Source organism: Crotalus tigris, unplaced genomic scaffold (assembly GCF_016545835.1).
Source record: "Crotalus tigris isolate CLP2741 ecotype Arizona unplaced genomic scaffold, ASM1654583v1 scf7180000018563.1161478300:1536566, whole genome shotgun sequence".
In the NCBI taxonomy this organism is placed as follows: domain Eukaryota; kingdom Metazoa; phylum Chordata; class Lepidosauria; order Squamata; family Viperidae; genus Crotalus; species Crotalus tigris.
This window is the reverse complement of record NW_024097077.1, coordinates 94,891-232,500: the sequence shown is the minus strand read 5'-3', so window position 1 is coordinate 232,500 and position 137,610 is coordinate 94,891. Positions and strand designations below refer to the sequence as shown.

The 137,610-nt window shown below is 40.9% G+C and overlaps 1 protein-coding gene across 2 annotated transcripts; it reads left to right on the top strand.

Moving 5' to 3' along the window:
• Positions 1–31,303: 31,303 nt before the first annotated feature.
• On the top strand, positions 31,304–117,689 carry CCDC91 (coiled-coil domain containing 91). Of its 2 annotated transcripts, none has more exons than XM_039354563.1 (13): positions 31,304–31,342; positions 41,120–41,162; positions 43,464–43,545; positions 45,149–45,273; positions 46,037–46,204; positions 47,515–47,619; positions 61,510–61,587; positions 75,066–75,173; positions 86,664–86,756; positions 89,133–89,201; positions 91,815–91,991; positions 96,829–96,942; positions 114,347–117,689. In XM_039354563.1, the coding sequence occupies exons 2-13, from the start codon at positions 41,133–41,135 to the stop codon at positions 114,473–114,475; spliced, it is 1,278 nt and encodes a 425-aa protein (XP_039210497.1). In that variant the 5' UTR covers positions 31,304–31,342; positions 41,120–41,132; the 3' UTR covers positions 114,476–117,689. The 2 variants fall into 2 exon arrangements, with proteins under 2 accessions (XP_039210497.1, XP_039210496.1); XM_039354562.1 differs by having other exon boundaries at positions 46,034–46,204.
• The last annotated feature ends 19,921 nt before the right edge of the window (positions 117,690–137,610 follow it).

The window sequence follows — 137,610 nt, the reverse complement described above, 5'->3', positions numbered from 1 at the left end:
ATTAACAGAGGGATAGAATCAAGATCAAGAGACATGATACACTGCTTTATAATGCCTTGGCAAGGCCATACTTGGAATACGGCATCCAGTTTTAGTCGCCACAATGTAAAAAAGATGCGGAGACTCTAGAAAGAGGGCAGAGAAGAGCAACAAAGATGATCAGGAGACTGGAGGCTAAAATATATAAGGACCGGTTGCTGGAATTGGGTTGTTGTTGTTAATTGCGAAGTCGTGTCCGACCCATCGCGACCCCATGGACAACATTCCTCCAGGTCTTCCTGTCCTCTACCATGGGTATGTCTAGTTTAATGAAGAGAAGAACTTGGGGTGACATGATAGCAGTCTTCCAGTATCTCAGGGGTTGCCCCAAAGAAGAGGAGGGTCTACCTGCTTTCCAAAGCCCCCGAAGGCAGGACAAGAAGCAACGGATGGAAACTAACCAAGGAGAGAAGCAACCTGGAACTAAAGAGAAACTTCCTGACAGTGAGAACAATTAACCAGTGGAACAACCTGCCTCCAGAAGCCGTGAATGCTCCAACACTGGAGATTTTTAAGAAGAGACTGGACAACCATTTGTGGGAAATGGTATAGGATCTCCTACCTGAGCAGGGGATTGGACTAGATGACCTCCAAGGTCCCTTCCAACTCTGTTATTCTGTTATTATTATCTCTTATATCTTATATAGTCATTCCTTATGCAAAACTGTGTGAACATATAAACATACCTCTGTACATCTGGAAACTTTAGAGTTTTGTTGACATCTAATGGTCATTTGGACTTTTGCATAGTAGACTTTGAGTACCCAGTATTAGGACAAGTTTCTTGGGGGGTGGGGGTTATCCAAAGAATTGTCCCCTTCTGATTCAAAGGTGGGAAAGAATGTTCTACAGGTTGAGAAGATCTTACAGTACTGTTAAAAGGCATATTGTTGAATCAATAAGTTGACCATTGTTTATTTAAAACCCTTTAAGTTTAAGATTATGAACTTAACAGGCAAGAAATGGGAGGAGCCATAGGAATAAGCAGCCCGCAGAGTCCTTTTCTCTGCAAACTCATAAAAGTAATCTTAGGGATATATATTCATTTCTTCCATATTTGAACAACTTTTCTCCCTGTTATTGTTAAGAGTCTTATATTTGGCTTCCATCCTCCTCCATTAGGACAATGATCTCTGTTAGGACTTCTACTCTCCTAATTATGAACTGCATTTTATGTTGCAAATAAGTGTCTGATTGACCTAATGGTGATTAACTTAGTCACTAGAGCTCCTGAAGGAGAATTTCCATGTCTAGGTAAAAATAAAATGTGACTACCACTAGATGGCACCAAAGACGCATATTGTTTATTTCTCTTTACTGCCCTCTTGAGGTCATATGGATGATTGCAGACCAGATATGATAACACTATCTTAAGCACTACCTAATCTTTTTAGCCCACTAGACAGATGAAGGATTGGGATACAGTCCTCAATCTCTATTTTAAATAAAGGTTTCAAAACAAGATGAGTATTGTCTCCCAATGAGATGATTTTCTAAAAAAAACCCAAAAACCAGCTAGGGAAGTAGTTAAAGGGACAAAGATTTGACAAGCATCCTGGTTGAACAGCATTTTTTTTTAAAGGCTTCTGGTTTTCCCCCCAGAACTTTAGAATCAAGAAAGCTGCCAGAAAGACTGTTGAACATATCCCAAAGAAGAAGACATAAAACTGTTGATAAACTCAACAGAATTTCTGGAAGCATCTGAGATATTTTGTGTTTGTTTTCTTCTTCATGCTGATTTTTTTTGCCAAATATTCAACAGTTAACCTCATTATTCTAAAATGTTATGGGAAAAAGTCTGATTTTCCCTAAACATTTTGCTTTTGGCTACCTTTAAAACCGAATGTCAGGACTAGGACTTAATATAGGCAAACATAATCCTTGTAACACATTAAGGCTGCTATTTAAATAACGGGGTACCGTTTTTCCTGTCTAAATAACAAAGTGAATTCCAGGGCATATGGAACATATTTTTCTGATTCAGACCAAAACCGGTTATTTGAATAAGAGGATCACACTTAAGCTGCAGGTTAACCATTAGCTTGTCCTGAAAACAGTTGGTGGTAATATGTCACCCAGGATTACAAGTCTGCTCCCCTCCCAAATGATCACCCATTAAATTAAAGTGCTTTCTAAAATGAAATAGATTTTTTTTTATCTATCTCGCTTGGGATTTCACGAGCTTTGTGTTTTTGTAAAACCCTGGAGTGGAGTCACCAAAACCTTGTGTGATTTACAAAGTTTGGAGTCGCTCTCATGGTTTAAATTGCCACTGAAGTGCTAACCATCATTCTCCTTTTAATTCTTTTGATTTAGCTTTCCTATTCCTATTCTATAGTCTTTATGTTTTACAGTTGTTCTTTACAGTGTATTGTAACAATGCAGTGCAATTAAAGGGCTGCATTTCTAAACCAACACACAGGCAGACAAGCAAGGGGAAACGCTTGAATGTCCTTCTATTGCTTTGGAGTCTTTTCTAATAGTAATCTTATCAAATGACATACTTTTTTTGGGAAAGTCTTGCAAAAACAACGGCATCAGAGGAAGGAGTGGAAAATGACAAACTCCAGCATATTAAAAAAACAAACAAGCTTGCATCTACCATCTAAGTGTTCTGTTCCCAGATCAACAGTCCAACTGCTTGCAAATCTAAATAAGAACTCTTCAGATAAAAGCAAACACCCAGCATCTGAAAAGAATTTGAAAGAGAAGAAACAGACCAACTGTATAGCATCCTTCAACACAATGGGTACTCACACAACTTCATGGAAAAAAAATCATTTCCACAGCCGACCAGAACACAGCCACCACAACTCTTGAAAGTAATAATTCTCTGAAACATCAAAATACCTCAGAGGCCAGCAGGAGATTACTTTAACCGCTAGGCACTTTGGTAGCCCACAAACCAGTGAAATCGCTCCAAAGCATTTTAAGTAAACTCAAATTTATTCAAGACCCATAGAAGAGACAAACAGAATTATGTATGACAATGTAAGGACTATAATTGTTTTAGAACAATTGTCTGGAATGGTGTGGTGTCTCCTGCTTGAACGGCGGGGGGGGGGGTTGGACTGGAAGACCTGCAAGGCCCCTTCTCACTCGGTTATTCTGTTATTATTCTGTTGTATTGTCTTCATGTTTCATATCATCCTAGTCTTCTTGGTCCTTTCTAATCCTTTTCATCTTCGGATGAGTTTCTTTTACTCTTTCTTGATGAAAGTGAGCAATTGTTTAATGGCTGTTGCATTTATTGTCTTTCATAGGCACTAGAAATGGATGGACTTACCATTCTCATTCTCATTCTCATTCTCTTCTCTTCTCCTCTCCTCTCCTCTCCTCTCCTCTCCTCTCCTCTCCTCTCCTCTCCTCTCCTCTTTTCTCTTCTCTTCTCTTATTTTATTCCACTGCATTGCATTCTACATTCTGTTCTATTCCGTTCTACATTCTATTCTATTCTATTCTATTCTATTCTATTCTATTCTATTCTATTCTATTCTATTCTATTCTATTCTATTCTATTCTATTCTATTCTATTCTTCATTCCATTATTCTATTCTATTCTATTCTATTCTATTCTATTCTATTCTATTCTATTCTTCATTCCATTATTCTATTCTATTCTATTCTATTCTATTCTATTCTATTCTATTCTATTCTATTCTATTCTATTCTATTCTTAATTCCATTATTCTATTCTATTCTATTCTATTCTATTCTATTCTATTCTATTCTATTCTATTCTATTCTATTCTTCATTCCATTATTCTATTCTATTCTATTCTATTCTATTCTTCATTCCATTATTCTATTCTATTCTATTCTATTCTATTCTATTCTATTCTATTCTATTCTATTCTATTCTATTCTTCATTCCATTATTCTATTCTATTCTATTCTGTTCTGTTCTGTTCTGTTCTATTCTTCATTCTATTCTATTCTATTCTTCATTCCATTATTCTGTTCTATTCTATTCTATTCTATTCTATTCTATTCTATTCTATTCTATTCATAGAAAACAATGCATTCACTTTATGACTTTTTTTTTACATAAAAAAAGCTCACCAAATCAGATCAGTCAAATGGATGTCCCATTTTACAATTATCGTGACTTACATCCCTAATGAGCAGATTCCATTATGGTCCTAAGTCAGCAACTTCTGGCATTCCCCAAATTGGTGAAAACAAAAATGAAAACGGTGCCTATATTTATTCTCCGTACACTCCATTCTGTGATTTTTGTGGTTGTTATTCTTGTTGTAATGTACATGAACACCCACAAGTTCATATAATTGAGTGAATGGAAGAGGAACGGCAATTGTCAATACAGTTTTGAGCTCATTTAGAAAACATCCTTGCAATCTGTCTTATATTAACATTTTATATATATATATATATATATATATATATATATATATATATATATATATATATATGTGTGTGTGTGTGTGTGTGTGTGTGTGTGTGTGTGTGTGTGTACCGAAATTGAACCATTTGGTTCATGGATGCTAAACCATTCCTGAACTTTTACTGACCTGAGCCGAAAGCAAACTGGAAACTTCAGCCAGATCTAGAACCAGACCACAAAACGCTGTCTTTTGAATCACTGGCAAAGATGGTTTCAAAGCGGTCACTGCATTTCCCACCCAAATGCTTGGAAAGCTTGCATTCATTAATTTTCACAATTCCTTTTAGTGCATGAGAACGGCTCATAACTCAGAAGGGTGACTAATTGCGGCTGATTCATGAGCAGAGGCATTTTACTCGCTGGTTGCAGCATTGCAAGAATGATTTCAATCAGAGAATCCATCATTGGGGCTGAGTCAGCCAAGACATCCCTTTCCGCTTACCAGGTGTCTGTTCAGACACAACAATACATTTTCCACAAGTTGGAAAGCATCGCGGATTCAGCAATCCAACGAGAATATATATAAAAAAACTGGATACTTTTATGGAGTCATAAATCTCCTATCAGCCTGCAAAAACTATTATTCATTTTTTCTTATTCCCATATAGAGGTAAAGGTTTCCCTTGTCCAGTCATGTCTAATTCTACGGAATGGTGCTCATTTCTGCTTCTCAACCAAGGGAGCAAGCATTGTCCGAAGACATTTTTGGGGTCATGCAGCTAGCATGGCTATATACCAAGGCATACACAATGCTGTTACCTTCCTGTTGTGTCCCGAGCCTGCAAAAGCAGGCTCGGGACATTGCTATGGTCCCGGGGTTTCTGCAAGCTGCCCAGGACCAGACTGAGAGGTGCCAGCCTTGCGTGCATGCGCGAGGCGCGAAAGCGCACCAGTAACTGTTGCTGTTTTGCCCGGGGATCCGGACATTAAATAAGGAGGCCTGAGAGCCTCATTGTTGTTGTTGGAGTGAGCAGAAGGAGAAATAAAGAGCTATTGATTCTACCATGTGTGATCTTCATTTGCCACCGAACGAAGGACTCGACACTTCCCATTGAAGTGGTACCTATTTATCCAGTTGCGTTTGCATGCTTTTGAACTTCCGGGTGGGCAGGAGCTGGAGCAAGGAACAGGGAACTCACCCCATCTCGCGGTGCTCGGATCTCGAACCCAGATTGTCAGTTTTCTAGCTGACAAGCTCAGCGTCTTTAACCACTGCGCCATCATGCTCTCTTTCCCGTAGGAGAATTCTGCAATTGATCCCCAATGAAGCTTAGTTATTTTACCTGAGTTGGTGAAAATGGAAGACCACATGCCAGAGATGGCAAAATGGTATCTTGGAATATGGAAACATATTCAAACAAAGCTCGTGGCCATCTATTATCCTTGTTATCACCCAACAACTCATGAGTTCTCATACATCACGGTAAAGTCTTGTAAGATCCCCAGAAAGAACCGAGTGCCAAGGTATTCGCCACCACCCACTGCCATCTTTTCTTCTTTGGAGATTCCTGGGGTAGGACCCAGAGCCTGTCAAGCACAAAAGATCATGACCATATGTTAAGCTGCAGCACAAAAGGTTTATTTAAGCCGATACGCAAAAGATCTAGTCAACTAACAGTCAGCACTAAACTGGAACCAGATAAGAGGCAAAGGAATTCAAGGAGAGCTGAACTTGGAACATTTGTGGCAGTGTAAGGATTGTATGATGATGACATGTTTAACTCTGCCCCTAGGTCTGCCTCCTCTTCTCCTACAGACCCTGCTAAAATGTTGTAAGCTTTTGCGAGCTTTTATGCCAGTTCGCCAAAACCTTGTATGAAATCTTGAAGGAAGTTCCCAACAGAACTCATAAATCTGAAGATTTCACAATCACAATGAAAAGGGGGCACATTTATTTTTCAGTTGAAATATATATGTGTATGTGTATATATGTATATGTATATATATATATATATATATATATATATATATATATATATATATATGGCTCAGGACTCCAGATGGAAACCCAGAGATTGTCCTTATTGCACCTGGCTGTTCTATGTCACACTTTTTAGTAGGACATAAAAAAAGAATGCACCCAGGAATTAACATTTCAGCTAACTCCTGCCTTATCAAGCATCCTTTACCCTTTTCTAAGTTTATAAACTTTATTTTCTGATATCTGTGGAAAAACGACCAACCAGCCAAAAGTCTGCACTTAATTAGATGCGAACCAAAAAACAAGGCAGACAGGAAACCTATTTCCTCAAAATTACTGTGGTTTATATTTTCCTTAAAAAAAAAAACAAAAAAAAAACAACAACTGAAAAGTCTACTGCTCTTTTTTGATAGGCAGGCTTGTTACAGGTCCTCTGTAGGATATGAAAGTTTACGCCCCAGCTGTTAAGCGGCGTTTATATAACGATACACACTTTATTCTTCTTGTTTCAGATGTGATGTCCATGTATCCGGAAATGGCTTGTTTTCTCAGCTTTATTATAAATGTCTGCTAGCTAAAGGTGAACGCCAGGATGAGCATCACAAAAGAGCTGCCAACTTTGCAAATATAATCCTATATTTTTTTTATACTCCTGTATTTTTTTATAGCCCTTGGATGACCTTGGCTAATTATGGAATTTTGCTCTGAGTTGCAATTTATTCCCAATTTTACTGTGTAGGGAGTTGTGGGCCGCGATGGGCACCTCCAAGAATCCTTTAAGTGCTGTGTAAAATACAACTGAACACTGACAAGTATAGAGTTTATTTAGCACACACCAATCAAGAACTTGTATGCCTCCCTTGGTAATGGTACTTGGAATGAGAGGAGATTGTGAAATGATTTTATTGATTTTATTTGATTTAGGCACCACCCAATTCCAGCTGACTTGTCCTGTTCAAATATAATACGATAAAACCAATGTAAACCAAAATGGGATTCATTCGCAGAATACAGATAACAGCAGAAAACAACAAAGGTGCACCTAACAAGAGGCGCCATCCATCTCACCCCAAGGCCTGGACGAACAGATTGCAAGTTGTGTAGTTCTTGCATGTGTTCGTGACCGGCATCTCCTCATGTTCTGACTGTGGGAAATTCAGTTGGGTCTTCCGTCTGCTTCCCAGGATTGATTTGCTGTTTACTGCCTTACCAGTCATTTACAAGGCAGTAATAGCACCTTTATCTGCATCACCACATAATGTTTCTAGGTATCACGTACCCACAGATATCTCCTTTGATGCTTCCTAAGTTCTCTGCCGCTCCTGATTCCCATAAATGAGGGCTCCTTGGTGCTCTCTGAACTTGCTTGTTTTCTTGCAGGTGTTTCATTACTCAAACTAGGTAACATCATCAGTGCTAGAAAGGAGTAGGGTTTGTGGAATGATGGAGGAGGAGGAGGAGGAGGAGGAAGACGACGATGACTGTGGGGTCCTTGGTGCTCTCTGAGTTTGCTTGTTTTCTTGCAGATGTTTCATTAAACTAGGTAACATCATCAGTGCTAGAAGGGACTAGGGTTTGTGGAATGATGGAGAAGAGGAGGACAACTGTGGGGTCCTTGGTGCTCTCTGAACTTGCTTGTTTTCTTTCATTCTTCATTATCCAAACTAGGTAACATCATCACTGCTAGAAAGGAGTAGAGTTTGTGGAATGATGGAAGAGGAGGAGGAGGAGGAGAAGGAGGAGGAGAACTGTGGGATCCTTGGTGCTCTCTGAACTTGCTTGTTTTCTTTCATTCTTCACTATTCAAACTAGGTAACATCATCACTGCTAGAAAGGAGTAGAGTTTGTGGAATGATGGAAGAGGAGGAGGAGGAGGAGAAGGAGGAGGAGAACTGTGGGATCCTTGGTGCTCTCTGAACTTGCTTGTTTTCTTTCATTCTTCACTATTCAAACTAGGTAACATCATCAGTGCTACTCTTGATGTTGATCCATTGATTTACCTAGTTTGGGTAATGAAACATATGCAAGAAAGCAATTGATAAAAATGAGATAGAGTAGCATCATCCTTGAGAGTGGCAGTCCTCACCAGCCAATAAGGTTTCAGAAATGCCTGTGGATCCTACTGCATTCCTTTAGGCATTTGTCCGTTCATCGGGGGAAAGGAAAGGAAGGGGGGTCTGGGGAAGGGGAGGAGAAGCTAGTGTTGTGGGGTGGAAGGACTTCTGACATCCAGAAAGGGATTCTCAGACAAAGATTCTCTTTGTAGCGACATCCCAGCATTTTCTCCTGTCTTCAAGCTGACACGAGCTGTGTGGTGGCCCAGATGTTCACTTCCACTTGGAAGCTTGTGAGTTCAATCCTAGCTAGCAGCAGATGTTTCTCTCTCAGGGCGCAGAGAAAAAAAAATATCTGCTGCAAACTCTGTGTAGGAGTCAGGAAGGGCATCCAGCCGGTAAACTCTCAGCTCCATCCAGTAGACCTGATCTTTGGGAGATCAAGGATTCGGAAATGAAAGACTTGGAATTTTCCCCTAGTCCTAGGTCAACCAAAATCTGTTTTCAAATGGGAGCAGGATGTCCACATGTTATTCAAAAGCATGTTTTTCTCCTGCTCAGAGACTCTGAGTAGGGACCACAGGGCCATAGCAAGGGAGTTTTCAAGCTGACGTAGCAACTAAGGGTTCCTCTTTTGAGATTTTGGAATTATTCCAGGTAGCACAATTGATTCATGTCAAAAATGGGTATCTCTCCACCAGGCTTCCTCCGGTTAGTTAGATGGAATAATCCAATGTGAGCTGATTTCTGAAATGCATCAAAATGTTTTCCTGCTAGGACATTTGATACCCAGAGCCTTACTTCCTATCAATGACCGAGAGAGACGGCTGCTTCGTTTTGACCAAGTTCTACTCAAACAAGGTAACGTTCCATTTTCTTTTATTAAATGATACGGGTGTCAATTTGGCCTGGAAAATTCTGACTGTTTTACGTTCAAGAAAGTCTTCCTGGCTTATTTTATATTCGGGGAGACACCAGTCTGACCCACTAGCTGTTTTTTGTTTTTGTATTGTTTTGTTTTACTTAATTTGATTGTGTGAAAAGCAGAATGGTGGTGAGCTTGGAATGCGGCCTTTTCTTGATTTTTGGATGTGAGTCAGCTCTCTCTGCAGGGAGACGGGCAGTCTAGGGTTCCTCATATAAATGTATGCTACATTTTAAACATGTACATTTTGGCTTTGTGTTCCAGCAACCGAGGATGATAATAATAATAATAAAAATAGCGGAGTTTAAAATCCTGGCGTTTTAGATGGGCGATTAACCCCCTTTTCCTATTCTGTGAGGTAGCAATAGAAGAAGAGACCAAAGCGTCATTTCAACTGGAAAGATAAAAAAAATAGAGATACTGACTTTCCTGTATATCTTCCAGGTAACTACTCAGAGTTTACTGCTTTAACCTACTTACAGGTAGTCCCCAACTTTATGACTGATTACTTAATGATCATTTGACGTTTTCTACACGGGGATGTCTAGCATATTTGAAACCAGGAGTGGGACTTTGAAACAGCCTCCTCGATTACTGACAGTCCCTTTGGTCCAGTGGTTAAGGTACAGGCTAGAAACTGGAAGACCGTGAGTTCTAGTCCTGCCTTGGTCATAAAGTCGACTGGTTGAACTTGGGCCAGTCGTTCTCTCTCAGACGTGTCGCTTTGGCTAAGAAAATAGCAGGGCCCGTTGCAAGGAGTCAAAACTGATTTAGAATAGGATAGGGTAGAATAGATCTAGGATAGGATAGATCTAGGATAGGATAGGGAATAGAGGAATAGAATAGAATAGAATAGAAAATAGAATAGAATGGAATGGAATGGAATGGGGTGGGATAGGATGGGATGGGATGGGATGGGATGGGATGGGATAGGATAGGATAGGATAGGATAGAATAGAATAGAATAGAATAGAATAGAATAGAATAGAATAGAATAGAATGGAATGGAATGGGGTGGGATGGGACGGGACGGGACGGGACGGGACGGGACGGGACGGGATGGGATAGAATAGAATAGAATAGAAAATAGAATGGAATGGAATGGAATGGGATAGGATGGGATAGAATAGAAAATAGAATAGAATAGAATAGAATAGAATAGAATAGAATAGAATAGAATAGAATGGAATGGAATGGGATGGGATGGGATAGAATAGAATAGAAAATAGAATAGAATAGAATAGAATGGAATGGGATGGGATGGGATGGGATGGGATAGGATGGGATAGAATAGAATAGAAAATAGAATAGAATAGAATAGAATAGAATAGAATAGAATAGAATAGAATAGAATGGAATGGAATGGAATGGAATGGAATGGGATGGGATGGGATGGGATAGGATGGGATAGAATAGAATAGAAAATAGAATAGAATAGAAAATAGAACAGAACAGAAAAGAATAGAATAGAATAACAGAGTTGTAAGGGACCTTGGAGGTCTTCTAATCCAACCCCCTGCTCAGGTTTTGCTGGAATATATAAAGATACTGGGCTGACACCATCCATAGGAACCTAATACAGAACTTTCCAGCTTTGATTTTAGGAGTTCGAAGTAAGTAAGTAGATAATAATAATAACAATAACAACAACAATAATAAAACTAATAATGTTGGAAGGGACCTTGGAGGTCATCGAGTCCAACCCCCTGCTCAGGCAGAAAACCCTATACCATTTCAGACAAATGGCTGTTCAGTCTCTTCTTAAAAACTTCCAGTGTTGGAGCACCCACAACTTCTGGAGGCAGGTTGTTCCACTGGTTAATTGTTCTCACCTTCAGGAAGTTTCTCCTTAATTCCAGGTTGCTTCTCTCCTTGATGAGTTTCCATCCATTGTTTCTTGTCCTGCCTTCAGGCTCTTTGGAGAAGAGCTTGACTGCCTCTTCTTTGGGGCATCCCCTTAAATATTGGAAGACCGCTATCCTGTCCCTCCTCGTCCTTCTCTTCATTCAACACTATAGGGACCTCTTTTTCCTTCATCTCTGCTGATACAAACAGCTGATTGGCAGCAGGGACCTGATTCCATATGCAACACACACAGAGACATAAAACACACACCTACTGCCAGCATCCAGGGCAGACTGCCCCGCACACCCCCTTCTTGGTCCACCCCTACTTTGCTAAACAAACTGCTCTCCAGATAGAGGCCACGGCAGGGAATGTCTAGGGGGCCATATCCTGAAAGCAGTCTCGTGTCATCGCTCTGCAAGCTCCACCCCTTTTGTGTATGTGGATTATGATGTACGTGCCCAAGAGAGGAGCAGAGCTTGTGATATGATGATGCTTCCACGATTTTGACAACTGCCCTGGATCCTGTAGGCACCCCATCTTAGTGTCATGTTGGCCTGTAGTCTTCCTGTCCTGAGGCAAGATGGGCGTTATCCAGGCTGGCTTAGATGATGCCAGGTCTGGGCAGTGGGCCAAGTCAGGAAACAGGCATCACAAGGATCATGAGAAAACTACTTTTATTGTCCCAGGGTGCAATAATAGAATCTTGAAAGCCAGCCAGAACTTCCTTCTGCCCTCTCTTATACCGAAGAGAATCAAGGCAGGGTTACGTTGAATCTCCTCTTCATGCTTTCCATTTTCCCAGGACTGGGTTGTGGTTTTACTGATCAATAGGAGGGATAGACCGACATGCCTGTCCTGGAAAGTTACCAGGCTGAAGAAAGCTGAAATAAAGCAAGGCATAATATGTTCCAATAAAGGAGGATATTTGTAGCTCAGGGTTGACGTGACATGGTGCTCTCTGAGCTTGGTGGTTTTCTTGCAGATGTTTCATGATCCAAACTAGGTGACATCTTCAGTGCTAGGACTCCTCCTCCTCCTCCTCCTCCTCCTCCTCCTCCTCCTCCTCCTCCTCCTCCTCCTCCTCCTCCTCCTCCTCCATTCCACAAACTCTACTCCCTTCTAGCTCTGATGATGTTACCTAGTCTGGGTCATGAAATGTCTGCAAGAAAACAACCAGGCTCAGAGAGCACCAAGGACCCCACAGTTGTCGTCGTTGTCCTCCTCCTCCTCCTCCTCCTCCTCCTCCTCCTCCTCCTCCTCCTCCTCCTCCTTTCTCCTCCTCCTCCTCCTCCTCCTCCTTTCTCCTCCTCCTCCTCCATTCCACAAACCCCCCTCCCTTCTAGCACTGACGATGTTACCTAGTTTGGGTAATGGCTCATACCCTCCCAGATTATGCTTTTTATGCTTTTAATAATTTTTTTATTGTTTTTAAGGCATTTGGATAGTTTTTGTTGTATGATTTTGGTCATGTTTCTCTACTGTGTTTTCTTTTAACTTGATGAGCTACCCCAAAAAAATCACATCCGTGAGATGGGCAGCTCTATGCATTGAACAAATAAATCAACCCAGCACATCCAGCAGCCAAAACTCCGTAATGATGGAGCGGCCTTATTAGAGATTCATTTTGATCTTTCAAGAACGTCTCTGCTCAACATTTGACTTTTTCAGCCTTGCCGTCCACAATCTGCCCAGCAACCTTTCTGTTATGCAAGTCTCAAATGGGACGATCCGACTTGCAGGCTTGGAAACTCGGAAAGAAATACCAGCGACCTCCGCTTGTTCCATCTGTTATCAGATGGCAGTATTACACCAGGCCTTTCCAAGTCAAATAAATGAATAAATCCCACCCTAGTAGTTCCAAAAATGAAAAAAGTCCTGAGAAACAGAACCGGTGCAGCTGTGGAAACAAAGCCATTGTTGAGAGCCGGCGAAACGGGGAGAGCGAGCTTAAGAAAACGCAGAAGGAAATAGGTGGAGGAGGAACCATGGCGGAAAAGCGAGTTCCTTTTCCCACACCTCTGGGGAAAAAACAGACGGTTGGGAGAAAGGCAAGGTCAGGCCCTGGGTGGTGCAGCCTGCAAGCAGAGGACATCAGGAAGTTATCTTGAGCTACTGGCTGTGTTTCCCCTCTAAGGAAGAAGAGAAACAAACTAGGGCTTGTGATGGCCAGAAGGATGTCCATTCAGGTGCTGGATCTCCTAGGTTATGAGGAACAAAAAAAAGAGAGAGAGAAACATCAGGAAATGGATGGCTTTTTCTTAATAAATAAATAAATAAATGTTTGGAGTAGATTTCTATGCAACAGAGTCAGGTTGGCCTAGACTGGCTAAGGCACCAGGTTAGCAAACCGAAGACCGTGAATTCAAGTCCCACCTTAGCCATGAAAGCCAGCTGGGTGTCTTTGGATCTATCCCCAGGAGATGGTGAGTTCTAAAGGCCTCTCAGATAAAAAGCCCCTCAGACTGACTTTGGGCCAGTCAGTCTCCGCCAAATCCATCTCACGGGGGTTATTGCAGTGAAGAAAAAAAATAGGAGGAGGACAATGTGTGGGATATAATAAGGATAATAATAGTAGTAATAATAACAATAGTAATAATAATAATAGTAGTAGTAGTAGTAATAATAATAGTAATATAGTAGTAGTAGTAGTAGTAGAAGTAGTAGTAGAGTTGGAAGGGACCTTGGAGGTCTTCTAGTCCAACCAATGGGTAGCATTGGTTGAAGAAAAAAATAGGAGGAGGACAATGTGTGGGATATAATAATGATAATAATAGTAGTAATAATAACAATAGTAATAATAGTAGTAGTAGTAGTAGCAATAATAATAGTAATATAGTAGTAGTAGTAGTAGTAGTAGTAGTAGAAGTAGTAGTAGAGTTGGAAGGGACCTTGGAGGTCTTCTAGTCCAACCAATGGGTAGCATTGGTTGAAGAAAAAAATAGGAGGAGGACAATGTGTGGGATATAATAATGATAATAATAGTAGTAATAATAACAATAGTAATAGTAGTAGTAGTAGTAATAATAATAGTAATATAGTAGTAGTAGTAGTAGTAGTAGAAGTAGTAGTAGAAGTAGTAGTAGAGTTGGAAGGGACCTTGGAGGTCTTCTAGTCCAACCAATGGGTAGCATTGGTTGAAGAAAAAAATAGGAGGAGGACAATGTGTGGGATATAATAATGATAATAATAGTAGTAATAATAACAATAGTAATAATAGTAGTAGTAGTAGTAATAATAATAGTAATATAGTAGTAGTAGTAGTAGTAGTAGTAGTAGTAGTAGTAGTAGTAGAGTTGTAAGGGACCTTGGAGGTCTTCTAGTCCAACCAATGGGTAGCATTGGTTGAAGAAAAAAATAGGAGGAGGACAATGTGTGGGATATAATAATGATAATAATAGTAGTAATAATAATAGTAATAGTAGTAATAATAATAATAATAATAGTAGTAGTAGTAGTAGTAGTAGTAGTAGTAGTAGTAGTAGAGTTGTAAGGGACCTTGGAGCTCTTCTAGTCCAACCAATGGGTAGCAAAAGATCTGGAGCAGCATATGGGGACAACTGGAACGAAACAGAACAGGACAGAACAGAACAGAACAGTATAGAACAGAACAGAACAGAATAGAATAGAATAGAATAGAATAGAATAGAATAGAATAGAATAGAATAGAATAACAGGGTTGGAAGGGACCTTGGTGGTCATCTAGTCCAACCCCCTACTCAGGCAGGAAACCCTATACCATTTCAGTAGGAATCCTTTGGTTGAGGCATATTTTTCTCTTCAATGCATTGTTCTTTTGTTCAAAGAAAAGAGCAACAAAGAACAGCTGCAGGAATTGGGTTTGTCTAGTCTAGTCTAGAAGGACTAGGGGTGACATGATAGCAGTGTTGCAATATTTGAGGGGCTGCCCCAAAGAGGAAGTGGTCAAGCTCTTCTCCAAAGCGCCTGAGGGCAGGACAAGAAGCAATGGACGGAAACTCATCAAGGAAAGAAGCAACCAGGAACTAAGGAGAAATTTCTTGACAGTGAGAACAATCAATTGTGGAACAGCTTGCCTCCGGAAGTTGTGGATGCTCTATCACTGGAGGTTTTTAAGAAAGAGACTGGACAGGCACTTGTCTGGAATGGTGTAGTAGGGTCTCCTGCTTATGGACGAGAAGACTTCCAAAGTCCCTTCCAGCTCTGCTCTTCTATTCTCTTCTCTTCTGTTCTACTAGCAACACGTACTTTGCTATCTAGCAAATGGTAGCTTAGAGAATGCAAAAAATGCTAGCCGTTACGGTGGCAACATAGAAGCTTATGTTTACATGAAAAAAAAAAAAAGAGAGAAAGTCCTGCTTTACACCTGGCCTTGTGTCCTGTAGTTGTCAGTCTTTTGCCTTTGGGTTCATTCAATTTGACTATGTCAACAAACAAACTTTCCAGACAGATCCGACTATACCGGGTTTTCATTTGCATCAGAGATATTCCAGGCCAGTAATCACCCTTGAGTTCTAAAGAATCTGGTCTTAAAACACAATTCATCTCATTGACTGGCTAAAAGCCAGACCCAGAATCAGATCCGCTATCACCAAGCACTAAAAAACAAATAAATCACACACAGTTTATTAGTCTTCCTGGTATTGCTCTGATTTGGATTAAATGTAATGTTGGAATGTCAGCAATAAGGAAGCCAGCTGACATAATTTATTAGGACTTGCGTAAGGAGTTTGACAAAAGCTCTTAAGAGTTGTTAAAAGAGTTGAAAAATGGGCAGCAAGGATATGACATTTCTGTCCAGCATCCCGAGCCGTAGGGATAAAATGATTCTTTTTAAACACATCTGAAAATGTTTAATAGTGTTATTACTAAGTTCAGCTTTGTTTCTTTCTAAAGTTATCACCCTTCCCTTTGAGGCGTTAAAATGCCATGTTGGACAGGAAGCGTTGACATAACGTGGTCCTGTGACTGGGGGGAAAGTTGAGTCTAAATGATCTCTGAGACACCCTTCCTGCTTCCTTCCTAAAACATATGAAGGACAGTTGCAGGAATTGGGTATGTCTAGTTCCCTGGACTGCAAGGCGATCCAACCGGTCAGTCCTGGAGGAGATCAACCCCGACTGCTCTTTAGAAGGCCAGATCCTAAAGTTGAAACTCAAGGACTTTGGCCACCTAATGAGAAGGAAGGACTCCCTGGAGAAGAGCCTGATGCTGGGGAAGATGGAGGGCAAGAGAAGAAGGGGACGACAGAGAATGAGCTGGATGGAGGGAGTCCCTGAAGCAGGAGGTGTGAGCTTCAATGGACTCCAGAAGATGGTAGAGGACAGGAAGGCCTGGAGGAACATTGTCCATGGGGTCATGATGGGTCGGACAAGACTTCACAACTAACAACAACAAGCCTAGTGAAAAGAAGGATTAGGGCTGACATGATAGCAGTGTTCCAATATTTGAGGGGCTGCCACAAAGAAGAGGGAGTCAACCTATCTTCAAAGCACCAGGAGGCAAGACAAGAAACAATGGAGGGAAACTCATCAAGGAGAGAAGCAACATGGAATTAAGAAGAAATTCCCTGACACTGAGGACAATTAATCAGTGGAACAACCTGCCTCCAGAAGTTGTGGATGCTCCAACACTGGAAGTTTTTAAGAAGAGACTGGACAACCATTTGTCTGAAATGGTATGCTCCACACGGTCATCTCAGGAGAAGCCGAAAATGGTTCTCAAAATCTTTTTGATTCTACTTCAGAGGCCAGCTGAAGTATGAAGTGGAGAGGAACAGCCTACGTGACAAAAGCAAAATTTTAATTGAGCAGGATCTGGAAAGAATGAGTTAATGAAGCAAGAAGATGCAAGTCTAAAATTGCCAATTAGTCATCCAGCAAGAAATGGTACGTATGCTTTGGAGATAGTTTCAGTAGCTGCGTAGCAACCCCGTTTTTGCCTTCTAGTGTTTCATTTCAATCAGCCTTTCAGAATGCGGAAAAGACCCATGTAATAAATATTTTGCAGCAATAAATACTACTGTAAAGACCAGCTCCGGGTAAGGATAACAGGCACAGACACTTTTCTGATTAAAAGCTGCCTGTGAGATCATCTCAGCCACAAAAACGATGAGCAAAAAAGGACTTTTTTTTTTTAACTGTGCTTCTCAACATAGAATACCTTTCTGACTCAGTAAGGGAAAGTGTACAATGGCACATATCCTTGGCAACTTACTTGTTTAGTTTTATTTAACTAAATATATGTTTTCTGAGGTTTTCGCAGGTGTTTGTATGTAGGTCTTTGGTTGTTTGGGTTTTCTCCCGCGTAAAATTGGAAGTGTCTTGCCGACGTTTCGACGAAGTCCCATTCGTCATCTTCAGGCTGGTGTTTACAGCTTCGTGCTTCAAGGAGCCTCGAAGCACGAAGCTGAAAACACCAACCTGAAGATGACGAATGGGACTTTGTCGAAACGTCACCAAGACACTTCTAATTTTACGTGGGAGAAAACCTGAACAACCAAAGACCTACATATATATATATATATATATATATATATATATATATATATATATATATATATATATATATGTATATCAATCAGAGTCTTTTGGCCTCAGATCCCAAATATTTCCCTGTCTATTTGAGCCCTGTTATATTTGTATGCAAATGCCAGGCTGCAGATCATTAACAGTGGTCTTTGCGTAATGGGAAGGAATGCAGTCCTGCTCCATATTGTTTTGGGGGATAAATTTTCATATCGCATCGTCTTCAGAAGTCTGAAATTTAATAACAATGACCTCTTTCATGATCTGAGTAGTTTAAGAGAGAGGACCACACATTTTGCTTTGGAGCTATTCAAAAAAGGGAAAAGGAAAATAAGCAGTTTTCTATTTTTATATTCAAGTTTCATTTCAAGGTTTTCCAAACAATTTCTAGCGTGGCGTTTGCCCCCTTTCCATACATCATATACTGTACAGCACCATGCACTGGATTCACATCACCACACACTGGATTCGTGCACTGGAAAGAGGGCAGAAAAGAGGAACCAAGATAATTAGGGGGCTGGAGACGAAAACATATGAAGAACAGTTGCAGGAATTAGGCTTGTCAAGTCTAGTGAAAAAAAAAAAAGGACTAGGGGTGACCTGATAGAAGTATTCCAATATTTGAGGGACCAGCACAAAGAAGAGGGGTGGGGGTCAACCTATTTTCCAAAGCACCAGAAGGCAAGACAAAAAAAAAAAAAATGGATGGAAACTAACCAAGGAGAGAAGGAACCTGGAATTAAGCAGAAATTTCCTAACCGTGAGAACAATTAACCAGTGGAACTGCTTGCCTCCAGAAGTTGAGTACCGACTAAATAATTGTGTAAAAAGGCAAAGGCTTCTTTGAGTTGAACTCAGCTCTTGATGACTACATGGACATATCTACGTCGTTCATTCTGCAAGAACTTGAAATTGCTTCGCCATTCTTCTGGTGTGTGTGTGTACGTGTGTGTGTGTGTGTGTATCTGGTGTGTTCTTTCCAACTTCCCGGGCTACAGCCTTAGGATCTCCTGTGGTTGCCCATCCAAGTACTAATGAGGCATGATCCAGCTTAGCCTTTTCAAGATCAGCCAAGCGTCGGTAGGTGCTGCCAATAGCTATTATAATTATATACAGACTGTAATGTTTCTTCTCTTCTCTTCCCTGCCAGTGTGATCAAGAGGCCTAGAGGTTTGTGTGTGTGTGTGTGTGTGTGTTTGTATGTGGGTGTCCGGCTTGGGAATAGCTTGCCCTTGTTTTGCTAAGAGCTTTCTTTATAGATATAATTCAGAGGCCAGCAAACCATTTTTGTGTCACCGCAACCTTATTTAGTGGAAGAATGCGTATCTTGGTCTTTTAAAACCATGTCTGCCCAGGTATCGTGAAGTACAAATAAGGATAACATTCAGCTATGGAGTTATTTATTTATTTTCCTATGGACCGATATAGCTAGGAAGCCTTTTCACAAGTTAAAGGTTTGGGCAGCTCACAGACTCGTGATATCTTCAACTTCTTTGCTGACTGAAGACATGGACAGTCTGGCTTAGTAGGGCTCTGAAAACTGAACATAATTCCGTCCACATGGTAATTTTTTAGGATGGACTCCATATGCTTCCTGCAATGGCAAAAGGTTCAAGGATCTAGGTGGAAGAACAGAGCAGAACAGAACAGAACAGAACAGAATAGAATAGAACAGAACATAGAATAAAATAGAATAGAATAGAAAAAGGAATAATAGAATAGAATAGAATGGAATGGAATGGAATGGAATAGAATAGAATAGAATAGAATAGAATAGAATAGAATAGAATAGAGCTGGAAGGGACCTTGGAGGTCTTCTAGTCCAGCCCCCTGCTCAGACATATTAGGGTTGGTACCTAATATAGGTAATTTTTCAGAATACCAGAAAGAAAGAGATCCAGCCTGCTTCATAGGCAGGGAAGAAAGAGAACTTATACTGTGTGTTGTGAAGGTGAAATGTTTGAATTTAAATATTAATCATTTATTTCATCCGAGTCTTTGTAAGAAAGGTCTCTTATTCACTATCCTGTTTTCCAAACCCCTTTGAAGAGAGATTACTGTCTGGAGAATTCCTGAATATTACACCATCTCGGGGCGACAGAACTTGGGGGCGGAGCTAAAAGAGGAATCAGCCTAGAATCCCTACGTGGTCACAAACAAGTCCCACCTCCCTTGCATTCCATTGACCTTTATCCAACTCCTAGCAGATGCTAACTGATGAGAAGATTCTTTGCATGATTAGCAACAAATCAGCTTAATTGGATGTTCCCAGGACGTTCCCTGCTTGACACACCGCTATTTGATATCCACGTTATAGATTTCAAAATCCCATGAAGGATGAAGTAAGAATGAGGTCTGTCTTACATAGCCCAGGACTTCTCTTGATTGCAGGGCATTCTTTTAAAAGCCCATTTCTTGGGAGGTGATCACTGTTGTAGTGCATTTCCTGTAAGAAAATGAAGCATCCATGATAATTTCTGCTGATTCATATTCCCATAATCACTGGAGAAGAAACTCTGAAAGCCTTAAGATTTGCCCGGAGTTGACGGGAATGCAATTCCTTTATAAATTAACACTCCCTTGACGCTATCTGTCTGAATGTCGCCTGCCTTACAAGTTCACAAATATTTCACTCGTGCAAGTTTGGGTTTCTCTACCTCTTCTAGAGGATGCTTTTTCCCAGAGCAAAATAGATGCCAGATTCTTTTACAAATTTGATTGCATTAGAAGGGCTCGCCTTATGCCATTTAAAATTCTGTCAAAACGATTTTTCTTAGATAACTACAGTATTCTCAGTGAAAAATACTCTCTCCAAAGCAGCTGAAGGCAGAACAAGAAGCAACGGATGGAAACTCATCAAGGAGAGAGGCAACCTGGAACTAAGGAGAAATTTCCTGACAGTTAGAACAATTAATCAGTGGAACAACCTGCCTCCAGAAGTTGCAAATGCTCAAACACTGGAAGTTTTTAAGAAGAGACTGGGCAACCAGCTGTATTCACAATTTTTCTACTAAGTTCCTGGCAAATGAAAAACCATCCAGAAGCACCTCCCCTAGATGTCAACAAGGCAGAAGGTAGTCCATTGGGTAACTAGATTGTCAATTAAGGTTTATATCAACACTAAGGAAAAGAAACAATGGATGGAAACTAATCAAGGAGAGAAGCAACCTAGAATTAAGGAGAAATTTCTGGACAGTTAGACAATTAATCAGTGGAACAACCTGCCTCTAGAAGTTGTGAATGTTCCAACACTGGACGTTTTCAAGAAGAGATTGGACAGCCATTTGTCTGAAATGGTATAGGGTTTCCTGCCTGAGCAGGGGGTTGGACTAGAAGACCTCCATGGTCCCTTCCAATTCTGTCATTCTCTTAAAATGCATGCACTAGGGTTCACCATCTTTCAGGGATTGGCCCAAAGTCACCAAGCTAGATGTCATGGCTTAGGTGGTGTTAAAACTCAGTGTCTCACGGTTTATAGCCCAGTGCCTTCACCACTAGACCCAAGTGAAGTCTGCTGTAATAAAAAAACAGGAAAAGTAACCATGACTGGGGCAGGTGGTCCAGGCACATTCACCTATATATTGGCATTAACACTGATTGCCAGGAGTTTGAACAGTTTCATGGGGCTTAAAAAACCCTAACGTGTCATCATGAATATTTATACATTACTCCTATGTAAGGGTGTAGGTCTATACACATGTGGTATATAGTATGTTTAAATATGTGTTGTGCATGTGTACACTTTAGAGAGCAGGCAATTCAATTTCATTTTTAATGTATGCCATTGTGCCCACAGTAAAAGAAATGACAATAAAAGTTAACTATCTAGCTATCTTATTATCTATTATTTTTTTGCCAGCATGTCAGTGGCCTGTTTTCACAGCAGGAAATACAGTAAGAGCTTTCCTGAATGTTTCCAAGACCCTCCAGGGCAGGGGTCTTCAAACTTGGCCCTTTGATGACTTGTGGACTTCAACTCCCAGAATTCCTCAGCCAGGCACGCGTGCCTGGCTGAGGAATTCTGGGAGTTGAAGTCCACAAGTCATCAAAGGGCCAAGTTTGAAGACCCGTGCTCCAGGGGGACGTGAAATCCTGCTTCGGCAGCCACCGGCATTCCAGAAAGATCTCAGAAAAGCTGGCTGGGTGACATTAATACTGATTTCCCCCGGGGATTAATGAGTTGCAGACATTTATCAGGGCGTGATCGAAAACAGGGAAGATCTTGACCCTTCCCTAGAAAACCCTCTTCAGAAAGACAAGCATTGAATGGAACGCCTCAACTGAGACGAAAATGTAAGAAAGGCAGAATCCAAAGACAATTAAAGTCTTTCTTGATTCCCCATTGGAATGGGGTGGAGTGTTTATTCTGTATTCCTCCATTCTGCTTTCCTTCCATGGAGCTGAGAGGAAGCGAAACTTCGGCTGACCGTTCCCTTAAAATGGAGGAACTGCTATAAAAAAACCTTGTGGCACATCAAAACCGAATCGCTTTCCATCCAGAAGTGTCGGCCGGCTCCACACGTAAAAATATCTAGCCTGGCTCTTCAAACAGCCCCCATGGACAGCTATCATTGATTGTGCTAAGCCAAGTAACTGTGGTTTAATGCTGAATAAACCACAGTGGGCTGGACTCCCATGATAACTAGGCCATAAACCATAGTTAACACGTTGCAGGGACTGGGCTCGTAAAATATGATAAGCCAAACCCAACACCCAGCCTCATTTTGGCACAGTACCATATGTTCATCCAGTTCTGGCATCCAATTGACTATTTTCACATCAAACCTATGATAAAATAATTGGCCTCGGATCACCCAGGGAGACTGACGGAGGAACTGCAATTCAACCAGGCTTCTTGGATACACAAATCCGTTGGATAACACGATACGGTGCTGTTAACCGCCATAGCCTGGAATTTTCATAAAAGGGATGGGAGTGTAATGGACTTCCCCCCCCCCAAAAAAGGGGGGGGAGACTGTGCAGGGGAATTGCGTGGGGTATCTGTTGCAATCTTGTGGCTCACAGAACTGAGAAAATTGGTGCATTTTTGCAGAGCTGTTGGTGGAGATGCAAGCTTCAACAGGGGATTTGGGTGTGCTTCGGAGCTGGAGAGATCCTGAGAAAGATGGAAGCCCGTCTGCAACATTTAGATTTTCAGACTGGGACTTGGGTCATGTCTGGGGTGCGTTGGCCAGTGCTGGTGGAGAGGAGGTGATTTTGGAGAATTCACAGCTTCTGGAGGCAGGTTGTTCCACTGATTAACTGTTCTAACGGTCAGGAAATTTCTCCTTAGTTCCAGGTTGCTTCTCTTCTTGTTCAGTTTCCATCCGTCGCTTCTTGTCCTGCCTTCAGGTGCTTTGGAGAATAGTTTGATTCCCTCTTCTTTGGGGCGACCGCTGGGATACTGGAAGACTGCTATCATGTCCCCCCTCGTCCTTCTCTTTGTTAAACTAGACATACCCAATTCCAGCAACCATTCTGTGTAGGTTTTAGCCTCCGGTCCCCTGATCATCTTTGCTGCTCTTCTCTGCACTCTTTCTAGAGTCTCAACATCTTTTTTACATCGTGGTGACCAAAACTGATGCAGGATTCCAGGTGTGGCCTTACCAAGGCATTGTAAAGTGGTATTAACACGTCACGTGACCTTGATTCTACCCCTCTGTTAAGACTTCTCAGGAGCTTAATTTGGGCCAGAACATGATGGTGTTAGGGACATGTTATACACATGAAACACCATGGCTATGTGAGTGATACTGGCTACCAGAACACGTCTGAATGAAAAAGGTTCTGATGACTACCTATGAATTCCTACATGGCGTATTTGGATGTTAGAGCTGGTGGTCATCCTAACCCTAACCTTAAGCCTAACTCTAACCCTAGACCCCGTTGTTTTTGCTTATCCTTTAAGATCAGATAGAGTCAGCCATACTCCATGTCCCATCCTTTAAACACCTACTCTATTGAACAGCACCCGCCTGCCAAGATTTGAATGGCCCCAGCTCTGTTTTGAATTTTTTTCCCCAAGCTCCTGGCTAAAAACGATGTGGGTTCCTCCTGTGAGAAGTCTTATCAGATTTTTGTGGATATGTTGAAGGAAAAGTTTTCTCGTGGTTCAATCCAAGCCGGGAATAAACAACATGGCGATTGCTTTAGAAAGAAGGTTGCAGTTTATTGGAGAGGAGAGCCAGACAGGAAGATGGCTCTGGAAGAAAAGAGAGGGAGCACATGTAGGGAGTGGGTTTTTATACCCTCTGGAGCTTTCGTTTGGAGTTGTTTCCTGTTCCTGTTTGAGGCTTTGTATTTCCTGTGTCATGTATTCTGACCTGAGTCTGGATGTGCCCTTTGGCATCTGTGGGTTAATCCTATTATGTCCTGTCTTAGGTATGTAGATTTTTAGGAGTTTTTGTCTTCCTAAGCTTCTAGCTTCAACCTTCCTGGATTATTTACATCTGCATTTCTACAGAGCTGGTTTCTGCTTGGGGGGGGGGGAGACTTAGGGCTATTAAGAAAACTGGGCATGCTTTTCTGCCTCTTTAAAATCCTTTGAGGAAATACATTTTGCTGCCCTTTTAATATTTCCTTCTCTGTGGGGCTGACTTCCCACAGATATTTGCTACACTGGGGTAACCATCTTTTTTTTCTATTTAGCATTTGGTTTTCTATCATTGTTTTTAATTCTTTTATGCTGCCCAAAGTCCCTGAGGAATTGGACTGCGCTAGGAATGTGAATTTTACATACATTCATACATACCAGCGTTTGGCTGCAGCTTAAGACGTGCCCGCAGATGTCACAACTGAATTTGTGATGATTGGCTTCACCTAACGTGGTTGGCTTTCTCTTGAGTTTCCAAAATTGCATGAAACCAGTTGCTTCCCTCAGGTTTCAGCCAACGAGCTTTTATTTTACGTGCTGCTTCTTTAAAACAGACATTCCCGTTTTTTAAAAATGCAGTCAAGCAAGATTCATAAAATGACAAATTTCAGCAGGCAGAAAACGCTCAGAAATATTCTGTGTAACCCGATCGTGTGGACAGACCGAGAAAGCTTCTTGGTGTAAAATAGTGGGGGCAAAACCTATTTATCTGGAAAGTATAAAAACAAATAACACCATCAAGCTAAAAACCCAGCTTTTGTGTGAACTTTATATTATTCTGCTTAATCGTTTTTATGTGCCACATCAACCAGAGGTGTGATTTATAGCACCTATAAATTAAACAAGCAAAACCAATCAAAATCAAGCAATCAATCAATCCTTTTCACATCTTTGATTTTAACTTGTCTCCATACTGAATAATAATAATAAAAACCTAATCAAAAGCAGTTAGTTTTTCCAGCTAGACAATTTGAGCAAAAGCGAGAAGCCACAGCCCATGAAAGGACATGTCTTTTAATTACATTTGTTAAGTCAGAGATGATGTATTGCTGTACTCCTTCTGATCTGCTGTCAAGTGGCTTATTTCTCCTCCTATCCTGTGTCTGATGCAATTCACTTGTTGGTGAATTTCATCTGCATTATTCTTCACTTCATTTTGGGATCCTGTTGTTCCCTATTCTCCAGTTGCTGATTTGTTTCCGTCGTGGGTTCGTTCTGTGGGAACAATCCAGAGAAAGAAATATTTTGGGGAATATTAAAAAGGCAGAATATTATATTTCCCCAAAGGATTTTAAAGGCAGAAACCAACCCCCCACCCCAAGTCTCTCTGCCCCAAACAGAAACCAGGTCTGCAGAAATGCAGATGTGATAATCTTGTCAGAAAGATTGGAGCCAGGAAACTGGGATTAGAAAGACAAAGAACTCTAGAATCAACAATCCCTCATACCAAAAAATCCAACAGTCATCATACACAGCCCCAGAGAAGCAGGATATGACCTTTAGGACATAATAGGAATAACCCACCACCATCAGAATACCAGAAAGGCACACTCAAACTCAGGTGAAAGTTCATGCCACAGGAACAACTCCAAACAAAAAGCCCAAGAAGGTATAAAAACCCACTCCCTACTACATGTGATCTTTTTTTCCTCAGCGTCATCTTTCTGTCTGGCTCTTCTCTTCAATAAACTACAACCTTCTTTCTAAAGCAGTCTCCATGTTTTTTATTCCCGGCTTGGACTGGACCCTGATGAAGATTTTTCCTTCAACAGTTCTTTAGGAACGCAGTATGTTTCTCGAATATTTCCTTCAGCGTCTTTCCGTGCACTCTTCTTATTTTCAGAGAAGATGGTGTACATTTTTGGCTTTAACTAGCTACTACTCCGTGACTTTCGTTTTGTGTAATGCAATGCCTGAATTCTTTTTCTTCGCTGTGTAACCAACGTCCTCATTTTTCTGCATTTTAGCTTTAGCTTGATGTTGAGAATTAATCCAACTCTTTGAGTGATGTTTTATAAATTAACAGGCTACAGAATTTTTCTCAAACTTGGCAACTTTAAGGGGTGTGGATTTCAGATCCCAGAATTCCTTGGCCAATATTTTTGGGACTCCACACATCTTAAAAGTTGGTAGGTTTGAGAAACAGTGGTCATCTAGTCCTCAGTTTAGGCCAGGGGTCCCCAACCCCCGGGCCACGGACCGGTACTAGGCTGCGGCATGCCAGCAACCGGTCCGCACAAGCAAGCAAAGCCCCATCTACGGGATGCAGGCAGCACACAAATCCACACACTCTCTGATCCGTGGAAAAACTTTTCTCCACAGAACTGATCCCTCGTGCCCCAAAGGTTGGGGACCTCTGATTTAGGCGGTTGGGACCACAATATTTATCATTAAGCAAGAGTGAGACGTCATGTGACCACATCCAATTTTTCAACCTTTTTTGCAAAGATCTTTAGCAAATCACTGAGGTCATTAGGCTTATTCTCCAAAGCGCCTGAAGGCAGGACAAGAAGCAACGGATGGAAACTCATCAAGGAGAGGAGCAACCTGGAACTAAGGAGGAATTTCCTGACAGTTAGAACAATTAATCCGTGGAACAACCTGTCTCCAGAAACGGTAAATGCTCCAACACTGGAAGTTTTTAAGAAGAGACTGGACAGCCATTTGTCAGAAATGGAATAGGGTTTCCTGCCTGAGTAGGGGGTTGGATTAGATGACCTCCAAAGTCCCTTCCAACTTTTATTATTATTATTATTATTATTATTATTATTATTATTATTATTATTGATCATCGCACAGTCAGCCAGATGTTCAGACTGGATTTGGCATTTTTGTCTACCTATCGAGTCCTTCCCAAGGGCCTGGGATAGGCAGATGTGGATGTTTGATGGTATTACAGATCTCGTCGCAGGATTGAAGCAGTTCCTAGTAAGGCTGCCTTTTGCAATTGACTAATGGCAAATTTGTTTATTATTATTATTATTATTATTATTATTATTATTATTATGATGATGATGATGATGATGTCATCAATGTGGTTGCAACTGGCAACTTCCTTCTCCATTGACTTTCTTTTATTATTTTATTTTATTCGTTTCATTTCATTTTTATTGCTTTTAAAAAACAAAAAAAAACGGGCACCACATGATTGGGATTTGCCAGCTTCCCAGCCTCTGGGCCTATTGACTTTTTTTCTGGAAAGGTTTTTTTTTTTCTCCTTTTTCTACAGAGATAAAAATAAATCCACTGTCAATGAAACAAAACAAACCCACTTTGTGCACATCGCTCAGAGGTCTGGCTGGGAAGGTGGCAAATCACAATCAGCTGACCACAGAATGCTACAACCCTCGTAACTGATGGTCAATGTCTTAGTTGTGATCCTGGGATCCCCAGGGATGGTACAATTGTTGTAATTTTGAAGACAAGTCATAAATGATTTTTTTTTTTTTTGCACTGTTGCAACTTCAAACCGTCGAGGACTACTGTGGCCTCAATCTTGATGGCTTTTCTGAACATTTGACTAGGTCCCTTCCAACTTTATGATGATGATGATGATGATGATCATCATCATAATCATCATCATCATCGCACAGTCAGCCAGATGTTCAGACTGGATTTAGCATTTTGTTGTTGTTGTTATTGATCATCGCACAGTCAGCCAGATGTTCAGACTGGATTTGGCATTTTGTCTACCTATCGAGTCCTTACCCAGGACCTGGGATAGGCAGGTGTGGATGTTTGATGGTATTACAGATATCGTCGCAGGATGGAAGCAGTTCCTAATAAGGCCGCTTTTTGCAATTGACTAATAGCGAATTTGTCAATGCCAATTGTGTTCAAGTGGTGCTCCAGTTGTTTTGGGATTGCACCCAAGGAGCCTATGACTATTGGTACTACCCTTGCTTGCTTTTTGGTACTACCCTTGCTTGCTTTGTTGTTGTTGTTGTTATTATTATTATTATTATTATTTTGCATGCATAGAACACATTTTTTGGCTATCCTTGCCAGAAGCAGGAAGTAGGCATGCTTGACGCTGCAAAAATAAGAGTGTCTGCATAATTCAGCAGTCACGTTCTGTTGAACTCCATTAAACTCTGGGTTCAAAAATAAAAACACACACACGGTGCTTCTTGCAGTGCTGTTGTATGATTTCTGGAAGGCTGTTTACAGGGCTCCTGCAGGAGCAGATTGTCCTTGGTTAAAGGCTAAATTTTTCATTTCCAGAATCAGGATAAGAGTGTCAGAGGGGACCTTGTAGGTCATCTAGTCCAACCCCTCCTCCCTACCCTATTTCTGACAGATGGCCATCCAGCCTCTTCTTCCAGTGATGAAACTCAAAGAGTCAAAGAGTTTTGATCCACACTTTAACTTTTTCCCAAGCCTGTTTCAAAGTGGGTGAAACCCAGCACTCCAAGTTCAAAAGCATCGTTAATCGCTTGGACACTCAGTGCTACCCTTGTGTCATAACATTTCTAGCTGGGGAGCCCCCCCCCAATTTTCTCTGTGTCTCGTTTCAGCCCTTCTTAGTAATACGATGACTAAAAACCACTCCGCCTGATTTAGCAATTTGTCTGTGTAAAGCAGGGGTAGTCAACCTTGGCTCTTTTATGACTCGTGGACTTCAACTCCCAGAATTCCTGAGCCAGCTAAGCTGGCTCAGGAATTCTGGGAATTGAAGTCCACGAGTCATAAAAGAGCCAAGGTTGACTACCCCTGGTGTAAATCAAAGGGCCACGATGCCTTTAGGATAAATTTATACACTTAAATTTTCTCACCTAGAACTTCAGGTACCTCACAGTGGAAAATTTTCAGAAGCAATGGCAAAAAAATGACCTCTTTGCAATCCACGTTTTCTAAATGGATATTGTGAATATACTAGCTTTTTTTTTTTGCCAGTATCCAGTGGGCCTCTGAGGCACTAAAAATAAAACATCTCGAGACAGTTGACATGCGATGTTTTGCCACCTGGAAAAAAAATGTATTTGAATTTATATAGCTGTCTCTCATACACGTGATTTTAGGTGATTAACAATGCAAAAATAAAAAATACGCAGCAGCTGAGTATTTAATGTTGTCGGTTGAGATCCTGGGATCTAAGCAAATTGGGAATTGCTCTATTTCATTTCCGTTCTGAATATTAGGCCAATAATTCTCAGCTTTCTATAAGCTTTAGCCATTTTTCTATTCTGCTCAGTGTGCTATTTGAGCTTTTTCCGTATGTGTGCCTTCTTGGTGTGGCTTCGTTCTTTCCTAAGACTGATTAGACACAAACACGGCATGCATCTTAATCCAATAAAGATATACATACATGCATGCATGCATACATACATATATAGGATTGCAGCATCTGTTTGCATAAATTCTTTTCTTCAGTTGCAGCCAATCCGTCTCAATAAATTTTACAGCTTGTCCAGGAATAAATTTTAATGTTTCTTGCACGAGAAATATCCTCCCATCGGTCCTTGCCGTCACACCCTGGTGTTTATCGACCCATATTTTTAATAAATGCGTTTGAAATCCCATTAAAATTTGGATCCCTTCTGTCTCCAGTCCGAAAGCTGCTTTTCCAAAAAGCAACTGGACTTTCTTAATTTTTTTTTCTTTTTTCTTGAAAACCTCTTCAGTTTCTTGGATAAGAAGTGAAATGTTTTCAAGGAAAAAGTAAAAGAAAAACCAAGAAAATCTACTTGCCCTTTTGAAAAAGCACCTTTGGGACATTGAGAATCTCCATAGACATCTTCTGTCCGTGGAGAATTCAGCTGAATTTTTCCAGCTTAATTTCCTTGGCGCATTTCCTTTTTCACAACAATTGTGTTGATGCAGTTTTTACTTTTGCACCTCCCCCCCCATTATTGAGTTTTCCTCCAATTGTTGTATTTCCACGGGCTTTAGCCGTTTGCCTTCTGAAGCGAGTAAGGCTAAAAAGAGTTAAGATTTACACGGGAGTGCCTGTCTCCTCTTGGTACACTTTCCTATGGGAATATTTTTCTATTTTGCAAGCAGGATATTCTATTTTAATATGCTGCATTATAACTTTGCATTACAGTTTTGCCCCATTCTATTATTCTGTGCTTTCTTTTTTGCTTTATGTTTTTTTCCACGGCTAAATATCTGCCACATGTTGTACCTTATTCAGTTTCAGCAGAGCTGCCTTTATAATTTCTGCAGCCGCATCTGGAGTCAAATTATCGCCCTCCTAGTTCAGACTGTTGAAAAAGATCTTTGTCTTTGCATTCTACCATCCACATCACAGAAGGTTTAAACGTAGCTGAATGTATTGATTTATTTCTCCTTTCTTGATTCATTCTCCCCTTGATGGCCCTCATTAGGGAACTTTCTGGTTACAGAGTACGTACAAGTAGTTCTCGACTTATGACAGTTCATTTAGTGACCAAAGTTACAACAAAGTCACAACAAAGTGACTTATGACCGTTTCTCGCAGTTACGACCTTTGCAGCATTCTCCCGTGGTCATGTGGATCAAAATTCAGATGCTTGGCCACTGGTTCATATTTATGACCATTGGAGGGTCCCAGGCTCATATGGTCACTCTTTGCAAACTTCTGCCAATGGGGTGGGGGATTCTGGCATTTGCAGTCCATGCACACCTGGAGAATTCTGGGAATTGCAGCTCATGCACACCTGGAGAATTCTGGGAATTGCAGCTCATGCACACCTGGAGAATTCTGGAGATTGCAGCTCACGCGCACACCTGGAGAATTCTGGGAATTGCAGCTCATGCACACCTGGAGAATTCTGGGAATTGCAGCTCATACACACCTGGTGAATTCTGGGAATTGCAGCTCATACACACCTGGTGAATTCTGGGGATTGCAGCTCACGCACACCTGGTGAATTTTGGGAGTTGCAGCCCATGCATGCTGGGTGGAGGGGTTCTGGCGGTTGCAGTCTCTGCATGCCAGGGGAGAGGATTCTGGGATTTGCAGTCCATGCTCGGTTGAGCAAGACCGGTCCAGATGACCTCGGGAGATCCCTTTGCCCCCGCGCGAGACTTCCTTTCCACCTTTCTGCCTTCCACCAAGAGAGACGCCCGGGAAGACCCCGGAGCTTATCCCTCCCGCCTTCCCTCCATCCCTCGGCGGTCGCGACTAGATGACCTCGGGAGTCCCCTCCTTCCCTCCCTCTCTCTCTCCGCCCCTCCCTGAGCTTGGCGAGGACGGGCAGGCGGAGCTTCTCCCCCGGTGCCCCCCCTCCCCGTGTGCTGATAGGTCCCTCCCTCGCGCAGGCGCCCTAGAGGCGGAGGTGTGGCTGCAGGTGAGGGGGCCGCGGTGAGGTGGGGGGGGGGGTGGACGCAGCGGGCGGGGTCTCCGGGGTCGCCCTGGGCACCATTCTAGTCATTGCAAAGGCGGCCGGTGGACCATGCCCACTTTGCAAGCTGCAGGGTCCCCGGGGCTGATTGCACGAAGCCGGCTTGCTTTCCGCAGCGGCGCCCACCGACTCCCCGGTGGCTCGGATGGGCATCCCGGCTACCCCCGGCCGGGCTGGCTTCTCCCCCCCCCCCGCCCAGCGGGCAGCGACCCCCTGTGGGCTTCCCTGGCAGGCTGGGTTGCCGTCTGCCAGAGAGGGTGTCGTAGGGTCTCCTGCTTGGGGTGTGGTGGGTGGGGTGGACTAGATGACCTCTAAGACCCCTTCCAACTCTGTTCCTCTCTTAAGCCCGGGCTAGATGGTCCCTGCACGGCCAATGGGCCCTGAGCTTTGGCTCAGGTGGACTCTGGACATGACTCCCGGGCACTTTTGCCTCTAGGGATGCCCGGCTCCGGGTCTGGACAGGGTGGCATTTCTGGGCTGGAAGGGGGGGGGAGGATGTAGTAGCAATGGATAAGGAAAAGGCTTGGCTGACTCTTTGGTGGGGCATCCAAGGAAGAGGGGTTGGCCAGGTGAAGTTTCTAATCAGAAGTTGCCTCTTGAATAGAATAGAATAGAATATAGAATAGAATAGAATAGAATAGAATAGAATAGAATATAGAATAGAATATGGAATAAAATATAGAATAGAATAGAATATAGAATAGAATATGCAATAAAATATATAATATAATAGAATATAGAATAGAATATAGAATAGAATACAATAGAATATAGAATAGAATAGAATGTAGAATAGAATATGGAATAAAATATAGAATAGAATAGAATAGAATAGAATAGAATGTAGAATAGAATATGGAATAAAATATAGAATAGAATAGAATATAGAATAGAATATGCAATAAAATATATAATAGAATAGAATATATAATAGAATAGAATATAGAATAGAATAGAATATAGAATAGAATATGGAATAAAATATAGAATAGAGTAGAATAGAATGTAGAATAGAATATGCAATAAAATATAGAATAGAATATAGAATAGAATATAGAATATGCAATAAAATATATAATAGAATAGAATATAGAATAGAATATAGAATAGAATATGGAATAAAATATAGAATAGAATCTTGGAGGAGAAGCAAAACATCTTCAAAGAAAAACAAGAAAGTCCAGTTGCCTCCTGAAAAAGCATCTTTCAGACAACCAGGACCTGGAGGACGGAGATGCTCCATAAACATTGTACTGCAATGTTTCTCCACCTTGGCAGCTTGGAGACCTGTGGAGTTCAAGGCCCAGAATTCCCCAACTAACCTTGCTTGCTGGCTGGGGAATTCTGGGAGTTGAAGTCCACCCATCTTTAAGCTGTCAAGGTTGAGGAACGCTGTGCTAGAGCATCCTCCCTTTTCTGTTTCAACTTAGTGTTTTGTTTTGTGCTTGTTGTTTTTAAGTTGTTACAGTTTTATAGTGATGTTGTTTGTTCTGTTACAATAGTTGTATGCCATTGATCCAGGAGGCTCACCGCTTAGAACAGGAGGACTTAGACCAGGGGTGGGGAACCTTGGCTCTTTTATGACTGGTGGACTTCAACTCCCAGAATTCCTGAGCCAGCCACGCTGAGGGGAAAGGGAGAGGTTTCCAAGCTGAGCCAGGCTGGCTCAGGAATTCTGGGAGTTGAAGTCCACGAGTCAGAAAGTGGCCTAGGACTAGGCTGGAGGTAGGCAACCTTGGCTCTTTTATGACTCGTGGACTTCAACTCCCAGAATTCCTGAGCCAGCATGGCTCAGCTTGGAAACCTCTCCCTTTCCCCTCAGTGTGGCTGGCTCGGGAATTCTGGGAGTTGAAGTCCACGAGTCATAAAAGAGCCGAGGTTGCCTACCCCTGGTAGTGGGTACCACGTTAATATATATTGCTAATCCATGTACGGTATGCCACACAATAAATAAGTGGTATCATGCAGTATACAAACACACAGAATAAGCGATGATTTGTTAAGTGCAGAAAACATAGGACGTTGTGGGTGGGAAAAAATAACGGCAGAGAAGAAGAGAAAATGAACATGAATTATCTAATTTCCCTCAACACTCTTCCGTCTTTCCACCTAATTGAGCCTCTAGTTCAGGAACTTAATTATTGCTGTGTTCTCAAGGAGTCCCCAAACAACTGAAAACCAGTGATTGACAGTGAAGAACCATCAATCACAGGTGTCCTGGGGCGAGTGGGAGAGAGATGGTGATGGGTAGTAAACTGTGTAGGGCAGTGCAAACTCTTCCCCTTACGTTATATCGTTTTGGCATCATCACACTTATAGACAGATGTCTCTTTTCTAAGATTTCAACCATTCTACCCATTTCTGGAGTTTTCCTCCAGCTCCTCTTAAAAATAGTTTGTTGTCAAAACTTCGTGTGCTGCTCTAAAATGCCTCTCCATCCAATCTTATAATTTGTTCCCATAGGAGTTGGCAAAGCATTGTTTTTTCCTGACCACCGAGGTTGTGCTCCTGTTCCGTGTTGTGTGTGGGGCCTTATTGTTTAAGCTCCATGCTGTTCTTTCTGTTTTGTTAGAGTCTTTTAAACATTTTTTTTCACTCCCTCTCTCTCTCTTTCCCAATCTCTCTCTCTCTCTCTCTCTCTCTCTCTCTCTCTCTCTCTGTGTGTGTGTGTGTGTGTGTGTGTGTGTTACATAGAACTTTCATTTTTATTTCCTGTTATACTTCTTTAGTTCCTGGTACCGCCGGTAGTTTGTCCTTTGTTTAAGCTTCAGTGACATAGTACAGTACATTTTTGATCTGGCTCCATAGGTTTCATAGTGCTTAGACTGAACCAGTGTATTCCAGTCTGTATTTACACTTAGTTTTCCAACAGGGTCACCTTTTCAATCCTTAACTAACTCCTTTGTGCTTTTTCTTTATTAAGTTCTGGATTCATTTTTTTGAACTAGTTTTTATTTTTGTGGTGAGGTCCACCTACTGAAACATAATAAAAAGGTAGAAGAATCAGGTGCTACTAAAATCAAACAAGGAATTCATAGGTCATGGTGATTAAGATGTACTAAATGTAAACCAAAGAGAGACCTATATACTATTGCAGTAAATATCATTTTGCCAATCCTTTAAGTATTATTAAATCTGGAGCACGCAGAAATTTACTACTCTTGTCTTCTTCTTTTTATAATAAAAGGGTTTTTCAAAATGGCCAACTGCTGCTCTGCAACATTAATACCGGAGTGGATATAGATTCTCCTGCTTAACTAGAAGACCTTTAAGGTCCCTTTTAATAATAGTTTAGAGTTGTTAAGTTTTACGTGAATTCTTATGCTGGTCAAAGACCGAAATAAAAATTCATTGAAAAAACAGTTGTGCATCTTTTTGAACAGCGGGCTCACACATCATGTGTGGTTGGTTTTTGCTTAGTGTGATATGCAAATGTGGTCTTTGTGGTTTACAAACCATGATTAACAAGTCTGAAAAAACTGCCAAGCAACAGTCACTTGAAGTTATGCAAACTTTCCCTTAGCAAAACTTGTTTTTCTGTATGCTTGGGTCTGGTGTTTTTTTTTTTTTTTAATTAATTTATTTATTTTCCCTTTAATACTTGGTGTTTTTATTTTTGCATTATGTAAACTGCTGAGAGCCTTTTTTTTTGGAATTGAAAGGCATGTACATCACAGAAGTAAATAACATGGGGTTTTAATGCATTCATCATTTTTTAAGTCAAATTTATATGGCTGCCCACTGCATGGAAAGTTACTCTGTGCTTTTTTTTTTTTTACAATTCTATTTATTGCATTACGGTCATTTTTTTCCAAAATAGCCACTGCGGGTAACAGAGAAATTTTGAGGGTCTCTTTTTATGTTAGGGCAAGTTACATATTTTATATATTTATTTGTATCTCACCTTTATTATTTTTTACAAATAACTCAAAGCGGTGAACGTATCCAACACACTTTCCTTCTCCTACTTTCCCTACAACAGCAACCTTGTGAGATTGTCAGGCTGAGAGAAATCCCAAGGTCATCCAGCTGGTTTTCATGGCTAAGACAGGATTTGAACTCATGGATTCCTACTTTCTAGCTTTGTGCCTCAACCACCCGCTCTCTTATCATATTAGGGGATACCTGTGCTAACAGATGCAGCTGAGTTTTTTTAAACAAATACTATCTGGATTAATATGCATTTTAAGCTGTAAGGTACAGCCCATTTTCTAATGAGGTGACAAATAAGATTTTATTTTGAGAAGGGTTTTTAATCAGGTGCTTACACTGCGTATATTATCTTAGGCTTGGCCACTTTTATTTTGCCTCCCAACCAAATCCTTGTTTAATTGGATGCTTCCATTATGATGCTAGCAGCATTATTTTGAGATGCAGATTTGAGTCACAGCAAACCACCTTCCTACATCCAGATTTCCCCTAAAAAAATATCAAGGCATTTGGGCTGCTATTCTTGATTTGCTTTCTTTAAAGGTCATCAGGGTTTTTTCTGGAATCAAAGAGAATAGAATAGAATAGAATAGAATAGAATAGAATAGAATAGAATTGATTGTAGAATAGAATAGATAGATTGTAGAATAGAATAGAATAGAATAGAAAATAGAATAGAATATAGAATAAAATAGAATAGATTGTAGAATAGAATAGACAGATTGTAGAATAGAATAGAATAGAAAATAGAATAGAATAGAATATAGAATAAAATAGAATAGATTGTAGAATAGAATAGAATAGAATAGATTGTAGAATAGAATAGACAGATTGTAGAATAGAATAGAATAGAATGGAATGGAATGGAATAGAATAGAATAGAATAGAATAGAATAGAATAGAATAGAATAGAATAGAATAGAATAGAATTGGAAAGGACCTTGGAGGTCTTCTAGTCCAGCCCCCTGCTCAAGCAGGAGAACCTATACCATCTCAGACAAGTGACTGTCCAGTCTCTTCTTAAAAACCTCCAGTGAAGGAGCATCCACGATTTCTGAAGGCAACTTCTGTTCCACTGATTGATTGTCCTCATTGTCAGGATGTTTCTCCTTATTTCCAGGTTGCTTCTCTCTTTGATCAGTTTCCAACCATTGTTTCTCCTCCTTCCCTCTGGTGTTTTGGAGAATAACGTGACCCCCTCTGCCTTGTGGCAACCCCTCAGATACTGGATCACTGCTGTCATGTCTCCCCTATTTCTTCTTTTCTTTAGACTAGCCAAACCCAAGTCCTGCAGCCGTTCTCTATGCATTTCATTTAACCAATAAGATCAAGCAATGGAAAAGATGTGTTAAGTCTCTCCTACCCTTGAGAATTTATTAGACTTACAGACTTCTCTTCCTACTCTTAATTGTACACAAATTTCCTGACTCAGTATCCATCTGCAGCTGACTTTTCTGAAAATGCCATCTTCTTCCCCAGCACTTTCGTAATCATGGCATGCAAATCGCTTTCTTATTTCGGGAAGCACGTAAGCCCTCCTCCTACTTAGATTACCTCTTAATTAAACTGTCAGTTTTGTTCAAGGGTTGTAAGACCAGCTTCTCTTCCTTCGTTAGAACATCTCAGATAATTAGTCCGTTGCAAGAAGATCAGTTCATCCTGTTCCTGATCAAAGCATCCGAAGGCTTTCTTAGTAAGGATGATGATGTGGAACTGGAAATTCTTCTTACATCAGCAGACAAGATTGTGTGTTGGAAACTCATCCGGCAGACAGCAAATTATAACAGAGGCTCATCTACTTCACAGTTTTGTGGAGCGAGTGTTTTTTTCATGTGTAGTGTCCATGACTTGACAAGATTAAATTTCTATGCTGGCAGGCCCTGGCTCATGAACAGCAACTTTATAGATAAAAGTTGCATGTCATTCCTCTTAAGAAATAATAATAATACCCCCAGGGGTATCACTACCATATGTTTTGTTTTTTGTTTTTCCTTAAAGATGTTTCGCTTCTCAGCCAAGAAGCTTCTTCAGATAGAATGGAATGGAACAGTAAATAGAATAAAAAATAGAATAAAATAGAATAGAATAGGAAATAGGATAGAGTAGAAAATAGAATAGAATAGAAAATAGGATACAATAGAAAATAGAATAGAATAGAATAGAATAGAACAGAAAATAGAATAGAATTAGAATAGAATACATAATAGAATAGAAAATAGAATAGAACAGAAAATAGAATAGAATAGAATTAGAATAGAATACATAATAGAATAGAAAATAGAATAGAATAGAAAATAGAATAGAATAGAAAATAGAATAGAATAGAAAACAGAACAGAATAGAATTAGAATAGAATACATAATAGAATAGAAAATAGAATAGAATAGAAAATAGGATAGAATAGAAAATAGAATAAAAAATAGAATAGAATAGAATAGAAAATAGAATAGAATAGAATTAGAATAGAATACATAATAGAATAGAAAATAGAATAGAATAGAAAATAGAATAGAAAATAGAACAGAAAACAGAACAGAAAAGAATAGAATAAATAAAATAGAGCTGGAAGGGACCTTGGAGGTCTTCTAGTCCAGCCCCCTGCTGAAGAACTGAAGAAGCTTCAGTGTGTATACATATATACATGCTCTGATTGAGCGACGATTGGTTTTAAAAAGTTCTTGTTGTTGATCTCTTGTGGTTCTCCCGCCTAAAATATTTCAGAAATGGGGGAAAAATGTCTCAAAAGCATCGACTGGTAACGAGAACTTGCTTTTGTTGCCGTGCTGCAATAATTCTTTATTAAGGCCCTTTATAATAAGCAAATGTTTGCTGTCACTGAGAGCTATTTCACTTGTAGTTTATATCCCTCAGAATTAATTGTAGCATGTAAAAGTCTTGGGGGGGATTATTTTTTTTTTAGGCATGTCAAATCGCACAAAATAACATTTAGATCTATATTTAGCCAGCCTACGCTGTAAATAATTACGGAACATCTGGAATTGGTAAAGGGATGAAGGATAGCTTGCTAGGAGTAACTTTCCTCTATGCTAGGCAGTTCTGATTTGTCCCATGTTCGTCTCTCGTTTGGCGTTGCTGAAAATAAAAAAATAATGCGCTCATTATGCTCTCGTGCCGTTTGGAGACACGGGGACGGTGAGCCACATTACAGATTAGCCTGCTTTGAAAAAAAAAAGGCAGCTGTGCATTTCCATCTCTCTCTGCAAACTTCTTGTTTAAAGCCAGCAACATCTTAAGAGTGAAATCCATCAACTCGGGGACGAGAACAAGAAAACGGTATTTTTCAAATACAGAAACAGTATTTGTCGGTGTATTTACTACTGTCAGTGTGGCTGTCCTAAAAATATTTGGAGATATTTGGTCTCATAGAATCATAGGCCTGGAAGGGTCTTCTATCCCAACCTATTACTCAAGACAGGAGACTATCCCAGTCAAATGATTGTCCAGTCTATTTTTAAAAACCCTCCAGTGATGGAGCTGTCCCCAACTCCGGGGCAAGCTATTCCATTCCTTAATTGCACTGATTTTCTCCTTACTTAATTGTTGTATCTCAGCTTCCACCTATTACATCTTCTCTTGCCATCTGGCTCAGGAATTCTGGGAGTTGAAGTCCACAAGTCATAAAAGAGCCAAGGTGGTGGGGAATTCCTGGACACGCTATAGAAGGGATAAGGAAAGGCGTGAAAATGGATAGGATTTCTTATAAGCAATTGATTAAGTGGGAAGGGAATAAGTGGCAATTAAAATCGATGGAGGATTTATTGCCAGAAAACATTATTTATTCTTGGTTTCGGTATAGGCAGTTATTAGAAAGATGGAGTATAGATCAAAAGAGCCAAGGTTGCCTATCCCTGCCCTAGAGAATAAGTCAATCCCTTCTTCTCTGTGACAGCTGCTTAAGTACTGGAAGACGACATATCTAGGTCCCTCAACTATTTGTCATACAGTTTAGCCTCCAGCCACTGACATCTTTGTTCTTCTCTGCACCCTTTCCAGAGTCTCAACATCTTTTTTGTATTATAGTGACCAGAACTGGACACAGTATTCCCAGCATGGTCTCACCAGCATGGTGTAAAGTGGTACTATTACTTGTCGTTGTGTGGACGCAATCCTTCGGTTGATGCAGCTTAAGATGTTGATGCATTGGCTTTTTTTGGCAGCTGCAGCACGCTGCTGAGATGCTGCTGTACAGCTGTATTGCCTTTTAATTACCTGTTTATGCCTCTTTTTCTGAACGGTCTGGCGAAATAACCTGTTCAGGGCTGTGAAACACTAAGAGGCACGGATAGAGGAGAATATTTGTTGTTCAGGGCTGACATGAGGGGTCCTTGGTGCTTTCTGAGCTTAGTGGTTTTCTTGCAGACGTTTCATTACCCAACTAGGGAACATTATCAGTGCTAGAAGAGAGTGGGGTTTGTGGAGAGGAGGAGGAGGAGGAGGAGGAGGAGGAGGAGGAGGAGGAGGAGGAGGAGGAGGAAGACAACGACGACTGTGGGGTCCTTGATGCTCTCTGAGCTTGGTGGTTTTCTTGCAGACGTTTCATTACCAAACTAGGTAACATCATCAGGGCACAGTAAGAGGCATTGAAAAACCCCTCTGGAGGTTCCATTGCTTGTTAATTTGGGCGGGGGCTGAGACATGAGGTCCCCCCCTGAACTCACCAACCTTCAGTGAGTCAACAATTAACTTTTTGAAATTACTGATAGTTTGAAATCTATGTTAGTAACCTATATGTTTGTCTGAGCTAACTTTATCTTCCTAAAGCTCATCCCCACGATTGACTTCTTTGTAAAGGTCCATAGCAGTGGGTCACCTGTCACTGAAGCCCCTTGGCGTTTGCGCGTGAAAAATATGTTTCCCGGGAACTAACAAATCAAGTTTAAGTTTCTGAAGAAAGGAATAAGCTCTATCTCTGTTTGCTAAATAAGGGCTGGGCGTTCTTTTGAGAACAGTGTGCACATCTGGAATTTTGAAGGAACACTTCTGGGTTTGCATAAACTGGCAGCTGGCAGGAAATTGCTTCTTTAAATATATCTTCCATAGAAGCCATGAATAAACACAAGCTAACTGTGATAGGAAAGCAAAGTAACAGAATGTGTTCTTTTCACCCTATTAATCTACCCAACATGTTGCATACCGTTATCTGTTTTCCTTAACTGGTGGATATGCTTCCAAATTAGGTAGTTTTAATTGTATTTCTTCACTAGGTTTGCATCCTGCCATTCCTCCAGGTGTAGGAGGCACTGTATGTATTTTTTTCACAGCAATAACCAGTAGTGTAGGTTGATCCAATAGGTAGTAGTTATCCAGTCAGTTTTTATAAACTATGGAGCATAGATGCAGTCACCAGGAGCCAAGCTGAATTCAAGAGGTATTTACATTTTGGTTGCAACCAAAGAAACAGATAATCCTTGACTTGCAAACTTTCATTTAGTGTCCATGTACAGGGTGTCCCTCCTGTATTTTTCGTTCAACATACCGAACCCATCCTAGGGCCCTGATTATTCTTTAACAAAAAAAGCAATATATTTTTATTGAGGGTTTGCTTTAAAAAAATAGTGAGAAGGCAATGTTCATAGGATGCAACCGGTCCCTCTATTTACCCCAGTTCTGTGCTTCATTAGTAATTATGAATTACTAACCACTAAATCTAGATTTTCAAGGCAGCTATAATAGACCAGTCAAAATAGTTCTGTTGTAAATTTATCATGTATAAAAGAAAACAAATTACGAGCAGAGAGGAGACATTAATTTTTACTGTGTGTTGTTCTCTAGGTCTTCCAGAAAAATGGATGATGACTACTTTGGAGGATTTGAGGTATGGAAGTAAGGATATTTAAAATGTTTGCCAAGGATATTTTCAATAATGAAAGCTATGTAGCACTCCGAATTTGGAAGCAGAGCGATCAATCTCTCTGTGTAAATTATTTGTGTAAATTATTCTGTCACCTGCAATGTGACCGATTCTAATTTGTGTAACTTGTTATGGATTTACTAATTGCTAAGAAGGTCAAGAAAACACAATTTACGCATGAATTGCCCTGGGATATTCTATTACTTCTTTGAATATCAAGAGGTAAAATTTCTCCAAATGTTCAGAACTGGAGTATAAATGTTGATCCCGTCTCGGGAATCTTTAGCAAGTGATTGCTTTCGCAGAGTTGGAAACCAGCTTATATTTATTTCCCCTCTTTACCAAATTCTTGTGTTTTAAAAGTGTCAGAATTCCTGGATTTCTGCATCCTGATGTGGTAGTTATTCTCTTGAAGCGTTCTCCCTAAAACCTGGCTGCAGAGGGTAGTTGAAATCCTGTTTGACTAAACCCAGGATTGCATGCTATAAAGTCGCCAGTGCTAATTTTTTTTTTGTGGGGGTGGCTTTTCATCTCCCCCCCCCTCTTTTTCCTAACAGAGTGCCAAAAGTTAGGAATACAGGAAGCTGGTTTATACTGGTTGGGAAAGCCATGCCAGGGGAGTGAATTTCCTGACCGTTGGGCCAATGTTTAATATAAAGTTATGCCAAACTTCACATTTTTATATGATATGGAAAGAAAATATTTTTGGCATAAATAAACAGCCAATCAGGGTAAAGTAACAGGGCGCTTTCAAATGCTCACACGCTAGTAATCGAGGAGAGATGCAGCCTAGAATGAAGGAGAAACTTCCTGACAGTGAGGACAATTAACCAGTGGAACAGCCTGCCTCCAGAAGTTGTAGGTGCTCCAACAATGGAGTTGCCTTTTCAAAAAGGCAACTGGACTTTCTTGGTTTTTTTTGCAAGTTTAATGAAGAGAAGGACGAGGGGGGACATGATAGCAGCCTTCCAGTACCTCAGGGGCTGCCCCAAAGAAGAGGGAGTCAAGCTATTCTCCAAAGCACCCAAAGGCAGGACAAAAAACAATGGATGGAAACTAATCAAGGAGAGAAGCAACCTGGAACTAAGAAGAAACTTCCTGACAGTGGGAACAATTAACCAGTGGAACAACCTGCCTCCAAAAGCGGTGAATGCTCCAACACTGGAAGTTTTTAAGAAGAGACTGGACAGCCATTTGTCTGAAACGGTATAGGGTCTTCTGCCTGAGCAGGGGGTTGGACTAGATGACCTCCAAGGTTCCTTCCAACTCTGTTATTCTATTAATTAACCAGTGGAACAACCTGCCTCCAGAAGTTGTGAATCCTCCAACACTGGAGGTTTTTAAAGAAGAGATCGGGCAACTATTTGTCTGAAATGGTATACATCTTCCTGCTTGAGCATAGGGGTTGGACTAGAAGACCTCCAAGGTTCCTTTCGACTCTATTCTGTAACTAAGTAGTAAAACAGAGGTGGGAAGTGTCACAGTATTTGTTTATGTACCATACTGTACTATATAATTCATTTGTTGAAAGTGCCAGACAGATTTTGATGTGATTGCTTTTCTCTAGCGTCACCTTATTGATGAACAAGCTCCTTAAAAAAAAAAAAAAAATACAGGGAGCACAAGACCAGCCAAACTGCAATCTTAGTGAAAGTTGAAATAGCATGAGAATGCCTTTCTACCAAAATCATATAAAAATGGTGCCATGAGTAGCATCTGGACAGCCAAAGGCCACATGTATGGCTACATTGCAAAAATCTGCCAGGGAAAAAACAACGACAACTAGATTTGATTTAGCTCAATCCAAGTAGAATTAAATAAATTGTCATGGCAATAATAATAATAATAATAATAATAATAATAATAATAATAATAGTAATAAAGTTGGAAGGAACCTTGGAGGTCATCTATCCAACCCCCTGCTCAGGCAGGAAACCCTACACCATTTCAGACAAATGGCTGTCCAGTCTCTTCTTAAAAGCCTCCAGTGTTGGAGCATTCACCGCTTCTGGAGGCAGGTTGTTCCACTGGTTAATTGTTCTCACTGTCAGGAAGTTTCTCCTTAGTTCTAGGTTGCTTCTCTCTTTAGTTAGTTTCCATCCGTTGCTTCTTGTCCTGCCTTCAGTGTGTGCATTGGAGTGTGTGCATTGGAGCCATGGACACCAAACGGGGCTTCAGAACTGCTTGGAAATTCTTCAGATTAATAATGAACATTGAAAGAAAATCTTGTGCCTAGTTGAACAATAATGTGCCTTGCACTTTCAGGCTGCAGAAATTTTTTTTAAAGATGGAAACAGTGAACCCCAGACAACGTCTCCTGCTATTCCTTGGGCGGTCTTTTCCACAGGTATAGAGAAATACTGGTAATTTATGTCTCTGTGTGTGGTTTTCTTACGAGTTTTTCTGACTACTGGGGGCGGTGTCAAGAGAGGAATCAGTCTGGAGTCATTACATTCCCACAAGCGAAATCCAGCCTCTTTTGAAATCCGTTAACTCTTATCTAGCTCTAATTTAGTGCTGACCCTTAACTGACCAGATTCTTGTGTATAGGCTTGAGCAAAAAATCTTAATGTGTAGTCATGATACTTTGCACCTGACATTAAGATATGTTAGTCCTTCCTTTTATTTTATACTTATACACACAGACATATACACTACGATGGAGATAGATTAGTTTACTTAGTGTAGTAGAAACACCTTAGACCGGTGTTTTTCCAGCTTGGCAACTTTAAGGCGAGTGGACTTCAACTTCCAGAATTTCCCAGCTTGAAAAAGATGTTTTGATTTTTCTTCCATTTCTACAAGACTCCACACGCTTTGAGGGTCTTTACTGATTGGAATAATAATCCCATAGCCAAAGAAGTGAGTTCAATTATCTCGTATATTTCAGAAGTGAAATTCTCAAGCTTACAAATGCTTTAATGTTTCCAATCCCTACTGGCTTATAATAAGGGTTATTACAGTATATTTCCCCCACCCCCAATACTATAACATTACATAGTATTTGTCTTGGGTTCTCAAGATGCCTTCCCGCATAATCCTTAGAACAGTTTTGTGAGATGTTGTGAACAACTTAGTGAGATGTTGTGTAGTGGAGAAACAGTCAAAAGAATTAGATGTTTGATTTTCGAGAAAGAGTGGAGATTTGATCTATGGATTTGCCATCCGCAATTTTATCCTGCTTGCCTATATAGAATGTGCAGAAAACTAGACAGTGTGTAAATTCACTCCAGTTTGTGCAGAGTAGACAGACGCCAATTAAGCAATATCTGTTTGGCATACATACTGCCTAAGCCATTTTCCAAATCAGCATAACTGCAGAAATGTATAGAATTCTTACTGTACATTTATTTTGCTTCCATAACCTTTCTGGCTATGTTTTTTTTAAAAGCAGACTATTTATTTATTTATTTATTTATTTATTTATTATTTAAATGCATCAATTAGGATCATTCACCCTTAAAAATCAGACAATTATTTTTACAAAGCAATTTCTATTCCTTTTATGTTCTTGCCAAAATATAGGCATAAAATACGCATTGTGTTTTGGGGATATTTGTGGCAAACTCTCTTGCAAAATTAAAACAATTTGAAACTTTCACTCACTGCGTTTGTTTGCTCTTATGCTCTTACATTATGAGAATTGATACTATTTTATTAAAAAAAGAATATATGTGTGTGTGTATGTGTATGCATGTATGTGTGTAAGTGTGTGCAAATTAAAACTTCTTTTGATAAGTAAAGAACTTATTTTAATCCTAAATTTACTCGCAGCAGTTTTAGTAAGCAAATTTGTGTTTTGTTTATATGGTAATTTGTCGAATTTTTTTGGCTAGCACACTGTTATTTTTAGCTTCGCAGAACGATACAAACTTTTAAAAACAGATGTCTTTTGAAATTTCTTTTCCTTTCACTTGCATTCCTTTCTCTTCCTTGTTTTCCACCAACAGTGCCTGAAATTCTTGCACCACCGACAGTTTCAGCCGAGCTGCTTTCGAAACAGGCTCCCGATGATGTACCAGCAGACACTCAACTGCCACCCAATACTTTAAGTGCAGCTGATCTTAAAGAGAAGGTAAAAAAATGATTTTATGATTACTTTTAATGCACGCAACAATACTTTTTAATCCACGGATTGCAAATAAACTGTAAGTAGAGAAGGACTAGGGGTGACATGATAGCTGTCTTCTAGTACTTGAGGGACTGTCCCAGAGAGGAAGGGGTCAACTTATTCTCCAAAGCAGCTGAAGGCAGGACAAAAAGCAATGGATGGAAGCTCATCCGAGGAAGATCCAATCTGGAACTCCGGAGAAATTTCCTGAGAGAAGTTATGAGAATTAATTAATCAGTGGAAGAGCTTGCCTCTGGAAGTTGTGGGTGCTTCATCACTGGAGGTTCTCAAGGAGATACCGGATAGCCATTTGTCTGGAATGGTATGGACCAGGCGTGGGCAACCTTGGCTCTTTTATGACTGGTGGACTTCAACTCCCAGAATTCCTGAGCCAGCCATGCTGAGGGGAAAGGGTGAGGTTTCCAAGCTGAGCCAGGCTGGCTCAGGAATTCTGGGAGTTGAAGTCCACGAGTCCTAAAAGAGCCAAGGTTGCCTACCATTGGTCTAGGGCAGTGTTTCTCAACCTTGACAATTTTAAGGCACGTGGACTTCAACTCCCAGAATTCCACAGCCAGCAATGCTGGTTGTGGAATTCTGGGAGTTGAAGTCCACGTGCCTTAAAATTGTCAAGGTTGAGAAACACTGGTCTAGGGCTACCTCTATGTTTCATCACATGATTAAATCTGACATCTGTACATCTCCCTGTTTTGTGTCTTCCATAAAGCAGCCAGTTGATCCACCGTTGACTGAAAATCCAGAAAGAGCATCTTCCAGTTATGACGAAGCTGATACAAAACCAAGGCGAAATGATTCTGAAAAGCATTTTCAACAAACCCTTTCAGCTCTGGAGAGTAAACTTCAAATGGCAGATGAGGAAAAAGCTAGAATAAAAAAGGTATAGCTACAAGTCTAAGAAACTCCCCTTCTGGACTGTGTGGTTGTTGATCAGGGGTGGGGAACGATGGCTCCTTTACGACCTGTGGACTTCGACTCCCAGAATTCCTGAGCCAGCCATGCTGGCTGGCTCAGGAATTCTGGGAGTCGAAGTCCACAGGTCGTAAAGGAGCCATCGTTCCCACCTCTGGTTTCTAGATGATAAGAGCATCAATCCATTATCTCCTTCTGTTCCTCTGGGTCATGCTTACCTTTTTTTGTGGCGTCTTGACCAGGAGTGTTTTGTGGAACATGGTGTGGGGGAGAAAAAGATGTTTTTGATGACTCCTTATAGGTTTACTCGAAGGATCTTGACAGATTTGAACCCCAGGCCACGTCCAACAAAACGCAGTTCATTGTTGAGAAATTAAGGCCCAAGCCTTAGGGAAGAAAAATCAAATATACAGATATAGAAGAGAGGGTGCCAAGAGCAGCAACAGTGAATGGTATCTAGATGTCCTAGAGCAGAGGTCTTCAAACTTGGCCCTTTGATGACTTGTGGACTTCAACTCCTAGAATTCCTCAGTTAGGCATGCAATAACAAGGACCAAGTTTGAAGATCCCTGTGCTAGAGAATAACTATTTAAGTATGAGCCAGCTGTGTGGTGCAGCTGCCCCCAAAGCCAATGAAGTTCTAGGCTGCATCAACAGAAGGATAGTATTAAGTATTAAGATCATGTGAAGTGTTAGTACTGCTTTATGTTGCACTGGAAGAACCATATTTGAAATATTGCACCGAGTTTTGGTCACCACAGATGTTGAGACTCTAGAAAGAGTGCAGAGAAGAGCAACAAGGATGACTAGGGGACTGGAGGCTAAAACATACAATGAATGATTGTGGGAATATTTCTAGTCTAACAAAGAGAGGGACAAGGAGTGACATGATAGCGGTCTTCTAATATTTGAAGGGTGGTCACAGACAAGAGGACATTAATCTATTCTCCAAAGCACCAGAAGGTAGGACGAGAAGCAACAGATGGAAACTAACCAAGGAGAGAAGCAACCTGGAACTAAGGAGGAATTTCCTGACAGTTAGAACAATTAACCAGTGGAACAACCTGCCTCCAGAAGTTGTGGGTGCTCCATCACTGGACGCTTTTAAGATGAGACTGGACAATACCTTGACTGAGATGGTATAGGATCTAGGCGACTGGAAGTTCCTTTCCAATTGTATTATTTTATATTCTGTTCTGTAAGTTGGACCCTGAGTGGCAGGTGTAGCTGACAATTATAAAAGAGAGATGTTTTAATACAAGCTATTTTTTTTTTTAGGAGTTAGAAGATCTTTTGGAAAAACACAGGACTTTGGAAACCGATTGCATGAAAGAAAAAGATGATAAATTAATTTCACATAAAGATATATACAACAAGCTCCAGGTAATGTTTTAAGATTTGTATCCCCTGAGGTCCTTCTTGATTGCTCTGTTAATTTATCGGCCCAACCCTAAAGAACGATACAAATAGAAAATAAAATGCATCTGTTTAAAAAAAGAATTGAGGGGTAGAGATATTTTGAATAGGGCCTGTTGTTCAGTTTATCTAGCCATTTGTGCTGGTTGTAACCCTTCTCTGCGTTTATTGTGTTTATACATCCATTTTTAAAATCTCACTCAATTGAGCACTGAAAAAATGTGTATTGGGACAAACATCTTGATACAAAAAACAAAAGAAAGCCTAAAAATGAGAAATATGAAGATGGATCCATATCAATAAAGGAGAGTATTTGTAGCTCAGCATTGAAATGAGGGATCTCTGAGCTTGCTTGTTTTCTTGCAGACATTTCAGTGCACTGATGATGTTACCTAGTTTGATAATGAAATGTCTGCAAGAAAACAAGCAAGCTCAGAGAGCACCAAGGACCCCACAGTTGTCCTCCTCCTCCTCCTCCTCCTCCTCCTCCTCCTCCTCCTCCTCCTCCTCCTCCTCCTCCTCCTCCTCCTCCTCCTCCTCCTCCTCCTCCATCATTCCACAAACCTTGTTTGGGTAATGAAACATCTACAAGAAAACAAGCTAGCTCAAAGAGCACCAAGGATCCATATCAGAAAGTTGTCAAAGTAGACCCAGACAGATAGATTGCTTTTAATTGAAAGACTTATTCAAACCCCCAGCTTAACCTAGTTTAAACTCCAAGGAACCTTCATTGCTAAGGATCCTATCCTGTTCTTGTGTTCAGAATGAAGCTTGAGTCCAGGGGAATAAGTGAATCAAACTTTTAGGACTTCCGTCGCTTGCTTTCTTCATGGAAATAGAATGTAGGCCACCTTCACTTCATCCCTTTCTAGATACCATGTTGGTTTTGCCTTCTCTGGCGTTAGGACCCGCACCTGTGACCACACAGCAAGTAAGCTGAAAAGTACAGCTGTACAGCTTGTCAGCAACTTCCTTCAGCGAAAACAGCTGGCTCTGGTACTGCATAAGTAAGAGAAAAACCAACATGAATCACGGACTTGGTATTTTTCCAGATGAATCTGTAGGTACTCCGAGTCTTTGGGATCTCACAATTAGTATAAAGGGCAAAAGCTCTCGGGATTTTGTACAAGCTTAGCCAATGTATTGTGGTGGAACCAGTTCTTATGGGCCAAAAAGTTGCTTTAACTAGTTTTTAACCAAGATCAGCAAATGTTTCATGCAGCACCCCCAAACCGTGAAGGATGAAAGTCAGAGTGGGAAGTTACTACTGAATTCTTTTCGGGTGTAAGTTGCACAGATGAGGCTCCTTCCGACGGGCGCTAGTCACGCATGCTTCCTCCAGCTTTTAGGTCTCCCGATACTTACTATATGCTTGCCTAGTCCGCTTGCATCTCCCAGAACAAGCATTGGAAAATTTTAATCACAATTTTTCAATTGTCAAATCCGCTCCCAAACCGATATGTGTGTGTATATTTAGATTCTCAGCAAGATCGCGTTCTTGAAAAACAATGCAACTTCATGTGGTTTGGTCTCTTTCAAACATATTTACACTATTTTCTTTTAGAGTTGGCAACCGTTGCCTCTGTTTGGGAATTAAACTCAAATCCTGGATTTGATTTTGAAGCCTGAAATGTGTCTTTATACTCCTGCCACCCCTCCTATTTATTTCATATCTTAAAGTTGGAAGAATTCTGGCTACAATTCACTCTGTCCCAGTGGTAATTAGGAAACAAAGGCAAGAAGTGATTCAGAAGAGCATCATCGCTGCTGACATTTAGGATAAAAATAGCCTTGGATTTCATTATTCTGAACAATCTCAAACTCAGGGATTGAGTTACGAACTGATCCTTTGGGGAGCCAAAGGTTTAACGTACGTTTTTGTGGGAGAGGTTAAGGTATTCAAGGAATTAAAGAGCAGCAAAATTTCGAAGCTTCCAGTCCCTCTGTAGTAAATACAAAATAGGGATTGGATCAGGAGAGAGAAAGAACTACTGCAGGAAGAGAATTTTATATATTAAAAATATATATTCTGTCCAGATACTAATTGGAGTGCCAGCTGAAGAGTCACCAGTTAAATAAATATTATGGCTTATCATTTTAAATTTATGTAATTGATCACATATAAATAATTATTAAAGTCACCTGTCTTGGAGGTCATTGCAAAAAAAAAGTATATCCTCTAATTAATTGGAACAACCACACATTTGTCAAAAGGAAAAATAATTAAAACCAATTTAACCTTTTTTAGATATGTGATAGTAATGTATCAGAAATAAAATAGTTTCAAATCAAGTGAAATAAATCAAATCGAATCAACTTGAAGTAAAGCTGAATAATAATAATAATAATAATAATTAATAATAATAGTAATAAAGTTGGAAGGGACCTTGGAGGTCATCTAGTTCAACCCCTTGCTCAGGCAGGAAATGCTATACCATTTCAGACAAATGGCTGTCCAGTCTCTTCTTAAAAATTTCCAGTGTTGGAGAATCCACAACTTCTGGTGGCAAGCTGTTCCACTGGTTAATTGTCCTCCCTGTTAGGAAGTTTCTCCTTAGTTCCAGGTTGCTTCTCTCTTTGATGAGTTTCCATCCGTTGCTTCTTGTCCTGCCTTCAGGCGCTTTGGAGAATAGCTTGACTCCCTCTTCTTTGGGGCAGCCCCTGAGATATTGGAAGACGGCTATCCTGTCCCCCCTCATCCTTCTCTTCATTAAACTAGACATACCCAATTCCAGCAATCGTTCTTTATATGTTTTAGCCTCCAGCCCCTTGAGCATCTTTGTTGCTCTTCTCTGCACTCTTTCTAGAGTCTCAACATCTTTTTTATATTGTGATGACCAAATCCCCTTTTCTCCAAACAAGTGTTCGTTCCTCTTTATTGAAGAGCATAATGGGAGAGTATAATGCAACTTTTAGTATGCTGCTAAATCTTCAGTCAGCAAAACACTGTTTAATGCTTAAGAACCAAAGAACCATTGTTCTTGAGAAGTCATTCCTCCTCAATAAGTACTAACTTGAGAAAATTTTGAGAGGTGAACTTGATGAAGCAGCTTCTCTGTTGAGTTCCAAACCTATCTTATTCCCAGTTATAGGAGTCTGAATTCTTGATTCCGAAGTGGCAATAAAGATGGAATGAAAAGTCTCTTTCTGAAGTAAAGGAGGAGAAGCTATGAATGATGAAGGATTGGCGGAGTGTTTTATTCAGGGTTATGAATATGATTCCAAAAGATGCATGTTTTTAAAAGCGAGTCTGCTGTCATCACACGTAGTCGCCATATTATAAAAAAGAGGTTGAGACTCTGGAAAGAGTGCCGTAAAGAGCAACAAAGATAATTTGAGGCTGGAGGCTAAAAAAAAATGAAGAACAAATTGGAGGAATTGGCTATGTCTAGTCTAGTGAAAAGAAGGACTAGGATTAACATGATAGTAGTCTTCCAATATCTGAGGGGCTGCCCCAAAGAAGAGGGGGTCCACTTATTCTCCAAAGTACCTGAAGGCAGGACAAGAAAGAATGGATGGAAACCAATCAAGGAGAGAAGCAATCTAGAACTAATTTCTAGGTTTCCTGACAGTAAGAACAATCAACCAGCCAAACGACTCGCCTTCAGAAGTTGTGGGTGCTCCATCACTGGAGTCTTTCAAGGAGAAATTGGACAGCCATTTGTCTGAGGTTGGACTAGACCAGTGTTTCTCAACCTTGACAATTTTAAGGCATGTGGACTTCAACTCCCAGAATTCCACAGCCAGCATTGCTGGCTGTGGAATTCTGGGAGTTGAAGTCCACATGCCTTAAAATTGTCAAGGTTGAGAAACACTGGACTAGACATTCTCCAAGCTCCCTTCCAACTCAAGTTATTCTGAGCCTGGAACATCTAGATTGTCCTTAATCATTGAAGTACGTAGGATAATCTTTGTAGGTTGGTAGATCTGACTACAATCGGCTTGGTTAGGTAGCTTGGGTGTGTATCTTGGAGGTAGGTGATTTCTGTGAGGAAAAACAGTAGAAAATGTATGTGGTTTTCTTTTTTAAAAGTAATACGACTTGCATCCTGTAAAATACCATCTTCTAACAAAATATTTAGGTTGGTTTTCGGCGCAGACATGGAGGAGACAGAACCTGAATAATGAAAAATAGTGTTCAAAATCTACTGTATCTGCCTGTGAATTGGTAGATGAGATTCCTGGAATACTGACAAATTAAGGAAGAGCTTGGAATTGTGCTGTGCCAGTGGGTGGAAATTTACTTTTTTAGTCACTAAAGTGGGTTTTGGCTGTTTATTTGGAGAAATTTTATGTTTAGGATAGTACCCTTTTGCCTACTTCCCTTCAGGTTTTTCTGCCAGGGCTCCGCTGTCAATTCTTCATTCTTCCCCCCCCCCCCCTTTTTTTTTTTACATTTTTTAACTCTACAACATTGTTCTTTGAACCACGCGGAACTGTGAAGTTGCTCAACCAGCGAGAGTGGAATTGAGTAAAACAGATCAGAATAACGTAAAGCGTCCCTACCAGTTGGCCTGTTCGACCTGAATTTGGTTCAGGAGTCTTCAAACTTGGCCCTTTTATGACTTGTGGAATTCAACTCCCAGAATTCGTGCCTGGCTGAGGAATTCTGCGAGTTGAAGTCCACAAGTCATCAAAGGACCAAGTTTGAAGACTCCTGGTTTAGTTCATTTTTATCAATGAATGTTCAGATAAAACTGACCCCATTCTTCGGTCATCTGGGCAGAAAAAGGTGGAGATGGTCAAAGAAGAGCTTGGAGGCTGGCCTGTCTGACCTTGGAAAGGAAGATCTATGATCCTTGAAGCAACCTTATAGGCCAGACAGCGTTGTAAGTCTTGAATCAGGAGTGCCTGGACCCAACTTTAGAGCAGGATCTCTCAACCCTGGCAACGTGAAAATGCCTGGACTTCAATTCCCAGAATTCTGCAGCCAGCTTAATGGCTGGGGGACCCTGGGAGTTGAGGTCCATGCACCTTCAAGTTGCTAATGTTGAGATATACTACTTTAGAGAGAGCAACGTCTTGTTGGGAAGCGCATTAAAAGTGAAATGCAACCTTCAAGCAACTTGCCATAAAAATCACAAGACGTAATGCCAAAAAAGCCAACACAGTGCTGGGCTGCATTAACAGAGGGACAGAATCAAGATCACGTGAAATGTTAATACCACTTTACAATGCCTTGGTAAGGCCACACTTGGAACACTGCATCCAGTTTTGGTCACCACGATGTAAAAAAAGATGCAGAGACGCTAGGAAGAGTGCAAAGAAGAGCAACAAAGATGATCAGGGGACCGGAGGCTAAAACATATAAAGAATGGTTGCTGGAATTGGGTATGTCTAGTTTACTGGAGAGAAGGACTAAGAGTGACATGATAGCAGTATTCCAATATCTCAGGGGCTGCCCCAAAGAAGAGGCAGTCAAGCTATTCTCCAAAGCACCTGAAGGCAGGACAAGAAGCAACAGATGGAAACTAATCAAGGAGAGAAGCAACCTAGAACTAAGGAGAATTTTCTTGACCGTTAGAACAATTAACCAGTGGAACAGCCTGCCTCCAGAAACGGTGAATGCTCCAACACTGGAAGTTTTTAAGAAGAGACTGGACAGCCATTTGTCCGAAATGGTGTAGGGTTTCCTGCCTGTGCAGGGGGTTGGACTGAATGACCTCCAAGGTCCCTTCCAACTCTGTTATTCTGTTAATTGCTGTGGCCCCTCTAGATTAACCTACCACAAAAAACTGATTTGTTCAGTGAATAGATCATACTCATCTTTTTCAAAAAATAGTCAGCTCCATACTATTCTTTTGAGATGGAGACTGAAGATTTATCTTCATCCTGGCCCCAGACTTTGCCTTTTCTCTCCTGCATATATGATGGCCAGGATCTCGTGTCTTCCAGTTTGGGGTTACTGAATAGTAGCTGAAGGATTAGGTGTCTAGACACTTAAACGTTCAGTAATATTCTGACTCAGTCTTCTAAGTATAGAAAGTTATTTATTCTTCCATAAACGTTTGGATGTTAACAATTTCAAGATGGATGCAATTATTTCAGAGGCTTCCTCAAGCTAGAATCATAATGAGCAAAATTAGATTATAGCTTAAAAACCACTATAAAATTGATGATAAAACTTAAAGCAGAGCTTAGCTGTTTTTTTTTATTCCAGGGAGGCGTTTAATCTTAAATTTCAAGTTACATTGCGCCCTTTAAAATAAACTCTTACACAAATGAAGAGTTGGTTATAATGCCTAGAATTATGTTTTCTTAAAGCTAAATATATAGGCTTTTTTTTGGTCAGACACTGTGCTTTTCTCTATAAAATAATAAACCAGAGATGAAAATGTAAGATTATCACGATAAGCATGAAAAGACATGAGTTACGCTTTCATGAAAAAAAAAACTGGGAAAGAAGAATGAATAAAGGGATGGAACTTCAATTACTGAGAATTGCCAAAGGTCTATAGAACATAGAATAGCAGAGGTCTTCTAGTGCTACTCCCTATTTCAGCTGGAGACCCTATATCAGGGGTCCTCAACCTTGGCCCTTTTATGACTCGTGGACTTCAACTCCCAGAATTCCTGAGCTAGCCTAGCTCAGCTTGGAAACCTCTCCCTTTCGCCTCAGCATGGCTGGCTCAGGAATTCTGGGAGTTGAAGTCCACCAGTCATAAAAGGACCAAGGTTGCCTACCCCTGCCCTATACCATTCCAGACAACTGGCTGTCCAGTCTCTTCTTAAAAGCCTCCAGTGATGAAGCATCCACAACTTCTAAATTTTTCACACCCTTTAACACAGGTGTCCTCAACCTTGGCTACTTTAAGACTTGTGGACTTCAACTCCCAGAATTGAAGTCCACAAGTCTTAACGTGGCCAAGGTTGAGGACCCCTGCTTTAACAGAATAACATAACTGGAAGGGACCTTGCAGGTCTTCTAGTCCAACGTCCAGCACTTGAGGAGCTGTCACAAAGATGAGGGGATCCATCTGTTCTCCAAAGCATCTGAGGACAGGAGAAGAAATAACAGGTAGAAGATCATTAAAGAGAGAAGCAGCCTAGAACTAAGGAGAAACTTCCTGGCAGTGAGAACAATTAACCAGTGGAACAACCTGCCTCCAGAAGTTGTGACTGCTCTCATACTGGAAGTTTTTAAGAAGAGACTGGACAACCACTTGTCCAGACTAGTATAGGGTCTTGAGCAGGGATTTGGATTAGAAGACCTCCAAGGTAATCTCCAAACCTATCATTCTATGTTCTTCCAGGTCCAATTTCCTAGCAAGTCCTACAGAGAAGTTGCTACTTAGAACATGCATTTTGCAGCATTTTTCCTAACGGATTCCTCTGCACAGATGTTGCTATCGGTATAAATATCCCATTTGGGCATTTAGAATGGAATGGAATGGAATAGAAATACAGAATAGAACAGAGTAGAATAGAATAGAATAGAATAGAATAGAATAGAATAGAATAGAATAGAGGAATGAAGAATAGATTAGACTAGACTAGACTAGACTAGAATAGACTAGAATAGAGAGCTAGAAGGGACCTTGGAGGTCTTCTAGTCCAGCCCCCGGCTCAAGCAGGAGAACCTATACCATCTCAGACAAGTGACTGTCCAGTCTCTTCTTAAAAACCTCCAGTGTTGGAGTGCCCATCATTTTTAGTGGCAAGCTGTTCCACTGGTTAATTGTCCTCACTGTCAGGAAGTTTCTCCTTAATTCCAGGTTGCTTCTCTCCTTGATCAGTTTCCAACCATTGCTTCTTGTCCTTCCCCCTGGTGCTTTGGAGAATAATTTGACCCCCTCCTCTTTTGTGGCAGCCCCTCAAATACTGGAATGCTACCATCATGTTACCCCTATTTCTTCTTTTCTTTAGACACGCCAGACCCAAATCCTGCAGCCGTTCTTCATATGTTTTAGTCTTCAGGCCTTTATTTAAATATTTGTATTGTTTCCCCTTAATAATTGTTAATGGGACAGATGGGAAGAAATTTTGTAAAGCATGAAAAATCCTGGATGAGAGACAGAACCATTACAAAATTCCCCTGTTCCCCCAAATTAAGAGCTAAACGGTTAATAAAAAGCTCTTAACAATAGGCTGTAATCATTTGGCTAGCACTTCAGATTTTCAACACATTTTCATTCTGTCACTCCTTAAACTGTGTTACTGTAAGAAAGCTCTGAGAGCAGATGACAGATCCATTAATCTTCCATTGCACAATCCCAACGTGTCTGTTTTGCTAACACTTCTATTACAACAGAGATTTAGCATCACCTTTTTTTTAAGCTGTAGTCTACTTGGCGTAAATATAATACCGAGCTTGTTATACTTCCCTCTTTAGACAACAGGGTTTGATGGATCTTCTGCCTTGAGCAATTTGGAATGTGTCTGAACTCGGAAAGACAAAATACAACAATTTCACTAAGATTCAATACAATATATAGGAGTTGCATTTCACAATCTCAGCACTGTGAAAGCCCCCTAAGCAGCATGAACACCAGGCTGTAATTGCCTAACTATAACACTGAAGGATCTCCCATGTTGAACATCTGGGCTTTTCTATGCAACAAATATATTGAATAATAAAAGGACGGTGGTTTTTATTAATTAATTTATTTTTTTTCTTTTTGGCATCACTACAGTTAATTCTCATTTCGATTTTTAAACAAATGAATGGAAAGGAAAACAATATTCAACTGGAGTATACATTTCAGCTCTTCCACAAAGACGTTCCCTTTGGTGACATAGTTTACACCCTCCGATTTCAGAATTAAATATACATTCATCCATACCCATCACACTGTCCCCTTTGGGGGATAAGCATTGTTAAACAGATTGCAGAAAGAAAAAAAAAATAGGGAATTGTAAATCCAAGAATTAAAGATCTGTTATATGGGGGGAAAAAAAACAAAATGTAATTTATTCCATACCTTGGGATGCTTGCAAACTAGCCTTGTTTTCGCCAGTGTATAGTTTGCTTAAAAACTATTCAATTCTCTCTCTCTCTTTGAGGAACTCATAAATTCCATCCATCTATGACAGCGGTTCTCAACGTGTGGGTCGGGACCCCGTTTGGGGTCGAACGACCATTTCATGGGGGTCGCCAAACAACGCAGTCTGCCATTCCCCCCCCCTTTTCCTTAGCTGTGCTACTCCCTTTTATTCTATTGGCTTTTAAAAGCCAATAGAATAGACTCTCTTGAATAGAGTCTAATTCTGTTGGCTTTCAAAAGGCAATAGGAATTGTCCAGGCTGTCTCTGCCCTGCTGAGCCCGCCAAAAGTCCCATTCTGCAAACGGTGCTGCACCAGTTGAGTAGTCCTCGACTTACGACCGGTTGAGTAGTCGTCGACTTACGACTGATTGGGGGTCGCGGCATTAAAAAGGTTGAGAACCCCTGGTCTATGATTTCCTTGATTTTTCCCTTCCAATCTACCTGATCACTCTTCCTTCCCATTTTTTGCAACCCATTTTTTTTACAATCAGACAAACAAAGTCAATGGGGAAGACAGTTTCACTTAACAACCGGGTTGGCAACTTAATCAGCCTCACTTAACAACTGGGGCAAAAAAATGTCGTAAAATGGGACAAAATCCACTGAACAAATGTCTCCCTTAACAACAGAAAATTGGGGCTCCATTTTGTAAGTCGAGGACTACCGGTATATAAGAAATTCCCGGTGTATGTAGCTCTGGCCCGGAGTATGGCTTTTAGCCAGTCATATGTCAATGTGTACATGTATGTCATGGATCCACAAGCATCTTCAAGACTGATTGCAGTTGGGAGTTTGATAGTCAGGCTGGATTTTTGTCTGAGTTTCTTTTCCCTATCTGTTCCTCCTTGAATAGAGAGGAAGGAGATTGTTGTAGATTTCATGTTTCTTTCAGAGAAATTAGATGTTGGGGAACAGCTCCAGTGAAGGGGAGTAGTGGGCCGCGGAAGCCATTTAGCACATACTGGGGAGGGGGGGACTGGTCTGATCTGTGTTAATAATCTGAGCCAAGGAACAGGAAAAAGGCCTTAGGTTGCCTTCCACAAGCCTAAGAAAGTTTGTTCTGTTCTGGCGGAAAGAGCTATATCAGCTGTAACGGGGAAGAGGACAATATTGTTTCCAATGCACGGGGAGGAAAGAAAAGGCAAGCAGTGTAATTCCCTAAACAATTTAAGTCTTCTTCTTCTTCTTCTTCTTCTTCTTCTTCTTCTTCTTCTTCTTCTTCTTCTTCTTCTTCTTCTTCTTCTTCTTCTTCTTCTTCTTCTTCTTCTTCTTCTTCTTCTTCTTCTTCTTCTTCTTCTTCTTCTTCTTCTTCTTCTATTATTATTCCTCCTCCTCCTTCCTCCTCCTCTTTCTTCTTCTCCTTCCACATCCTCCACATCTTCATCTTCTTCCTCTTCCTCTTCCTCTTCCTATGCTTCTTCTTCTTCTTCTTCTTCTTCTTCTTCTTCTTCTTCTTCTTCTTCTTCTTCTTCTTCTTCTTCTTCTTCTTCTTCTTCTTCTTCTTCTCCTCCTCCTCCTCCTCCTCCTCCTCCTCCTCCTCCTCCTCCCCTTCTAGCACTGATGAGGTTACTTAGTTGGGTCACGAAACATCTGCAAGAAAGCAACCAAGCTCAGAGAGCACTAAGGACCTCACAGCAGTACTACTACTACTACTGCTACTACTACTACTACTTCTCCTCCTCCTCCTCCTCCTCCTCCTCCTCCTCCTCCTCCTCCTCCTCCTCCTCCTCCCCATTTCATTCTCGTCCCCTTCTAGCACTGATGAGGTTACTTAGTTGGGTCACGAAACATCTGCAAAAAAGCAACCAAGCTCAGAGAGCACCAAGGACCTCACAGTACTCCTCCTCCTCCTCCTCCTCCTCCTCCTCCTCCTCCTCCTCCTCTTCCTTCTCCTCCTCCTCCTCCTCCTCCTCCTTCTAGAAGCGCAACGTCTTCAAGGAAAACATAATGTAATGACATAATGTAATGTCTGTAAGAAAACAACCAAGCTCAAAGAGTATCAAGGACCTCTCGTCTCTACCCTGAACTAAAAAAAATATTTTCCTTTATTGGTATGTAACTACATAGAATTACTACTAGTGGGTACTCCTTCCTGATGGATAACAAAAAAATAATGATTAGTACAAGGAAAGACTTCACTTCCACGTTTGTTTCTTCTTTTTGGCAAAGGGAGGGGAAATGGCTGTATCTTTGACGAAACCTCACTTTCTCTCCCAGTAGAAAAAGTAGGTTTATGTCTGTCAATTGACTCCTGGTACACACATGTTGTATCTGACAAGGCTGTGTTGCCAGCCTCCGTGTTCACATCTAGAACATAACTGAATCGCGGTGATTTAAATTACACTGAGTTCTGCTTAAATTTGAAGCATGCAAACATTGGTACAATAGCCTTGAGTTAGCCTTATGCGTCACCTATAATTGATTGCAATTCCTTCCAGCAAATTGCTGTGCTAAGAATCGTTTCCAAGATTTTTTTGCTCAGCAGAAAGTATATTTTTCAGGCCAGTGCTGAGTCTCTTTGTAAAAATAGTTTCACCGGTAGGTAGGCCAATTTCTTTGAAAGCAACCTTTGTATTTTGATACTCCGTGTAAATGATGTTTAAACATCATATAGATCCAGTTACATATCAATTAGAGAACATCGTCCAGGCCATTTTGGAACGGGCGTGGACGAATACTGAAATATTTAATTATGCTGATTATTGTAGATGTTGTTGAATTTGGCACTACCAGCCATTCTAGTTTACTTTTTAATTCTTAGATATGGTTTGTGATTTAAATATGATTTAAATAAGAGGCTGCTTAAGAACAAGAAAAAAAAAACATTGAAGAAATTCTTCGGTATCTCACTGAATCTGTGATTCTTGGTGCCCTCTGAGCTGGGTGGTTTTCTTACAGACGTTTCTTTACCAAACTAGGTAACATTATCAGTGTTAACAGTTACCTAGCTGGCACTGGTGATGTTTCCTAATTTGGAATGAGTCTCTTTCATTTTGAACTTCCATTTCATTTTAGCCGCCTTCAGTTTTCTATAAAAATAATAAAGGCAGGATACTAATTAATTAATTAATTAATTAATTAAATGCTTTTAATCAATAACTCTTCTAGGCCTAGTTGCCATATTCTATTCTATTCTATTCTATTCTTCATTCCTCTATTCTATTCTATTCTATTCTATTCTATTCTATTTATCTATTTCATTCGATTCCATTCCATTCCCTCTTCTATTCCATTCCATTCTCTCTTCCATTCCGTTTTATTCCATTCCATTCCATTCTATTCTATTCTATTCTATTCTATTCTATTCTATTCTATTCTATTCTATTCTATTCTATTCTATTCTATATTCTATTCTCCATTCCATTCTCCATTCCATTCCATTCCATTCTATTCTATTCCATTCCATTCCATTCCATTCCATTCCATTCCATTCCATTCTATTCTATTCTATTCTATTCTATTCTCCATTCCATTCCATTCCATTCCATTCCATTCCATTCCATTCCATTCCATTCTATTCTATTCTATTCTATTCTATTCTATTCTCCATTCCATTCCATTCCATTCCATTCTATTCTATTCTATTCTATTCTATTCTCCATTCCATTCAATATTCCCAAAGTCACCCAACTGGTTTTTTTTTTATGGCTCTAAGGAAGGACTAGAACTCACAGTCTCCCACTTTCTAGCCTGGTGCCTTATCCCCTAGAACAGGGGTAGGCAACCTTGGCTCTTTTATGACCTGCACACTTCAATACCCAGAATTCCTGAACCAGCCATGCTGACTCAGGAATTCTGGGAGTTGAAGTCCCCCAGTCATGAAAGGGCCAAGGTTGCCTACCCCTGCTCTAGGCCAAACTGGCTCTCCTGCCTTGACACCGAATCTCCGTGTGGATGCCTGTGCCGGGAGCTTCGTTGTGTGGTAAATCAGCAACAGCTGGATGGGCTGGCATGGGCCCCTTGTTTCATCAAAGGTCAAAAATCTAAATTACTTTAGCAATATGTTGCCCTTTCTGCTAACTGTGGGCAAGGCTGGGTATCCTTCTTGGTTCCCATTACTTTTCACTAAGTCTTAGCTGGAGTGAGGGAGAGCTCATAATCAGAGTACAAAGTAGGTTCTGACCAACGTTCCCCCAGCAGGATCCAACAAAATCTCTTGTCTCTTACATTATCGTCTTAGAATTAAAACTCTGGAACTAGAAGCAGAGAAAGCCTTGGTAGCAACGATGCCTCTTTGATAGAAATTAAAGTGTGTCAGTGACGCCTGCTCAGATTTAGTGGCCTGGAAAAAAAGCTCGACTGTTTTTCCTCATTTTTGTCTCATATAATAATAATAATAATAATAATAATAATAATAGTAGTAGTAGTAGTAGTAGTAGTAGTAGTAATAATAATAAAGTTGGAAGGGACCTTGGATGTCATCTAGTCCAACCCCCTGCTCAGGCAGGTAACCCTATACCATTTCAGACAAATTGGTTGTCCAGTCTCTTCTTAAAAACTTCCAGTGTTGGAGCATTCACCGCTTCTGGAAGCAGGTTGTTCCACTGGTTAATTGTTCTGACTGTCAGGAAGTTTCTCCTTAGTTCTAGGTTGCTTCTCTCCTTGATAAGTTTCCACCCGTTATTCCTTGTCTGGCCTTCAGGTGCTTGGAGAATAGCTTGACCCCCTCTTCTTTGGGGCAGCCCTTGAGATATTGGAAGACTGTTTGCAAACAATCCCCCCTCGTCCTTCTCTTCGTTAAACTAGACATCCCCAATTCCAGCAACCGTTCCTTATATGCTTTAGCTTCCAGTCCCCTCATCATCTTTGTTGCTCTTCTCTGTACTCTTTCTAGAGTCTCAACATCTTTTTTTTACATATATTTGTTTCCAGGAGAAGCATAAAGCGGAGTTGGAAGATTTAAGAAAAGCTGGACACGAGGCCTTGTCTATTATTGTGGAAGAATTCAAGGTAACAATCATGTTCTTCTCCAGGGTTTGAACTGGCTTCTAAATCCATTCTGATTGTGGGATAGATTTCTTGCTTGGAAGAAGCAAATTAGAAACTGGAAATATGTTTGTTTGTTTTTTGTGTAGCCACATCCTTAAGGCTTTTTTTGTAGGGAGGTGGTTCAAAAAAAAAAAAGTAAGTTTAAAAGAACTTTTCGGGGATATCAACCAGATGACCTTTCTGCTGTGGATGATGGGAAGGAAGGACCTTTGCAGGAAATAATGACGATATACCTGGAACGGTCCAGTGGATCCCCTGCTACTTCAGTCTTCAGAAAAAGAAGATTTTTTTCTAGCTGTCTATGCGGATTCTCGATCATCCGGGTCTTGATTACCCCAAAGATGCTTTTTCAAAAAAGGCGACTGACTTTCTTGGTTTTTTTCATCTTTCAAAACGTTTCAGTTCTCATCCAAGGAACTTCTTCAGTTCTAACTCAGTTAGAACCCAGTTCTAACTTGGATGAGAAGTGAAATGGCTTTGGAGAAAAAAAAGAAAAAACACACACAAGACAGTCCAGTTGCCTTTTGGAAAAAGTGCTTTTGGGACACAAATTTTTTCTCCTGCAAACCAAGATGGTAGATGGGTTTGGGGTTAGAATCCTGGAGGAAAAATCTGTCCTTTTTTTTCTTCTTCTTCCAATTCTGAGTGTAAAAAAATTGAGCAAGGATACTGAACATGGTGGTCACTTGAAAACCAGGAATCTGGGAAACAAAACGATGTAGTGCAACTTTTTGTTATGGTCGCTGACCAACACAAACTTAATTGCTGGAGTCTCCACGTCTGGCTTTTAACTGCTTGAGTCATCGTTGTGAAGAACGGGACAGAAAAAAGAAGATAGGTGCCTTGAAGACTTTCAACAGCAATTAGTATCATGGACTATATGGTATCCTTCTTGCACTGGCTGTGTTGATTCCTCACTGGAAGTAATGGCTATTTCATCCCTGCAGGGAATCACACTGGATAATATCTGCATGAATGGACCTTTGGGAATTGAGCTGATGTGACGTCAGAGTAGAAGTCATACCGCTCTGCTTCTGACTTTTCTCTAATCCAGTGTTTCTCAACCGTGGCAACTTGAAGATGGGTGGACTTCCACTTCCAGAATTCTCCAGCCAACATGGGAGTTGAAGTCTACCCATCTTCAAGCTGAGTTGAGGACAATACTCTAATCTCATAAGGATGCAAAGGGCCAAACTGCTATCTAACCAGACTGTAGGAGATGACCAGGTTGAGCCCGAGGGAGGGGGGTCAAACATGTCATTAGCTTGGAATCCCTTCGTGCCCACAAGAGGCCTGAGTCCAGTTTTCCATGAAATCCCTTGACTTTTATCTACTGCCAAGTTGCCTTAACTATTAGTAGAACTAAGGAGGAATTCCCTGACAGGGAGAACAATTAACCAGTGGAACAACCTGCCTCCAGAAGTCGTGGCTGCTCCAACACTGGAAGAGATTTAAGTTCAGCCCACCTTCAATTCCTTTCTTAACTCCCACTCATTTGAACGGTCTGAATCTCCCGATTTCCCCAGCGCTTGACACCCAGAAGATAATCTTCAAATCATAAAAGCATCTGCCTTTTAATAAAATAGGTTAGCTGGACCAATTTTAGTCTACCACATTCCTGGTTTTTTTGCTGCCATACATTACACAGATGCCGTTCTCTTCTTACCGTGCTAACAAATCCTAAATTGCTGCTAATATATTTCAGTACATTTGAAGATCTTTTCCAAGGCTTTCCTGGCTGCTGTACATACAGCGTGTTTCTTGACTCCTTGTTCTCTTTTAAAAATGATGAGAAAGCAAATTTTAGGTGGAAGAAATCTTGCTGGATGTCTTGCTAAGACAGAAGCACAAACTCTCACGGTATGGATGAGCAATGAGGATGGAGAATGCGTTACATACGAATAGTAGGGCTTCTTCTCATAATCCCTTGAAATTAAGTTGTGCTGTGAGATGAGAAATAAATTCATGTTAATAAACATAGTCCAAAGCCTCCTTGGATATAAGAAAGCCACTCTGAAGTTCTTTGGATTCGACCTATATATATATATTTTAAACCTCTCATTGCCAAGTTCAGAATCCAGTATAATGGCATATTTTAGCCTTACTTTGCGCAGAAGATGCTGTTTGCATAGTTTTGTTCTACAAAGGGCTTTCGTTTCCATCATTAATAATTTTTGGGGGAAGAACTTTCCAAAGGAAATACTAGCTGAAGCTCAAAGCAGTAACATGTCTAAAAGCTTTAGTAACATGTCTAAATAAGAGTGGAAAAAGTTCAGAAAACTTAAGTGAACATCTTGTTTTTATTTATTCCCACTTAAAACCAGCAACACACCCACCCACCTACCCACACACACACACAAAAGCAAAACCCCAACTTGGCTGGCTTGTACTTGCATTTTCTAAAAATAACAGAAGACCCCCCCCCCCTCTTAAAATACGCTCAGGCCAATGTCTGCTTTCGTGTCATAATCATCCCGCTTCACCGTCAGTCAGCGATAAAGAGACCTTAGTGCGAAAGATCACACATGCATCGCACAAGGGATGTTTTGGTGACACACACCCCTCCAACTTGGAAGATTGTCGCAGTCGGTTGGGACTTTTGATGTGAAATCTATAAGACAGTTAACAGGACGTTCCCCCCCCCTTTCTGCCTGCAGGGTTTTCTGCGTTCTTCTCGGCTGTCTCTTTGGAACTGATCAAGACATCGAGAATTATGGGATGGCCCAAAAAGGGATCATCCAGGAGTAGAAGGAGAAATCCACATGCTGATAATTAATTGTTTGATGGGCAACATTCAACTTACACTCTTCTCTTTTTCCTGTAAAGGGGAGAAGAAGATAACTTTAGAACATAGAACGTAGAATCATAGGGCTGGTAGGGATCTTGGAGATCTTCTAGTCCAACCCCTTATATCATCCCAGTCCAAAGATTGCCCAGTCTATTTTGGAAACCTCCAGTGATGGAGCACCCACCACTCTGAAAGGCAAGCTATTCCACTGATCAATTGTTCTCATGGTTAGGAAATTTCTCCTTAGTTCTAGATTGGAAATCCCTTTAATAAGCTTCCATCCATGACTTCTTTGAGTCAATAAGTCGATCCCCTCTTCCATGAGATAACCCCTCATATACTGGAAGACGGTTATCCTGTCCCCTTTAATCCTTCCCTTCGATAGCTTAGACATACGTAGCTCCCTCATCCCGGACATTCTTTTTTTGAACTATTACAGGATAATAGAAACAAAGGCAAATAGGCTGAAAAATAGTTTTTATCCCAGAGCTGTAACCATATTAAATATCACTGTATAGTGCGACATTGAAGTGCAATGTTAGGAGTAGCGCAATGGTGAATAGAATGTGAAGAATGTGTGTATATAAGGTATGTTCTTATTTGTGGTTTTTACTTGTAGGTAGTGTGCACTGTGGACAGCACTTAATTTCGTTGTGAGATACACAATGACAATAAAGATATTCTGTTCTGTTCTACTCTATTCTATATTTTGTTCTACTCTACTCTATTGTATATTCTGTTCTATTCTATTCTATATTCTGTTCTAATCTATTCTATATTCTGTTCTATTCTTCATTCCTATATTCTATTCTTCATTCCTATATTCTATTCTGTTCTGTTCTGTTCTGTTCTATTCTATTCTATTCTATTCTATTCTATTCTATTCTATTCTATTCTATTCTATTCTTCATTCCTCTATTCTCTTCTCTTCTCTTCTCTTCTCTTCTCTTCTCTTCTATTCTTCATTCCTATATTCTATTCTATTCTATTCTATTCTATTCTATTCTATTCTATTCTATTCTATTCTATTCTATTCTATTCTATTCTATTCTATTCTATTCTATTCTATTCTTGATCACCATACAGTTTAGCCTTTCTCATCTTCGTTGCTCTTCTCTGCACAATTTCCAGAGTCTCAACAACCTTTTCATATCGTGGTGACCAGAACTGGGCACATCTTTCAAACAATGTGATCCAGTCTGGGGCTGTGATTTCTTTATGATGTAAACATACAGGCCATTTTTCTTCCTCATTTTAACAGTGTTAATATTGATAGCATGCAGGTCTTCACTTCTGCTGTTTATTGGTGGAAAGATTTCCTATTTGAGGTTGCTTCAGGCAGAATTATAAGCACAGTTGACCAGTATACACTTACTTTTTTATAGCTAGTCTGGGTTCCGTGGACACCAATTGGAAATCTCTGTCTAAATATGGTTGATTTCCTGCCTCTGTATTTAAATAATTCAATCAGATTTTGCATTGTGTATTTTGTGGCTATTTGGATCCAGCAGGGTGAGCCTTACTAAATACTTTGGTGCCTCCTCAAAGGTTATAGACCGATGGACAGCTGGCTGAGTTCCAGCTTTTAAGATTTCCATTTGTTTATAACTACTGATTAATTGAGGAAAGAAATATTGGTCTTTTTGGATTATCTTTTGGTTTCTCTGCTCCTTTTCTGTTCCTAGAAATAATTTAGAAGTGCAGTGTTTAAACAAGAAAGGAATAATGTTTGTTTGGGTTATTGGTTACTGGGTGTGTTTAAAAAGCTTTTAAGAATGTTTTGCGGGTAGACCTCTGAACTCCACTGAACTTGGTGCCTGCTGTTTAACCTTTCTCATATTGAAAGAAACAGAGTGAGGCTTAGCTCTGCACGGGAAGAGGCCCACATACACGCAGCTTGCCATCTTGAATTTTAGGATGCTTCTGACTTTGCACTTGCGGTCTTCCACAGGCATATTTTATTTTCCTTCCTAAAAACAGGGTTATTAAATTAATATTGATCCACCAACTTTCTCAGAACTAGAACTTAACTTTGAGAACAGTTGGGATAAACTATTATTATTATTATGGATCATCGCATAGTCAGCCAGATGTTCAGACTGGATTTGGCATTTTGTCTACCTATCAAGTCCTTACTAGGACCTGGGATAGGCAGATGTGGATGTTTGATGGTATTACAGGTATCGTCGCAGGATGGAAGCAGTTCCTAGTAAGGCTGCCTTTTGCAATTGACTAATAGCGAATTTGTCAATGCCAATGGTGTTCAAGTGGTGCTCCAGTTGTTTTGGGATTGCAACCAAGGAGCCTATGACTATTGGTACTACCCTTGCTTGCTTTTGCCACAGTCTTTCTATTTCTATTTGTAGGTCTTTGTATTTTGTTATCTTCTCCAGTTCTTTCTCGTCTATTCTGCTATTCTGCTGATTGATAATAATAGTAAAGTTGGAAGGGACCTTGGAGGTCATCTAGTCCAATCCCCTGCTCAGGCAGGAAACCCTATACCATTTCAGACAAATGGCTATCCAGTCTCTTCTTAAAAACCTCCAGTGTTGGAGCATTTACCACTTCTGGAGGCAGGTTGTTCCACTGATTAATTGTTCTAACTGTCAGGAAGTTTCTCCTTAGTTCTAGGTTGCTTCTCTCCTTGATTAGTTTCCACCCGTTGCTTCTTGTCCTGCCTTCAGGCGCTTTGGAGAATAGCTTGACTGCCTCTTCTTTGTGGCAGCCCCTGAGGTATTGGAATACTGCTATCATGTCCCCCCTTGTCCTTCTCTTCGTTAAACTAGACATACCCAATTCCAGCAGCCGCTCCTTATATGTTTTAGCCTCCAGTTCCCTAATCATCTTTGTTGCTCTTCTCTGTACTCTTTCTAGAGTCTCAACATCTTTTTTACATGGCGGTGACCAAAATTGGCTGCAGTATTCCAAGTGTGGCCTTACAAAGGCCTTGTAAAGTGGTATTAATACTTCACGTGATCTTGATTCTATCCCTCTGTTAATTCAGCCTAGCACTGTGTTGGCCTTTTTGGTTTGAGAAACCATCTAGCTTCCCAAGAAATTTTTAAGAAGTCACACTCTGCTTCTTCGTTCCTCAGACTCTTTTAGTTCTTCCATTCCCCCCACCCCCCAAAAAAAACATTTTTTTTGTTTTTAAATAACCCCCCACTTAAAAATGGTATGAAAAAGAGTGTTTTTATGACTGTAGGAAGCCGTTTACCTGGGACAAAATTAAGTAGAGTGTAGGAGCTTTTCTTTCTCAGCAAGGATGGAACAATATCTACATCAGCCTGATATGAGGTAAAACTAGAGCTTGAAAACAAAGATCCAGAAAAGCTGGCCTCACCTTAGTAAATGTCAGGCTGACCAAAGAAGGAAGACTTTTATGGCAGTCTTGGAGTGTCCAAAACCGAAGGAGTGATTTAAGATTGAGGGGAATAACACGGACTGCAATGGAGCATTCTTGAAATGTTTCAATAACATTCATTAAACCCGGTGACTAAGCCAAAGGCAGAGCTTTCATAACTCCTCCTCAAATTATATGTGCTTTTCTGCAGGAATTACAGACAGGTTGTGTGTCTTCCCCTCCAAGAGAAGAGTTCTCAAGGAGGAGTGGAAAACCCTTAGGGTCTCAAAGAGTTGGTTGGAAGGGTGCTTTCCACCTTCTAAAACTAGGGATGGACAACTGCTTTGGAAAACTAGGAATATTTTGGTCCTCCAAGATCATAGAGATGCGCCTGGTGACTCCCAACGGATGGGCCAATTTTTTATGAGGGAGGGTTTTAATCATGAGAGATGTGGTTAGCCGTAGTAGACACATATGTCATGGCTTCATCGTGTTAATGGAATGAAAGATGTGATGTCACTCCCTCCCCTGCAGATCTCCACAGTCACTTGGGATCTTGGAAACTGACAGGGAAAAAAACAACAACAATGGCATTCCTAAACATGACTAATTTTTTTGCATATTTTGACAGCATTGTCTCAGATCCTTGAAGTGGTACAAATTGGGAACTGTAGGCTGCATTGACCCACTTCTGCGTCTCACCATGAGTTTGGTCATATGTCATGGTTTGAGGGTATCTCTGGCAAAGTGCTGTGGACATTCTAAGACAGGGGTCTTCAAACTTGGTCCTTTTATGACTTGTGGACTTCAACTCGCAGAATTCCTCAGCCAGGCATGATGACCCCTGGTGTTCTTGTTCTTGTTCTTCCTCTTCTTCTTCTTCTTCTTCTTCTTCTTCTTCTTCTTCTTCTTCTTCTTCTTCTTCTTCTTCTTCTTCTTCTTCTTCTTCTTCTTCTTCTTCTTCTTCTTCTTCTTATTCTTCTTCTTCTTCTTATTCTTCTTCTTCTTCTTCTTCTTCTTCTTCTTCTTCTTCTTCTTCTTCTTCTTCTTCTTCTTCTTCTTCTTCTTCTTCTTCTTCTTCTTCTTCTTCTTCTTCTTCTTCTTCTTCTTCTTCTTCTTCTTCTTCTTCTTCTTCTTCTCTTCTTCTTCTTCTTCTTCTTTCGTCTTTGTCTTCTTCTTCATCTTCTTTCTCCTCCTCCTCCACCACCTCCTCCTCCTCCTTCTTCTTCTTCTTCATAATAATAATAATAATAATAATAATAATAATAATAATAATACAGTTGGAAGGGACCTTGAAGGTCATCGAGTCCTCCTTCTTCTCATCATCAGTAATATTATTATTATTATTAATAGATCCTTTGGATTGTAAAACTGAGCATACCACAGACATTGGTTCCATATTTTTCCCATGAGGCTATGATTTAGTTCACCTGGGCCTAAACCTTGCATAGAAGAACACTAGCCAATATTTTCTTTTCCCACAGAGTGTAGTCTTTCAGATTTCACACCTTCACTGAAACAGCAATGCGGGGGCCATTGGCTGAATCCCTTTGTGGCGCTCTCGGTTCTGCAGGCAAAAACTCTGCTTGCAGAGTTTACAGCGCCTTCCTCGCAATGGCGGTGTTGCCTGAGGAACGTTGTGGAGCAAGATTTACACGCTCGCCCGCACATGTGTGCAGCCGAGTCTGGCTACACGCAAAGGCTTGCAGTGCTCTTCAGGGTATATCTGTGGTGAGACAAGTCAGCTGAACGTAGAATAAATGTTTTCTGGAGGTAGCTAGGAGACGGAAGAGGGAAACACAGAACAGCAAAAGAGGGAGGAAAAATACGGTCGGAAATATTTAGATCCTGATTGGTGGTCTTCATCCAGCAGAGTCTGGAGGCTATTGGCTGATAAGGAGCATCTCAGTCAAGTTTGGAAAGGACCAAGGAGAACTTTGGTCTTTCAGCAGGAGTCCGGGAGAGACCTTCTCGGTGAGAAAGAGAGTTATGGTCAAAGGACGTAATGGATGAAGGGAAGAGTGCATTTTCCCGTTGGATGATGTCAAATAGCGAAATGAGATAAATATTAAGCTACATTTCTCTGTGGTTGAATTTCATCTGCCTCTTGGCCTCCCTCGCTTGTTAATTTGGGGTTATATAAAGAACTCATGTCAAAGAAGTATTTATTATTATTATTATTAATCATTTGAAATACATGTTCCATAAGGAAACGTTGAGGAGTGAAAATGCAGGCCTTGATAGATCCAAATATGAGGAACACAGAGTGGATTGCAGAGTCAACTCGCCGGGCCATAATGTCCTCACTAGAAGAGAACCAAATTTGCTGATGGTCCTATATCTTGCTAGAGAAATATTAAGTTATTTGCAGCATCAGTAAAAGAGAATATCTGCAGCTCATGCTTGAAATGAGAGGTCCTTGGTGATAGTTGAGAGTAGAGTAGAGTAGAGTAAAGTAGAATAGAGAATAGAATAGAGAATAGAATAGAACAGAACAGAACAGAATAGAATAGAACTGGAAGGGACCTTGGAGGTCTTCTAGTCCATCCCCCTGCTCAAGCAGAAGGACCTATTCCATCTCAGACAAGTGACTATCCAGTTTCTTCTTAAAAACCTCCAGTGATGGAGAGTCCATGATTTCTGGTGGCAAGCTGTTCCACTGGCTAATTGTCCTCACTGTCAGGAAGTTCCTCCTTAATTCCAGGTTGCTTCTCTCTTTGATCAGTTTCCAACTGTTGTTTCTTGTCCTGCTTTCTGGTGCTTTGGAGAATAGTTTGACTCCTTCCTCTTCTTTGTGGCAGCCTCTCAATTACTCTAAACTTGGGTGTTTTCTTGCAGATGTTTTATGAGCCAAACTGGGTAACATCATCAGTGCTAGCATCATGCATCATGACTTGCACTGAGGACGTTACCTAGTTTGGGTGATGGCTATGTCTGCAAGAACACAACGGAGCTCAGAGAGAACCAAGGACTCCTACATTCTGGCTGTGTAACTCCTGGAAGAAACTCAGCAGTCTGTGTTGGTGAGGAGCTGCTTTATAGGGCATTCCTGTAGCAAGATTACCAAGAGGAAGCTAAGAAACTGCTTAAGGTCCACCCTTAAGATCTGTCCTAGAGATGATGGGTGAGTATGGATACTTTCATTCTGAGAGCTGCATAGCTGGGGGACAAATGATTGGGGGATCTACAGTGGCAATGGGAAGGCGGGGAGGGGTGCTCTAGAAGAGGCTGAGGTGTACATTCAGATGCAGACATGACAAGGACATTCACGTGTACTCAGCGTTCTAGTGTGTACATGCTTGCTTATATACATGCATGCCTCTTTTCAGTTGAGTTTTATTTCATTCAACAGAAGTCTCCCTACTTAGCGTAATCCTTGAGTTACGAGGACCATTGAGCTGGAAAATTCTGTTGCTGAGAGAGACGGTTGTTACGTGAATTTTGCCCCATTTTACGACCTTTTTGCCCCAGTTGTTAAGCGAAACACTGCAGTTCTTAAATTAGTAACACGTCTTCCCCATTGATTTCGCTTGTGAGAACAGGACCCCAGAACACTGCGACCGTCCTAAATAGGAGTCTGTTGCCAAGCGTCTATGTTTTGGTCACGTGACCAAATACTCCAATGGTTGTAAGTGGGGATACTCCAATGGTTGTAAGTCACTTGTTTCGGTGTCATTGTAACTTTGAATGCCCACTAAATGAACTGTTGTAAGTCAAGGACTCCAAAGGTTCCAAAGAAACAGGGAAGGTTTTCCAAAGATTTCGACTGGACTTTGTTTTATCTTGAAGACGTGTTTGCTTTTCATCCAAGAAGCTTCTTCAGCTCTGACTGAAGGGTGGAGAGTGGAAGGATTCTCTACCATTCAGTCAGAAGGGAAGAAGCTTCTTGGATGAGTAGCGAAAACGTATTCAAGGAAAAAGTCCAGTTGACTTTTGAAAGTCAACTGTGATCTGGATGGCCAAGAATCTCCAAAGACATCTTCCATTAATTGGAAGCCTTGCAGAACAGCCTAACTGGATTTTGAGGGGTCTTCCTTTACGCCCGCTCAAAGAGGAACCAGTTGAGTTTTCCTATCAGCTTCTGATTGAAAATTAGAACAAAAAGTGAAACGGAACAAATATCCAATATCTCAGGGGCTGCTTCAAAGAAGAGGGAGTCAAGCTATTCTCCAAAGTGCCTGAAGGCAGGACAAGAAGCAACGGGTGGAAACTAATCAAGGAGAGAAGCAACCTGGAACTAAGGAGAAACTTCCTGACAGTGAGAACAATTAACCAGTGGAACAACCTTCCTCCAGAAGTTGTGAATGCTCCGACACTGGAAGTTTTTAAGAAGAGACTGGACAGCCATTTGTCCAAAATGGTGTAGGGTTTTCTGCCTGAGCAGGGGGTTGGACTAGATGATCTCCAAGGTCCCTTCCAACTTTCTTCTTCTTCTTCTTCTTCTTCTTTTTTCTTCTTCTTCTTCTTCTTCTTCTTCTTCTTCTTCTTCTTCTTCTTCTTCTTCTTCTTCTTCTTCTTCTTCTTCTTCTTCTTCTTCTTCTTCTTCTTCTTCTTCTTCTTCTTCTTCTTCTTCTTCTTCTTATTATTATTATTATTATTATTATTATTATTATTATTATTTGATTTGGTTCATTAGTTCCCAGTATGCAACATATTGTAATCTGTGGTTTTAAACCATGGCTTCGTGGTTGCAGAAGGTGAGATGGGAGGACCCCACCATCCAGCTAATGAACTGCAGACTCATAAACAAATCCTATTAGAAACTGGGGGGAGGGAAGTACCAGTTTTGAAAACATGCTTACGTGCTGGTCAGTCCTAAAGCATTAGCTCTAATCTGAGAATATAAAAGAGATTTTTTTATGATTAGATTTATTTGTTTTCCATGCTGTAAGGAAAGGTGGTGTTGACGTTGGCCCAAATCCATGGCTCTTGGCCCAGAAAGGTCCAGTCTAACTGGAGGAATCTGGCTGTTCCATGATCTAGCTTAGGGTGTTCTTTCTTCTGGGGCTGCCATTCGCAGCCCCGTCACAACAGAAAGACACAATAATAATAAAATAATTCTTCTTGATTTGGTTTCACATCGGGACTGCCCATGCATAGCAATGTTAGGAGACATTGCATGAAATTCCTAACTGTGAAGTTGGTGTTTATAGGAAAGAAATATCTGGTCCTAATTTGTTAAAATTGCTGTTTTGCTTTGATTGTAGGGTGTTTGTGTTTTTTTAAGGGTTTTTTTTTTGGCTTATCATATCCTTTTAAAAAAAATTGGCTTTCATTTCAAAATTGGCAAAAGCCTTGGAAATGTCTAATCTGAAAATAGGATTAGTGTATTTTTAATAAATAATAATGCAAATAAAAAAAATGAAATGGAAGAATCGGCTTAGTTGTGAAACGCCCCAATAGTTTCCAACGTCCAATTATCTTTTTTTTAAACTGTGGCTGTGGCTTGTTTTGTAATAGTAATTCACCCTTATTTTAGACTGACAACGTTTTTGTTGAGAATGTTGACATTTGCTAATTATATTAATCTCTACTCCTAAATTATGTTCTGTAACTTTTTAGTTGATTCTGTATAATATACAGTGAAGTATTTTGGGGAAAATATTTTTGTTTTGTTAAGCATTCCTTTGAACTGTATATATGTATATGTATATGTACACACATATATATATACATATAATGTAATGTAATGTAATGCAATGCAATGCAATGCAATAAATATAATATAATATATAATATATAACAATATAATATATAACAATATAATGTAATGTAATGTAATATAATATGTATTATATATATATAACATTATATAACAGTATATATATATAACATTATATAACAGTGTATATATATATATATATATACTGTTATATAATATATATATATATATTTAATATATATATATATATATATATTTATTTAAGAATATTAAAAACAAAACGGTGATTCCTGGGTAGACTCATGTTAAATAATAAAATATATGGTTTTATTCTGGTTTTATTCTATTAAAACTTTTTATAGTTTTATAACTTCCTGGTGTTCGTATATTTTATTATTTAATATAAATAATGCACACACCCAGGAATCATTCTTTTATCTTTAGCATTATTTCTAATTATTTAATATATATATATATATATATATATATATATATATATATATATATATATATATATATATATATATAACAATTATATAATAATATTTGAAGACATAATGACTTAAGAGGAGAAAAAAACAGTTCCAAGCATTTTAGTATATTTTAGGCTGTTGTTTGCACAACAGCACGAACCATTAAAAATTAGTAATAACTTATTTCAAATGTTCTACTTATGTGCCCAAGCCTACCAGAATTTTGGTAGCACAGTTGCAAGTTCAAACTCTTTGGTTCGCCCATGTATTTAAACCTTGGCGCTTGCGCATCGCGCCATTCTTGTCAACAGCTTTGGGAAAGAGCGAAAGGGAATCTTACACGGATTGTTGGTAACAAGGTTGTGTGCAACGGCTGTGGGAAGTGTGTGAAAAACTGGTGAAGCCATCCCTCAGCCGACGGACGTGGGAGAACACAGCACGAATTTCGTGCTGAAGTTTCCCCTTTCCCAGAGTAGTAGAGTAGACCTCCGCGCCACGCATGGTTGAAAACGTTCTCATCTTTTTGCGTTGTTGTGGGGTTTTTTTGTTTTGTTTTGTTTTAAAAAACGGGCTGATTGGGCTGCTGCAGTTTAGATTTTCAGCTCTGGTTCCTGATCTCTTTGAGTTGGAGCGAGAAGCGTTTTGGGGGCATGGCTTCTACATTTTCAAGGCAGTCATAATTTCCATCTGTTTTCACTTGACTTGTGGTTATGGAGATCCTGCTCAGCCCCTGGGATCTTGCCGTCTCTGCTCAGAGGATGTGGAGTTTTGTCAGCCAGTGAAATATGTCTGACTCTCCTCCTGCGAGCCCAGCCTTTCCATGTCATCTTGGGTGGTCCCAGGAAACTCATCGCGAGGTTGAACAGAAAACTCTTCACTTTCCCTATCGGTGATCCACCCCTCCTTCAGTGGAAGAGTTTCATAAGGAGCCCCAGAAGCAAATTCTCCAGTTGCAGACTTCAATTAGGCTCATTAACATCCCTTAATCTCTTAAAAAAAATGGCTCCTGTTCAGTCTCTGGATGTCCTTTAATAGGCAGCTGGATTCAGGCTCGCTTCTCTAATTCTATAAAAAGTGTGTTTGTGTGTGTGTGGATTTTTTTTGGGGGGGGGGGGTGGAAAGTGGAAATCACAACAAGCCTGGGCTGATTGTCTGCCCTTTGCTTTGTTCCAGGCCCTGCTGAAGGTCGTGGTGGATGAACGGGAAAAGTCCTTGGAGAAGCAACATGTCTCTGCGGTGGAGAAACAGGCACAGAAATGCGAAGAGCTGCTCAATGCTCAGGTAATGCCCAAGCTGATTTGCAAAACAGCTCCTTTCAAAGTCAGAACAAAAACTTTCCGCCTTCCGGGTTATCTGATCCTTCACCAATCTTCACAGCAGTGGTGGGATTCAACCGGTTCCCACCACTTCAGTAGAACCGCTACCTAATTTTTGGTTGCCCAGGCCCAGAACGGACTTCCAGAAGCAGCATCCACACAGAGAACCGGTTGTTCACCTATTTGAATCCCACCACTGTAGATAGATGATAGATGATAGATGATAGATAGATAGATAGATAGATAGATAGATAGATAGATAGATAGATAGATAGATAGATAGATAGATAGATGATGGATGGATGTAGTGATGGGATTCAGCCGGTTCGTACCCCTTTGGCAGAACCAGTAGCTAATTTTTTGTTGCCCAGGCCCACAACGGACTTCCGGAAGCGGCATCCACGCAGAGAAGCGGTTGTTCACATATTTGAATCCCATCACTGTAGATGGATGATAGATAGATAGATAGATAGATAGATAGATAGATAGATAGATAGATAGATAGGCAGGCAGGCAGGCAGACAGGCAGGCAGACAGACAGACAGACAGACAGACAGACAGACAGACAGATATAGTGGTGGGATTCAGTACCACTTCGGCAGAACCGGTAGCTAATTTTTTATTGCCCAGGCCCACAACGGACTTCCGGAAGCGGCATCCACGCAGAGAAGCGGTTGTTCACATATTTGAATCCCATCACTGTAGATGGATGATAGATAGATAAATAAGATAGATAGATAGATAGATAGATAGATAGATAGATAGATAGATAGATAGATAGATAGATAGATAGATAGATATAGTGGTGGGATTCAGTACCACTTCGGCAGAACCGGTAGCTAATTTTTTGTTGCCCAGACCCAAAATGGACTTCCAGAAGCGGCATCCACACAGAGAACCGGTTTTTCACCTATTTGAATCCCACCATTGCTTCAGAGACTTTTTTTTTTTTACCCCTTTAGCTGAAGGGTCTACCTGCATTTTTCTCCAGTGCAGTGAAACCATCCTAAATGCGAGTCAGCTGCCAAGCATCTGAATGTTGGTCACGTGGTCCTGAGGATGCTGCAATGGTCTTTGACTTGTACACAGGTAGTCCTTGATTTGCAACAGTTTATGAAGGCAGGACAAGGAGCCACGGATGGAAACACATCAAGAAGAGAAGCAGCCTAGAACTAAGGAGAAACTTCCTGACAGGGAGAACAATTAACCAGTGGAACAACCTGCCTCCAGAAGCGGTGAATGCTCCAACACTGGACGTTTTTAAGAAGAGACTGGACAGCCATTTGTCTGAAATGGTATAGGGTTTCCTGCCTGAGCAGCAGGTGGGATTAAATGACCTCCAAGGTCCATTCCAACTTTATTATTCTGTTATTATTTAGTGACAATATCTCAGGGGCTGCCCCAAAGAAGAGGGAGTCAAGCTATTCCCCAAAGCATCTGAAGGCAGGACAAGAAGCAACGGATGGAAACTGATCAAGGAGAGAAGCAAGCTGGAACTAAGGAGAAACTTCCTGACAATGAGAACAATTAACCAGTGGAACAACCTGCCTCCAGAAGCAGTAAATGCTCCAATGAAGATTTTTTTAAGAGACTGGACAACCATTTGTCTGAAATGATTTAGGGTTTCTTACCTGTGCCCTGGGGAGGTTGGACTAGAAGACCTTTACGGTCCCTTCCAACTCTGTTATTCTGTTATGATTTAGTGACCTTTCAAATCTACAACCACACTGTCAAAAGTGACATATGACCGTTTTTCACACTTACTACTACTTCCGCATCCCCGTGATCACATGATCAAAATTCAGGCACCTGGCAAGTCACTCATAATTATGACGGTTGCAGCGTCCCAGGGTGTGTGTGTATGTCACATGATCCCTGTTTGTGACCTACTTGGCAAGAAATGTTGGCCTCAATTGTAATTGTAAATCAAGGACTGCCGAATCCTGTAGGCCTCAAGCCTTAGCAGGATTGCGCAGGGAAAGTATCCATGGTAACAATTCAGGAACACATCCGGAGTCCAGGCCAAGTGGAAATCCAGTCCTGTATCCACAGGCTAAATGGCTTAGTCGATGAGGGCTAGCACCTTGGATTGCAACGCAAAACAAACAGCCATGGGGGGGGGGGTGGTTCAGCTATTTTAGAAGATAAGCAAAATTTTGTCCCAAATTCCCTGGCAGTGCCCTTCCTGTTCACAGGGAAGTCTGCCTAGGGCACAACTGTGACTAAGGCTGGTGACCGAGTCTACTTCTATTCCATCTTACTGAAAGGTCTTCTGTAAAAATATTGATGGACCAAAGACATGATGGGCGGTGGAAGTCAGTATCACTGGGCACATCCAGGGATGACTGTGGCTTATGGAAGATTACAAGTTGGAAGGAAGAGTACATGAGTGAAGATGGTGGGTGGGTGGGTGGGTGGATGGATGGATAGATGGATAAGGGGAGGGAAGGGAAGGGAAGGAAGGAAGGAAGAAAGGAAGGAAGGAAGGGAGAAGGGAAGGAAGGAATGAGGGGAGGGAGGGAAGGAAAGAATGAAGGCAGGAAGGGGAGGAAGAGAGGAGAAGAAGGGGAGGAAGGGAGGAAAAGGGAAGGAGGGAGGGGAAGGGAAGGGAGAAGGGAAGGAGGGAATGAGGAGGGAGGGAAGGAAGGGGGAAGGGAAGGAATGAAGGAGGGGATGGGGAGGGAGGGAAAGAATGAAGTAATGAAAGCAGGAAGGAGGGAAGAAAGAAAGGAAGGAAGAAGGAAGGAAGGAGAAGGGGAGGGAAGGAAGGGAGGAGAAAAGAAGGAGGGAATGAGGAAGGAGAGGGAAGGGAAGGAAGGAAGGAGTTGTGTGTGTCTATGCCAGTGGTTCTCAACCTTTTTAATGCCGCGACTCCCAACCGGTCGTAAGTTGAGGACTACTCAACCGGTCGTAGGTCGAGGACTACTCAACTGGTGCAGCACCGTTTGCAGAATGGGACTTTTGGCGGGCTCAGCAGGGCAGAGACAGCCTGGACAATTCCTATTGGCTTTGGAAAGCCAATAGAATTAGACTCTATGCAAGAGAGTCTCTTCTATTGGCTTTCAAAAGCCAATAGAATAAAAGGGAGGAGCACAGCTAAGGAAAAGGGGGAAAAAAATGGCGGACTTCGTTGTTTGGCGACCCCCGTGAAATGGTCGTTCGACCCCAAATGGGGTCCCGACCCACAGGTTAAGAACCCCTGGTCTATGCAATGAAGAGAAATGGGGAGAAAATAACATTGAATGAAGGTGGTCTGATCTTATAGAGTAGAGTTGATGAATACATGCAGGGACCTGCAAGGGGGGGGGGAGAGATTAATTACATAAATTCAAAGGGCTAAATGTAAGAGAGAAAGTATGAACGTATGAAAGTTGCAAAAGAAACTAGAATGAAAAGAAAACAACCTTTAGAAGTGTGCCTCCTGTTTGAAAGGCTGTGAGAAGGCAGGTTAGTTTTGGATAGAAAACGTGGAAGGAGGTTATCAAAATTGCAGGGATCAGAGCAAAGAACATGATATTACCGTGGTGCCAGGAAGGATGTTGAGTTATGCAAATGGTGATGGAAAATATGCGGAATGAAGGGGAAGAGGCTGTGGATGAAAAAAAAAATAGACTTAAGAAAAGGATTGCTGAAAATCGTGAGGACGAGAGGAAGGTGTCTTATAATGTTTGAAGAGGAAAAATAAGACATTTCCTAGGAAAATTGGCAAAGGGGGGTCACAAGCAAAAAAAAAAAAAAAAGAGCCGAAAGAGGCAAAGGAAATGCTAAGTCTTTTTAATGGGGATTTTTTAAAAAAATTGGAGGTAGATGAAAACAGCTAAACAAGGAGCTTTCAGCAGAGTTATTAGAATTAAAAAAAGGAAAGTCATGACTGAAATGAGTGAATAATGAAAAGATGGATGAATAAGAAGGATGTGCTGAAGGTAGAAATGAAAGGCAGGCTCGTCAACGTTCGCCTCAAGGAAGAAGGGATGAAAGGGCATATAAGGGCTGTGAGAATTTTGAAAAACGACAACTCTCCAGGAGTGCAAAATAAAAGATTACGTGAAACGCTTGACAGTTGGACCCATATTACAGATGGTCCTCGACGTACAATCATTCATTTAGTGACTGAAGTTACGACACCGAAAACTTAGAACCGTTTTTCACACTCAAGACCATTGCAGCGTTTCCATGGTTACACGATCAAAATTCAGATGCTTGGCAACTGGTTTGTACTTATGACGGTTGCAGCGTCCTGTGTGTGTGTGTGTGTGTGTGTGAGAGAGAGAGAGAGAGAGAGAGAGAGAGAGAGAGAGAGAGAGAGAGAGAGAGAGAGAGAGAGAGAGAGAGAGAGAGAGATGTGATCCCCTTTTGTGACCTCCTGACGACGCAAAGTCAGGAGCCGGATTCACTGAATGGCTGTCTGAGTCAGAACTGGAGCTTCCTGGAGGAGGAGCGAAACGTCTTTAAGGGAAGGAAGCCCAAATTGCCTCTTGAAAAAGCACCTTTGGGACACCCGTGACCGGGATGAATGGAGAATCTCCATAGACACTTAACCACAGTGTTGCTAACTCAACAACTGCAGTAAAGCTCCTAACAACTGTGAGAAGAAAGGTTGTAGAATGGGGCAAAATACACTTAACAACTGTCTGTCAGAGCATGCACAGTCTTATTGCACTGAGATAACCCAGGAGTAAACGCAGTAAACAGTGGTTTGCATTAAATGATGGTTTATCTTAGCCTGTCTACCATATCATACACCAGGAACAATATACACACACGTGCTAATACAGCAGGATCCAACAAACCACAATTACAGCAGGAAACAGAAGAGAGAACACATCAGCAGAGTCTTCCCTTTATACCAGCAGTCTTCAGACACATGTATATGTGTATATACGTATATCCACAGTATATCCCTTTTATGACTTGTGGACTTCAACTCCCAGAATTCCTCAGCCAGTGTTGCTGGCTGAGGAATTCTGGGAGTTGAAGTCCACAAGTCATAAAAGGGCCAAGTTTGAAGACCCCTGCTTTGTACAAAGGCTCTTAAAGAGACTCAGACCCTGCTGAGTCATTCCCATCATTACATTACATCTTACATTACATAAGCTGGCTAGCTGTTAAATGTCTTCGCAGCTAAAAGGAAGAGGCCATATCTCACTGTCTCCCAGATTCAGCATCACACAAAAAATGGATTAATGATAGAAGCCTACAAGTTATTATAGGTTTATTATCATGTGAGTTGCCCAGAGCTGGTTTGGAGTTGGGACTGAATGAAATTGAATTAGTTGAGTGATAAATAGCAATGGGAGTACAGACACTCAGAGAATTAATTATGGTGAACAAGTCTGAGTGTAGATAATTAATTGATTGTGAGTCACCCTGGAACTGTGACACCAGCAATCCCAGAAGGAAACTAAGAATAGAAAATGCGCTGATTCTCAAAATGGGGTTTTATTCTTCCGCCTTTTAATCCTCAAGGAATTTTATTGACCAGTAAGTCTTACTAAGAATTGTAGCATGGACAGTGTTTTGTTTAAAAGACTCCTTAAAAAGTGGAGAAGATAAGAAGAAATATAAATACAGCTATAATCTTGTCTCATTCTCTGAAGACGAGAGCCTATGACATCATCATGACTCTGGATCTGCCCTTTTGATGCTGACAGTTGCATATGCATTACCTCAATGGATTGAAGACCTGATTAGAATCAGAATAGAATAGAGCTGGAAGGGACCTTGGAGGTCTTCTAGTCTAGCCCCTATTCAAGCAGGAGACTCTATACCAGGGGTAGGCAACCTTGGCTCTTTTATGACTCGTGGACTTCAACTCCCAGAATTCCTGAGCCAGCATGGCTCAGTTTGAAAACCTCTCCCTTTCCCCTCAGCATGGCTGGCTCAGGAATTCTGGGAGTTGAAGTCCACGAGTCATAAAAGAGCCAAGGTTGCCTACCCCTGCCCTATACCATTTCAGATAAGAGGCTGTCCAGTCTCTTCTTTAAAATCTCCAGTGATGAAGCACCTACAACGTCTGGTGGCAAGATGTTCCACTGGTTACCGTAATTGTCCTCACTGTTAGGAAGCTTCTCCTTAATTCCATTTTGCTTCTCTCGTTGATTAGTTTCCATCTATTGTTTCTTGTCCTGCCTTCTGGTGTTTTGGAAAATAAATTGACCAATTTATATGTGCTACTAATTACATGTGCTACTAATTATATGTGCTACTAATGATCAGATTGCCTATAGATGTAGATTTTATATGGATAAGTACAGTGAAATATAGGACTCATTTATACCAATTGCAGTAGATAAAAGACAAGCATCATAGTTATAAAAGTGTATTTATGCGCACACAGATATGCAGTATATCTGCATAATATTTGAATTAGATCATTATGATAGTTATACAAGTGTATTATACACACTTATACACAGTATATCTGCATAATGTTTGAATTAGATCATGATAGTTATACAAGTGTATTATACACACTTATACACAGTATATCTGCATAATGTTTGAATTAGATCATTATGATGGTTATACAAGTGTATTATACACACTTATATACAGTATATCTGCATAATGTTTGAATTAGATCATTATGATAGTTATACAAGTGTATTATACACACACACATATATATATACACAGTATATCTGCATAATGTTTGAATTAGATCATTATGGTAGTTATACAAGTGTATTATACATACACACACATATATACACAGTATATCTGCATAATGTTTGAATTAGATTATGATAGTTATACAAGTGTATTATTTCTCTGCACATATGTACAGAACATCTGCAAAATGTTTGCATTAATAATTACATATAACATTATAAAAGTTTACTATTGTAACAACACATTAAACTCTATTTTTATTTTTTTTCCATTGTATTGTTTTCACCTATTGTTAAGCCCTTGTTATGTATGTTTTTGATTATGTATCTTTGTGTTTTCTGTTGTTTTTTTCCCTCCCTTTTTCTGTTACTATTTTAAAAGTAGTAAAGAATAAATAAATAAAAAAACATATGCATTATACCAATGAGATTAAGGCACGGAGCTGAAGCTGTATTTAATATAGCTATAAAATTACATTTTTAAAAGTCCTTCTTGGCATGATGCTTTGTGGTGAAGCCATTGTTTTTGAAGAATATATCGTTTGTTTATTTGAACTTAGTGCTTGTAAACATAGATTGTAGAAATTGATGGACTGGATTTAAGTGACCTGTTCAAATGATTTTGGAAGGGGGGAGGATTTACCCATTCTTGATAAATGGGTTCTCTGAAATAGTGTGACTTCACAACCGAGTTTCTGAGTGCATTTGTGATGATTCCTCAAACACAGACTTCATTTTGGAAAAATGTACCTGCCTGCTTATGAACATGATTCAATCTTTTTACATTATTTTCTTTGACTCACATTCCAGGAAATAGAATTCTTTCTCTCTCTCTTTTCTTTAACAAGAATCAAGGAAAACCACAGGGCTGTATTTATCTTTGACTCGACATCAAACATTTTCATCTGGAGCAATTGCTCAAAACAGCTAGCAGGAAAAAAGTAACCTGTGTCTGAACTTTTGTTTTGGGTTTTCTTTTTGCAGTGTTTTTTTTCTTCTTTTGGCTTCTTTTTTCTTTTCCATAGGCAAAAGTTGTTTCATCTGATTTTTTTTCCCCCCCTTCTTGAGCTTGGACCTGTTGCATTTTCCAGCTTAACTGTAGGAGTTTTCAGCTGCATTGTTTTACGTACTGGATGTGCAGTTTTACTGCATAAAACGTTACCCGAGAGAAGGAACTAGCAGTTGAATTAGCAATTAGGTCTGAATGTAGCTTTGCTGAAACCATCAACCATACAATGTTGTTGCTCACGACAATAAACAGTAGGAGACAGTCTCCTCGTTGCATTGTGCCTTTCTCCAATCCAGCCAGCAATAGTAGCCAAAGGACGAAGCTGGCAAGGAAGAAGATCAAGTCAGGAGTTCACTGAGTCTCATCCTCACCTCCACATATTTCTCGAAACGGCATCACCTCGTAGTAGCTTTAATATTCCTTGTGGTGGCAGTTCCTTTAATTATCTGCGGATAATTTCTTAGGCCCATAGGCTGAATGTATCAGAAAAAAGAAAAGGATCTCTCTGTACTATGAATTATCTTATAGATCTGCCCATAATTTGGTACCTTTGAAAATAATCCGTTTCAGAATTTTTCTTCCTACTATAGATAGATAGATAGATAGATAGATAGATAGATAGATAGATAGATAGATAGATAGATAGATAGACTCCAAACTGATCATATTGGATAAACTCTCCAATGAGTCTTTCCAGCTATCCAGATGCTGCAACAGAAAGACAGTGGCCATGATGATGATGATGATAAAGTTGGAAGGGACCTTGGAGGTCATCTAGTCCAACTCCCTGCTCAAGCAGGAAACCCTACACCATTTCAGCCAAATGGCTGTCCAGTCTCTTCTTCAAAACCTCCCGTGTTGGAGCATCCACCGCTTCTGGAGGCAGGTTGTTCCACTGGTTAATTGTCTTCACTGTCAGGAAGTTTCTCCTTAGTTCCAGGTTGCTTCTCTCCTTGATGAGTTTCCATCCGTTGCTTCTTGTCCTGCCTTCAGGCGCTTTGGAGAATAGCTTGACTCCCTCTTCTTTGGGGCAGCCCCTGAGATTGTTGTAAAGTGGTATTAACACTCCAGGTGATCTAGATTCTCTCCCTCTGTTAATGCAGCCCAGCACTGTGTTGGCTTTTTTGGCAGTTGCAGCACACGGCTGGCTCATATTTAAGTGATTGTCCACTAGGACTCCGAGATCCCTCTCACAGTTGCTACTATTGAGCAAGGTACCACCTATACTTGGTAGAGGACAGGAAGACCTGGAGGAACATTGTCCATGGGGTCGCGATGGGTCGGACACGACTTCGCAGTTAACAACAACAACCACCTATACTATACCTGTGCATTTGATCCGGGGTGCCTGCATGTCCTTGGATGTTGTCCCTTCATCCGTTGTAGTATTTCCACGTTTTTGAGAGATGAGACTGTGAGAAGGATGGAAGGAGAAAGGAAGAAGAAAAGAGAGCGCAAGCTATGTTGACGTTCCTAAGCTCCACTTTCTGTGTTGAGCAGAAAGATGGAGACGTGAGAAAGCAGAAAGTCCCACGAGTGGTGCACTGGAGCAGATGTCTCCGGCAAATGATTTCCAGCGTCCTGTTTGGCTACTACATTTGAGCAAATTTCATTTCTTCTTGGAATCATTGTTTGGCCTTGCTTTTTCAAGTGCATCATCCTTCCAACTCTACAGCCAATTTCCGGTGCCGTGATTACAGTTCTCAGCTCGGTACATTTATTTCTTGCCATTCGCCCACTTTTCCTCTCTCCCTGACAATCATAACATAGAGAATTATCCATGTAACCTGGCATATCATGTCCTGGTTTACATGCTCCAATATTCATAGCTTGTTTATTCAGAGCCTGAATCTCTTAACGTGGCGCCTTGTAAATATTGGTGCGGCGGACACAAAAGTACTGGAAAAAAAAATAAGTGTGTGTCTTGGGAAGAAGGAAAGGAACAAGCTGGAGAAGAAAACATCAGCTATATGCTTCATGTCTGTGTCCAAAAAGACACCAGGAAACGTCTGATCAATCTGGGCTTTTGGCGATATCTTTTATGGCAGCTATTTTAGGACAATGTCTGTAACGTTTCAAATGGATCTATTGTCCCAGAAAGCTGAGCAGGGAACCCCCACAAAATAGTTTATAATGTAATGCAGTGGTTCTCAACCTTTTTAATGCCGTGACCTCCAACCGGTCGTAAGTCGAGGACTACTCAACCGGTTGTTAAGTCAAAGATTACTCAACTGGTGCAGCACCGTTTGCAGAATGGGGCTTTTGGCGGGCTCAGCAGGGCAGAGACAGCCTGGACAATTCCTATTGGCTTTTGAAAGCCAATAGAATTAGACTCTATTCAAGAGAGTCTATTCTATTGGCTTTCAAAAGCCAATAGAATAAAAGGAAGTAGCACAGCTAAGGAAAGGGGGAAAAAAATGGCGGACTGCGTTGTTTGGCGACTCCCGTGAAATGGTCGTTCGGCCCCAAATGGGGTCCCGACCCACAGGTTGAGAACCACTGATGTAATGAAAAGCCGTTGTTGCAGCTTGAGATTAGGGTGGAGTTATCTCTGAAGCTTGGGGACCTTAGTAGGTTCAAGAGACCTGCCAAGATTTTGAGTGGGTCCGGGGGATTCTCATTGGATATTGTTGTGTTTTAAGGGTTGTTCTACTCTCTTGGGGTCCACAGAAGAGTAGGCAGCCATGGGGGGGCTGTTTAGCGCCCTGAAACCGCTCCCCTCCTTTGGGATTTTAATCATTTTATTCCTGTTTTTCATTATTTTGTATATTTGTATAAAGCTTTTTTTGTTTTTATGTCTACTTGCACACTGTCCAGATTCACTTTCTGAGAGAGAGGGGTGATTTCTAAATATAAATACATTTCAAAATCTCTAGGTCTATCCTCACCCAAATTTCCCCGAGGACTCTATTTGACTTTCAAAAATCCTTCTTTTTACTACCCCCTGAATCATGATGGCCTCCTTGAGGATGGCAGGCAGGTTGAGGAGCCGTTCCATTGGGCACATCAAGGAGTCTACTGTACTTTTCAAGTCTATTCTGTCCAATAAAGACAACTCAGATTGTGCCACAATGTCTTGGTGCACTTCCTGTTGTCATCTGCCTGATGATACCATGACATGTGTTATGTCACTTCCCCCACTGTCATCCCGGTGGATGTCCATGAATAAAACCAGTTATAAACTTTGAAAGTCAGAAAAGTTGGTTTTACTTGTTGTCTGCCTTTTATGTAAATGTAATCTCCCTTCCCTTCTCTTCTTTTTTCTCTTCTGTTTCCTTCTTTCCTTCTTCCTTCCCTCGTCTTCATTTTTCCCTCCTCTCTCTCTCTCTCTTCTTTCTTCCTTCCTTCCTTCCTTTCCTTCCTTCCTTTCTCTTTCTCTTTCTTTCTTTTTTCTTTCTTCCTTTTTCTTTCTTTCTTCTTCCTTCCTTCCTCCCTCCCTCCCTTTCTTTCTTTCTTTCTTCTTCCTCCTTTCTTTCTTCTTCCTCCTTTCTTCCTTTCTTTCTTTCTTTCTTTCTTTCTTCTTCTTTCCTCCCTCCCTCCCTCCTTTCTTTGTTTCTTTGTTTCTTTCTTCTTTGTTCTTCCTTCCTTCTTCCTTCCTTTCTTGTTTTTCTTTCTTTCTTTCTTCATTCCTTCTTCCCTCCCTCCTTCTTTCTTTCTTTCTTTCTTTCTTTCTTTCTTTCTTTCTTTCTTTCTTTCTTTCTTTCCTCCCTCCCTCCCTCCCCTTCCCTCCCCTCCCCTTCCCTTCCCTTCCTTCCTCTTCATTTTTCCCCTCCTCTTCCTTCCTACCTATTTCCTTCTCTTTTCCCTCTCTCTTCCTCTTCCTTCCTTCCTTCAGCATCAAAGGCTGCTTGATATGTTGGAAGAAGAGCGGAGAATCTTAGAAGACAAAACCAAAGAATCCTTGTTGCAACAATCCCTGGAATACAAGGTACATTGACTTTTCCACCTCAGAGGGCTGCAAAATCTTGACACCATTTAGAAAGAGGGGTCATTGAGAGCCCAAAAGAATCTTTCAGAGGTCAAGCGATATTTTCTTTCACAAGGACTTAACGTCTAAGCATCAAAGGCCTTGAACCATGAAGAGGGGTCCAAGGCAAAAGTAGATCTCCTCAGACTGGGTTCATCCAAGACAGAGATGGCGAACTATGGCCCTTTCAGGACCTGTGGACTTCAACTCCCAGAATGCCTGAGCCAGCCAAGCTCAGTCCACAGGTCCTAAAAGGGTCATAGTTCTGCACTCCTGATCTAAGAGAAGAAATAGACACGCAGGACCTGAGATGCAATTGTAAAAGCTAACCTGGTGCAACTTACTTCCACCAAGAAAATTCCCTTTTTTCTTCATTTCGCTTTTCTTTTTAAGAACAGAGTTTGTCTCTCCATCCCTGCGGGATAGTAGTAGTAGTAGTAGTAGTAGTAGTAGTAGTAGTAGTAGTAGTAGTAATAATAATAATAATAATCTGAAGAAACAGTGGATCACCTGGTAAGCTGTTGCAAGAAGATCGCCCAGACTGACTACAAGCAGCGGCATGACAAAGTAGCAACAATGGTGCATTGGAAGATCTGCAAAAAATATTATTTGCCTGTAAGCAAAAACTGGTGGGATCATAAAATAGAGAAAGTCATAGAAAAATGATAAAATTAAACTGCTCTGGGACTTCAGAATTCAAACAGACAAGCACCTGCAACATAACACCCCAGACTTAACAATTGTCGATAAGAAAGACAAAAAAGTCTGGATAGTGGACGTGGCAGTGCCTGGAGATAGCAGAATAGAAGAGAACGAACTGGAGAAGATAACAAAATACAAAGACCTACAAATAGAAATAGAAAGACTGTGCCAAAAGCAAGCAAGGGTAGTACCAATAGTCATAGGCTCCTTGGGTGCAATCCCAAAACAACTGGAGCACCACTTGAACACCATCATCGGCATTGACAAATTCGCTATTAGTCAATTGCAAAAGGCGGCCTTATTAGGAACTGCTTCCATCCTGCGACGATATCTGTAATACCATCAAACATCAACATATGCCTATCCCAGGTCCTGGGTAAGGACTCGATAGGTAGACAAAATGCCAAATCCAGTCTGAACATCTGGCTGTGCGATGATCCATAATAATAATAATAATGTTGGAAGGGAGCTCATTGAGTCCAACCCCCTCCTCAGGCAGGAAACCTTACACCATTTTGGACAAATGGCTGTCCTTGTCTCACCTTATCAATCATTATTGACTTAAATAATCTTCAATTGATATTAACTATTTCTAGGCTGCATTTTAGGGCAAAGGGCCTCCCCCCAAAACAGCTTATATGTAAAATTGGGACAAAAAGTTAATAAACATGACAGCAAACGTATTTATGCTGGTCTCACCTGCCTTGCTGTGGCCCTGAAAATAATACTCTGTGACAAGACAGCTGAGTGTGTCATCCTTCCCTATAAGAATCCTGAAAAAGAATCCAGAAGATTTTTCTAGAGGGATGTTGTCTAATTCTGGCGTCTCAGGGGAAGGGAATGAACTTCATTTTCCTAGTTGGATTCATCGCTAGACTACAAATGGGTTGCGTCTCGCTCACTTCAGCTGACTTCAGATTCGAGCATCGACACCGACTCCAAATTCCTTTCCAGCATCTGGTTGGCCAGCTGTGGTCCTTCCAGATAGCGTAATCTGGAAGGAATGGCGTGTCGTCTTAAGAAGGCTTAGATCGTCTAGAAAGAAAGAAAAAAACCATGAACTAAATCCTTTGGAAGATGTCTATTTGTGAGAGAAGCAAGGTGATGAGCAAATAATGAAATGGGCTCTGCCTCTTTTGTGGTTGTGTTGTTGTGTCACAGGAGATTACAAGGCACCTTTCAGAAGGACGAGGGGGGACAGGATAGCAGTGTTCCAATATCTCGGGGGTTGCCCCAAAGAAGAAGAAGTCAAGCTATTCTCCAAGGCGCCTGAAGGCAGGACAAGAAGCAACAGGTGGAAACTAAGCAAGGAGAGAAGCAACTAAGGAGAAACTTCCTGACAGTTAGAACAAGGAACCAGTGGAGCTTCTCGCTTCCAGAAGTGGTGAATGCTCCAACACTGGAGGTTTTTAAGAAGAGACTGGACAGCCCTTTGTCCGAAATGGTATAGGGTTTCCTGCCTGAGCAGAGGGTTGGACTAGATGACCTCCAAGGTCCCTTCCAACTTTACTATTATTATTATTATTATTATCATTCTGAGAAAGCCTCTGGCTTCTGTGGACATCCATGTTTTTGGGAAGATATTTTTTTTTGTTTTTACGAGCTGTAATACTTTTCACTGTGCTTTGTTTCCAGGAAATGTTGGAAAAATGCATGGAGAATGAAAGGGAACGTAATAAGGAGGCTTTGGCAGCTGCAGCAAAGGTATCTTAGCATGCAAAAACTGTCTCTGGGGGGACCTCTTGAAGCTCCCTTTGATGTTGATGGGGCTGCACCAAGTCAACATCTGGAATCAGGAGTTCTTAATGAGAGGGATTTTTTTCATTGTTATGCTGAGTTTTTATTCTTCTTGATACCTCTTATCAAACTATACTAGGACTAAAACAAAACTGCTAGAAGTAGGTGAAAACTTCTTCTGTTGCCCTTCAGTTTCCCTCCTAAAAAGCACTGAGAACTTTAGATGGGGGCTGTCCCCTCTGAAAAGCTTTACCTAGTGGATATTTTGAGAAGAAGCTATTTTGACCAATCAATTTAGGTTGAGGATAGAATAAAATTAATTCCTTATTGGCCAGGTGGGATCGGACACACATAAGCTCTCAGTGTACATAGAAACAACAGAGTGATAAATCATAAGATACAAAAAGTGATATATGATACCAATACGAGAAGGTAATAGGAAGGATGAGAAGGATAATGGCAATACAGCCCTACTACATGGGTAAATATCCTTACACACAAGACGGTGTGGTGGGAATTAGGGATTTAGCAGAGTGATGGCATAAGGGAAAAAACTTGGTGTCTAGTTGTTTTTGCATGCCATGCCCTATATTTATTATTACATGTATTTATTATTATACAATAATATATTATATTAATTATATTATTTTCTTATTACAATGGATAGATATCTTATATTAACTTATATATTTATAAATATAAATATATATATAAATAAATAAATATAAAACAGATATAATTTTATTATATTATAATGCAATGTCCTATAGTTATTATTAATTATATTATTTTCTCAACACAATGGATATATTATATATCTTATATTAATGTATATAACAGATATAATTATATTATATTATAATATAATGCAATGCCCTATATTTATTATTACATATACATATACATATATACATATATACATATACACATATACACATACATATACATATATACATATACACATACACACATACACACATACACACATATATATATATGAGTTATAAAGCTAAAAATTCGACTCTTGGGTACGTCCATAATAAAACCAATAAATACCGATCACCAAGAGGAAAGTAGTAAAAAATTATTTAATGAGCCGAGCTTTCGTTGGGACCACCCAACATCGTCAGAGCTTTAAAAGTAGTCACTGGGAAGGAGCCTTTATACGATGTTAGTAGCCTGTATCCAGCTTCTAGAATGTGTGATTGGACCCAGCTGATCGTGCCGTGACTCAGATACACCACCTACGTCAATGCATGAGGTTTTCCCGTGTCTCCTCCGTATTTTACTGTTTTCAGATACACCACCTACGTCAATGCATGATGTTTTCCCATGTCTCCTCCGAGACATGGGAAAACATCATGCATTGACGTAGATGGTGTATCTGAGTCACGGCACGATCAGCTGGGTCCAATCACACATTCCAGAAGCCAGATACAGGCTGCTAACATCGTATAAAGGCTCCTTCCCAGTGACTACTTTTAAAGCCCTGACGATGTTGGGTGGTCCCAATGAAAGCTCGGCTCATTTTTATAGATAGATAGATAGATAGATAGATAGATAGATAGATAGGTAGGTAGGTAGGTAGGTAGGTAGGTAGGTAGATAGATAGATAGAGATAGATAGATAGATAGATAGATAGATAGATAGATAGATAGATAGATAGATAGATAGATAGATAGATAGAATTATAATATATTAATTATATTATTTCCTTAATATAATGGATATATTTTATATCTTATCTTAATTTATATATTTATAAATATATATATATATTTATAAATACATATATAGCAGATATAATTTTATTATAATGCAATGCCCTACATTTATTATTATATATTTATTAATATATAATAATATATTATATTAATTATATTATTATTATAATGGATATGTATATATTATATTAATTTTTATGTAAATATATATAAAACATATACTTTTATTATATTAATTACTTTATATTATAATATAATATATATAATGTTTATTATTATTGTGTGCCATTGTTACATTTTACTTTCTGATCCTGAGATAACTCCCAGCCTATGGCATCACTTCTCCTGTTATGTAGGTGAGGACACGAACTGTGGAAAAAAGGGCCCTTCTTCACATTTGTCCTTACCATATAATGCCCACTAGCTGTGCTGAAAATAATATTTCCTGTCCCTGCCCTGTTATTTTGTGGCTAGCAAGAAAAGACTATCATACTGTATGAACAGAGAATACAGTTTTTATAGCCCACTAAGTGGAACTAATCTTTGGCTGATGTTCATAATTCGTTCAATTGGTTTTTACTGCAGACGTGTTCAGTCTAAAAGCACTTATTCAGAGAATCTCCCAAGAACTATTTTAAAGAAAGATGGAAACTGGAAATCCTGTGTTGCAGGGAACAATGTTTTCAGTTTCCAAAATTAACCCAATCTTCGGAATTAGTTTAAATAAACTTGAGGGCCTTTTCTCAAAACAACCTTTTGACATTTTAGGGATTATAGACAACATTTTGGCTACTGACCCAAATTGCTGAAATGCCCGTATTTTAGATTCACGTTGACTTTGTTATTTGATGCGCAGCTTGAAAAAGAGGATATGCAGGCTGCCATCCTAACAGCGGTAACGGCTGAAAGGGAAAGCATGGAAAAAACGCACGACCAAGAAAAAGAATTATGGCAAGCAGAGAGAGACAAAGATCGTGGGAAGATTGCTCAAGTGGTAGAAGAAGCAGTGGAACGACAAAAACAGAAATCCGAAGTTAGTGAATTATATGTTCTACGTTTTATGTTTATGGACCTACCTGCCCAATCTATGTAAATCGGTGTGGGTGTTATTTATCCGGATGTTTCTGAGCCACGGTCTGGATTCAGCTATTGATTGGCTGGTTTTTTGTTGCTGGGCCATAGTCCTTGGTGTTTAAGTATGGTCTGTGTGCTGCAAATGGTGTTGGTTTGTTTGGTTGCCTCTGAATCATAGTCTGGTTTTGGGTTGTTTGATTGGCTGGCTGTCGTTGTCGAGACGTGGTCCGGTTTACATCGCACAAAAAGGTATTTAAAGGCCAGTGCTCAAAGTGCACTGAAGATGTCTCCTCCCCCCCAGACAGAGATGAAACATTTGCAGCCAAATCATCAAGCTCGGAGATCAAACTAACAGCCCAACAAAGATGGTTAGGGGGCTGGAGGCCAAAACATATAAGGAACAATTGCTGGAATTGGGTATGTCTAGTTTAATGAAAAGAAGGACGAGGGGGGACAGGATAGCAGTGCTCCAGTATCTCAGGGGCTGCCCCAAAGAAGAGGGAGTCAAGCTCTTCTCCAAAGCCCCTGAAGGCAGAACAAGAAGCAACGGATGGAAACTAACCAAGGAGAGAAGCAACCTAGAAGAGAAGATTTTGGAGAGCCGTGTCTGCAGCAGCTGAACGGTTTAAATAAATCCAGAAGTCTGTTTGTTTCTTTTGCTGCAATTTCCATTTTGAAACATATGTTATCCAGGTGGATCAGAGCAAATTATGAAGGGAAGCCTATTTTATTCAAAGGAAAGCCTCGGATAGTCTCCTTAGTCCTTCTGGAATGCAATAAAGTTGAAAGAAAACTTAACTTCCTAAAATAAGAAACTTTTTTCTGATTACGATAATATGCTGGCGTTTCCTCTACTGTTTCATGATTTTTATAGCAGACACTGAAAAGTCTTTGCAATCAGGATGGGGTGCTGGTAAAATTCTACTGTTTCTGTTCTATTTTTAGCACCTTGCTTAGATTTGACAGGGACCTTTAAATGCAAAGGCCAATTTTTTGCACTGTTGGAAAAAGTCATTTCTGGATCCTTCCTTCAACTCGATTGTTTTTAATTCAAACCATTTGTGTGCTACTCCCTGAAAAGAATACAGTGGAGCACCCAATCCCCTTTCTTATTGTTTGTATATATTAAATGTTTACTCCATCTGTATGGAATAAAGTTACATAAGATACAGATGTTGGGAACCACCTACATCCTAATTCAGCAAGAAAAACAAAACTCCCTAAAAAAGAAAGAAAGTAAATTGGCAGTTACATTTAGATGGGTGCAATTTCTCAGAAAATATAACTGGGATTGTTTTTATAACTTACTTTTTGAAGAGGATCTGTGACGAGTTCCCAAATAATCCATCCAAATGTAAGCAACGGGGGGAAATGAACAAATAAAGCAACCAATTGAGATTATCTAAAAAGTACATTCTTTTCCTTCTTCTGGACACAGATGGAAAGGAGTGGAAATTTTGGTGCCATTACGTGAAGGGTTAATACCACTTTACAAGGCCTTGGTAAGGCCACACCTGGAATCCTGCATCCAGTTTTGGTCCCCATGATGTAAAAAAGATGTTGAGACTCTAGAAAGAGGGCAGAGAAGAGCAACAAAGAGGACTGGAGGCTAAAACATATAAAGAACGGTTGCTGGAATTGGGTGTGTCTAGTTCAGCGAATAGAGGGATTAGGGGTGACATGATAGCAGCCTTGCAATATTTGAGGGGCTGCCCCAAAGAAGAGGGAGTCAAGCTATTCTCCAAAGCACCTGAAGGCAGGGCAAGAAGCAATGGATGGAAACTAACCAAAGAGAGAAGCAACCTAGAACTAAGGAGAAATTAATCAATGGAACAATCTGTCTCTGGAAGTTGTGGATGCTCCAACACTGGAAGTTTTTAAGAAGAAATGTCTTCAAAGAAAAACAAGAAAGTCCCGTTGCTTCCTGAAAAAGCATCTTTGGGATAACTATGACTGAGAGTCTCCATAGGCATTTGTTGTTAATTGCGAAGTCGTGTCTGACCCATCGCGACCCCATGGACAATGTTCCTCCAGGTTTTCCTGTCCTCTACCATCTTCATTTATAAAGTGTTTAGCTTGCAGAAATGAAGCCCTTCGTACAGCGATAGCTCCGTCTTCCTTTTGCAGCTTAGAGCCCAGATTTTCAGCTTTCCGGCTGATCCCATCTCTTTTGTTGGCAGCCTTATGACCTCACCTGTGAATGTTCCCACTCATCCTGTAAACTGCTTATATTGCACGTAGGAAATCATCGATAGGTATGCACGACTGTGGGAGAAAGATCCGTTCTTCTATGCGGTAATAATGGTCAATAAATCTCGGCGATTACTGGAATTAGAATAAAACCCAGGAGCTGTACAGACGGGGATAGATGTTGCAGGATGGTTCACCACGACTGCCTTTTGTTGTTGTTGTTGTTCAGTCTTCTGGGCTGTGGTGTCTAACCTGTGTTTTTTTTCTTGGAGGGGAAATATCTGTGGAGATTCTCAACCATCCAGGTCTTGGGTGTCTCAAAGGTGCTTTATTTCCAAAAGGCAATTGGACTTCCTTGCGTTTTTTTTTCCTTTGAAAAGGGTTTGCTTCTTATCCAAGAGGCGTATAATAATAATAATAATAATAACAACAACAATAAGAAGAAGAAGAACAATGATGAAGATGCACTGAAATTAGTATATCAGGAAGGCTTACTGACTACTGGAGGACCAAACTGGCCTACAAGAAAGACCAAATGAAGAACAGAATAGAGGCATAGGAAGACAAAGCACTACATGGCCAATACATTAAAAAAATAACCGGGAAAGCAGATAATAACAAGACCTGGCAATGGCTAAGAGCAGGAAAATTGAAGAAAGAGACCGAGGGACTAATTCTGGCTGCACAAGACCAAGCCTTAAGGACACATGCATATAAAGTCAAAATTGAGAAGACAGCAACAGATAGTAAGTGCCGCCTATGCAAAGAAGCTGAAGAAACAGTGGACCACCTGGTAAGCTGTTGCAAGAAGATTGCACAGACTGACTACAAACAGCGGCATGACAAAGTAGCAACAATGGTGCATTGGAAGATCTGCAAAAAATATCATTTGTCTATAAGCAAAAACTGGTGGGATCATAAAATAGAGAAAGTCGTAGAAAATGATAAAATTAAACTGCTCTGGGACTTCAGAATTCAAGCAGACAAGCACCTGCAACATAACACCCCAGACTTAACAATTGTCAATAAGAAAGAAAGTCTGGATAGTGGACGTGGCAGTGTCTGGAGACAGCAGAATAGACGAGAAAGAACTGGAAAAGATAACAAAATACAAAGACCTACAAATAGAAATAATAAGACTGTGGCAAAAGCAAGCAAGGGTAGTACCAATAGTAATAGGCTCCTTGGGTGCAATCCCAAAACAACTGGAGCACCACTTGAACACCATTGGCATTGACAAATTCGCTATTAGTCAATTGCAAAAGGCAGCCTTACTAGGAACTGCTTCCATCCTGCGACGATATCTGTAATACCATCAAACATCCACATTTGCCTATCCCAGGTCCTGGGTAAGGACTCGATAGGTATACAAAATGCCAAATCCAGTCTGAACATCTGGCTGACTGTGCGATGATCCATAATAATAAAGTTGGAAGGGACCTTGGAGGTCATCTAGTCCAACCTGCTGCTCAGGCAGGAAACCCTATACCATATTAGACAAATGGCTGTCCAGTCTCTTCTTAAAAACGTCCAGTGTTGGAGCATTCACTGCTTCTGGAGGCAGGTTGTTCCACTGGTTAATTGTTCTCACTGTCTGGAAGTTTCTCCTTAATTCCAGGTTGCTTCTTTCCTTGCTTAGTTTCCATCTGTTGCTTCTTGTCCTGCCCTCAGGCGCTTTGGAGAATAGCTTGACTCCCTCTTCTTTGGGGCAGCCCCTGAGATACTGGAAGACTGCTATCCTGTCCCCCCCTAGTCCTTCTCTTCATTAAACTAGACCTACCCAATTCCAGCAACCGTTCCTTATATGCTTTAGCCTCCAGTCCCCTGATCATCTTTGTTGCTCTTCTCTGCACTCTTTCTAGAGTCTCAACCTCTTTTTTACATGGTGGTGACCAAAATGGAATACAGTCTGAAGAATGAATTCTGAATTCTGACATTTTCTTCAAAGAGAAATAAAGCCAAGAAAGTCCAGTTGCTTTTTTTGGGGAGAAAGCACTTTTGAGATGTCTGTAAGGGGCAGTACTCTCCTTGAATAAATGATTCTTAGAGACAGTTCCATTTAATATCTTAGATCGGTGTTTTTAAGCCTTAGCAACTTGAAGATGGGTGGAGTTGAACTCCCAGAATTTCCCAGCCAGCTGTGCTGGCTGGGGAATTCTGGGAATTGAACCTCACCCATCTTCAAGTTGCTAAGGTTGATCTCGATTAAAGGCCTAGATTGGTTCTAAACAACACAATCTACCATTCAAATATTAACCAGGTCTAATCCTACTTAGCTTTGGGGGATCAGTCAAGACAGAAACGAGAAACGTAGAATGTCTTGGCATCACATTTTAGACTTGTGCTTCTCATCTTAAAGATGGGTAGACTTCAACTCCCAGAATGCCCCAGCCAGTGGGCTCATTTACAAATTCTGGTAGTTGAAGTTCACACATCTTCAGGATTTTCAGAGTTAAGAATACTGTTAAAGGAGGTATTCATGGGGTGGGAGAAAACTGAGGTAGCCTGTGCGGTGCTGAAAATGTTGAAGCAAAATAAGCACATTATTACCCTAACTACTCTTTTTTCTAAATATATATGTGTATGTGTGTGTGTTAAAATATTAGGAAATGGTAAAAGTAGCAATCCTAGAAGAACAAAAGAAAAGTGAAAAAGCTGTAGAAGAAGCTGTGAAGCAAACGAGGGAAGAATTGATGGAATACATCAAGGAGCAGAAAAGAGTAAGTGATATCTTGAAGACAAGAGTGGTCCCAATTTTGGAGCTGGAGAGAATTATGCAAAGAGTTGGCTCAAAACCTGCTTAGAATTGCTAGATGGCTTGGTTGGGTAGGTGTCCGTGAGAATCAAGGACGATTCACCAGATGTCTGACCTGACTCAGAGATATTTTCTCAAAACAATATAATTGTACCTAATTGGGTATAATGTGACCTGTTCATGGATGGGAGGAGGAATTCTATACTTTTACTAATGGGGCTTGGGCTTGTGTTTACCAGAACTGGTTAAATGTCAAGGTTCTGACTGACGAACCCAACCAAGCAAACACCTTCAAGATATTCCAATTTCTTAATGTAAAACTTTATTGAGTACATCATTTTGGCACGTATGAAAGCAAAACTATATCTATCTATCTATCTATCTATCTATCTATCTATCTATCTATCTATGCTATTGCTTTGCTATTGCTATATCATCTATCTATCTATTTCTATCATCAATCTATTCATCTATCATCTGTATCATCTATCTATCTATCTATCTATCTATCTATCTATCTATCTATCTATCTATCTATCTATCTATCTCTATGCTGTTGCTATTCCTATATCATCTATCTATCTCTATCATCAATCTATCTATATCATTTGGCTATATCATCTGTCTATCTATCTATCTATCTATCTATCTATCTATCTATCTATCTATCTATCTATCTATCTATCTATCTCTGCCATCTGTCTGTCTATCTATGTATTATATGTCTGTGTCTGTCTGTCTGTCTATGTATCATGCATGAGAATTCACCCACACACAAACACACATAGACGTGCATGCACATCCACGCACACAGATAAACACAGAACAAAATGTTAATGAAATGAATATTAGAACAACTCCTACATCTGCCTACTTAGGTAGGTAAGAAAATATCTAGAAGTGAAAAACCAAATTCCAAAAATCCAGTTCTGAGCCATGTATACTCTCTACAATCCCCCCCAAATTATGTGTAAAATTAAAGTTGCTCTATGCTGCTTCACGCCAAGCTAAGTAAAACATTTCACAGAATTTCTGGAAAAGCTTCAGACTTGGCTGTTGCCAAACCTGTGGTATTAAGGAAATATTTTGTTGTTGGGCAGCCATTAATGATGCCTTCTTAAAAAACAAAAATCATTTTGCGTTAACGGTCAAGGGAAGTTCATTTTGTTCCACGAAATCTATCTGGTTCCTTTCTACTTTGGGGGCGGGATTATCCGTTGTAAAAGAAGACCTTGAGAAACGTCCCCAGTTTATTTTTTTGTGATATTTGTGGTGCAGCTTTTCACTCTGCTGCACGGGTGGTCCTCTACGTCTGACCGTCCGTTTAGTGACTATTCAGAGTTACACTAGCACCGGAAAAAGCAACCGGTGGCTGTTTTGCACACTTACGTCCGTTTGCAGCATCCTCGTGCACGATCAAATTTTGGCTGCTTGACAACTGACTCGTATTTACGATGGTTGCACCGTCCCAGCGTCACGTGATCCCCTTTTGTGATATTCTGACAAGCAAAGTTAGCGGAGACCTTCAGAAAGGGGTAAACTCATTAATAACAGAAATACAAAGCTCTCTTATCTGAGATAGTCCACTCTCTAGTCCAGCGTTTCTCAACCTTGACCATTTTAAGGCTTGTGGACTTCAACTCCCAGAATTCCACAGCCAGCAATGCTGGCTGTGGAATTCTGGGAATTGAAGTCCACATGCCTTAAAATGGTCAAGGTTGAGAAACACTGCTCTAGTCCAGCGTTTCTCGACCTTGGGGACTTTAAGATGCGTGGACTTCAACTCCCAGAATTCCTTAGCTGGCTGGGGAATTCTGGGAGTTGAAGTCCACGCATCTTAAAGTTCCCGACGTCGGGAAACCCTGCTCCAGTCCATCATTGGCTCTTTCCAGATCTTACCTCGCTTTTCAGAACAGGATTGGCTTATATGCCAACTTCATGTCTGAATGACACACCTTGCTAGCACACACACACACACACACACAAAACATGGTTTGTACCACTAGAACGGACATATAGGCTTAGACACCAAGCCTCACAAGCCGTATCTGAATGTTCCTGCATAAACCCATGGCTTTACCCTTCTCCTGCCCCCCCCCCCCGGTCCTTTCGTAAATGCCCAAGGGGGCTCAGTCTAGTGCAGCGGTTCTCACCCTGTGGGTCGGGACCCCATTTGAGGTCGAACGACCATTTCACGGGGGTCGCCAAACAATGCAGTCCGCCATTTTTTTCCCCCTTTTCCTTAGCTGTGCTACTCCCTTTTATTCTATTGGCTTTTGAAAGCCAATAGAAGAGACTCTCTTGAATAGAGTCTAGTTCTATTGGCTTTCAAAAGCCAACAGGAATGGTCCAGGCTGTCTCTGCCCTGCTGAGCCCGCCAAAAGTCCCAGTCTGCAAACGGTGCTGCACCAGTTGAGTAGTCCTCGACTTGCGACCGGTTGAGTAGTCCTCGACGTACAACCGGTTGGGGGTCGCGGCATTAAAAAGGTTGAGAACCCCTGGTCTAGGGGTTTTGGTAACAAGTCCTAAAGTCTGGCACCTCTTTGGTGGGTGTTGGTATTTCATTCTCATGCTTGGGTCCCGTATCCGCCAGGCTCTTTCCAGGCTGGCACTTCCAGTTCCTTTCCTCCAGTCTATGGAGATTCTCAGTCATCCAGATCATATTGTCCCAAAGGGACAACTCATCCTTGTCAAAATTATTATATTAGTGAAAAGACCAGGCACGTCTGAAGCATTGGTCAGACCAAGTTCAAGCCATATCTATGTTAAGCCTTTCCCCAGCTAACGCTACTAGTTTTCCCAGCCTTTCTGTAAAGTCCCTATTGATGAATCTAACATTGTAACATCAGATTTGTAGGAAGTGTGGAAGATGGATGTGGTGCATGGATTTATTCTCTGCAAAAATGCCTGATTCCCTGCAAAACTCAGCCTGGATTGCAGATCTTACCAGCCACAAAAATACAGGGATGACTGTTTTTTTAAAAAAATTGGCCATTTATTGAGTGTTCTACTTTGAGACGGGGGGGGGGTCAACGAAGCCAGGAATAAATGCATATGCTTTGAGGAATAGTAGGCAAGGATTATGTTTGCACCCCAGGACCGGGTCATCCATACGGCCCAGCAAGTGACTTGTGTGTGATTTGCGTTATGTGATCATAATAGTCCTGACATCGTTGTGTCTTCCAAAAATGCCCTCCAGATGCTTTGAAGCCCTTGTGGTGAATTCCTGCACAGCCCTTGAAATCACAAGCTACTTTTCTATGGGACTGAGCTGATTATCTTCAACAGAATGCACTTCATCCTATTTTTTCCAAAACAACCACTTTAGCGTTCAACATCCTTTTAAAGTTTTTCACAGAACTTTTCCTCAAATCACGATATATTTTCATAGAACGTTCCCAATATATACTTTAGCAATCAAAGCAGGTCACGCATTTCAAAGTTAAAAAAAAAATGTCAAGTTTACCACCTTAATTAGGTTCCCCGCTGGCTTCTGGTTTTCCTCTGGACTCAGTTCAAAAATCTGGTTTTGACTTCCACGGCCTTAAATAGCTTGGGACCAGACTAGGCAAAGGACAGGGTTGTGTGTGTGATTTAACAACTGGCAATCCAGTGGAGGATTCCCCCAGCTTTCAGACTTGGATAGAAGGCGGCCTTTGAGATTTTGGAGACTCTGCTTTAAACACCTGGAGGACGGGGTTTCCAAAGAGCGTAGCTTCTAAGTTCTAACGGTTGGTGTATTTTCTTTTACCTTACCTACTTTGATTTAGTTGTCAAGTGTGGTAGGATTCATTTATTAGCTAAATATCAAGAACTATGCTGGATGCTGCCATAGATGGGGTCTTCATCTCAAATGTAAAATTAAATGCCCTTGTAACCTAATCATCATCATCATCAGACAAGCACCTGCAACATAACACCCCAGACTTAACAATTGTCGATAAGAAAGACAAAAAAGTCTGGATAGTGGACGTGGCAGTGCCTGGAGACAGCAGAATAGAAGAGAAAGAACTGGAGAAGATAACAAAATACAAAGACCTACAAATAGAAATAGGAAGACTGTGGCAAAAGCAAGCAAGGGTAGTACCAATAGTCATAGGCTCCTTGGGTGCAATCCAAAAATAACTGGAGCACCACTTGAACACCATTGGCATTGACAAATTCGCTATTAGTCAATTGCAAAAGGCGGCCTTACTAGGAACTGCTTCCATCCTGCGACGATATCTGTAATACCATCAAACATCGACATCTGCCTATCCCAGGGCCTGGGTAAGGACTCGATAGGTAGACAAAATGCCACATCCAGTCTGAACATCTGGCTGACTGTGTGATGATCCATAATAATAATAATAATAATAATAATAATAATAATAATAATAATAAAAAGTTGGAAGGGACCTTGGAGGTCATCTAGTCCAGCCCCCTGCTCAGGCAGGAAACCCTATACCATTTTGGACAAATGGCTGTCCAGTGTCTTCTTAAAAACCTCCAGTGTTGGAGCATTCACCGCTTTTGGAGGCAGGTAGTTCCACTGGTTAATTGTTCTCACTGTCAGGAAGTTTCTCCTTAGTTCCAGGTTGCTTCTCTCCTTGGTGAGTTTCCATCCATTGCTTCTTGTCCTGCTTTCAGGCGCTTTGGAGAATAGTTTGACTCCCTCTTCTTTGGGGCAAACCCTGAGATACTGGAACACTGCTATCATGTCTCCCCTCTACTTTTAGACTACTGTAACACATTCAACATGGGGCTGGCCCTGGAAAGCATTTGGAAACTTCAGCTGATGTAGAATGTGGCTGCGTTGATAGCAATAGCAATAATATTTGGGCTTATGTACTGCCCAATAGTGCTTCACAACACTCTCTGGGCAGTTTACAGAGTCAGCCTATTGTCCCCCAACAATATGGGTCCTCATTTTACTGACCCTGGAAGGATGGAAGGCTGAGTCAACCTTGAGCCCCGTCAGGATCGAACTTCTGGCAGTGGGCAGAGTCAGCCTGCAATATTGCATTCTAACCACGGCATCACCAGGGTAGAAAATGGTGTCCGATCTATGGCCTAAATAACAGCACTTCTGTGTGAGCTGCATTGGTTACCGATGTGTTTCCAGGTGCATTTCAAGGTGTTGTCACTTTTAGCGGGGTACCTGAGGGATCACCTTTTTCCAAAAGTCAGTGCCTGTCCAACCTGACGTATCGCAATGGACAAGTTGCAAATCCTGTCAGTCAAAGAGTGTCAACCGCAAGGATCAGAAGATGGAGTTTTTCTGCAGTGGCCCTTACTCTGTGTAATATTTTTCTCTTGGATATATTTGAACGGCCCCAACCTTGCTAGCCCAACCTGGCTACATTCTGGGATCCAGTTTCTTAGTTGTCTTGCTAACGGGCCAAGCATCTCGGCTGCTATGTATATTTATTTGGATTGTTTTTATTGTTTTTTTATTGTTCTGAAATGTTTTAATGTTTTAATTATAATATATTTTTTGAATTGTAAGCTATCCGGGGCCGTTGACTGAGATGGGCAGCTACAGAAATTGACTGACTGACGCTCAAAAACTCAACCTAAACCCTAAACCCTAAACCCTAAACTAAACTAAACTAAAACCTAAACTAAACTAAACTAAACTAAACTAATAAATATGACTATAGTGGAGGAAATGTTCCAAGAGAATCCACATCCACCATGCATAAGAAATAAGCTATTTTTACATTTCTGCTATCCATCCAATCCCATTTTTATGCTTTCAAACAAATGCATAAAATCACCAAAATGTTAAAAAGCGTTCATTGGAATACTGTACAGACACCATTCTTAGCCCGCGTACGTTCAGAATTCTACATCTCCTTCTCTTGGTTGCAAAACAGCTTTCTCTTGACCGAATAACATTGGCAGTTCTTAATATTCTCAAACTTGGCTATCTTAGAAAGGTCTTACAGAAATATTTTTAGCTGCCTGCCCTATGCCAACAAAAGATGCAATTAATTCCTGTAATGACCACACAAAAAACATTATTAATAAGATCATTTAGTTGCTATGAACACGTTACAAGCAAAACAATGGCCGGCGTTAGAACTTGGGCGAAAGAAATTTGGAGAGGGAAAATGGGGACTCCTCCTATCCCCAAGAGCTCGGACTGTTCTGCATCGTGGGGGTAAGAGGTCTCCCCTCACTCATTTTTCATAGGGGGCAGGTGGCTACGGGCAGTGGTGGGATTCAAATAGGTGAACAACCAGTTCTCTGTCTGGATGTTGCTTCCGGAAGTCCATTCTGGGCCTGGGCAACAAAAAATTAGCTCCCCCATCCCTGTTGTTGTTTTTAGTTGCGAAGTTGAGTCCGACCCATCGCGACCCCATGGACAACGTTCCTCCAGGCCTTCCTGTCCTCTACCATCTTCTGGAGTCCATTGAAGCTCACGCCTCCTGCTTCAGGGACTCCATCCAGCCACCTCATTCTCTGTCGTCCCCTTCTTCTCTTGCCCTCCATCTTTCCCAGCATTAGGCCCTTCTCCAGTGAGTCCTTCCTTCTCATTAGGTGGCCAAAGGACTTGAGTTTCAACTTCAGGATCTGGCCTTCTAAAGAGCAGTCGGGGTTGATCTCCTCCAGGACTGACTGGTTTGATCGCCTTGCAGTCCAAGGGACTCGCAGGAGTCTTCTCCAACATCATAGTTCAAAGGCCTCCATTCTTTGGCGCTCAGCCTTTCTTATGGTCCAACTTTCGCAGCCATACATTGCAACTGGGAAAACCATGGCCTGGACTATACGCACTTTTGTTGGCAGGGTGATGTCTCTGCTTTTTAGTACGCTGTCTAGATTTGCCATAGCTCCTCCCCCCCCATATCCCCTTATTCCTTCCTCCCCACTTTTATGTCAGGATGCCATGGAAGCGAAGCAGGACTGAAGCCATCCGATGGCAGGCCTGACAGTTCCCGTCACACTGATTTCCCTCCTCGTCCCTCTGTAGCAGAACTTCTCAAGACCTTGAAACTTCTGACCGGGTGGAAAATAGGACCTATAGGAGTGCTGGTGAGGTCAGGTCAAGACTCCAAAGACTTGAAAGGAGAGGAGAGTGGAACAACCTGCCTCTGGAAGTTGTGGGTACTCCATCACTGGAAGTTTTGAAGAAGAGACTGGACAGTCATTTGTCTGAGATGGTGTAGGGCAGTGGTTCTCAACCTTTTTAATGCCGCGACCCCCAACTGGTCGTAAGTAGAGGACTACTCAACCGGTTGTAAGTCGAGGACTACTCAACTGGTGCAGCACCATTTGCAGAGTGGGACTTTTGGCGGGCTCAGCAGGGCAGAGATAGCCTGGACAATTCCTACTGGCTTTTGAAAGCCAATAGAATTAGACTCTATTCAAGAGAGTCTATTCTATTGGCTTTCAAAAGCCAATGGAATAAAAGGGAGTAGCACAGCTAAGGAAAAGGGGGAAAAAATGGCGGACTGCGTTGTTTGGCGACCCCCGTGAAATGGTCGTTCGACCCCAAATGGTTGAGAACCACTGGTGTAGGGTTTCCTGCCTGAGCAGGGGGCTGGACTAGATGACCTCCAAGGTCCCTTCCAGCTCCATTCTGATCTGAATTTGCTTTGCTCTGGAGTAGACCAGCCTTTTGAGCCAAGGGAAAAAAAATATGCAGGGCAGTTGACTTTGAATGGGGCTTGGGCTCTGGGTTGTATAACTTAACGTTTGGAAATAAGCCACGGCTGGAAATAACCTCCATAGATTATGCTTCCACAATTAGCTGCCGAAAACTCTTTGGACCAGTTTTGTGGACTCTGACTTGGTTTGTACCTGACTTTGCTTTTGTTTATGCCTTTTGGCTCTCTGACGTGTATGCTTTGGCCTGACTGAAGTCCTGGCCTGTGCTTCAAACACGTTTCTCCTTAACCCTCTGCCTTCTTCTTGTATTTCAGAAGAAGTCTTGGCCACCTCACATTCTTGGTTGCCTCCCTGCCCAGCACAGTTTACTTTGAAAGCCTGGGGGTGTGGGTTTTTTCCCCCTCTGGGGGCAGAAAGAGGGTCCACCACCAGCCACTCAGGAGCAGTGATGTCAACCACAAGCCTCTACCTGGATTCAGTAGGTCCTCAGCAAGGCTTTGGCTAAACTCTGGCTTATCAAATAAACCACCGTTGCCTACAGCAGGCTAAATGTAGCAATTGCCTGCAGCATACTAAGCCACAAATCGCGGGTGAGAAAACGAAACAGCCTGCTTCCACACAGATCCAAACGTAGATTCCAGGGCTGTCTATTTCAAGCCAATTTGCACCACCCTTAAAAAAAAATTAATGGGATAGTTCTGAAAAATTCATAATGGGTACATTTGCAGAGTGCTTGGTGTTCTCTGAGCTGATAGATAGATAGATAGATAGATAGATAGATAGATAGATAGATAGATAGATAGATAGATAGATAGATAGATAGATAATGATAGAGATAGATTGATGATAGATGTAGATAGATGATAGATGATATAGCAATAGCATAGATAGATAGATAGATAGATAGATAGATAGATAGATAGATAGATAGATAGATAGATAGAGATAGATGATAGAGAGATAGAGAGATAGAGTAGATATAGCCAGATAATGATATAGATAGATTGATGATAGATGTAGATAGATGATAGATGACATAGCAATAGCATAGCATAGCATAGCATAGCATAGCATAGCATAGATAGATAGATAGATAGATATAGTCAGATAATGATACAGATACATTGATAGAGATAGAGAATATATATATATATATATATATATATATATATATATATATATATATATATATTCTCTTTTCTTCTAATGGTTATTGATAGAATATATGTAGCTCAGAATTTAATTCTGGAGTCTTTGGTGCTCTCTGAGTTTGATGGTTTGCTTACCGGTGCTTCATTATGTGATTAGGTAACACCATCAGTGACATTTGTCAACTAGTTTGATTGGCTTCGTAATGCAATCCATAGAATTCAGAGGTGGAGAACCGGGGCCCCTTTATGGCTTGTGGACTTCAACTCCCAGAATTCCTGAGCCAGCTGTGCCTGCAGACTGGCCTGCAGGAGGAGGTGGGAGAAGCAGGCAAAAGTAGGGATGTATCTCAAAGCTTGCCCCCCACAGGGAAGAGACACACCCAGCAGTGACCATTGCTTCTGACGGTCCAGAGACATCCAATGGCCGGCAATGAATGCCAGCCCCAGATGGTCACCATCCCTACCCTTCCCTAGCTGCATCTCCATCCATCAAGCTTTCATCAACCTCCAGCCACTTGGAATGGGCTGGTCCTTTTCATGAGTAATTCACGTCCTTCCTTTTAGGACAGCTGACTTGAGTGAGGAAATAGGTCAAAAATGTGGGCAGGAATAAAGTCCATTAAAAAAAAAAAAGCATGAAATGTTTTTCGGATGATCACGATAATTTCCCTTCTAGTGTTTCATGCCTCAGCCTTCCCTCCTTCCGAGGTTGGTAAAATGAGGACCCCAATTCTCAGTAATTTATTAAAAGTATATGTTAGCCTAACTAGTGATGCTTGCCCTAAAAGAAAAGGATTAGTTTAATCCAGATGGTACAAAAATCTTAGAACAGTTCAGTTCCTTGACAAGCAGCTTTTCAGACCAGGGACAGGTTAACGGACAGGTGAGCCCCCCTACACAGTAATAATAATAATAATAATAATAATAATAATAATAATAATAATAATAATAATAATAATAACAACAACAACAACAACAACAACAACAATAAAGTTGGAAGGGATCTTGGAGGTCATCTAGTCCAACCCCCTGCTCAGGCAGGAAACCCTATACCATTTCGGACAAATGGCTGTCCAGTCTCTTCTTAAACACTTCCAGTGTTGGAGCATCCACCGCTTCTGGAGGCAGGTTGTTCCACTGGTTAATTGTTAATCAAATCCATTGGTTAACCGTTGTTCTGTTCTTAGACAGGCGCCCATCTAGGGGCATCCATGGAGAGGAGAAGGAGGCCTTTAAAAAGTCACAGCGGCAATCACACTTGTGTAAGTGAAGCCCCCTCACTATTTGACCTGCATCACACCATTCATCTATATGGCTGCCCTCTTCTTTGGCACATACGCGCATGGATGCTCAGAGCCTCTCCTTAAATTCACCCATAAAAACCCAAGTAGGGACTCAGAGGGTCTGGAGGGGCTCCCAAGTCAGTTCAAATCTGGCGGAAAGAGTTGCCGACAGGCGTTGTGTACGTTGCGACCTGACAAACTCTAAAACAGCAGCCTGGAATCAAGAGCTGAACTCATAACAATCCTGGCCCTTACAAAAAGGGCTGTCTGAATTTTAAAGGTTTTGCTGTTAAGCTAAGGACAATCCATTGTCAAAAGATCTGTTTTTTCTAAATAATGCTGCCTTGGCAATTTTCCTTTCTGCATTGTAGCGGGATTAGCGTGGACACCCCGACGCTGAACCCTGAACCAGTTGCCCCTCTCTTGTGGCCTTTAATCATGGATTTCTGAGATCCATCCTTAAGATTACGGGCTTTCTTTTTCTATTATTTTTAGGGCTTCTGCTATCAGTATTGGTGCGACAGATTCAGCCTGATTGAAGCCATTGTTAGGGAAAGAAAGAGCTGCTAAACATCGGTGCCAAAGGGAACGATAGCAAAATGTTACTGGAGGGTTTAAAAAAAAAAGGAATTAACTGGGAACATTTGCCAGTCAGCACAAAGAAACATGTCAGAAATATTATATTAAGCAAATGGGAATCGAACCGTTTCTGAAATCTAGCAGATTTTTAAGTGGGTTTGTTAATTTAGTGTAGGTTAATAGCTGGAGTGAGGCTGCCTAGGAAAATATATTTTGAGGAATAATTTTCCATTTGTCCATCGTGTAATTGGAGACGTATCACATTATTATAATGATTTGGAGAACCACCTGAAACTCCATCCAGATTTTTTTGCTTTAAAAAAAAAATCAAAATAAAGCTGTCACTCTTCACAGCTGCAGAAAAATAACACTGGGAATAAAAAAGTGTTATTTGGTTAATAAATATCCCTGAATTATGCCTTTGGATTTTCTCCCCTTAATTTCTCCTGGGTGCTGAAAACCCAGCAAATCTCACCAAATTCAAGATGGTGATTGCAACCGAGGGTATTTTGCTTCTAATATTCCCCCCCCCTTTTTTTGAGGGGGTAGCATCGCCCAAAGCACCATTAGATGGCTGAAACCCAAAATGCCCCACTGCTTGGCTTTCTTTGGCTAAAAAAAAACCAGAGACCCATCTCATCCTACTTTTAGATTATTTTTGGATGGTTCTCTGGGTACAGTATGAGCTGGGCTAAATCCATCGGCTGATTCTGCATAGATGCATGGATTTAAAGATCTTAACATCTTGGCAAAAACATTCTTGGACATGCTCTTAAACAATAGTGGGCCTTATTCAAGATGACAATGAGGGTGCTTACCGCAAGGGAGTTGAGGGTTTGGTGAACTGGTATAAGAAAAACAGCCTCGTTTGGAAAACCCAAAGAGATCATTATTGATTTCAGAAAAGGCAGGCACTGCCACACACCATCTATGCATTAATGATTCCCACGTGCAGGTGGTTAGCCGCATCAAATTCGTGGGTGTGCAGCTAACAAGTAGGCTGGCTTGGTCACTCAACAGCGAGACCCTGGTGAAGCGGGCACAGCAGCGCCTGCATTTTCTGCGCCGCACGAGAAAAGCACATCTTCCTTCCCCTGTCCTGACCACTTTCTACAGAGGGACGATCAAGAGCACCCTGTCATGTTGCATTATTGTCTGGTTTGGAAGCATCCCTGCTTCGGACAGGAAGGCGGTGCAGAGAGTGGTGAGGACAGCAGAAAAGATCATTGGCCATTCCCTCCCTCCCATCCAGGACATAGCACAGAAGTGTTGCTTGAGCAGGGTCCGTAAGATTGTCTGGGACACTACGCACCCTCTTCACAACCTGTTTTCTTTGTTAACTTCTGGGAGGAGGAGGTTTCATGGTATCCATGAAGATTCACTCACAGTTTTGTTCCGTACAGTATTAATCTTGTGGACTCTCAAGCTTCCCCTTTCCGCTATGTATCCAAGGTAGTTCCCACGTGCTTTATGTGGCTGGTAGTTAGCTTTAGTTTGACAAGATTCTGTCTATAGGTCAGGAATGATAATCTGCTTTAGAATCACAATGTGCCTTTCCTGGTTTTGGGAGCCTGGCACCTTGCCAGTCTTGATGGCGAGGGGGTCTTTCACCTGGACAGTGCCTTGATTAATATAATGTTGCTTCCCTGCTTATTTGGTGGTGGCTGCTGGAGATGGTTTCACGCTGCTTGTTTATTGATTTGTATCCAGCCTTTATTATCTTTACCAATAACTCAAAGCAAACATAAACAACAGACCCATTTTCCCCTCAACAGCCGTGTGAGGTGAGTTTGTCTGAAAGAGACTGACCGGCCTAAGATCAGCCAACTGCCTTTCATGGCTAAGGGAGGACTTGAATTCAGGGTCTCCCCGTTTCTAGCATGGTGCCTTAACCATTAGACTCAACGGGTTTCCTTCCGTGTCTTTCTTGGTAGCTTTTAAATGACGTCCCATTAGACTTTATTTCTGCGTGTTTCCTGATAGCACCAGGAACCCAACGATTCAATCCAGCAGCTCAACAAAGGACAATAAAATAAAAAAGTATTTTTTTAAAAAAAAAAATTGATCCTCAAATATCTGTTACAGTGTAGATGGAGGGCGGAGTGTTGTCAGTGTTTCCAAAAGACCCTGTGAGAAAGAACTGAATCTCCCTCAAAAATGCCTTTATCATTTATTCCTTTTTATTGGAGGGGGAAAGATTATTTCAGAAAGTAATAATAATAATAATAATAATAACAACAATAACAACAACAACAACAATAATAATAATAATAATAATAAAGTTGGAAGGGACCTTGGAGGTCATCTAGTCCAACCCCCTGCTCAGGCAGAAAACCCTACACCATTTCGGACAAATGGCTGTCCAGTCTCTTCTTAAAAACTTCCAGTCTTGGAGCATTCACCGCTTCTGGAGGCAGGTGGTTCCACTGGTTAATTGTTCTAACTATGAGGAAATTCCTCCTTAGTTCCAGGTTGCTTCTCTCCTTGGTTAGTTTCCATCCGTTGCTTCTTGTCCTGCCTTCAGGCGCTTTGGAGACTAGCTTGACTCCCTCTTCTGAGATACTGGAAGATTGTTATCATGTCCTCCCTCGTCCTTCTCTTCGTTAAACTAGACATACCCAATTCCAGTTCCTTATATGTTTTAGCCCCCAGTCCCCTAATCCTCTTTGTTGCTCTTCTCTGCACTCTTTCTAGAGTCTCACTTCTTTTTTATATCGTGGTGACCAAAACTGGATGCAGTATCCAAAGTGTGGCCTTACCAAGGCCTTGTAAAGTGGTATTAATACTTCACATCATCTTGATTCCATCCCTCTGTTAATGCTGCCTAGCACTGTGTTGGCCTTTTTGGCAGCTGCAGCACACGGCTGGCTCCTATTTAAGGGATTGTGGTGCTAGAATGATTAAAGCGCAGATACCGTACCAAACTTTTCTACTGACATGTAAAAAGGCATTTTTTTTTCTTTTTCTTCAAAAATAAAATACCTGCAACTTCCAAGTCTCCAACCAGATGGATGGAGGTCTATGGAAAAAGACTAGACGTTGCCTTTTCACTGAAGCATGTGGCTAATTCATAACAGTTCATTTACTTTGATGGCTCCTTTCTGCACGTCAGCTAATCTATGAAAGGCATTTGGTTATACGGATTTTTCAGATTCATCTATGAATGAATGATCTGCTATTAAGCAGAGGAATGAACCAGACAATTTTGGCGGATGGCCGCAAAAGGTTCATTGCAAATTATGAAAGGTTATTCAGTGACATCATTACTACTGAAAAGCAAACCACTCTTAAAGCTTTCAAGTCAATCCCTTGCAATACTTCTCTGCAGTTGATCAGGACAAGAGTACATGGTGAGAAGACAGCATACTAAAAAGCAGAGACGTCACCTTGCCAACAAAAGTGCGTAGAGTCAAGGCCCTGGTTTTCCCAGTTGCAATGTATGGCTGTGAAAGTTGGACCCTAAGAAAGGCTGAGCGCCAAAGAATGGAGGCCTTTGAACTCTGGTGCTGGAGAAGACTCCTGCGAGTCCCCTGGACTGCAAGGCGATCAAACCGGTCAGTCCTAGAAGAGATCAACCCCGACTGCTCCTTAGAAGGCCAGATCCTGAAGTTGAAACTCAAGTCCTTTGGCCACCTAATGAGAAGGAAGGACTCACTGGAGAAGAGCCTGATGCTGGGAAAGATGGAGGGCAAGAGAAGAAGGGGACGACAGAGAATGAGGTGGCTGGAGGGAGTCACTGAAGCAGCAGGCGTGAGCTTAAATGGACTCCAGAAGATGGTAGAGGACAGGAAGGCCTGGAGGAACGTTGTCCATGGGGTCGCGATGGGTCGGACATGACTTCACAACTAACTACAGCAACACATGGTGAGAATATCTGCCCAGGTCATCCTGTGGGATTGTCCTCTTCCATCCTAACCCTCAAGCATCAGCACAAGTTGTTTAGCAAATAAGCTGTGATGGCGGGACTTCCTGGAGGAGAATATTTGAAAAACATGACTGTGAGAACATGAGGGCATATTTTAGGTTATGAGGAAATGGCAGGGGCACCATCAAATCCAAGGAGCCAGAATGTGACCGTGAGCTGCTCAAGGTTATTTTTTTATTGCTGTGTGCCTATTTACAAGAATCTCAGCAGACTGACTGCATTCTTTCTTCGTGGGTGTTTGTGTGCGTATAAAGTTTTATTAGCTTATAGTCTACGATACAATGAAAATATAAAAGTAAATAGCGGTAAAGATGGGGAAGGGAAAAGGGAATAGAGAAGCGAGGTAAGGAAGAGAAAAACAGAAGGAAAGCTTCCAACTTCCTTTGGTGCAGCAAAGTAAAGTATCAACTTCAAACCTCGACTTTTTAATTTTACAAAATTGTCAAGGTAATGGTTTAATAGCTAACCAGCTTATGTAATGTATGGTGTATGATGTAATGATGGGAATGACTCAGCAGGGTCTGTGTCCCTTTAAGAGCCAGCTGGGTCTGTGTCTCTTTAAGAGCCTTGTATAAAAGGAAGGCTCTGCTACTGTGTTCTTTCTCTTCCCTTTCCTGCTGTAACTGCTGTGTGTTGGATCCTGCTGGATGAACACGTGTGTGTATATTGTTCCTGGTGTATGATATTGTCGATAGTGTAAGATAAACCACCATTTAATAATAGACCACTGTTTACTGTGTTTACTTCTGGGTTATCTCAGCGCAGTAAGACTGTGCACACTCCGACAAAAAGAATATAAGCTAGCCATTTCGATAACATCAAATCTATCTAATTGGTAAAACCCCAAATCAAAATTTCAATTTTTTTTTCCAACCTCAAGCACGAAGTCTAGAAGTGGTTTCCATTTGGCACTAAAAGTGTTCGTATTCCTATACTGACTGCATTCTCTTTGGAACAGCCAGATAAGGTTTCAGGGATTTGGGGGGAGGAAAGATCTGGGTCGCTTGCTACTATGCAAAAATTCTTAAGATCATCCCCCCCTTCACACCTTCCCCCATTCTAGCTGGAGACTCCATCACAGGCACCAAGAGAAAATGGCTGTCCCGGGGGAGTCTGTTTGCAAAATCACTCCCCTACTTAAAGGAGCAGAAAATAAAACAACGATTACATTGTGCAAAGGTACAGCGTTCCAATTAACTGCAATAAAATGCTGGCATTTCAAACAGTTTTAAGAGTACTTTTTATTCCAGTCTTAAACGGCATAACCTATTTTAAGAAATCCCTTTTTGGGGGGGAAAGCAAAAAAGGAAACGTGATGAGGCATTTCCTTGAAAATCGGTTTGATTTGACGCTTTTTGTAAAACAAAATAAACCCGTGTATTGTGCAAAAACATTTTCAAAGTTTTTACTTTGAAATGAAAACTGATTCTGTATGCGTGCCTGTAAGTTGTTGATCATTCTGTCTCTCCCCCATAAAATAATCCACCTTTTTTTTCTGCTCTCCTGCCTTGCAAAAAGTTATTGCTTTTTCACCAGAGTGTCAGGCCCAAAGAATCAAGAACAATACAGTATATATGGATTACTTCTGAGTTCTTTCATTATCTTACAAAGAACAGTTGCTGGAATTGGGTATGTCTAGTTTAACGAAGAGAAGGACGAGGGGGGACAGGATAGCAGTGTTCCAATATCTCAGGGGCTACCCCAAAGAAGAGGGAGTCAAGCTATTCTCCAAAGCGCCTGAAGGCAGGACAAGAAGCAACGGGTGGAAACTAATCAAGGAGAGAAGCAACCTAGAACTAAGGAGAAACTTCCTGACAGTTAGAACAATTAGCCAGTGGAACAACCTGCCTCCAGAAGTGGTGAATGCTCCATCACTGGAAGTTTTTAAGAAGAGACTGGACAGCCATTTGTCTGAAATGGTATAGGGTTTCCTGCCTGAACAGGGGGTTGGACTAGATGACCTCCAAGGTCCCTTCCAACATTATTAGTTTTATTATTGTTGTTGTTATTGTTGTTACTATTATCTACTTACTTACTTCGAGCTCCTAGAATCAAAGCTGGAAAGTTCTGTATTAGGTTCCTATGGATGGTGTCAGCCCAGTATCTTTATATATTCCAGCAAAACCAGATTAAAAGGTTTGAAGCAATCAATTGAATCCAAAATGTTAATGAAAGACTCTTGACTGTGTTCCAAACAACTGGGGGGCGAGGAGAAGGGTTGTTCAAAGAAAAGAAAGTCGTTTTATTAATGATTGTCATGTGTTTTTCTATTATGTATAATTATGAATGAAACCAAAGGAAAAAGTCATTCTAGAATCTCTGAAATTGTTTGAGAATCCCCAAGGAATCGTTTTATGAGTTCTGAGATCCCTTAGTTGTGGGAATTCAGTAGCAAAAAGATGATTAAAAAAAAAGACAGAGAAAAAAAAAGAAGGAAAAAGACATTTTCCACAATATTTTTATTTAAATTTCTTGCAGTTCTTCCTGAGAAACTTGAAACTCGCTGTCATGCAATGTGCCAAATTTTGGTGACGGGGAACAGGGAATCCTGGGTGTTAAAGTCCACACATCTTAAAGTTGCTGAGGTTGATCTAGAGATGATTTGAAATCTCTCTTTTGCAATAACAAAGCTGGTGGGTATAACAGCCTCGGTTTTGGTTTAGCTTTTAATGTTTGGAACCAGACATAATTAAGCCAACTATGATACGTTTACATTAGACCTTGCGCATTGCCCAACTTCTGTGCATTCACATGTGATGAGTTTAAATAAAGAAGAGTGTTTTTTTCCTTTGGACTTCCTTGCATTTTGCTTCATGTTTGCTTTTTCTCTCCTGACAGCTGGATCAAGTGATCCGTCAGCGAAGCTTTTCCAGCTTGGAATTGTTCCTCTCTTGTGCTCAGAAGCAGCTGAGCTGTTTGCTGCAGGAAGAAGTCACAGTGGCAGAGACAGCAGGACAGAATCCATAACGTTGATCAATTCTCCCAAAGGCCCTGGAGACCAGCTGGAGAACTAGGATCCATCAGCCGGTCACGTTTCTGTTTTGATTAGATGTTCAGAATGTACTGCAGTCCTTGTAAAGCTAACGGTTGTGTGAAATCTTGTCAACAGCTCCCACATAATTTTAACAAGAAATGCAGTCATTGACAAATCTCAGTAAAACAACTTATTCCCAGAGTAGGTACATTTGTCATTTACAAATCTTTTTTTTTTTTAATAATGTTGCACGGAGGGCCGCATTGCTTTTATTATGGATGTCATACTTAACTGGCATTGATCAAGAGGAATAAAATGATTGTTAATGCCAGAAATAGAAGGAGAGCATCAGCTCTCATCCAAATTGAAGACACTAATTGAAGACGTTTGAATAACAACTGGAATTGAAAAGCCTTATTATTTATTTGCATCTGTTCCAAAAATGGCCTGTGGCGTTCTCTGCTTTTGTGCCTTTTCGTGGAAAAAAAAAACGCACGTCTTTTCAGTTTTGTAGTTCGTCTTAAGACGTCCTCCAAGCTGGGAAACCCAGATCTGCTCAATTATTAGTTCTCTTGTTCATGCAAACGTTAAGATTATCGCCTTAATTCATGCAAGGAAATAACAATACTTGAAAGCAGCAACAGGTTTGGGAAATTGTTTAGTAGCTGTAAAAGCGACTTGAGAACTTGAAGACCTGTGCATTTCAACTCCCAGAATTCATTCACTCCCAGAACCCATGCTTTCTGGGGGATTCTGGGAGTTGAAGTCCACGCATCTGAAAGTTTCCAGGGTTGGGAAACCCTGCTGTAAAGTACAGTATGGTCTGTAAGGTCAACAATGTCCCTTAGATCAGAGGTCACCAACCTTTTCATGCTGGCAGCCCGGAGGGAAAGGGAGCAGCTGGGAAATTTGTGTGCACAAAAAGAGGGCCACGTGCATCCACACGGCGCTAGGGACCCCATTTGCGCAGATGCTAGCTGTTGCCGCTAGCTCCACGCACATGCGCAAACGGGTCCACTACCCGGTGGCCAGTAAGCCACAGCCCAGTAGTAGGCCATGGCTCATAGGCTGGGGACCCCCTGCTTTAGATTGTAAACTGAGTTCCATGAAACTTTCTGATTTCTCATGACATGGTGATTTGTTGAAGATTTGAAGAAGATGTTGAATGTTTTAAGCTAGAGGTCCTCAACATTGTAGTAAAATTCTAGTGATAGCGCCTCCGAGGGCATCGGAGGCATAGAGGATGAGTTGGCCTCTGCCTGGTATGTCCACACCGGCTTTGAAATGACGCAATCAACGTACAGAAATGGAACACTCTCTGAAATTTCCACAGCTTTTTGCCGATGTGTAAAAGGAACGGAGGAGCTAGTAGTGATGTAATTATTCACTTTGGGGTATACATTTTAATTTTTTCCCCTGCCTTTCGCAATACACTACATGTTAACGATTTACAGGATGAAATAATTGAGCCACTTTTATGCTTGTTACTGTGAAAATCATTCTTTACCAAATAATCCCGTGTCCAGTATATTTCTTCAGGGAGTCTTTTTAAGGGTATGTACGAAGTGTGTTTGTGTGTATGCGTTTTCTTCTCTGAACTCTGAACCCCCACCTGCCAAGTTCACTTTGTGCTACGGCAGGCCACATTGGGTGAGCAAGAGCTGGCATGCAACGGTCAGAAAGAGTCCTGCGTTGCAGGTCCACCCAAGAATCTCCCAGGGATGAGTGAACAGTTGGAATAAGACGATGGAACCACAAGGTCTTGTGCAGGATCCTTTCCTGAGCTAATTGGGAGGATCTTGATGGTGCCATCAAATTTCACAGTGCTTCTAATACCAACATCTGTGTAGAGATTGTTCAATAAAGAGCAGTTCAGGACTTCATTTCCATGACAGTAACTATACTGAGTTTTCTGTGAAATGGATTTGGTAACAGGAACGGTAGAAAAGAAAGCCCTGGCCTTCAGAAAACTGCAGGGGCTGTAGATATTAGGGTACTTTGCTTCATCCTTGACCCAACATCTTCAGACTTTATATGTCCTTTAGTAGTCAGCAGGCTCCTGAATCTGGCCACCTCTCTATAGTCAAAATGAAGGATTCCAGGTATACAGGTCAGCGCAGTGGTGAGAATGCGGTATTGCAGGCTGACTGCCTACTGCCAGAAGTTTAATCCTCACCAGCTCAAGGTTGACTCAGCCTTCCATCCTTCCGAGGTTGGTAAAATGAGGACCCAGATTGTTGGGGGCAAATAGGCAAACCGCGTAGAGAGGGCTGTGAAGGGGTATATAAGTCTAAGTGCTATTGCTATTTAAGCTGTGGCAGCTCAGTGGCAGCTCAGTGGTGAGAATGCAGTACTGCAGGATGACTCTGCCTATTGCTAGGAGTTTGATCCTCACCCGGTCAAGGTTGACTCAGCCTTCCATCGACTCAGCCTTTTACCGACGTTGGTAAAATGAGGACCCAGATTGTTGGGGACAATATGCTGACCCTGTAAACCAATTAGAGAATGCTGTAAGGCACTATGGAACAATATATAAGACCCAGGACTATGATGTGTCTGCTAATATTGCTTTCTGTTTTTTGCCGGAACTCATCTTTTGGAAATTTACCTCTTTCTTTAACCTGGTTGACAATTTTTTTCCTGTTCTTCCAAGATGTAACATTCTACATAAGATAAGAAGGGTTTGTGATGGTTTCTCCGCTTTGGAGACGAGGATCTGCAAGGTGGATCAAAATTTCGAATTATGGACTGTCCATCCAGATTTATCCCTGTTTCTACACACTTTGATTGTATGGACACTGATGTATTCGTGAACTTTTTGACTTTCCCTTTGAAATAATCCTGTTTGGATTTAGTTCCAGATTAATTAGCCAGAAACTCAAGATTCATTTGTTGGACACCAATTCATCCCCTGACTTGACATTATTATGTTTGGTTGCACAATCAGTCAGATGTTTAGATAATAATAAGAAGAAGAAACATGCAGGACAGATAAATGTTTTGCAGTGGTACATACTGTGCGTGCAAATTGCAGTTGTGATCTGCATTTCCTCTCTGTTCCTTTCTAGGAGAGAAAAAATGCAGAGGCCCATAAAACTGTCCTAAAAAATAGCAAGTGTTCTGGGTAATTTAGAACATCGTCTTTTTATAAGGAATCCAACATTTGATTTGAAGCTGCATTTAGAAAATAAAATTTTGTGGTTTTTACCTCTCTTGAAGCCATATTTATTTTACGGGGAGTGTTTTTACATTCATGACATTGTTTTGAGGGGAATAATTTTCTGCAATAACAGAAGCCACCTTCCCCCTTTTTTTTTCCTGCCTTGCAAACTGTCTCTAAAGAAATAGATATTTTAATACGTGCCAGCTTGGGATTTATTTGTTTTTTTTCATCTGTAATTCTGCATATTTCCGACTTCCTTATAAACCCAGCATTTTTTCCATTTTTTCCATTGTGCTTCGTGATTAACGAGGCACAGGAATGTCGAAGCATAAATAGTTGGGCTATTCTATCTTCCCCCCCGTGATATTTTAACTGCCACTTTGACAGTTGGTTCTAAGAAAAGTAACAACGGGCAGCAGCAACAAATTGTGGGGTGAATTTGTCTCTTGACCACACGCAACTCTAGCACAGCACACAAATACATACGGAAAGTTCTCGCTAATTTCTCGCTGAGTTGGAGCATAGACTTGACCTTGCCAAAATATACTGAAGGCTCGTCTGTAGAGAAATGCAGAGACGCCCCATTGGAAGATCACTTCTCAAAATGGCAAAATGACAACAATCGAAACACGTTTTACACAGGGAAGACACGATGCTGAGGTTTCCAGTTGTAGTTCTTTGATGTTTGTGGGTCCACACTGAATCAGCCCTCCATTTTGAATATGCCCTTAACAAATTAGGTGGTCTGAACATGTCCACTTCAACCTCCCCACTACATTATTGCTTCCCTCATCAGCTTCCCCTTATAATAATAATAGTAAAGTTGGAAGGGACCTTGGAGGTCATCTAGTCCAACCCCCTGTTCAGGCAGGAAACCCTACACCATTTCGGACAAATGGCTGTCCAGTCTCTTCTTAAAAACTTCCAGTCTTGGAGCATTTACTGCTTCTGGAGGCAGGCTGTTCCACTGATTAATTGTTCTCACTGTCAGGAAGTTTCTCCTTAGTTCTAGGTTGCTTCTCTCCTTGATTAGTTTCCACCCGTTGCTTCTTGTCCTGCCTTCAGGTGCTTTGGAAAATAGCTTGACTCCCTCTTCTTTGGGGCAACCCCTGAGATACTAGAGCACTGCTATCATGTCCCCCCTTGTCCTTCTCTTCGTTAAACTAGACATACCCAATTGTAGCAACCGTTCCTTATATGTTTTAGCCTCCAGTCCCCTAATCATCTTTGTTGCTCTTCTCTGTACTCTTTCTAGAGTCTCAACATCTTTTTTACATCGTGGTGACCAAAACTGGATGCCGTATTCCAAGTGTCGCCTTACCAAGGCATTGTAGAGTGGTATTAATACTTCACGTGATCTTGATTCTATCCCTCTGTGAATGCAGCCTAGCACTGTGTTGGCCTTTTTGGCAGCTGCAGCATACGGCTGGTTCATATTTAGGTGATTGTCTACTAGGACTTATTGTGAGATGGTTGTCAGGAAGCAGGGTACAAGCAGTTGTGTCCTGCAGTTGTGTCCTGAAAAAGCATCTTTGGGACAACCATGACCTGGATGACTGGGAACCTCCATAGACTTTGGATGAGAAGCGATACTGAGAGATGGAAAACTCAGATTATATATACCAAGGAGAGAAGCAACCTGGAACTAAGGAGAAACTTCCTGACAGTTAGAACAATTAACCAGTGGAACAACCTGCCTCCAGAAGCGGTGAATGCTCCAATGCTGGAAGTTTTTAAGAAGAGACTGGACAACCATTTGTCTGAAATGGTGTAGGGTTTCCTGCCTGAGCAGGGGGTTGGAGTAGATGACCTCCAATAATAATAATTATTAATATTACTTACACTTCAGAAAAAAAGAGTCCTGGCAGACACCGTGTGAGGTGCGAAGCCTATTCAGGATTGTCCATTGCTGGTGTGGCAGTTCAAAGCCTGGCACCTTTTTACCTGAAGTCATTTTTATGTTAATCAGAATACAGCTGGAAGGGAACTTGGAGGTCATCTAGTCCAACCCCCTGCTCAAGCAGGAGACTCTATGCCATTTCAGACAAGTGGCTGTCCAGTCTCTTCTTAAAAACCTCCAGTGTTGGAGCATTCATAACATCTGGAGGAAAACGGTTCCACTGGTTCATTGTTCTCACTGTTAGGAAGTTTCTCCCTAATTCTAGATTGATTCTCTTCTTGGTGAGTTTCCATCCATTGTTTCTTGTCTTGCCTTCTGGTGCTATGGAAAATAAGTTGACCCCCCTCTTTTTTGTGGCAGCCCCTCAGATACTGGAAGACTACTGTCATGTCCCCCGTAGTTCTTCTTTTCTCTAGACTGGCCATTCCCAAATCCTGTAGCCGTTCTTCATATGTTTTAGTCTCCAGACCTTTAATCGTCTTAGTTGCTCTTCTTTGCACTTTTCCCCAAAGTCTCAACATCTTTTTTCTAATATCGTGACCAAAACTGAATGCAGAATTTCAGATGTGGCCTTACTAAGGTTTTATAAAGCAGTACTAATATCTCACATGATTTTGATTCTATGCCTCTGTTTATACAACCAAGGATTGCATTAGCTTTTTTGGCTGCTACCGCACACGGCTGGCTCATAATCCATTAGGACTCCAAGGTCCCTCTCACAGTTACTGTTTTTGAGCCAGATCTTGCCTAATCTGTACTTATACTTTTGATTTTTCCTGCCTAGGTGTAAAACCTTGCTTTTCTCCACATTCAATTATGCCTTCCTAGGACTGGGCGATCAGCAACCCATTTGGTTTTCCTTTGGGAATCAGTGATAAAGTTATCAAATTCATATGATTCAATGCTTCCCAGCAAACCTTTGGAAAAGTCTCTTTAATACAGATATTGAGTCCAACTGTACACAGTTAAGTTCACCCAAATGTTTGGCCAAGTCTGATTCAAGGGAGAATCAGGACAATAAAGCACTTTTGAAGACAGTAAACGCATGGGGAGAAAGCAGCCTTTCAAATTGCGGTATTAAAAAGATAAAGAAAACATTTTTAAAAAAAAAAAAAAAAACACCCGACAACGTTGAAGTGTTATTTCTGTCAACGTTTAGTCATTATTACATCGTTGTGGAATTTGGTTTACAGTCTTTTGTTTGGCACCTGAACTCTTGAGTGTCACAAATGACTTCATTACAGCTGCCTCCAGTTTTAAGAGACAGAAAAGTTAATTAGAAGAACTTTAAAATAGATTTCTGACGGCGTTTGTGGTAAGAAATGAGCACTAACTGTTAAGGATTGCTCTGAGTTAAGTTGCATAAAATGGGGGGGGGGATTAAAAATGTGCAGGGTACTTACACTCTATTATGTCTAGTGGGGAGAGTCTTGTTTTACTGCTCACTGAGTAAGTATCTTCCTGACTTTGGAAGTGATGTCTCTCAAACTTGACAACCTGAAGATGTGTGGATACCAACTCTCACATTCTCCCAGCCAGCAACATCATAAAGTTGCTGCAACCCTTTTTTCAGTGTCATTGTAATTTCATACAATTGCTGTTTGAAGGCCTAGTTGTCATCAATATAACAGTGACACCGAGTTCTCTTTTTCCAACTGGTTAAAGATGTTGTTATTATGAAACATAAGAATACATTTAATAATAATGAGGACAATAACATGAGTCAGACCTTACCTTCTTTCCTATGTTCTTTATAACCAAGTCTGTTTAAAAAATAAGATTGTTACCACCCCTACAATTTGCAAAATCTTATCATGCTTATTCTGCTTCTTGGAAAAATCTGGGGTCTCTTAACTTCCAGGCAATTGAAAAACTTATTCGGGTTTTTGAGGTTTCTCTTGATGCTGCAGGGCACGGGCAGCGGGTGTGAGCTGCCTGGGCAATCGGCGGCGGGCCCTGGAGGCGGTGAATGGTCCTGTGGGTAGGCAGGGTAGGGGATGAGAGGCAGAGAGGGGGCGGGACAGGGGGTGGAACGGGGCAGGGTCAGTTTTGGGGCACTCGGTCTCTAAAAGGTTCGCCATCACTGGCCCAGGATATACGCTGTCCTGTATTGGAAGTGTCTGCTCTCCTAATACTAAACTTTGAAACAATTGTTCGTGACAAAATTTGGAGCAAATCAAAGCTGATGGGAAGGAAAGACAACCTAAAAAAAAAAAAGAAACAATATTCAAAGCCACATCTGGAATTCACTTCATCTAGCCAAGCCTTGCACACAAGGACATGAGATAAAAAAGGAACCAGTGTGAGGGATACATGGGTTACACCAGTGTTTCCCAAACTTGACAATTTTAAGGCATGTGGACTTCAACTCCCAGAATTCCACAGCCAGCATTGCTGGCTGTGGAATTCTGGGAGTTGAAGTCCACATGCCTTAAAATTGTCAAGTTTGGGAAACACTGGGTTACACGTAAATCCCTTGGACTGGGTGCTTTTCTCTTCCAGCTTCTGAGCAATACAAAGGCTTCCAAAACAAGACACGGCCTTGACTGCAGGATTGTGGTTGCCATCTTGACTTTGTTGACCCCTTTCCTGAGGACATTTGTGCTTCATCTTCCAGAGCAATGTGGTCAGAAAATGTCTGTGGTGTTTTCAAGGCTTCACAGAGAGCGTAATACCTCCAAACAACCATAAAAACAACAATTTATTTTATTTTTATTTTTTTTTAAAAAAAAACAAGAATCTAACCCCTTTTCTCTCTTGTGCCTTCTTTCACAGACCTTCATGAGTGGAAACAGCAGATGGAAGGCATCAATCAAACATTGACTAGGAGACCTCAAATTCTACCCTGTAAATAAAACAATAATAATATCTTTAAAAAAGATTCCACGTAAAGGCCTGGAGACTAAAACATATGAAGAACGGCTGCGGGACTTGGGTTTGGCTAGTCTAAAGAAAAGAAGAAATAGGGGAGACATGACAGCAGTGTTCCAGTATCTGAGGGGCTGCCACAAAGAAGAGGGGGTCATGTTATTCTCCAAAGCACCAGAGGGAAGGACGAGAAACAATGGTTGGAAGCTAATCAAGGAGAGAAGCAACCTGGAATTAAGGAGAAACTTCCTGACAGTGAGGACAATCAACCAGTGGAACAGAAGCTGCCTCCAGAAATCATGGGAGATTTTAAAGAAGAGACTGGACAGTCACTTGTCTGAGATGGTATAGGTTCTCCTGCTTAAGCAGAGGGGCTGGACTAGAAAACCTCCAAGGTCCCTTCCAGCTTCTATTCTATTCTATTCTATTCTATTCTATTCTATTCTATTCTATTCTATTCTATTCTATTCTATCTTTTCATATTCTATTCTATTCTATTCTGTAATTCTATTCTATTCTATCTTTTCATATTCTATTCTATTCTATTCTGTAATTCTGTTCTGTAATTCTATTCTATTCTATTCTATTCTGTAATTCTATTCTATTCTATTCTATCTTTTCATATTCTATTCTATTCTATTCTATTCTGTAATTCTATTATATTCCATTCCATTCCATTCTATTCTATTCTGTAATTCTATTCTATTCTATTCTATTCTATTCTATTCTGTAATTCTATTCTACTCTACTCTACTCTACTCTACTCTACTCTACTCTATTCTACTCTACTCTACTCTACTCTAATCTAATCTAATCTATTCTATTCTAAAATTAGGCACCTTACTGGCTAGTTTCAAGAGTTTAAAACTGTACAGATAATAAGAACCTTCCAGTCAAGCCCATCTTCACAGATTCAACGGATGTCTGGTTGACATTCAAAAATCATGTCCGTTCTTGCTCGATGGATATCAAAGTGGGGCTGATCCCTACACGCTGGTTGCTGATGTGTGCATTGCCTATTAAGGCATTCATCCTTAATAAGCCAATTGGCTTGTGTTTCTCCCCTCGCTTTGAGCAGGAGAAAAATGTGCAGGCCGTGTGAGGAAAAAGGAATCCTTAAAACCTCCTTTGAACCTTCACACGGCCTGGAATGATATGTACACACCAGTCATATGGAGTTTGGATGAGAGCAGAAGGAAGGCATCCTTGAACTCCGCGAGGTGAACTGATATTTCATGTCAGAAGGAAAGAGGAAGCCAGCCAAGAGATTAAGTTGCCCTCCCGTTATATATGCCCGTAAGAACAATCCATCAGGTGCTGTGACACCCCTGTTATTTTCCATCTGTTTGAGCAGGGGATCTGTTCAGGCTCAGCGCACCGAGCTGTTGACTCTGGATCAGGAACTACTACTAGCTGGCATGCCCAGCTTTCGAGTGACTTAACCGTGCAAGATAGATGAAATTGTTTCCAGTGTACACCTAAGGAGCCCCTCAGCAGAGCAAACATTGATTTTGGAGGAGGGTCTCTCTCTCTCTCTCTCTCTCTCTCTCTCTCTCTCTCTCTCTCTCTCTCTCTCTCTCTCTCTCTCTCTCCCTCTCTCTCTCTCTTTCTCTCTCTCTTTTCCAATTTCTCTTTCTACACCCCATGCCAAAAGGGCTGTAAATAGGATCCCTGTCCTCCCTCTTTCATAGCTGCCCATTTTGGAGCTTGAGGGAAGCTGCAAATGAGTGGAACTTGCGAGGAATCTGCCCACACGAGGAGTGCCAGGGACCAGCCTCGGCTGCTCGTGGTTGTACACCACTTAGAATGAGGTAAGGGATAGGAGGCCGCCCAGTGCTCACGGGTGGCCCTTGACAGCTGATTCACTAAGTTCGCTCTATGCTCAGCCGACCAGCATATGCTCATAAATCAAGGAGCTGTGATTTTTCTTCCTGAAGTAACTTGTTTGCTTTATTTATTTGGAAAAATTCAGTAACTGCCCTCTCCAGAGCTCGCACTAATGGAGGTTTAGTGGAGAATGTTTAGTCTTAACAGTGTGTGGTTTCCTCCGCTGGCTTATGAATCGCACTCTGAAGAGAGACACATGCTGGTCCTGAAGTGTGATAAATATACACGTCGAGATAAGCCATCTCTCCCTCTTCACGGAACAAAGTCTGGCTATAGGGGGTGAGGTCTGCGTGGCCCACCTCCCTCCTTTGGAAACTTACATAACTGAGCAGTAGTAGGAAGCAACCTTTTTGTAGGGGAATTGTACAACTTCTTGACAACTGTAGCCTGTTCAACTCAAATAGGTTCCACGTAAAAAAACCACCAGCTTATGCAACTTCTGGAGAAGAAAAGAGAATCCATTCGGTCAGCGCATTAAGCAACGTCTTAAGAGTCATCTTGAAGAGGTCTGCAAAAAAAAAAGTAGGCGGTGATCTTAAGGGATGTATTAAATTCATCAAAAGGAGAATGGAAAACAGCACCAAGGAGGCTTCAAGGAAACATCCATTACAGCTAGGGATCAAAACGGCAGTCTAGCCAGCTGAGAATCTTTGAGGAATTCAGCGTTGTCTCTTCAAAAAAATTCCAGGGAACAGTTCCTGGGATTGGTTCACTCATTTTAGGCAAATTGGTAGTTTTGGGTTTGGGTGTTCTTCTTTTGTTTACCAACAGGGTGTATTTACGCTCAAGGCTTCATTCTCTCTCCAGTGCTTCCCAGTATCTGTATGAAACCACCGCAGGAGATCTTCCCAAGTAGGATGCTGGTGAGGATCAAAGCGGTTTCTCTGCCACATCTTCAGATCCTGGTGTGGTCCTCCTGAATGCAAGGTGTTAGGAGGGATGTAGGACATTCTAGGAATTCTTTATAGGATATTGATAATTCCAAGCAAGTTAAGGGTCTTCTCTTTCTGGGTGGCACTTACCACCCAGAAATAACAAACTGCTTAGGGTTTTTCCAGATTTAAGTCTTTTTCTGTTCAGGTATAGGCCAGCAACTTCCTTCTCAAGCTTTCCTTAATAAAAGAAGGACCTTAATCCTATTTTTATGATTCCTGTTTTATGGTTTTATTCCAAACCTATCTTGCACGCATCTGCTATCCTTGTTCCAAACTTTGAAAGAATTGTTTGTGACAATTAAGTTGGGAGTGTATCAAAGCTTGTGGGAAGGAAAGAAAATATATATATAAAAAATATTCAAAGCCACATTCAGAGCATCTAACCCAGGGCTTTTCAACCTTGTCACCCATTGTACCACTTTTAGGATATGGCAATATCTGAGTACCACCAGTTGCCTAGCAAGGTGTCAAAAACTTGATGACCCCCCCCAAAAAAGGAAAAAAAGTGATGAAGTACAGGTAGTCCTCGACTTTTCTAAGATGGTCGCGTACCACCTGCCAGGTGGCAACGTACCACAGGTGGTACCTGTACCACTGGTTGAAAAACCCTGATCTAACCAACCAATTGCACACAAGGACGTGGGTTAAAAAGGAACAAGTTGTGAATGGTGCATTTGTTACACGTACATCTCTTGGGCCCTACTTTTTTCTCATCCAGCATCTCAGCAATGCAAAGGCTCAACAAAAACGAAGTGGCCTTGACTGCATTGTTGTGGGTGCCCGCTCGACTTTGTTGACCCCTTTCCTGAGGACATCTGTGTTCACAACATGGCACCAAATTCATTCTTGTTTTCTTCATGATGGTGTTTGTCAAGCAGGTAACTAGGTGTAGAGAGATTCTCTCTCTGGATAACATATTTATTCAGCCCTGAACAAAGGAGAGTGCTCCCATGAAGCTGGGATGCAATTTCAAGCAAGTATGTATAGGTTTTGTAGTTATATGAACAGGAATATGGTCATAAGATATAGCAGTTCTAAAATACTGGTGCACATACCCATTTATTTTTCAGCGTTTACCCACTTGTTTTTTAACCTTGCTAGTAATTACTTAACAGGTTTCTAGGTCCCTCAAGAACTAGCCTTCCTTCCCTCCCCAAGGCTCTGTCTTGGGCCCAGTGCTCTTCAACATCTTCATCAACGGTTTGGACGAGGGGATAGATGGGGAACTCATCAGATTTGAAGACGACACCCAGCTGGCAGGAATAGCCAACACTCCAGAAAACAGGCTTAAGATACAGGAGGATCTGGACAGGCTTGAACGTTGGGCGCTATCTAACAAAATGAAATTCAATGGTGAAAAAAGCAAGGTTCTACATTTAGGCAAGAAAAACCAAATGTAACTATGTTTAGAGTTGCAACTGTGGAGCATGGTAGCGGGCTTAGGAAAAAGGAGGGCAGAAAAGATGCTGGCTACACCAGGGAGTCAAAATGGCTGACGATGAAGATTATTCACCAAGAAAATCCAGATCACCCTTTCCGTCTTCCAAATCACGTCCGTGTAGTGTCAGCCTTAGGAATTCATGTAGCGTGCTTGTAATTCATGGCATCTGAGTCAAGAGAAAAATAAACCCTTGGGATTAAATATTATGTTCAAATGACTTGAACTGGTAGCAGCCAAAAAAGGAAACAAACACACACAGTTTTTTTTTTACAATGAAAAAAAATCCGGAATATCTGACGCATTAATACCCTTTAATAAAATTATTAACTGGGAAATGAAGTCATCTATTTTTCTTTTAAGATCCACTATTTTTGTTTACATACCCAGGTGACAGTTAAAATGTCTTCATCAATCTCTCCAAATATTTCTTTTCTCACCTCTGATAGGGTTACATTCCACGTTGAGCTGGAACTAATAGGATGTTTCACAGAGCTTCATTGCCCTCTTGGTCCAGAGTGTTAGAAATATTTTTGCAATTCTACTGAAGCCTCTAAGATTATGAACAAAGCAGCTGTTTTTCCTATGTGTCCAATCTTGGCAACTTTAAGACCTGTGCGTTTCGACTCCCAGTGTCCCACAGACAGCCCTGCTCTTATTGGTATCATCATAATGGTTATTATCAGTGCTTTTTTTCTAAAAAAAAAAAAAAAAAGGTGCCAGAACTCACACACATCATACAACCCGCCTTGCCTACCCTACAAGGTTCCATCCAAAAAAGGTGCCGGAACTCCGTTCTGGGTGTTCTATGAGAAAAAAAGCCCTGGTTATTATTACTTTGTTGTTATGATTATTATTACTTTATTTTTTTGCATGTACACTGAGAGTTTATGTATCGGAGACAAATTCCTTGTGTGTCTAATCACACTTGCCCCATAAAGTATTTTATATTTTATTCTATTCCATATTTCATTCCATATTCTATTCTATTCTAGTCTATTCCATTCCATTCTATTCTATTCTATTCTGTTCTGTTCTGTTCTGTTCTGTTCCATATTCCATTCCATTCCATATTCCATTCCATTCCATTCTATCTACTCTACTCTACTCTACTCTACTCTACTCTACTCTACTCTATTCTTTATTCTATTCTATTCTATTCTATTCTATTCTATTCTATTCTATTCTATTCTATTCTATTCTATTCTATTCTATTCTCTATTCCATTCCATTCCATTTTATTCTATTCTATTCATATTATTCACCAGAGCACCAGAGGGAAGGACGAGAAACAATACTTGGAAACTGATCAAAGAGAGAAGCAACCTGGAATTAAGGAGAAACTTCCTGACAGTGAGGACAATCAACCAGTGGAACAGAAGCTGCCTTCAGAAATCATGGAAGATTTTTGAGAAGAGACTGGACAGTCACTTGTCTGAGATGGTATAGGTTCTCCTGCTTGAGCAGGGGGCTGGACTAGAAAACCTCCAAGGTCCCTTCCAGCTTCTATTCTATTCTATTCTATTCTATTCTATTCTGTTCTGTTCTGTTCTGTTCTGTTCTGTTCTGTTCTGTTCTGTTCTGTTCTGTTCTACATTCCAATCCAATCCAGTCCAATCCAATCCAGTGGGAGATGTGCTTTCATTTGAGGACAGCCTATAGGATGCATCCTTTTCTAGCCATTGTTTTAGAGATCCTCCCCCGAGCCTCCAAGATGTTGCTGGAGTTGGAGAGTCCAACTTTTGGGACCATCTTTGCATTTTTTGGGTGTTGGGGAGGTTTTAATGGGCACAGGAGGTGCCTTATCATATCCAAAGAATTTTTCCATTTGCCATATCTTGGTGGAAAAAAAAAAACCCTGTGCATGGCCTCTGCAAATGTGGATGCTGATCTTCCTGGAGAAGATGACATGGAATTTGTGATGCAGACACAATTTGTGTGCCATGCGCAGCTCTCAAGTGCAACGCCGTTGAAATCGGAATCCTCAACTGAACGACTTTCTACATTTCCATCAAAATTAATGACATTTCACGAGCAGAGTGCAATTTTGGTAGGCAGATCGTTTGCTGAGCAAAGGCAAAATCCAAATGGAAAGTGTTCCCAATTAAAAAAGGAGACAGACAGGAGTTTCCTTCATTTAATTGGGGCAGGAATCACAATTTCCTAACGATAGAGCTTCACTTTCTTATTTTCCTTTTAGCCAAGTACCGGACTTTTTTTTTTTTAAGCATTAACACTTTTGGTTTTCTGCCTAGTTGGTAAACGTCGTTGATGTGCGTTGGTGGTACAAGGGTATTACATGCTGTTTTTAAGATTAGTAATAATAATAACAGGAATGTATATACTCAGTTTGCAGACAGAGCTGGTTCCCAAAGCGCTGCTGCCTTGTTTATAGCACTATTATATTTTGAATTTCTGCATACTTCTGAATGCTGCATGGATAAGCAATGAAATTTAATGTTCAAGCTTGTTTCCCCCCCCCCCAAAAGCTGGCTCCTTCAAAAGTGAAACTTCCTTGCACAAGATGTCCCAGCACACAAGGATGAAGGCCATCAAAAGAACTGGCTTTTTTTCCCCTTTTTTCAAGTTTTCACTAAAGTTTATTGAAAGTTAAAACACGAATGAAACTAAAATCGTGAAAGTTTAAAAGAAAGGTGTGAAGGAAGATGGTTTCCTGCCTGAGCAGGGGGTTGGACTAGGTGACCTCCAAGGTCCCTTCCAGCTTTATTATTATTATTATTATTATTATTGTTGTTGTTGTTGTTGTTGTTGCTGTTGTTGTTATTGATCATCGCACAGTCAGCGCCTATGACTATTGGTACTACCCTTGCTTGCTTTTGCCACAGTCTTTCTATTTCTATTTGTAGGTCTTTGTATTTTGTTATCTTCTCCAGTTCTTTCTCTTCTATTCTGCTGTCTCCAGGCACTGCCACGTCCACTATCCAGACTTTTTTGTCTTTCTTATCGACAATTGTTAAGTCTGGGTGTTATGTTGCAGGTGCTTGTCTGTTTGAATTCTGAAGTCCCAGAGCAGTTTAATTTTATCATTTTCTATGACTTTCTCTATTTTATGATCCCACCAGTTTTTGCTTACAGGCAAATGATATTTTTTGCAGATCTTCCAATGCACCATTGTTGCTACTTTGTCATGCCGCTGCTTGTAATCAGTCTGTGCAATCTTCTTGCAACAGCTTACCAAGTGGTCCACTGTTTCTTCAGCTTCTTTGCATAGGCGGCACTTACTGTCTGTTGCTGTCTTCTCAATTTTGACTTTATATGCATTTGTCCTTAAGGCTTGGTCTTGTGCAGCCAGAATTAGTCCCTCGGTCTCTTTCTTCAATTTTCCTGCTCTTAGCCATTGCCAGGTCTTGTTAATATCTGCTTTCCCAGCTATTTTTTTAATGTATTGGCCATGTAGTGCTTTGTCTTCCCATGCCTCTATTCTGTTCTTCATTTGGTCTTTCTTGTAGGCCAGTTTGGTCTCTCCAGTAGTCAGTAAGCCTTCCTGATATACTAATTTCAGTGCATCTTCATCATTGTTCTTCAGATATTCTTCCAAAGCCATTTTTTCTTCTTCAACATCTGATGTACTTGTAGCATTCCATGCCCACCTATGTGCCTTGGTAGATAAAGTCTGTCAATGTCACTGCGTGGATGAAGGGCATGATTCATTGTCATTATTTTTCTGGTCTTCCTATCCATTGCTTTTAGTTCGGCCTGAGTCCAGTCCACTATTCCAGCTGTGTACCTAATGACTGGGATTGCCCAGGTGTTGATTGCCTTTGTGGTATTTCCTCCATTGAGTTTGGACTTTAAGATCTTCTTCACTCTCTTGATGTATTCACCTCTAATCCTTTTCTTGTCTTCAGTGTGCTTGATGTTGTCAGCTTGAAGGATACCCAAGTAGTAATCTTCCTCATCCAGACTCTTAATGTTATTTTCGTGGGGCATATTATTATTACTATGATGATGATGATGATGATGATAAATTCCTGGTTGCTTCAGGTTTTCTAGGAATATCAGATTGGTGTACCGTGTTTTAGAAGCAGGCAGCTGGGTTTTTCATTCCCAAAAGGTGACAATTTCCTTCCATTCCCATCATCTGCCAGAACGGATGGGGATAGCCAGCATTCCTTAGAAGCACTTAAAGCTATTTTCTGCTGCAGCTCAGTCAAACCTAACAAGGTTTTCGGAAGAGAAGGGCTAGAGCTGCGATACTGAAATGCCTTAAGCCTTAACTAATCTGGATAAAATATGATTTTGTGCAACTAGGGTGCGTAGCTGAAAGAAGGGCTGGATTAATGGTGCTGAGAAAACTGACCTCATGGGCAATTTTGAGCCAAATCGTTGCTTAGAACGAAATCTGGCTGTTTAAGCTTCTCCATCACACAGCTCATTTAGCTACCCTACACTCAACAACTGGGGGGGGGGGCATGAATATATTTTTTTAAAGGCCAGAACGTGTAATACTGCAAGCATTGTACGAGCTGCCACCACCAAACCCAAATGCTGTAGATGCCCTGAGAACTCCAGGAACTAATAATAAAAATAATAAATATTTTAAAAATATGTCAAGACTTTGCTTTTAACTGGAACTAATCATATGTCCTGTGAATTCATCAAACTGGGTTCCGGAGCTGGAAGAGCAGCTGAAATTGAAGGAGGGCCAAGTTAAGTAGGCCTGTGTCTTCTCATCTGAAAGTAAAAATAAAAATAACAAATGTTTAAAAAAATACGTCCATGCTTTTGCCTTTCACCGTAAAGGCGAAAGGGGATCGCCATCCATTATCTGGAATTAATCATATATCCTGTAAATTCGTCAAACAGGGTTCAAGAGCTGGGAAAGCAGCTAACGTTGAAGGGGGGCCAAGTTAAGTGGGCCTGGGTCTTCTCCTCTGGAAGCATGTGAGACTTCTGTAGGCATGTAAGGGGTGAAATCCATTCCACGCCCACGAAACTCATATTTCTGGCTGGATTTCGCATTTCTATATAATAGTTAGAGGTCATTGGGGAGAGACTTTCTCCTCTGAGTTGTCAGGTCTGTTTTGAGAAGGTGTTAAGAAGGTATCAGTTCTAAATGACTTGGCAGCTGTCAAAAGTATTCTTGAATAGCTTGGCCTGGCGTCTTAAAAAAAAAAAAAGAGAGAGAGAGAGGGTTTTATTCTGTGTAGGTAAGCATGGAAAAATAAATGAGAAACTTACCAGCGATACCACAGCGTGTATCTCTGTGCCCACATCAGAGCTGTGAGTGACCCGCTAAGCTGAAAGGATGAAGGAATCTACCGTGGATGCTGCTGACTGTGATTTTATTTTGTAATGGACTTGAATGGCTTCGGGGTTACAGAACAAGGCAACACTTGTCGAAGCCTGAGACCTCGCTGCTTCGGAGGTGTCGAATTTTTGCTCCTCAGCGGAATGAAGCCACATGCTCGGGCCGGGAGCCTCTGGGTTTTGGCACCCGTCTTATCCATTCCTGGCACGTTGGACCTGCTGGTTGAAAGGGAATCTTGGTCTCCTAAACTTTTTTTTTATTTAAAAAAACAGCACCTCGATTTGAATTATAATAGGAGCGTATTTGGAGCGTTCTTATCCAAAGGGATGGGAGGGAAGGGGGACTGGGGTGACCGATCAGCCCAAGGTCTGACGATCAGATGGAGCAGGGTCACCATCAAACAAACATCTCAAGGGGTAGACGCCACGATGCTGCAAGCCAACTTTTTTGTCAAGAGTTTTAACATGTTTTGAGCTGCCTTCTCAAGGAGGACTAGAGACCCTACGTCTCCTCATTTTACTGACCTCGGAAGGACGGGAAGCTGAGTCAGCCTTGAGCTGGTCAGGATTGAACTGCTGGCAGTGGGCAGAATCAGCCTGCAATGCTGCATTCCAACCACTATGCCGCCACGGCTTAGATAACAATAGCAATAGTACTTCACAGTCCTCTCTAAGCAGTGTACAGAGTCAGCCTATTGCCCCCCAACAATTGAGGCCCTCATTTTACCAGCCTTGGAAGTATGGAAGGTTGAGTCAATCTTAAGATGGTCAGGATCGAACTGCTGGCAGTAGCCAGAGTTAGCCTGCAATAGTGCATTCTAACCACTGCGCCACCATGGCTTCTCCAGTTGAGCAATAAATAGTTGTAAGTTGAGGACTTCCGGTATAGTTGAGATTCCAGAAGTGAAAGAGACATTGTTTGATGGGTTTGTTTCCAAAAAGAATATGAGATAATGGACTTACTGGAGCCAAAGTGTCCATAAAACACGGAGAAGAAAAAGCCTATTAAACTGATGTTTAGACATGGAAGATGTAGTTTTTAACAAAATATACAGCATGCCCACGTAGACGGCTTATAAAGTGAAATATAGAAAGAATGAATGAACATGTCATCTCTGATTGCAGAAATATGGTCTGGTTTATATCTTGGCTGCGGGTTCCAAACACGGCGTGCCAGGACTGAGGCGATCTAAGATGCAAATATATTTGTCTCTCATCGGATTGCTTTGTATTCAGGCCAAACTGTAACCAACAAGAGTTTAGAGGGTCAAGTATCCATTTGGAAATTCCAAGGAGAGAATTTATAGCTCACAAACCTGAGCCCTGCAGTCTTATTCTCAAGACTCACAAAAGTCGGGGGGGGGGGGTTGTACTTCTGAGAAAATACATTTGTGAACAGGATTGGATTTAAAACATTTCTCGCTCTGTCAAGCTGAAATTGGAAAGGTCCCGTTCCAAAGAATCCTTTAATTTGTTTGAAAGTTGTTCTTCGGGTACCATGAAATCTGGAATGATGACAACAGAGGAAGTTGTGCAAAGATTTCCTGTGGTTGCCATTTTTGTTTACTTGCTATAATTCAGTCAGCAGCATCTATGGAGGTGCGCCTAGATTTTGCTTTCACTGGAGATGAGAGAAGCCAGAATCAAGCAATGACATTCAGCCAGTGGGAGCATAGAGAGCGGTAGGTGATATGAATTGCTGAAGGCAATTATCTGGAGAGTCCATCACTTGCTTTCGCATAAACTAAGCTGGACTGAGAAATAAAAACAATTGATCCAATTTGAAGTTTCTTTCTTTCTTTCTTTCTTTCTTTCTTTCTTTCTTTCTTTCTTTCTTTCATTCATTCTTTCTTCTTCCTTCCTTCCTCCCTCCCTCCCTCCCTCCTTTCTTTCTTTCTTTCTTTCTTTCTTTCTTTCTTTCTTTCTTTCTTTCTTTCTTTCTTTCTTCTTCCTTCCTTCCTTCCTTTCATTCATTCATTCTTCTTTCTTCCTTCCTTTCTTCCTCCGTCCCTCCTTTCCTTCCTTCTTCCTTTCTTTCTTTCTTCCTTCCTTTCTTCCTCCGTCCCTCCTTTCTTTCCTTCCTCCTTTCTTTCTTTCTTTTTTCTTTTTTCCTTCTTTCTCTCTCTTTCTTTCTTTCTTTCTTTTTTCTTCCTTCCTTCCTTTCTTTCATTCATTCATCCTTTCTTCTTCCTCCCTCCCTCCCTCCCTCCCTCCCTTCTTTCTTTCTTTCTTTCTTTCTTTCTTTCTTTCTTTCTTTCTTTCTCTCTCTCTTTCTTTTTTCTTTTTCTTTCTTTTTCCTTGTTTCTTTCTTTCTCTCTCTCTCTCTCTCTCTTTCTTTTTTTCCTTCTTTCTTTCCCACCTTTATAATTTTTACAAATAACATATCCCATAACCTTTCTCTTTTTCCTTGGAAAATAAACCCTTCTTTCTACTTCTTCTTCTTCTTCTTCTTCTTCTTCTTCTTCTTCTTCTTCTTCTTCTTCTTCTTCTTCTTCTTCTTCCTCCTCCTCCTCCTCCTCCTCCTCCTTCTCCTATTATTATTATTAATAATGATGCTGATGCTGATGATGATGATGATGATGGACCAGAAACTCTTTCTGTCCAGGTGGACAAAGAGGTCTCTGCCTCTTCTGAAGAAGATCAGAGAGAAGCACATTCTCTCTCTGATGTTCCTTTCATGTAGAAACACCGGACTGTTGGAGGAATTTGTCTCTTCTCCGAACCACGAGGCAGGACGGAAGTCCTTCATAGGTACCTTCAGTAAAGCATGGCAGTACAACAAAACATTATTATACAGTACTACAATCGTGGCTGAATATGATGTGAGAATCCAGAACTAACTCAAAACTCCGACAATCAAACCACGATAGCTTTAGGGTTTGTCATTCAGTTTTGCAGTGTTGGGGATGCAAACATTGTATTAGTTTTTTAGGCAACAAAAAAGTTGTGGGAGGGTTTTAGGACGAGATTAGACAATCGCTTGTCTGGAATGGTATAGGGCAGGGGTAGGCAACCTTGGCTCTTTTATGACTGGTGGACTTCAACTCCCAGAATTCCTGAGCCAGCCACGCTGAGGAGAAAGGGAGAGGTTTCCAAGCTGAGCCAGGCTGGCTCAGGAATTCTGGGAGTTGAAGTCCACGAGTCATAAAAGACCCGAAGTTGCCTATCCTTGGTGTAGGGTTTCCTGGTTGGACTAGAAGACCTCCAAGGTCCCTTCCAATACTGTTATTCTGTTATTGAGTCATACTGATTTCTCTTTATACATCTATCCTGCTTTTTTTCTAGAAGCCCTCCGAAGCTTCTAGTTTCCTTATACTTTATCAATGAATGCAATATTCCAATTTATCTGGACATACAAATTTGCCTTTTCAGGGAATGGGGTTAAATTCCACCCAGAGCATAGTTTTCTACTTAGCAGGAAGAAAATGTTTGGCTCTAAATATTAAAACTGTAAAATAGAGTTTACAGCTGTCAGCCATAGAATAGTTTAGTGATGGGAGAAGAGCAGAATTCCAATTTTTAGTACTGAAAAATATTTGAAGTAAGAAAAAAAAAGATCAAGGGAAAGTCAGCTAAAAATAGATGTGGAGTGGACTGATTTAAGAATGATTAAAAAAATGTATAGGTTTATAACAGAAAACGGAGAGGATTATGTGATTTCTGGTGTTTGAAAGTTTAGAATCTGTTGATGTATTGTCCTGTATTTTCCTGATCTTTTCTCCACATATTAGAATTTTGGCAATTAACACAGCACCCTCCCAACTTTACCTAATACAGGTCATCCTCAATTTATAACCATTCGTTGAGGTGTAACAATGGAACTGAAAAAAGTGATTCCTTGACCATTTTTCACACTTAAGATCCTTGCAGCATCGCTGTGATACGTGATCACAGCATGAAGGCAGGACAAGAAGCAACGGATGGAAACTAACCAAGGAGAGAAGCAACCTAGAACTAAAGAGAAACTTCCTGACAGTGAGAACAATTAACCAGTGGAACCACCTGCCTCCAGAAGCGGTGAATGCTAGGTTTTCAAGAAGAGACTGGACAGCCATTTGTCCGAAATGGTCTAGGGTTTCCTGTCTGAGCAGGGGGTTGGACTAGATGACCTCCAAGGTCCCTTCCAACATTATTATTATTATTATTATTATTATTATTATTATTATTATTATTATTATTATTATTATTATTATTATTCCACGTGACCCAAACATCAAATTTTCAAAAGTGCTTTTAAAACTAGGAAAATCTGTTCTGGTGGGTTCTATGACAAAAAAAAAAAAAAAAAAAAAAAGCATGGCGTTGCCCAAAGCTTCATGCATTCTTTTCTGAAGGAAATTCTCCAAAACGTAAACCAAGCTAAGATTTAAAAATAGAAACACAATCACATTTTCAAAATAAATATAGACAAAACATTTACAGAAATGTAAATTGATTCTCAATCAACACTCCCCTCAAGGATCAACAAAAACAGCAACCTTTTTCACTATCCAGTTCCCCCCCTTTTTTATTACTTTTCTTAACCACAGCTTTCTACTTTGCTAAAAATAAGATTGTCAATTTTTTGTGTAAACAGAATATGGCCTAATTCCAGATCCAGAACATTTTTCTTGAAAAAGAAACCATTAACATCAATGTAAAGCTTACATTTTTTAAAATAACAACAACAACAACAATAATAACAATAATAACAATAGCAATAATAATTTACCTAAGGAATAAGAAACTTATTGTCCAGTTTGGCAAATTTACCTAAGCTGTTTTTATCATTAATTGAAAAATTGAAGACTGGGCAGCCAAAGTATATACTGAAATGCTACAGACCCTTTGAGGCCACCATTGGTGGTTAAAAATAAGGAAACTTTTATATGTGAAATTCAAATTTAGGATTAGTTTCATAACAGTGTACACAGTGTATAATCACAATGACCCAGTGCAGAGGCCTGATCTTGTAAATTGCATTTCCTAGGAAATACCTATTTTAAGTCTAGGAAATACATATTTTATGCCTAGGAAATACCTATTTTATATCATGGTCCTCACAATATAAAAAACAATGTTGAGACTCTAGAAAACGTGCAGAGAAGAGCAACAAAGATGACTAAAAACATACAAAGAATAGTTTCTGGAATTGGGAATGTCTAGTTTAATAAAAAGAAGGACTAGGGGTGACATAATAGCAGTCTTCCAATATTTGAGGGGCTGCCCCAAAGAAGAGGCAGTCAAGCTATTCTCCAAAGCGCCTGAAGGCAAGACAAGCAACGGATGGAAACTAACCAAGGAGAGAAGCAACCTGGAACTAAGGAGGAATTTCCTGACAGAACAATTAACCAGTAGAACAACCTGCCTCCAGAAGTTATGAATGCTCCAACACTGGAGGTTTTTAAGAAGAGACTGGACGGCCATTTGTCCGAAATGGTGTAGGGTTTCCTGCCTGAGCAGGGGGTTGGACTAGATGACCTCCAAGATCCCTTCCAGCTCTATTCTGACTTCTAACTTTTTCTTCATGCTGCACAATGAACAGCAGAAATAACCACACAAAAAAAGAAAAGATGAACCATTAAGATAAAAATGCAGCTTTAATAAGTCAACTCTTTAGGCTTCAAATACAATTTTATTTAGGTTTTTTTTTTTTAAATATGATGAGCATTTTTTTTCTTCCCATT

Excerpts from the sequence above, each read along its gene's own strand:
- CCDC91 (XM_039354562.1), top strand. The coding sequence starts at position 41,133 with ATGGATGATGACTACTTTGGAGGATTTGAG. Across the intron at positions 45,274-46,033 it reads CAGCTGATCTTAAAGAGAAG|CAGCCAGTTGATCCACCGTT; the intron begins GTAAAAAAATGA and ends TCTTCCATAAAG. Across the intron at positions 46,205-47,514 it reads AAAAAGCTAGAATAAAAAAG|GAGTTAGAAGATCTTTTGGA; the intron begins GTATAGCTACAA and ends TTTTTTTTTTAG.